Source organism: Dama dama, chromosome 13 (genome assembly GCF_033118175.1).
Source record: "Dama dama isolate Ldn47 chromosome 13, ASM3311817v1, whole genome shotgun sequence".
Lineage (NCBI taxonomy): Eukaryota > Metazoa > Chordata > Mammalia > Artiodactyla > Cervidae > Dama > Dama dama.
This window is the reverse complement of record NC_083693.1, coordinates 60,637,958-60,782,136: the sequence shown is the minus strand read 5'-3', so window position 1 is coordinate 60,782,136 and position 144,179 is coordinate 60,637,958. Positions and strand designations below refer to the sequence as shown.

General features: G+C 36.8%; 1 pseudogene; it reads right to left on the bottom strand.

The window, feature by feature from the left end:
- Window positions 1-75,623: 75,623 nt before the first annotated feature.
- Window positions 75,624-136,696, bottom strand: LOC133068043 (rho GTPase-activating protein 17-like; annotated as a pseudogene).
- Window positions 136,697-144,179: the final 7,483 nt, after the last annotated feature.

Below are 144,179 nucleotides of genomic sequence, written 5' to 3'. Positions count from 1 at the left end.
TCGACCTCTTAGACCATCAAGTTTTGTGTGTGTGTATATGAAAATCCAGATAATAAATATTTTAGGCTCTGTGGTATGCATGGTTTCTGATGCAGCTAGTCAACTCTATGTTTGTAGAGCAAAAAAGGAGAGAGATAATACAGAAAAACAGTAGCATAGCTATGTTTCAAAATAATTTTATTCATGGACACCGAAATGTGAATTTTATACAATTTTTATGTTACAAAATATTCTTCTTTTGATTTTTTTAATTAAAAATGTGAAAAACAATCATAGCCTTTGGGTCACATAAAAACAGGGGGGTGGGCCAGATTTGGCCCTGGTGTTAGATAGTCTATGACATTTAAAGGAAACATTTTTTTTTTTACTTTACATCCAAGTTGTATTAATATGTGATTATACATCAGTTAGTTGAATCTTTTCACATTTGTTCTACTTACAATTAGAAGTTCTCAGTTTAAAATGTTTCAAAGATATTGGACCTTAACCAGAAAAACAGTGGATCCTTAAGCATACTGAGAAATAGTTTTTCTAGCTTTAAACTTATGTAACCGGAGATAGGCAAGTTACTTGGATTCTTCAGATTTCTCATAGCCCGGACACTTGAGATAAATAATTTCTAAGGTTAGTCTTAAGTATAAGACTATTTAATACAAATGAAACTTATTTAGGAAAATATTTTCTCTATGTTGTTTTTTCACACTTGAGAAATTTATGTCAAGTGAGAATTACATTCTCAGTCTCAAACACACATCATCATCATCTACATTTTAGACAGCTTAGTGTGCAAAGGGATTTGCATTTAGATTGACATAATACATTTATTTTGAGAGGATTCACACCAACAATTATAGCCATAGAAGCAGTTATAAAACTGAGCAATTGAGGAGGGACAATAGAATCAAAACGAAGTTGTATGAAATGTTGGCAATTGCTATTTTATTATAGGATTCTGAATGAAGAATCCAAAATCAAGAGGAAAAAGGCATTCAAGACTAAATGACTTATCTAAATTAGATTCTAGTTCTATAAAAATTTCATAAGCAAAATTACGTCAAAGGGGAGAATCTAGATCACTTAGAAATTAATATGAAAATTATAAACAAACAACTCTTCTTTCAAACACAAGTGAAACATGAAAATGTATGGCCCATTCTGCCACCTGAAACTATTTACACTTACACATACTCCAGAGAAGAAATAAAATTTGAAGATAAATATACTTTTTAATTGCATAAATGATGTATTAATGAAAAATATTTCAATTACATCACTGTTAACTAGACTGATAACACTATCATAGAAACATTTTGTATTGTGATAGTTTGACAAGAGACTCTTTCTAATTATATCTTTTTATTGCATTGCTTCTTAGAGAGAGATAACTAGCCCATCTGAAATTTAAAATTTGAATAGCTTGTAAGAGTTCTGTTATGTGTTTAGGACAGAAAAGGGAGGACTTAAATAACCTGAACATTTTATTTAAAATAAAAGTTTATATGGAAACCTTGTTATCCAAAAGTACTTTTTCTTCCAGATTATCTTTCTCCTCTCTCCGTATCTATTCAATTAAAAAATGTTCAGTTAAATAAAAGGAGCCTAATAAGCTCCACAAATTTACTGACCTTACTCTTTGTGGAAATATAAAGTGAATGAAAAAGCTTTCTTTGGCTTTTTCTTTATTCAGTTTTTATGTCTACCACATATATCCAGGAAAGGAAGACTTAAGAAAAAAAAAATTTTGCATAGACTAAGAAAATGTTTAACATACATTAATATCCCAAATAAGAATTAGAGAACAGTAAAAATAATAGAATATAAAAGTAATAGAACCTACCTTGATCACCACAACTCCTGTTAATTATATTTCCACATTGTTTAAATCACTGCAATAATCACATTTATTATGTGCCTATTATGTTTCAAACACTGTACTAGATAGAAACTTTTTTGTCCTTTTTTTTTTTAACAGCAAAGGAAGAGACAAACAGAGACTATAACAGAATGGGAGGAATGTAGTCAAAAGTTAGAAAATTAATACTATAGGACAGTGCAACAGATAGAAAAAGAAATCAGAGAAAACATCATTTGTTATAATGCAAAGTAAACTTTTCCATGTAGAATCATTTATGTTAAAATCCCTGGGGTATTGGTGAAGACATGTCATGTAAGCTAACCTAAATCTTAATAAAATATCTATTTAAGCAGGACAACAATAGAGTAAAATAATATTGACATTAATAATTACAATTTCTTCAGCTAAATTTTATAAATATAAAGATTGAAGAAACATATGACTTAAATCCATGGAAATGAAAGCCATTACATTTTAGATTAACAGAATATAATTTTAAACAGTACAAAGAACTATATAGTTAATAAGTCAGTGTTATAAAGTATCAAGATAACATTTAAAATGTATTTTCATTTCTCTTTCCCCTTATTTGATACCTATTGATACCTATTTGATACCTTATTTGATACCTATTGATACCTAATTTGATACCAGTTTCTTTCACATTAATATCCTTGCCCTAAATCACTTTTATTTATATGTTTTATACATGTTATATACACCGTGTTGTTTTCAGGTATCAATAAGAATTGCTTTTGATCATTACATTGTATGTTCTGCTTATGGACATATCTATAAATATATATTTTTCTAAACTAGCTGTGTAATTTAAATACAAACATACCTTAACTTTCACAAATTGCATTGAGTGACATACAGTGACAGTGAGCAAGAGGATATGTATACAACTTTGAACAACGTTCACACCGATTTCTATTGATGCCTCCATGACACAGGCAGAGCACTTATAAGAAACTTTGAAAGGTGATGCATGAATTTTTTAAAGTTACAAAACTGCTTTCATGCTCAGTCACTCAATCGTGTCCAACTTTTTGTGACCGCCTGGACTGTAGCCCAATCAGGCTCTTCTATCCATAGAACTTTCCAGACCAGAATATTGGAGTGGGTTGCCATTCCCTTCTTCAAAGGATCTTTCCTGGCCCAGGGATTTAACCCACATCTCCTGTGACTCCTGCAGTGACAGGCAGATTCTTTACCACTGAGTCACTTTTAAGTCCACTTACAAAAATATAATACACAAATACACTGCATATCAAATATATCCCCATTGGTCTCTATAGTTTTAATGTGAACTTTTACTGGATTTATTTTAACATGAATACCCCAATTTTGAAGAAACACATGCATGCTTATTTGCTCAATAGTGTCTGACTCTTTGTGACCCATGGACTGTAGCCCGCCAGCGCCAGGCTCCTTTATCTATGGAATTCTCCAAGCAAGAATACTGGAGGGAATGAGTAACCATTCCCTTTTCCAGGGGATCTTCCTGATCCAGGTCTCTCCTAATGCAGGTCTCCTGCATTACAGGCAAATTCCTTAGCATCTAACTTTCATTGGATTTATTTTAACATGAATATCCCAATTTTGAAGAAATACATATATAATCACAACTGACTAATGTAATATAATATATACAGTATAAATTATTAAGTGAGTATCTTCAAAGAATGTTCTAAAAATAAATACATAGAGGAATTCTAAATATTTCTTTCCATATCCATTGATGTAAGTTGTTCTCCCCCTTTGGTGACTCTGGAGGCCACTATTTTGCTCAGTAATTTGCAGCTCAGGGATGGGGAAGGTAGGTTTTATGCTACTAGAATTTGGGAGTAATATATATCAGATTTTGGGGATGGATGACAGGACATATGTTTTAAAAAGTGTTTAAAAATTACTGGTCTGAAAGAAGAAACTTTCAAAGTCTGAATCCCAAAGATTTTATTCCCCTATTATGTACCTAAGAATCCTTTTCTCTGCAATCTTCTTTCAAAGAACAAGAACTCTGTCAAAGAGGAAAATGGGATTAGAGAAAGGTCATGTTATTTAGAAATTATGCCATACTACATACTTAATGGCCAAATTTACATCCAATGATAAGGATAGCCTAAAAATTTTTACATATCATCCATGTACTCAGAGAAGAACTGCAACCCCTAAAATAATTGAAGCTCATTTTTACATTTGTAATTTGTCAGTAGTAAATGTTAAAACAATAATTATTATGTTGCATATTAATTCATCTGTTAGCTGACATCCATGGGAGTATTGTGGTTTCTTCCAAAACAAAACCAATAATAAAAAGCAGCAGAAGTCATGAGAAATGAGAATATACCATAAATAATCAGGAAGAAGAGCATTTAACTTGCACTATCAATCATGCTACAATCATATCTAATGTAACTTTTAGAAACTGATTGTGTTGTATGAGCTGTTTATATATTTTGGATCTTAACTCATTATCAGTCATATCCTTTGCAAATATTTTCTCTCATTCTGTATGTGGTCTTTTCATTTTGTCAGTAGTTACCTTTTCTGTGCAGAAACTTTTAAGTTTAATTAGATCTCATCAGTTTATTTTTGCTTGTATTTCCTTTGCTTTAGGACACAGACTCCACCAAAAAATTATTGCTACAATTAATGACAGAGTGTTCTGCCTATGCTTTCTTCTGGGAATTTTATAGTATCTGGTCTTATTTTTAGGTCTTTAATTCATTTTTAGTTTATTTTTGTGTATGGTGTTAGAGAATCTTCTGATTGCATTCTTTTACATATAGATGTCCAGTTTTCCTAGCACCACTTATCAAAGAGACTGTCTCTTCTTCATTGTATATTCTTGCCTCCTTTGTCATAGATTAGTTGATCGTTGGTGTGTGGGCTTATTTCCAGGCTTTCCATCTTGTTCCATTGATCTATATTTCTGTTTTTTTTTTTAATATATTTTTGGCTGCTGCACAGGCTTTTCTCTAGTTGCAGAGAGCGGGAGCTAATCTAGGTGTAGTCTGTGGGCTCTTCATTATGGTGGCTCCTCTTGGCAGAGTACGGGCTCTAGGGCACATGGTCTTCAGTAGCTGCAGCTCATGGTATCAGCAGCTGTGGCTCATGGGTTTAGTCGCTCCATGGGATGTGGGATCTTCCCAGATCAGGAATCAAACCTGTGTCTCCTGCATTGGCAGGCAGATTCTTTACCACTGAGCCACCAGGGAATCCTGTATTTTCTGTTTCTGTGCCAGTACTATACTGTTTTGATTACTGTGGCTTGTAGTATAGTCTGAAATCAGCGAGTATGAGTCCTCCAGCTCTATTTTTCTTTTTCAAAATTGCTTTGGCTATCCAAGGTCCTTTATGTTTCCACACAAATTGTAAAATTTCTTGTACTGATTCTGTGAAAAATCCTATTGGTAATCTATTAGTATTGGTAATGATAGAGATTGCATTGAATCTGTGTATAAATTGCTCATGCAGCTCAACATCAAAGTAACAAACAACCTGACAAAAAAGTGGGAAGATGAACTCAATAGACAGCTTAAAAAAAGAAAAAAAAATAAAAAAGACATGCAGGTGGATACCAGGTACTTGCAAAGATGCCCAACATTGCTAAGCATCAGGGAAATGAAAATCAAAACTACAATGAGGTATCTTCTCACACCTGTCAGAATGACTATTACTCAAAAGAACAAAAATAACATATGTCAGCAAGGATATAGAGAAATGAGAACCCTGTACACTGTTGGTAGGAATGTAAATTTGTGCAGCTACTGTGGACAACAGTATGGGTGTTTTACAAAAAAACTAAAAATAGAACCACCAAATGACCCAGCAATTCAAATTTGGATCTATACATATCTAAAATGAAAATACTAATTCAAAAAGACACACACACCCCAAATAGTAATAGCAGCATTATTTACAACTTCTAAGATAATGGCACAACCTAAGTGTCCATCAACAGATGAATAGAGAATATTTGTCATATATATATACATGTATAAACATCTATATGTATGCATGTATCTGTCTTTCTATACACACACATAGATACTCAGCCATATGAAAGAATGAAATTTTGCCATTTGTGACAACGTGGATGGACTTGGAGCATATTACGCTATGTGAAATAAATCAGGCAAATACTGTATGATATCACTTACATATGGAACCTAAAAAGTACAACAAACTAGTGACTGTAACAGCAACAACAAAAGCAGACTCACAGGTATAGAGAGAAATTAGTGGTTACCAGTGGGGAGCGAGACGAGGGAAGGGGCTATATAAGAAAAGGGAACTAGGAGGTACAAAGTATCATGTATAAAATCAGTTACAAGGAAATGCTGTTCAACATGTGGAATATAGTCAATATTTTATAATAACTATAAATGGAGTATAACCTTTAAGAATTGTGAATCACTATGTTGTGTTCTGCTGCTGCTGCTAAGTCGCAGCAGTTAGTCAGTTGTGTCCGACCCTGCACAGCCCCATAGACGGCAGCCCACCAGGCTCCTCCATCCCTGGGATTCTCCAGGCAAGAACACTGGAGTGGGTTGCCATTTCCTTCTCCAATATTGTATACTAGTAACTTACCTAACACGGCAACTATAGTTCAATAAAAAAAGAAATCAATTGTGTTACTCAAATGTTCATAGTGATTTCAAACCATTCCTTAAAACTGAATTGGTTTTACTTTCCAAATGCATGTGCTCTGGGCATCGTGACACATAAAATGTAAGTTGGCATGCTTGACTTAAATGCACAGATTGGTTGATTAAAACTCTAATGAACAACTTTAATCATTTTAGCATGTAGTTAATGACTTTCATCTCTGCCTTGGTTCACTGGTTAATAATGAAGAAATTGAAAAAGTGGTGTGTAAAATAACTTAGTAATCCGATTTTCTATCAAAGTCAAAGACTGTCTCTTGATAGGGTGTCTGTGCACATAACAAAAAAAAAATTCCTTCAGGAAAGTTTGTATTTATCAAAACTATATTTACTCGCTTAGGTAAAATATGGATTCACTCAGTGACCTACAATGACACATTATTTATTTATTTTAATTCAGCCTAAGAGGGTAAATGTTATAATTAACATAAAGCTCTTTTCACCTCCTATTTATATATAACACAACCACCAGGGTTTGAAAAGTGGGTTGTGGTAACTAATTCATTCTTGGCTCGAATGAATTACTCATTAATTTTCTAAGCAGTAGAGCTCACAGCATACTTTCTCTTCTCAAGTTTTAGAAAGTAGGTTTGCAAGTCCAGTGGGGTTTCCTTTACTGTTCTAGGTCAAGCATCAGATTCTTTTATATAGAATGAATGTCGCTTCTGAAAACTGCTTGTGAAAAGGACTGCATGTCTTTTAGAAAGGTCAGGTTTACTCGACCACGTCTCCAACCTGACTCTTCGTTGCTCAGTGATATGCACACCTAACAACTGAACTGTGCACTAAACCAAAAGGAACTGAAAAATATGTTTTTCTATCAGTAAAAATGTCTCTGTGAGATATGGAATAAAGTCTGAATATTTTTACTGTAGAACAGTTTATCAAGTTTCTCTTTAGTTCACTCATAATGTATTATTTAAGCAGACAGAAGGCTGAAGAGAAAAAAAATAAATTGTGTTGAACAAGGCCTCGGCTTTATAGTGTTGTAAATATAGTACAGTGACATAAGGGATCAGTAAAATAAACTGCTCCAAGCTGGCCAGTGACTCATGTATTTTATAAATACATCCTATTTGCAAATGTAAAGTAAGATGGGATACTATGGATTAAAGAAGGGTTAATTAAATTACATTTATGCTCTTTCACATACAAAATAACATGAGAGAGGAAAGACAGTATTCCTTTTCATACCAATAATATTTAGAAAATAATGAATACTACTTCTATACACCTCTAATGGCTTTTATGACCTCCATATTCCAAGAGGCCTAGAAAAGATAGTCTCAAATTCCTAATTTTGTGACCTGGCATATTCCAAAGCACCTCAAGTTTTCTATGAAATTCTCAAGGCTTGAATTTTTATGTCTTCCTTTGTAGCGGTAAATAATACTTAGCACTTATGACTACTTTGGAAAAAAAAACAAAACAAACCCTCTAATCCACTTCATGATTAGTTTTTCTAGCCAATGTCTGAGCTCATCAAAAATATTATTTTTCCTTTCTAAAGAAGGGTTTTCCAGTTTCAGTCACATTGCACTAGCTCTAGCCTACTTCAGCTTATAATCTATAGGAATGTGATTTTTTTCCCCTCTCTCATTCCTTCAGTATGAAGAATTTTTCTTTACTCATGCTTGATGTCTCTGTTACCCTATATTGTACTATTTCACACTTTTTCTCAAAACATCAAATTCTTCATTCACACGTTGACAAGGTGCCTTACTGTTTTTCCTCTTTATTCCTTTATAACTAAGGCAGATTACCAGATTACTGTTGGAACTGTGATCCAAAACACAATCTGCCTTCTTCCTTTTCCTGCAGCAGATGGTCAGGTGGCTGGTATCCCTTCTGCACTTAAACCAATCCACACACCTGGTCCTGGCACTGACCTGCAAACAGCCTCATTTCTCCTTATTCAAAAGTTCTGTTACCAGAAGCGCTGCCCATCACGTTGTATGAAAATTTAGATTCCGACTAGTCCACTTTATAACTGCAGACATTTACATAACTCAAGGTAAGACTTATAAGAGATATTATTACATACATAACTGTGACATGGGGTTTATATTGTAGGAAATTGCAAGAAAATAAGAAGTGATACAAGGAAGTAGATGGAAATAGTGAAGCTATAAAAAATTGCTGGTTTTATAAATTTAAATGTTCACAAAAGAGTGTTTCTAGTAAATTCTCTGAATTTTCAAAATCCAAAATTTATTGACAAAATAAATTTATACAGCTACTCAGTATTCTGCTTTTCAAATCCTAGCTGATTGTTTCCCATACTTTATAAAGTTTGATTAAAGTCTGTCTTTATTATTTTTATTCCTATTTTATTGAGCTATATTTGACATATAGCACTGTATATATTTTGGAGAAGGAAATGGCAACCCACTCCAGTATTCTTGCCTGGAGAATCCCATGGAGAGAGGAGCCTGGTGGGCTACAATCCACTGGGTCGCAAAGAGCCTGACATGACTGAGCGACTTCACTTTCACTTTCACTGGATATATTTACCATATACAGCATAATGATTTGGCTTACATACATCATGAAATGATTACCACAACAAGTTTTTGCTGTTGCTAGTCAGTTGCTCAGTTGTAATTGTCTGACTCTTTGCAACTCCCTGGACTGTAGCATGCCAGGCTTCCCTACTCTTCACTATCACCCAGAGCTTGCTCAAACTCAAGTCCATTGAGTCTATGATGCCATCCAACCATCTCATTCTCTGTCACTCCATTTTCTTCCAGCCCTCTATCTTTCCCAGCATCAGGGTCTTTTCCAATGAACTGGCTCTTTGCATCAGTTGGGCAAAGTAGTGAAGCTTCAGTTTCACCATCAGTCCTTCCAATGAATATTCATGGTTGATATCCCTTAGGATTGACTGGTTTGATCTCCTTGCTATCCAACAGACTCTCAAGAGTCCTCTCTAGCCCTACAGTTTGATAGCATCAGTTCTTCAGCGCTCAGTCTTCTTTATGGTCCAGCTCTCACATCTGTAAGTGACTACTGGAAAAACCATAGCTTTGATTATACACAGAGCTTTGTCAGCAAAGTGATGTCTCTGCTTTTTAATATGCTGTCTAGGTTTATCATAGCTTTTCTTCCAAAGAGCAAGCATTTTTTAATCTCATGGCTGCAGTCACCATCTGCAATGATTTTGGAGGCCAAGAAAATAAAGTCATTGTTTCCATTTTTTTCCCCCATTTTTGCCATAAAGTGATGGAACCAGATGCCCCACTTAGTGAACATCAATCACCTCATATAGATATAAAATTTCAAAAAAAGGAAAAAAATCATTCCTTATGAAGAGAAATCTTAGGATTTATTCTCTTGACAACTTTCATATATAATATATTGAAGTGTGAATCATATTAATCATGTTGTATATTATGTACCTAGCACTTATTTATCTTTTAATTGGAAGTTTATACCTTTTGTCATCTTCTTCCAATTACACTTTCCCCACCTCTGGTAACAGAAATCTGATTTCCTTTTCAAAGAGTTTGTTTTTGAAGTATAACTGACTTACCACACTATGTCAATTCCTGGTGCACGACCTAGTGATTAGATATTTCTATACCTTATGAGATATCCTCAAAATGTCTACTCACTTTTGTGTCATCATATAAAAATGTTACATTATTACTGACTATATTTTTCACGCTGCACAATGTGAACTTTTTATATCATATTAAATATGTTGGCATCCTTTATCCCTGTTGTCAGTGAAAAGCAGTTGACAATCCTACATTTTAAGACTTTTGTTGACAATATTGAATTATTGATTGAAGCTAAAAAAATAATGGGAAACACTAGAGATCTCGTCAAGAAAATTGGAGATACCAAGGGAACATTTAACACAAACAGGGACACAATTCAGGCCAGAAGTGGCAAGGACCAAAAAGAAGAGATTAAGAAGAGGTGGCAAGAATATATGGAAGAACTGTACAAAAATGGTCTTAATGACCTGGATAACCATGATGGTGTGGTCACTCATCTAGAGCCAGACACCCTGCAGTGTGAAATCAAGTGGATCTTAGGAGGCATTACTACGAGCAAAGCTAGTGGAAGTTTTGCAATTCCGGGGGAGCTATTTAAAATCCTAAAAGATGATGCTGTGAAAGTGCTGCACTCAATATGTCAACAAATTTGGAAAACTCAGAGGTGGCCAAAGGATTGGAAAGGTCAGTTTTCATTCCAATCCTAAAGAAAGGCAATGCCAAAGAATGTTCAAGCTACCATACCAGACAATTACTCTCACTTTCACATGCTAGTTAGGTAATGCTCTAAATCCTTCAAGCTATGCTTCAGCAATATGTGAACCGAGAACTTCCAGATGTACAAGCTGGGTATAGAAAAGGCAGAAACTAGAGATCAAATTGCCAATATCTGTTGGATCATAGAAAAAGGAAGGGAATTTTTAAAAAATCTACTTTTGATTCATTGACTGCAATAAATAAAGTCTTTGACTCTGTGAATCATAATAAACTGTGGAAAACTCTTAAAGAGATGAGAATATCAGAGCACCTTACCTGCCTCCTGAGAAACCTTTATGTGGGACAAGAAGCAACAGTTAGAACTGGACATGGAAAAACAGACTAGATCAAAATTGGGAAAGGAGTCTGTTAAGGCTGTATAATGTCACCCTGATTATTTAACTTATATGCAGAGTACATCATGCAAAATGCTGGGCTGGATGACTCACAAGCTGGAATCAAGATTGCTGGGAGAAACATCAAGAACCTCAGACATGCAGATGATACCACTCTAGTGGCAGAAAATGAAGAGGAACTAAAAAACCTTTGATAAGGGTGAAAAAGGAGAGTGAAAAAGCTGGGTTAATACTCAACATTCAAAAAATTAAGAGCATGACATCAAGTCCCACCACTTCATGGCAAATAGGTGGGGTAAAAGTGGCAACAGTGACAGAATTCATTTTATTCTTCTCCAAAGTCACTGTGGATGATGACTGAAGCCATGAAATTAAAAGATGTTTGCTCCTTGGAAGCAAAGCTATGGCAAACCTAGACAAAATATTAAGAAGAGAAATCACTTTGCCGACAAAGTTCCATCTAGTCAAAGCTATGGTTCTTCCATTAGTCATTTTACAGATGTGAGTGTTGGAGCATTAAAAAAGCTGAGCTTTAAAGAATCGATGCTTTCAAATTGTGGTGTTGGAGAAGACTCGAGAGTCTGTTTGACAGCAAGGAGATCAAACCAATCAATCCTAAAGGAATTCAACCCTGAATATTCACTGGAAGGACTAATGGTGAAGCTGAAGCTCCAATGCTTTGGCCACCTGATGTGAAGAACCAATTCATTGGAAAAGACCTGGATGCTGGGAAATATTGAGGGCAGGAGAACTGGCTGACAAAGGATGAGATGGAATGATAGCATCACTGACTCAATGCACATGAGTTTGAGCAAGCTCTGGGAGATAGTGAAGGACAGGTAAGTCTGGCTTGCTGCATTCATGTGGTCACAAAGAGTCGTTCACAACTTAGCGACTGAACAACAACAAAAGCAACCCTAGAAATCACTGTTTAGCAATATATTTTATCCATATAATCATGTATCTTACAAACAGTAAATTATAAACAATTTCAGAAGAAAATTTAAGTTGCATGAAAACTTCCTAAATAGTTTCACTTTTATTGATTTTTTTTCAACAATAGTTATTAGTTCCAAAAATTCTCTTATCAATATAATGCAATGATCAAACTTTTCATAAAGAGTTGATATGCACATGCTGTTTGTCAATTTTTATATGAGAAAATTTACAAAATAAGAATTTATTTGTACTAGCCAAAATCTAAAATATAGAATGGGATTATTTTGCTATGGGCTTCCCTGGTGGTTCAGCTGGTAAAGAATATGCCTGCAATGCAGGAGACCTGGGTTCAATCCCTGGGCTGGGAACATCCCCTGGAGAAGGGAACAGCTACCCACTCCAGTATTCTGACCTGGAAAAATCCATGGGCTGTATAGCCCATGGGGTTGCAAAGAGTCAGACACAACTGAACAAATTTCACTTATATTTATTCTGCTATATTCTAAAGTTGAAGAATATGTTGTTGGCAGATGACCTGGGCTTGAATTCTATCTTTAATTCTTCTTATTATATATGTGACCTTTAGGCTTGTCATTTTATATTTCTAGGCTTCGATCTCCTCCATGTTTACATTGGAAATAAACATGGTGTTTCTCTGATTCCTGAGTTGCTGTAAGGGAATACACACACACACACACACACACACACACACATTTACAATGTTTGGTAAAGCTTTGATGAGGCCTCCAAGGTGGTGTAGTGGTAAAGAATCTGCCTGGCAGAGCAGGAGACACAGTAAACAGAGGCTCGATCCCTGGGTCAGGAAGATCCCCTGGAGGAGAAAATGGCACCCTATCAGTATTCTTGCCTAGAAAATCCCATGGACAGAGGAGTCTAGCAGTCTAAAGTGAATGGGGTTGCAGAGTCAGACATGACTGAGCACACACACTGTTAGATGTTTTTTTCTTTAGATCCAGTAAATGAAAAGTATTTGTCAAGTTGGATGTCTTTAGCAATAATGCAAGATCAAAGTTACTGAAGAGATCTAAAGAGAGAGATGGAAAAGTACAGAACCCATCCTTTTAGAGCATAACAAGGTTGGAAATAATATCTAAAATACCTGTCCATCAATTCCTTATGCCACAGATATAGCCAGTTGAGTTCATAGAAGTTTTAAGTTAGCCACTCCCAAATGGATTGGATCTAAAGTTCTCTTAGAAGTATTTTCTCTTGTGTGTTCATCACCTCCTAATGCCAGAGTTGTTGGTATACTCTTTATATTCTTATCAGATTTATCTAGTAATTAGGAATTTGAGATTATCAGATACATATTATTATATATAAAATAGATAAATAACGAAGTCCTACTGTATAGCACTGGGAAGTATATTTAATATTCTGTAATAAACCACAATGAAAAAGTATCTATCTATATATGTATATAACTGAAAATTATTTATATATATATAAAACAAAATCACTGCACACCAGAAATTAATCCAACATTGTAAATCAACTATACCTCTATAAAAATAATAAAGAATAAACAGCTAAAAAGAGGGCAAAAGATCTGAACAACTACTGTATCAAGGAAGAGACGCAGATGGCAACCTAGTTCTTGAAGAATGCTCAATATAAATAGTCACTGAGGGCATACAAATAAAATCACAATAGTATATAACACATAAATATGAGAATATATCAGGAATGCTAAGTATGGTGAGGCTATGGAACTACTTGAATTATAAAACATCACTGATGGGCAAACACTTTGGAAAATAATATGGCACATAAAGTTAAACATATACTTACTATATGTCTCAGCAATTCCACTCCTAAGTATTACTTAAGAGAAATGAAAAGTTATGTTCATATAAAAATATATACCTGAATACTTAATTGTAATCAACAAAAATATTAAAAAACACACACAACCCATAGTTCTTTTCAGCTTTGCAATATCCATGTAATGGAATATTACTCAGCAATAAAAATGAACAAACTATACAAAATATATTTCACATTTGATGGGCATATATTCAGAGAAAACTATTATCTGAAAAGATACATACACTTCAATGTTCATTGCAGCAGTATTTACAACAGCCAAGACCTGGAAGCAACCTAAATATTTGTCAACAGAGGAATGGATAAATAAGGTGTGGTACATATATACAAGGGAATAATACTCAGTCATAAAAAGTGGAATAATGCCATTTGCAGCAACATGGATGTTTCTAAAGATTATCGTACTAAGTGAAATAAGCCAGAGAAAGATAAACATCATATGTGGAAACCAAAAAAGAAATTATATATATGAATTTACTTACAAAACACAAGTAGACCCACAGACACAGAAAGCATGCTTATGGATATCAAAGCAGAAAGGCAGAGGGGAGGGGTAAATTAGGAATTCACAATTAACATATACACACTTTTATACATAAAATAGATAACCAATAAGATCCTACTGTATAGCACAGGGAAGTATAGTCAATATTTTGTAGTAACCCATAAGGGAAAAGAATATGAAAAAGAGTATTACACACACACACACACACACACACACACATATAATTGAATCACTTTGCTGTAAACTTGAAACTAACACAACAGTGTAAGTCACCCATACCTCAATTAAAATTAAAAAGTTGTATGCTCAGCAAAAAAAAATATACACATATATACATATGTGTATATGTATATATATATATATTTTTTTTTTAGTCTCAAGTACATTTTGCTAAGTGAAACTTGCCAGACTGAAATCAGAAAAGTGAATTATTTCATTTATATGACATTTTGAAAAAGCAGTCTTGTGACAGAAAACAGATAAGTAGTTTATAAGGTCTGTGAAAGAGAAGAAATTGCTACAAAGGGACACATAGTTCTATTATTTGTGATGATAGAACTGGTCTTTGTTTTGATTATGGTCACAAGACTACATGAGTTTGTCAAAACTCATAAAACCATACAACAAAATTTTTCTTACTTGTGCAAAATATATTTCCATCAAAAAAGGAAGTTACTGAAGAAAACAGTAAGAATCTCAAAGGAACTTTTTACTAAGGAAAGGAAATTGAGACTCCTAGAAATTTGTAAAGAAAAAAAAATAACTGTGAACATTTCAAAATACCTTGCTTTAAAAGTCTCACTAGGCAGACTAAATATAATATTTCTCCAAATTTACAAAATATTTGTTGCTTTAAAAAAATACTTATACCAATGAATTTCAATACAATTATTTTATTGAAGAGTTTATAAGTCATGGAAGTGTAACAATATCAACCATAGGATATTCTAGTGTTCATTTTTTATAGCGGTGACTTTATACACTCCAGTATTTATTTTCTCATCCATTTCACTATCCTCAAAATAGACCACAAGGTCCAAGATGTTGTTTGTCCTAGAATTCTAGTTCCAAGGCTACATTATCATAGTTAGTAATTAGATGTAATTTTTACAGTTTCCTTTTCATTTGTTTATAAGTTACTAAAAGAGAACAATATTTGGTATGTTTGATAGTTTGTCTATATTATAAATTGAAACTGAAAATTTTCACTTTCTTACCAAAGATGTTACCCCAATGAACAAAGGCAATCTTGATCACAAGCTGTGATTGTTAAATAATAATATAGAACATATGAATTCAATGTATATTTGAGCCTAAGGAATTGTTACTAGTATCGAAAGTTTTAATGCAATATAATTGTCATTAGAAATAAATTAAATTGTCTCATTTTAAGAAACAGTGACCAAGGCCAACAAGGCTGACCTATTTATTCAGGACAGTGCAGCCAAATATTGTCAAAGGCTGGAATCAATATGGACCCACACACTAGCAGTTTATTACCTTTCCTACTATAATATACAATTAAATATTTTGCTGAGATTTAATTACTAAAATATAATTATAATTCATTTCTATATTACTTGACAACAATGGTTACTCAACAGCTAAATTTTGAGATGGATTGAGTAGCTCCTACAGTTATTACCAGTTTTTTGGCATAGAAAATAATTTTGATACTGTTTCTGTATGAAAAATTATAGTCATATATAAGAATACTAATTTAACATTTACATCTAAACATACATGAACTTCAGGCTCTACTACATAGCAACAGTCATCAAGACAGTAAGGTACTGGCACAAAGACAGAAACATAGATCAATGGAACAAAATAGAAAGCCCAGAGATAAATCCACACACCTATGGACACCTTATATTTGACAAAGGAGGCAAGAATTATACAATGGAGAAAAGAAAATCGCTTTTACAAGTGGTGCTAGTAAAACTGGTCACCACTTGTAAAAGAATGAAACTAGAACACTTTCTAACACCATACACAAAAATAAACTCAAAATGGATTAAAGATTTAAATGTAAGACCAGAAACCATAAAACTCCTAGAAGAAAACCTAGGCAAGACACTCTCCGACATAAATCTCAGCAGGATCCTCTATGACCCACCTCCCAGAGTGATGGAAATAAAAGCAAAAATAAACTAGTGGGACCTAATGAAACTTAAAAGCTTTTGCACTACAAAGGAAACTATAAGCAAGGTGAAAAGACAGCCTTCAGAATGGGAGAAAATAACAGCAAATGAAGAAACAGACAAAGAATTAATCTCAAAAATATATAAGCAGCTCCTGCAGCTCAATTCCAGAAAAATAAATGACCCAATCAAAAAATGGGCCAAAGAACTAAACAAACATTTCTCCAAAGAAGATATACAAATGGCTAACAACACATGAAAAGATGCTCAACATCACTTATTATTAGAGAAATGCAAATCAAAACCACAATGAGGTACCATCTCATGCCGGTCAGAATGGCTGCTACCAAAAAGTCTACAAGCAATAAATGCTGGAGAGGGTGTGGAGGAAAAGGAACCCTCTTACACTGTTGGTGGGAATGCAAACTAGTACAGCCGCTATGGAGAACAGTGTGGAGGTTTCTTAAAAACCTGGAAACAGAACTGCCATATGACCCAGCAATCCCGCTGTTGGGCATAAACACTAAGGAAACCAAAATTGAAAGAGACACATATACTCCAGTGTTCATCCTAGCACTGTTTACAATAGCCAGGACATGGAAGCAACCTAGATGTCCATCAGCAGACAAGTGGATAAGAAAGCTGTGGTACATATGCACAATGGAATATTACTCAGCTATTAAAAAGAATTCATTTGAATCAGTTCTAATGAGATGGATGAAACTGGAGCCTAGTATCACTTATGACAGAGTGAAATAAGTCAGAAAGAAAAACATCGATATAGTATATCAATGCATATATATGGAATTTAGGAAGATGGTAACGATGACCCTACATGTGAAACAACAAAAGAGATACAGATATAAAGAACAGACTGTTGGACTCTGTGGGAGAAGGCGAGGGTCGGATGATTTTAGAGAATAGCATTGAAACATGTATATTAACATATTTGAAATAGATTGCGAGTCCAGGTTTGATGCATGAGGCAGGGTGTTAAGGGCTGGTGCACTGGGATGACCCTGAGAGATGGGATGGGGAGGGAGGTGGGAGGGAGGGTCAGGATGGGGAACACATGTACACCCACGGTTGATTCATGTGAATGCATGGCAAAAACCACCACAATATTGTAAAGTAATTAGCCTCCAATTAAAATAAAAAAAAGCAAAGACAAAAAAATTTTTTTTAATACATGAATATATAAATAGAGAACTAAGCCCTCTATTGGTCCTGAATGAGAGAAATTATTGGGAAATATCATAAAGATAGATATGAAAGTGAAAGTGGCCCAGTTGTATCCGACTCTTTATGACCCCATTGACTATACAGTCCAAGAAATTCTCCAGGCCAGAATATTAGAGTAGGTAGCCATTCCCATCTACAGTGGATTCTCATCTCCAGGGGAATCTTCCCAATCCAGGGATCAAACCCAGGTCTCCCACATTGCAGGTGAATTCTTTACTGGCTGAGCCACCAGGGAAGCCCAAGAATACTGGAGTGGATAGCCTATCCCATCTCCAGAAGATCTTCCTGACTCAGGAATCGACTGGGGTCTCCTGCATTGCAGGAGGATTCTTTACCAACTGAGTTACCAAGGAATCCCCAAAGAAATATATATTTACCTCTTAAAAGCAAGAGAGTTCCAGAAAAACATCTATTTCTGATTTATTGACTATGCCAAAGCCTTTGACTGTGTGGATCACAATAAACTGTGGAAAATTCTGAAAGAGATGGGAATACCAGACCACCTGACCTGCCTCTTGAGAAATCTGTATGCAGGTCAGGAAGCAACAGTTAAAACTGGACATGGAACAACAGACTGGTTCCAAATAGGAAAAGGAGTACGTCAAGGCTGTATATTGTCACCCTGCTTATTTAACTTATATGCAGAGTACATCATGAGAAACGCTGGGCTGGAAGAAGCACAAGCTGGAATCAAGATTGCTGGGAGAAATATCAACAACCTCAGATATGCAGCTGACACCACCCTTATGGCAGAAAGTGAAGAGGAACTAAAAAGCCTCTTGATGAAAGTGAAAGAGGAGAGTGAAAAAGTTGACTTAAAGCTCAACATTCAGAAAACTAAGATCATGGCATCTGGTCCCATCACTTCATGGGAAATAGATGGGGAAACAGTGGAAGCAGTGTCAGACTTTATTTTGGGGGGCTCCAAAATCACTGCAGATGGTGATTGCAGCCATGAAATTAAAAGGCGCTTACTCCTTGGAAGGAAAGTTATGACCAACCTAGATAGCATATTAAAAAGCAGAGACATTACTTTGCCAAAAAAGGTCCGTCTAGTCAAGGCTATGGTTTTTCCAAGGGTCATGTATGGATGTGAGAGTTGAACTGTGAAGAAAGCTGAGCGCCGAAGAATTGATGCTTTTGAACTGTTATGTTGGAGAAGACTCTTGAGAGTCCCTTGGACAGAAAGGAGATCCAACCAGTCCATCCTGAAGGAGATCAGTCCTGGGTGTTCATTGGAAGGACTGATGCTGAAGCTGATACTCCAATACTTTGGCCACCTCATGCGATGAGTCGACTCATTGGAAAAGACCCTGATGCTAGGAGGGTTTGGGGGCAGGAGGAGAAGGGGATGACAGAGGATGAGATGGTTGGATGGGCATCACCGACTCGATGGGCATGAGTTTGAGTAAACTCCAGGAGTTGGTGATGGACAGGGAGGCCTGGCATGCTGTGATTCATGGGGTCGCAAAGAGTCAGACATGACTGAGCAAATGAACTGAACTGAACTGCTAACCCTCAACTCTTAAAATTCAAATTAGCTTTAGAAAATAGAATTTACGGTGTCAATTTATCCTATAATTATTTTTTACAATCTATTATGTAAGTAAGATATTTCACTGGTAATCTTTTTGAAGTAATTTTCTGTGTGTATATATTTCAATTACCAGATTCATCAAATAACAATAAACTGTGAACTTCTCTTGTTATTTAATGTATTCTCAAATCTTTTTCTCACAACAAAAACTGTGCTTCAGTTCTATATTTGATTTACTTTTAATAAGCTAACATATTTTTTCATGAAAGGTAAATTGGTTCTATCTTCTGAATTAGTGTACTCATAATGTTTTGTAACTTCTTTGACTCAGTACTTTAAAGATACTATTTTCTGACATGTACAATAGAGAGGAAATGTATAATTAGCATGAATTTTGACTCTTTGTAGGAATCTTGCTATTTTTCCCTTTCTGATATTTACTAGGATTCTTTCTTTATAATCCAGATATTTCTTCCAGGAAATATAAAGGCTAGATCATTTGTTTAAAAACTGCCTACCTGTTGAACACACTGACATTCCCACTGCATTTCTACTACTGCACTTTCACTTTATTCTGTTCATTTTATCAGCTTTCATTTCCATGCCTGACTTTTTCTTTCTCTTGGTGATAAGTGCTCTTTTCTTCCATATAACTTTTACTTCTTTTTCTTGATATATGCCTATACATTACAAAATTTAATATTAATCTAAATTTGTAGATGTTATTTTTATACTCTCTCCTCATATCTAGTATCTACATTAGCTTGTTCTCTAAGCCAGATTTATTTAAAAATTACCTTTCTTGTCATCAAAGATACATTTTTATAATTCATTAGTGTGTATTTCTAGATTTTATTGAGAAAACAAAAATGATGTTCTTTTACATTCTATTCTGTTTTTTAGAACAAACCATTTTCAAAGGAATGCTTTCATTTTTATTTTGAATGCTACCAAATAAACACGGTAGAAAATTTCTAGAAACACTAAATTATTCTCCCCACTCTCCTAATTTTTAAATGAGGGATATATGAGATATATATATATATATATATATATACATATATATAGTTTGCTCATATATAGAAAGGTCACTTGTTTCTGTGAGAATCTCTTCTCAGTGACTGAGCTTGTACCCTCCGAGTTACCCACTCCTTCTACTTCAGTTTCTGGTTTTATTAATTCTTTAGCTGAAAATGCAATCTGAGAAGCTCTCCTATTTCTGGCATTTAATTATCTGCAGTGCTATTTATTAACTGATAATCTAAAACTATGTGTAGTTCTTTCCTGGCAAGAAATTCAGAAGACACTTCCCAGAGCACTTTCCATGTTCTGTCTGTTCAAGGAATCTACTTTCATACATTAAAGCAGTGGTTCTGAAACATTTTATTCTCAGGCTCTTTTTCACCATTAAAACCAACTGCGGAACCAGAACAACTTCTGCCTACTTGGATTTTTCAATCTGTATTGTATTTACTCTCTTCCCTGGTGGCACAGTGGTAAAGAATCCACTGCAATGCAAGTGTTGCAGTGGATACGAGTTCCATTACTGGATTGCGAAGATCCCAGGAGAAGGGAATGTCTACCTACTCTAGTTTTCTTGCCTGAAGAATTCCAGGGACAGAGGAGCCTGGTGGGCTACAGTTCATGGGGTTGCAGAGTTGGACACGACTAACACTTTCACTTTTTTTTCACTTTCATTCATTGTCTTAGAACTTAAAATGTATCAGATCTCTCTTTCTTTATGTATACAAAATGTTTGTTATGTATTTATTTTTAATATGTTCAAAAATTTTAGTAAGAAACCTTTTAACCAAACACGCCATATAAAAATCAGATTTTCCAACACAAATAAGAAACTAGTGAGAAGAGTAGTTCAGTTTTGCATGTTATGTCTGGCTTAACAGAAAATACCTATATTTTCATATCTACTGCATTCACTCTTATTATGCCAGAAGTTTCTGAAAATTCTTGCTATACATCTGTGAGTGAATGGGTGGTAAAAGATAAAATATAGTTTTATTTTTTATGAAAATAGTTTTCACCTTGCAAAATTCCTCAAAGGTTTGCAAAGGTTCCTACTGATCTCCAGGCCACACTGGGAATTTGGACAGGCTGAGTCACTGTGAAGATGTTGCCTTAACACTTGGGAGTCACTAGTAGATCCGGCTAAGTGCATGGCTACCAGGGTTTAATTCACATATCTGTCACCTACTAGCTCTATGTGCCAGGACAAGCTGCCTCAAAACTGTGTGCCTTGGGCTTTTCATCTCAAGCAAGAATGAAGCTAGTGACTACTTTTTGGCTTGCTCTGAGGATTTAAGGAAGTTATTCTTAGTAAAATGTTTATGTATCTCCTCCCCTGAGATGTAATCACTCAAAATTACTGTCTTTCAGAATGAACTGTATTTTTTCAGGTGGTAAATCTGTATTGGCTGAAAAATTATGATTTAAAATCTGCTTTACAGAATATAGAGATTGATGGATATTCACCATAAATTTTGAGAATAGGATAATTTAATTGAGAGGAGTCGTCTTCCCCCCTCCCCGAATTGAAAGATACAGCAGAATTTGGTTGAGTAAGGCTGCCAATGACAGTTTGCCCTCTATACTCTTGATACTTAGCATTGACTCCTAAATGGTTTGATACACTCTCAAATTATAACCTCTTTGAGAGTCCAACTCTGGGAAGACTCAAGATAGGTAGGAAAATCTACTTACTAATTGGTCTAAGAAACATGTTCTTAAACATTTCTGAGATCTTATTAAATATAATTCTGATTTATTGTAGAAAGGAAAAAATGGGCATATTAAATATCACTCTAGATTATAAACACTGTTAATACATTTCTCTAAAAATGCTTATTTACATAAATATGTTATATTATAACATATTATGCAAAGTACATCATGCTATTATTTTAAATTTCATTTGTCTATATTATATATAATATTCATTATAATATATATCCATACTCTCTCTATATATATATATAAAATGTTGTGGATGACATATATATATATGTTATACTTATGCATATATATATATATATATGGGCTTCCCTTGTGGCTCAGCTGTTAAAGAATCTGCCTGCAATGCAGGAGACCTGGTTTTGATCCCAGGGTTGGAAAGATCCCCTGGAGAAGGGAAAGGCTATCCACTCCAGTATTCTGGCCTGGAGAATTCTGTGGACTATATAGTCCAGGGGGTTGCAAAGAGATAGACACGACTGAGCAACTTTCACTTCACTATATATATATATATGTGGGCATATCCAGTCATTTCAGTCATGTCTGATTCTGTGATCCCATGAACCATAACCCACCAGGCTCCTCTCTCCACAAGATGTTCCAGGCAAGAAATCTGAAGTGGGTTGCCACACTCTCCTCTAGGGGATCTTTCTGACCCAGGGATTGAATCCAGGTCTCCTGCATTGCTGGCGGATTCTTTTTTTTTTTTTTTAAATTACTGATAAAACTGATAAAAATAAATGAAAAAAAAAAAATAAAGTGCAATGCAAAAAAATAAAATAAATAAAGTGCAATGCTGGTGGATTCTTTACAGACTGAGCCAGCAGGGAAGGAGCAGAAATGAGTTCCCACAGTCCTCACAGCTATTCTTCTTTATTCATGATGTCAAAAGCCAAACCATTGTCTTATTCCACTTAAGAACATGTTGCTATCCATGGTGAATTTAAAACTACATAAAAGCCCCATAAATCCAATGTATCTATCAGTTTCTTGTGCTCCTAATTGCCAAAAACACTTTCTTGCCTTTCACTCACAGAGAATAACTTGGGAGATAATCTCCATTGGTATATCACTTTTCTACCCATCTTGTGAAGAGAGGCACTGGCTACCTTTGTTCTGGACTCTCTTTCCAAGGCTATTTGTATAGTAAACATCCTTAGAAGATAGATATGATATCTTCCTCTAGAAGAAAAGACAGGAATGCTTAGTTACCATATTAAAGTATCATGATTTCTTAAACCTCTGAGTTCTTCTCTTGTAACACAAATGACTATGCCCTGCGGATACTACCTGGGCCTCTTTATGTAACCTTCTGGGGACTGAGGCTTGGGGAACCAGCACAAGGAAATGCTGATAGTCTGGCTATTGCTAGTGCTGTGAGTACTAAATTCTTGTTTTTCTGACCTATTATTGTTGTTTCTTCTACTACCTTCTGTGAAACTGTAGCAGACTAACTTGTTAGCTCTCTAGGGAAAGGCTGTCTGGAAGGAAGAAGAGAAAGAATGTTAATCCAGCCAATTAACAAGATGTGAGTGAAGTTTACGTGAACTGGTAGTGAACATATTGACTGAATTTTGTGGTTGACTGGGCAATAAATGATTCCACACTCTACTACCTATTAACATGGCTAAGTAAGGGAGGGGGTTGCCTGCTGAGTAGTATGAAATAGGTTCAAAGACAATTGCTCCAAAAGTGTCTAATTTTTTGCAAACTATCCCCTGCACAAAGGAAATTTTCTTGTCAATCCGGTGATCAGCCTCAGGCCCACTACTGTAACAACTATCACTAGGATTTATCCTGAATGGACAGAAGATCCTCTCTGCTATCCAACATTTACAGAGGTGCATACCTACATTGCAACACTGAGCATAAAAGAGGAAATTATTGTTCCTACTGTGGAGAAAAACGTGATGAATCATTACAATTTTGGCTGGTTCACTTGAGAGTTGAGGCAATAAGACATCTAATGCTTGTTAAGAAAAAAAGCAACCCTGAGCTGTCATAAGCTCAGCCCCTCCTGAAGTCTATCATGTCAACCTTAGATAAATTCAGAGTTGACAGTTAAAAAGTCTCAGAATGTTTTTCAATGGGTTCTGTCTTTATAAGAGTGATATCCCTGAGACAGTAAAGTCCTTAGGGAAATCAAAGATGAGGCATTGACTCCTATTCAGACTCTTAATGCCCTGGGGATAGTTTTCCATGATGAAGAAAGTGAACCATTGGAAAATGAGAAACTGACTCAAAGAAATGCAGAAGGGAAAAAAAAAAAAGTTTTCAGCTATTCCTATACCTGAGGAAACTCTGCTAACCTTTATTTTGAAACTGAAAGGTAATCTAATAAATGTTGTCTTATATAACAAAGAGAGCAAATGTCCAGATAACAGAGGGGGTAAATACCTTCTCAAACAAGGTTGTTGTTATTCAGTTGTTCAGTCATGTCTGACACTTTTTGACCCCAGGGACTGCAGCACACCAGGCTTCCCTGTCCTTAACCATCTCCTGGAGCTTGCTCAAACTCATGTCCATTGAGTCAGCGATGCCATCCAACCATCTCGTCCGTGCTCCTTCTGCCTTCAATCTTTCCCAGTACCAGGGTCTTTTCTAATGAGTCAGCTCTTCACATCAGGTGGCCAAAGTATTGGAGTTTCAGCTTCAGCCTCAGTCCTTCTGTCGTGGCAGTGTGTAATTTCCTCGGTTCTGTCTCGTTCTAACAAAAATTTGAAGTGACGGACGTTAAAGCCCTCAGACAGACTGTGTCACAGCTCTCGGACAGATCATGTCTCAACTCTCGGACAGATCAGTGTTACAGCTCTGTGTTACAGCTCAGTTTTATTAGGAAAATACATCCTCGAGGCATGAGGGCCTGCCAACCCAAAAGACCTGAACAGAAGAGAGAGAGTGTGCACCAGAGAGAGACAGTGAGAGAGAGCGAGAGAGAGCCCCAGCCCTTTGGCTCCTCTTCTTATATGTTTTTCCCTCCTCCTGGGCCTGCCCTATGTAAATTGGGCTAGCCAGAGTGCTGTTTGCTCTACCTGAGGTCCTCACTCCAGTCCTTGGACCTTTCTTTGTTCTATTTTCATGGGCTTTTCCCTTCCTTGTCTTTTAGCCACTGCCATTCTGGTCTCCTTTTTCCTATTCTAACTACCTAACACTTCCAATGAATATTCAGGACTGATTTCCTTTAGGATTGACTGGCCTGACCTCCTTGCGGTCCAAGGGATTCTAAAGCGTCCTCTCCAACACCACAGTGCAAAAGCATCAATTCTTCGGTGCTCAGCTTTCTCTATAGCCCAACTCTCACATCCATACATGACCACTGGAAAAATCATAGCTTTGACTATACGGACTTCTGTTGGCAAAGGTCTCAAACAAGGTAGTCACTGTGCAAATCAAATCCATGTGAACCAGAGGATATAAATCCCATTGCCATCACCAGAAAGCAAAGTATCTCTCACTACTATAACAAAGAGTCCCCAATCTTTCAACAATGATGACATTTCTGCCAGCTATAAAGCTTTAGGTGAGCTGAAAACGTTGCAAGTTTGTTTGGTTTATCCATAAATGACCATCACAGTTTCTTCTTTACACCCTATGATCCCTTCCTCCCCCATTATCTCTGCCTCTGCTGCTTAAGGAAGAAACTGAATATATCTGAAGCTAAAGGTCTTTTGGAACCCAAGGGGGGTTGAAGAGTACATAAGTATACAAAGGAATTTGGTGAGGAGAAACCAATCAGACTTTTATGGTTGTGTTTGATATATACAACCAAAACACCATTTTACCGCATCCTGTTTAGAACAAGAGGTATGAAAAGTTTTACCAATATTAAACGGATAATGTTTAGGCAGGGTTCTCTGTGGAAAAGAGAAGCTGACATGACAATTTGAGTATGGTCCTACTAGCCAATTCAATATTCTCTTATTTCTTGTATGAAAGTGCTATATGTAGGAATTAATGTGCTATATGCTTATTACTTCCTGGCCCTTTTAATTGGGGGTTCCCAACCTTCAGGCCATAGACTGGCAGCTCCTGTCAGATCAGTGATGCTTTAGATTAGAAATAAAGTACACAACAAATGTAACGAGCTTGAATCATCCTGTAACCACCCTCCCTGCCATTCCTGGTCCATGGAAATATTGTCGTCCATGAAATCGGTCCCTGATGCCAAAAAGTTTGGGGACTGTTGCCTTAAATGATGGGGGTGATGTCTCCTATTTGGGTAAATCCACATATAAAAAAGTACCTGTACTGGGGGCTTCCCTGGTGGCTCAGTGGTAAAGGGTCCGCCTGACAATGCAGAAGACATGGGTTCAACCCCTAATCCTGGAGGATTCCACGTGACATGAAGCAAGTAAGCCCATGTGCCATGTCAACTAAAAAATATAATCACAACTTGAAAGTACAGAATTACTTTATTTGGTGGGAATGCTTAGGACTCTGCCAAACATTAATCTCAACAGCTCTGAGACAGTAATCTCAATAGCTCTGAGAAAATTGCCCCAAGGAGGCAGGAGGGGAAGTCAGGCTATATACAAGTTTGTAACAAAGGGAGCAGGCAGTCTGAACATCAAAGATCAGGTATTGAGTTAAGGAATTTAGCATTCTCTGTAGGGGAAGATGCAAGCCTCTGGGCTTGCTGAATTCATTCCTTTCATATGCACCTCATCTATCTGGGGCGAGTCCTGTTTCTTTGTTCTCCTTGCTCCTTGCATTCCCCCAGCTCCTCAGCAATCACTGTGGGGTGGGGCAGCATCCCATGGATGAAGTTTGGGGATGCCTCATTCACACTGGAGGCCAGAAGTCGCTGATGGCAGTGACATTTCTTGTTTGTTGATGAGGCAGGAGATGTTTTCATGGCACAGCCACAGCGGATAAGCCTGTGCCCTAGAGTCTGGGAGCCACGACTACTGAGCCCACATAACGCAAGTACTGAATCCCATGCCCTCTAGAGCCCATGTCTGACAATAAGAGGGGCCACCACGAGGAGACGGGCACGCACGACAACTAGACAGTGGTCCCTGTTTGCCACAGCTAGACAAAAGCCTGAAGAACAATGAAGAGCCAGCATGGCCGAGATAAGTAAAATAATTTTTTTAACAAGTGCCAGTACATTTGGTTCCTACCACACTAATGATGCCTTCAAGACACAAATCTCCATGAACGCTGACCTTGTTGGTTGGCTTCTATAGAAAATGGAGGCAAGCTTCCTCTAGAGATACCATAGAAAGTTTTGGATTCATCACCTTTTTTACACAGCTACTAGGTACACTCATTTTTAAAAGCAGCTGGGTTCTTTTTGGACCTGATAGCCTTAACCCATGGAAGGCAACTCTCTGGCCTAATATTTCACTACAGATGGATAGCTCAGATTCAATGTCCATTAAGGTAGGCTGGAGTCAATAAATCTTGCTTGTAGAAAATAAATAGTATGGGTGAAGGATCTGCCAGATTTATCCCAGTGGTATCTTGACTATTCATGAGAAACTAAACAAAGTGACAGGTCTCTTTTGGGGAATCGTTATTTCCTACTTTCCAATCCAAAGCAAAGCTGGCTGTTCATTGAGATACCCAAGTCACAGATATTCCCATATGGGCCCAGTTCTGATCTAGTGATGGGTCAGCTAAGCTGCAACCAGATGGTATCTGTTATATTATTCAAACTCAGTGCCAGCTTTGCAGAACTAAAAATGGGTGTAAATGCTCCACTCATTGGGTAGAACTCAATGGATTACCATAGTTCTGACCAATATTTCTTGATGAACCTTGTTTAATTTTTACTAGTTCTTGGATTGTTAACTGTGGCCACTTGGAAAGTACAGGTTAGCACATTAAAGAAGTCTTTTTTGGGGGCCACACTGTGGGAAAGGAAATCATAGCTGCTGACCTAACCATCTGGGTCACTCATGTAGATGTACAGACCCATTATCTGATCAGGCCATCTGGAATCCAACTGCTGACTGAGCCTCTACACAGCAGATTGCAAGCATTTCATCATCACACCACATTTGGCAATCTACCTACATTATAGCTTGGGCACAAAATAAAGGACTCTGTGTTTCTGATGCAGGGGCTATGACTGCATGAAAGTCTTACGGCTTATACCAAACTTGACTTTTTGACGTGTGGTGAAGGGGGTCACATCCTACTGGGCACGGACCCAGATTGGTTACAATAACCTTTAGAGCAGTCACAGGCTTATCAACAGTGCCACACTACCATTGATATTTGCTCAAATTATAGTGTTGCTATTACAGTCCAGTCAGTTGATTCTGGTCACATACTTGTGATTCTTTAAATTAAAGCATGTCCTGTTTTCACCTTTCCAGACAATCTTCAGTCTGTTAATTGTTTGACTTTTATATGAATATCACCTAGCATTGGGCTGAAAGTCAAAGTGTTTTATAGATTTTCTATGCTGCCTTCCATCTGCAGGCTTCTGATACTGTTGAGTATTGGAATAATCTCCTGAAAAACTGGCTCAAAATTCCTTGAGTATACTTTCTTCACTGCCTCCTGATTCAAACACATTAGTAAGACAACTTGGCCACTAAATGCAGCTGTCCCAAGAAAAAGATCATTTCTTGGCCAATTCCTGGGTAATTATCAAGACAGGAGTGTGGCATTACAAAGACAAATCTGAGATCCCACTTTGAAAGTTTCTTGGTGTGATGCTTCCCTTATTCTCCTATTTGCAACTCAGTGCCATCTGAATGATATATTTTCTGGGTGACAGTCTCATCAAAAAGGATCCCCAGACTCAAACCTAATTCTGGTTAGTAGCTCTCTTCATCCTTATAAGAATGACATAGCCCATTCTATCCAATGTAAAAAGGATAATGGACACCGAGGTAGAATATGCTGCTTGTTGAGGCACCACACAGTGACTCAAAGACTCTTACAGACCGAGGTGGGAGACATATTTTATTGTAAATTTTATTTTAAAAGTGCCCTTACCTCACAAACATATTAAGGCTTCTGGATGAAAAAAAAAAAATGTTTTAAATAGGGTAAGATTGAAAAAGGAGTCTCAAGATTTAGCTACCAGAATGGGAAACTGATTTGCAGCACTGAAAGGATAGCAATACTCCAAACATCAGGGAGAGACTGGGCAGCTAGTATATTAGTGTTGTTTGCATTTTTAGAAGAGAATTTGGAGGTTTTACATGTAGGAGGGTTTCCCTGGTGGCTCAGATGGTAAAGGATCTGCCTGCAATGTGGGAGATCTGAGTTCAATCCCTGGGTCGGGAAGATCCTCTGGAAAAGGGAATGGCAACCCATTCCAGTATTCTTGCCTGGAGAATTCCATGAACAGAGGAGCCTGGTGGGCTATACAGTCCATGGGATAGCAAAGAGTTAGGCACAACTTTCATTTTCACTTTACATGTAGGAAAGTGGGCTGGTTCACTGGAGACACTGTCAACCTTACCACAGACTGAGGCAAGTCCTATTTGGGAGACTCCAACACTTAAAAGCAGTATTTTCTTTCCTGGGATGCCATTTGCACCCCAGACTGTAATTACTGTTCTGAAGCTAGGCATTAACCTGACTCCCTCTCAAATATAGGACTTCCCTGGTGGCTCAGATGGTAAAGTGTTTGGCTGCAACAAGGAGACCTGGGTTCCATCCCTGGGTCAGGAAGATCCCATGGAGGAGGAAATGGCAGCTCACTCCAGTATATTTGCCTGGAGAATCCCATGGACAGAGGAGCCTGGCGGGCAACAGTCCATGGTATTGCAAAGGGCTGGACACAACTGAGTAACTAACATACACTCTCAAATGTAGGTCTTGCACTTTCAGAGCAATATGAAGGAAAATGTAAGTGTTTACGGAAACACCACTGGTAGATCATGCAAACCTCAGAAAACTCTGGTGATTTCTTCAAATTGAGAGAGTAAGCTACCTTTACTTATTTACAAAAGCTTCCTTGAAGGACAAATAATTTATTTATATAAAACCTGTGGGCAGTTATTCATATGAATGGAGTCATCTAATTAGAAACTGTAATATAAAATTGGCTCCTGACAGCTAAAGTGACACTGATGACACCTCTGCCCTGCAAGGCACCCTGGTAAGCCTCAACAAACTGGCAAAGATTATTTTAGATTAAAGAATTGTCCTCAGCTTCCACTTTGTGGATAAGGCAGTGTCCGCTCAGTCACTGGGAAAGTCAGCTCTAGCTGAATCAAGGGATTAGATCTGATAGACAAAGTGCTTTTAAGAACTATGGACGGAATTTGTAATAAGGGAGGCAGTGATCAAAAAAATTCCCAAGGGGGAAAAATATAAAAAAGTCAAAATGGTTGTGTGAGTAGGCCTTATAAATAGCTGAAAAAAGAAGAGAAGTGAAAGGCAAAGGAAAAAAGGAAAAATATATCCATCTGAATGCAGAGTTCCAAAGAGTAGCAAAGAAAGATAAGAAGGCCTTCCTCAGTGATCAATGCAAAGAAATAGAGGGAAACAATAGAACGGGAAAAACTAGAACTCTCTTCAAGAAAACTAGAGATACCAAGGGAACATTCACGCAAAGATGGGCACAATGAAGGACCGAAATAGCATGAACCTAACAGAAGCAGAAGATATTAAGAAGAGGTGGCAAGAATACACAGAAGAACTATACAAAAAAGAACGTCATGACACAGATAACCGTGATGGTGTGATCACTCACCTAGAGCCAGACAACCCAGAGTGCAAAGTCAAGTGGGCCTCAGGAAGGAAGCACCATTATAAACAAGGCTAGTGGAGGTGATGGAATTCCAGGTGAGCTATTTCAAATCCTAGAAGATGATGCTGTGAAAGGGCTGCACTCAATATGCCAGCAAATTTGGAACACTCAGCAATGGCCACAGGCTAGGAAAGGTCAGTTTTCATTCCAATCCCAAAGAAAGGCAATGCCAAAGAATGTTCAAACTACCACACAATTGCACTCATCTCACATGCTAGCAAAGTATTGTTCAAAATTCTCCAAGCCAGGCTTCAACAGTACATGAATCCTGAACTTCCAGATGTTCAAGGTGGATTTTGAAAAGGCAGAGGAACCAGAGTTCAAATTGCCAACATCTGTTGGATCATTGAAAAAGCAAGAGAGTTCCAGAAAAACATCTACTTCTGCTTTATTTGTTACACCAAAGTATTTGACTCTGTGGATCACAAGCTATGGAAAATTCTTCAAGAAATGGGAATACCAGACCACCTTACCTGCCTCCTGAGAAATCTGTATGCAGGTCAAAAAGCAACAGTTAGAACTGGACATGGAATAACAGACTGGTTCCAAATTGGGAAACAAGTCCATCAAGGCTGTATATTGTCACCCTGCTTATTTAACTTATATGCAGAGTACATTGTGCGAAATGCTGGGCTGGATGAAGCACCAGGTGGAATCAAGATTGCTGGGGGAAATATTAATAACCTCAAATGTGCAGATGACACCACCTTTATACTAGAAAATGAAGAGGAACTAAAGGGCCTCTTGGCTCTGACGTTATGAAGGACTCATATAATTTGAACTCCAATGAAAGCTTAGGATTTAAAACTACTAGGTGAATATAAATTCAAAGAATTCCCATTTATTACTATTTATCTTAATGGCTATGTATACTTATCTGATTTGTGTTCGTTGAAACTTTGTCTGTCTAGTAGTATTATTCCATTAGCATGGATCACATTCCCAGTGACCTCTACAAGACTACAGGACATAAAAATGTTTATAATATTTTTAGAAATAAGTATCCAATACCAATTTAATCCAAGCTTATCTTACTTATCCAGATAAGCTCAGGTATACCATAAATCATGAATGATATAATTAATAACCTTTTTACTTCAGGTTAATAATTTATCATTTTCCAGTCACTACTAAAGTGAAAGTGAAGTCGCTCAGTCATGTCCAACTCTTTGCGACCCCATGGACTGTAGCCTACCATGCTCCTCAATCCATGGAATTTTCCAGGCAAGAGTACTGGAGTAGGTTGCCATTTCCTTCTCCAGGGAATCTTCCCGACCCAGAGATCAAACCCCGGTCTCCCACATCGCAGGCAGACTCTTTTTACCATCTGAGCCACCAGGGAAGCCTACTATATTTATCTCAATTTCCTAGAAAAGCTTACTGCTATCACATGTGACGAAGATATTGCCTATTTTATTAGAATGGAGAGAGTGTCTGGTTAAAAAATTATCTTTTTTAAAAGTTCTATTCTTCCATGAAATCCACCAGTTATTCTTATTGTCTGATTTGAATAAGTGACAAGTCCAAAGCTTGACAATACCTAGTGTAAAAATGCTCTCACTTTTATCCTGCAAGAGTAATGAAATTATAGGGAATAAAAAAAAAGCCCTCTTCTACCTTTTGTAAGTTATTCTTGCATGACTTTTGACAATGCAAAATTTCATTCTACATTTAACTTCCTTTCCATACACACACACACACACACACACACACACACACACACATTATGCTATATTACAGGAATGATACAACACAGGGAGACAAATGATGGAGAACACTGAAGTGGAAATTTAAACTTCTTTCTATTATAAAACAAATGCAGAAGGGATACTGGTATCTACAGATATTATTCAGGGCTGAGTCAAGAAACAGAGGTCACTTACAGTAAGCAGATTACTTAGCTACTTAGAATTAGTGGGTTAAAATAGGGACATGAGAACTTAATAACTCTTAAAACAATGGAGAAGCTTATGTCAGGAATTTTTCAGGGAATGGCAGAACAATGTTTGCGTGAAGGTTTCCACTTGCTTCAGTTGCATGTAATTCCACAGTGGTCTTAGTAGAACCCTTAGTATTCTGGATACAATCTCTCAGAGGCCATTTGCTGAAACACACATCCTTGCCTTAGTTGCCTGGGAGAATAACGACATTTTCCATTTTCTAAATCTTTTGTGAATAGATCTCATTGATTAGAATGAAAAAGAATCCTGTGTGTGCTAAGTCACTTCAGTTGTGTCCAACTCTTTCCCTAGAGACTGTAGTCCACCAGGCTCCTCTGTCAATGGGATTCTCCAGGTAAGAGTACTGGAGTGCCTTCCTCCAGGGGATCTTTCTGACCCAGAGATCGAACCTGCATCTCTCATGAATACTTCATTGGCAGGTAGGTTCTTTACTACTAGCTCCACCTGGGAAGCCCGAAGAAGAATCCCACTAGAAACCAAATCTACACTATATGCTTCAAAAATTTATTTTCCAATAGTTGTTGTTTAGTCACCAAGGTGTGTTTGCCTCTTCGCAACCCCGTGGCTTCCCTGTCCCTCACCATACTAAAAAGCAACAAATAATATCTGGCATCTGAGTAAAATAGCATGTAAGCTGACTGTGACAAATGGTGGTACATTTTGAAGTGACAGGGAATTAGAAAAGTGGTAATAATCACTCCTATCTATAGGTTTAATTTTTGACTAGAAAATACAAAGGCACAAAGTTTAAAATAAGCCAAGTAACCACTCTCTATGGTATCCATAAATTTAATAAAAGGGGTTAGAGGAAAAACATACTTATATTTGCTTTCATACACACACACACACACACACACACACACACACACACACACATACATATATTATACATGGGCTTCTCAGATGGTGCTGGTGGTAAAGAACCTGTCTGCCAATGCAGGAGACATAAGAGATGTGGGAAGATCCCCTAGAGAAGGGCATGACAACCTACTTCAGTATTCATGCCTAGAGAAATCCATGAACAGAGGAACCTGATGGGCTACAGTCCAAGGGCTTGCAAAGAGTCCGACACAACTGAAGCAACTTAGCACTCACACATATGTGTGTGTGAATGTATGTGTGTGCATGTGTAAAATGACAGAAGAATGAACAGCAGTTACTTGCTTTGCTGAGGTTTGTGTGGGGAGCTGGAGGGATTAGGGGCTGAATATTTGTAGAGATCAGTATGAGGGTATTTTTCAACAGACTTTCAAATTTTTAATTTTTCAAACTTTGTGATTATCAATTTATTTCCAATTTAAATAATAAACATTTGAAATAGTATGATTTTTTTCAAATCAGTAATTTTTCCCTGATGCAAACATCATTCACAAGAGCATATCTATAGGATAAATTTTATAAGTGAAATTGAGTCTGAGACAGTATTATTTAAAGTGTAACTTGCAAAGAGACAACATTAACAGTATCTGAAATGTTGTCAGAAAAGATAATTATTACTCCCCATCCCAGGTCTACTGAATCCACATCACCAGAGGTGGGACACAGGAATTTGCATTTAAGGAGCTCTATAGTCCTGGGTGTTCATTGGAAGGACTGATGATGAAGCTGCAACTCCAATACTTTGGCCACCTCATGCGAAGAGTTGACTCATTGGAAAAGACCCTGATTCTGGGAGGGATTGGGGGCAGGAGAAGAAGGGGACGACAGAGGATGAGATGGCTGGATGGCATCACCAACTCAATGGACATGAGTTTGAGTAAACTCCGGGAGTTGGTGATGGACAGGGAGCCCTGGCGTGGAGTGATTCATGGGGTCTCAAAGAGTCGGACACGACTGAGCGACTGAACTGAACTGACTGATAGGTGACACATGTGCTAACACTCAAAACACTTTTGTATACTATGGGCAAATCTCCCTCTTGAAGGTTGGTACTGATTTGTGTCTCTTCAGCAAAAGATTTCCTATGTAAGGCAAGGCATTATTAAACTCTGGAATTTTTAACAAGTTTATAGATGAAATATGGTGTCATTTTGACTCATCTGTACTCTTATTATATCTTTTCACATCGTTAAAAGGTACTCATATTTTTCTTTCTACATTCTAACAACATGGATTTATTACCACTTCATGTAAATGGAATTATACATTATGCATATATTTATGTTTGACTTATTTTTTTTCAACATAATGTTTGTGAGAATCATCTATATTGTTGTGCACACTTGTAGATTACTGATTCTCATTTAAGCTGCTTACTCACTTCTATCAATATAAAAGCATCTACTTATCTATTCAAATGATAAATGGTTTTAGGGTACTTTGAAGTTTTGTGTCATTATAAGTAGTGTAGCTGGGAACATTCTATTATATGTCTTTCATTAAATAGATGAGAAAAGTACTATTGGGTATATAGCTTAGACTAGAACCACTGAGTCATTCAGTACACATTCATTCAACTGGGTAGATGTTGCCAAATAATATTTCAAAGAATTTATACCAATTACTCTCATGACTGCAGTGTTAAGATTTCTTAATTGCTTTGCATCCTTGACAACACTTGGCGTGTCAGCCTTTTTAATTTTAGGCATTATTCTGGGGTGTACTGGTATGTTGTAAGTTTAATTGCATTTACCCTATGACTAGTAAAGTTGACCACCTTTCATGTTTAATTTTAATATTCTTTTTAATGAAGTATCCTTCCTCCAGGGGAAGCCTATATCAAATGACTGGATATTATGGAGTATACAAACACTAACAGCATTATCTCAAGTCAGCTACAACTCTGGGAATATTTCAGCTCCAGAGCTCTCCATGAAATTGAATAAGGCCTACGCTGCAATGACCCCTAAGTTCAGTTTCTCAGTTAAGTTCACTTGCTCTGTCATGTCTGACTCTTTGCGACTCCATGGACTGTAGCACACCAGGCTTCCCTGTCCATCACCAACTACTGGGGCTTGCTCAAACTCATGTCCATTGAGTCTGTGATGCCATCCAACTATCTCATCCTCTGTTGGCCCCTTCTTCTCCTGCCTTCAGTCTTTCCCAGCATCAGGGTCTTTTCCAATGAGTCAATTCTTTGCATTAGGTGGCCAAAGTATTGGAGTTTCAGCTTCAGCATCAGTCCTTCCAAAGAATACTCAGGACTGATTTCCTTTAGTATTGACTGGTTTGATCTTGCAATACAAGGGACTCTCAAAAGTCTTCTCCAACACCACAGTTCAAAAGCTTCAATTCTTCGGTGCTCATTCAGCTTTCTTTATATTCCAACTCTCACATCCATACATGACAACTGGAAAAACCATAGCTTTGACTAGATGGACCTTTGTTGGCAAAGTAATGTCTCTGCTTTTTAATATGCTGTCTAGGTTGTTCACAGTTTTTCTTCCAAGGAGCAAGTGTCTTTTAATTTCATGGCTGCAGTCACCATCTGCAGTTATCTTGGAGCCTAAGAAAATAAAGTCTGTCACTGTTTCCATTGTTTCCAGTTCTATTTGCCAGGAAGTGATGGGACCAGATGCCATGATCTTCGTTTTTTGAATGTTGAGTTTTAAGCCAGGCTTTTCACTTTCATCAAGAGGCTCTTTAGTTCCTCTTCATTTTCTGCTATATAGGTGGTGTCATCTGCATATCTGAGGTTATTGATATTTCTCCCAGCAATATCTCAATTCCAGCTTGTGCTTCATCCAGACCGGCTTTTCACATGATGTACTCTTCATATAAGTTAAATAAGCAGGGTGACAATCACAGCCTTAATGTACTCCTTTCCCAATTTGAAACCCATCTCTTGTTCCATCCAGTTCTAACTGCAGCTTCTTGATCAACATACAGATTTCTCAGGAGGCAGGTAAAGTGGTCTGCTATCCCCATCTCTTGAAGAATTTTCCACAGTTTGTCGTGATCTACACAAAGGGGCTTCCCTAGTAGCTCAGATGGTAAAGCATCTGCCTACAATGCAGTAGACCTGGGTTCGATCCCTGGGTCAGGAAGATCCCCTGGAGAAGGAAATGGCAACCCACTCCAGTATTCTTGCCTAGAGAATTCCATGAATAGAGGAGCCTGGTGGCCTATAGTCTGTGGGGTTGCAAAGAGTCGGACACAACTGAGCAACTAACATACAAGCATAAGCACACAGTCAAAGGCTTTGGCATAACCAATAAAGCAGAAATAGATGTTTTTCTGGAACTCTCTTGCTTTTTCTATGATCCAACGGATGTTGGCAATTTGATCTCTGGTTCCTCTCCCTTTTCTAAATCCAGCTTGAACATCTGGAAGTTCAGGGTTCACGTGCTGTTGAAGCCTGGCTTGGAGAATTTTGAGCATTACTTTACTAGCATGTGAGATGAGTGCAATTGTGGGTTTGAACATTCTTTGTCATTGCCTTTCTTTGGGATTGGAATGAAAACCGACATTTTCTAGTCCTGTCACCACTGCTGAGCTTTCCAATTTTGCTAACATACTGCGTGTAGCACTTTCACAGCATCATCTTTCAGGATTAGAAATAGCTCTACTGGAATTCCACCACCTCCACTAGCTTTGTTCTTAGTGATGCTTCCTAAGGCCCACTTGACTTCACATTCCCGGATGTCTGGCTCTAGGTGAGTCACACCATCATGGTTATCTGGGTCAAGAAGATCTTTTTTGTATAGTTCTTCTGTGTATTCTTGCCACCTCTTCTTAATATCTTCTGCTTCTCTTAGGTTCATACCATTTCTGTCCTTTATTATGCCCATCTTTGCACAAAATGTTCCCTTGGTATTTCTAATTATCTTGAAGAGATCTCTAGTCTTTTCCATTCTATTGTTTTCCTCTATTGCTTTGCACTGATCAGTGAGGAAGGCTTTCTTATCTCTCCTCGCTATTTTTTGGAACTCTGCATTCAAATGGGTATATCTTGCCTTTTCTCCTTTGCCTTTAGCTTCTCTTCTTTTCTCAGCTATTTGTAAGGCCTCCTCAGACAACCATTTTGCCTTTTTGCATTTCTTCTTCTTCAGTATGGTCTTGATCACTGCCTCCCATACAATGTCATGAACCTTATCCATAGTTCTTCAGGCTTAATTTTATACCTCTAATGAATCTTGTTTCTTTCAGTGCCTTGTGTTGTCTTTAAGAGTGCTTCCCAATGTACTGTATGGTTAGTTTTCTCTCGAAGCCTCTTTCCCAGGATTTCTAACCAATTACCAACCCATTTTATATTTCAGAATGGGATCATTTGTTGGTCACTTTTCAGTAAGGACTACATAACTGGTAATACAGTGAGATAAAAATCATAGTGGTACAGCTGTTAAAACTTTCACTGGAGGTGGACTAAGGTTAGACTGATGAATGAAATGTATCAGAAAACTATCTCAGCATTTCTGTGGTAGTTGGAAACTAAATATAAGTATTTCTGAATTAGGCAACTGAGGCTGATTGTTACAATGCTTTGGAGAAAGCCAATAAAAGGCTGTGGGTGATTACTCACAAATTTAAGAAGTGTAAAAGTTAATGGTTTTCCTGAGAAGCACATTTTAAAAGCCCTCTTCCCTCCAACAGTTAGAGGATAGAAGAAGCTAGGAAGCTGGTCCAAGACCTAATTATTATGGTATTTGAGAACCATATAAATTTAAAGTCTCAATCTGATAAATTCCCTAGAGCAAAGGCTGGCCTGGATTGAAAAAACTGGGATCTTGAGACACCAAATACAGACACGTGGGTCAATGACTACAGTAACTTTAAAACCCAGCTCTCCTTTAGTCAGCACAAATATCTCTCCTTTTTACAGGCAAACCCTCCATGTTTTAAGGTAAGTCAGGACTTCATCCTTGTGAACCACTATGCTCTCTTCCAAGAATCAAATCTACATTCCTCTCAAACTTTCAAGTCACAACTTAACACAATTATGGTAGATTTCTGCTTGCTAACGGAAGAAATGAGTTATAACTTTTGAAATACCTGCAGGACAAGTCAACATTTTAAGGCAGGATCCAAGGGTATATGAATAGGACTAAGGTGTTAACTCAAAAGTGATGAAATATAAAGTTTGGATCAGAGATATTTACCAATATAGACATGCTCCCCTGTGAATATGGGTTAATACCTTAACGGCATTCCCAGATGGTTCATTTTATGTGTCAACATGGCTGGGCTAAAAGGTGTCCTTTATTTGGTAATACATTATTCTGGATATCTCTGTGAGGGTGTTCCTGGATTAGATTAACATTTGAATCAGTGGACTGAGCAAAGTAAATTGCTCCTGACCAATGTAGGTGAGCCTCATTCACTGAAGGCCTGAATAGAACAAAAAGGCTGAGGAAGGAAGAATTCATTCTCTCTCACTGTCTTACTGTCTTCAAGCTGGGACAATCTCTTGCCTTTAGATTCAGGCTGGAACTTACACGGTCAGCTCTTTTGCCTTTGGACTCAAAACCAGAACCATAAAATCAGCTCTCCTGGGTCTCCAGCTTATTGACCACAGAGATTTTGAGACTCCTCAACCTCCATACTAGTGTGAGACAATTCCTTAAAATAAATAAACAAACATCTATTGGTTCTGTTTCTCTGAAGAGTCCTGTAATGGTCCATACTAAATGAAAGAGAGAAAGAAGGAAGTGGGAAATGAAGAACTGGAGCAAGAAAGGCAGCCCACATTAAAAGATAGAGAAATCCCAGAACTGTAAGAGCAGAGAATTGGAAAAAGAGATTAAAAATTTTTGATCGGTTGTATTGGTGTAAATACATAATTAAAGCTGGAAACCACTGGAAAATTTCCAAAGAAGGACACAAAAGAGTTTATTTATCAAAGCGATAAAGACTATGCTAGTGAAGGGTCATCAGGAGAATCTCAGGGGTAACTGCCCTGTGTAGGACAGGGCTGATGATCAGAGGTGCTATTAATACAATTACTACACAACTGGGCCCTCTTTTAGCAATAGAGTTAATAGGATCCTGAAATAATGGAGGTCAAAACATGATATTCAATCATCAGGCGGTATAAAGGAGCAATTATTATAATGGGTTTCAAGTTCAAAGTGGCAGCCAGAGGAGACTGCTTTTCTGAAAATTAAGGACATGGTTAATAGAAATGATGAATTTAGGAAACTAATAGATTGGAAGTCTAAAGAGTTATTATTTAATTTACAAAATATAAAGAAATCAAGAATGGATGATCAGTCAATTGAAGACAATCACACTATTAAAGTTATCATCTCACAATTAGTTTCTGTGGCTTAGCCAGTTTATGGACCTATAAACCTTTGACTGAAGTCTTTCTATATGGTTATGATACTGTCAATTCTTTAAGGCCATTTATTTGGTAATTATATCCAGAAAAAAGGAAATGTCCTGCCATTCTAAGAATTACTGGAGACAGGATTCAAGTTGACATTAATTTCCAGGGATCTGAAGTATCATCATGTTCCTCTCCCCAACAGAGTGAGGGTATATGAGATTAGCCTGAGATAACTGGAGTCTGAGCACAGTTCATAGACTCACACAGTGGTCACTTTCCTCTTTTGAAACTGTGAAATTAGAATGTATGTTTTGTTGGTAAAAATTTGTCCTCGGCATGTGAGAGAAAAACTATTGTAGTGGAGAAAGTCAGATAGAAGTTCCTGATTTTGAGCTTCATTCTTATCAAGAGAGTAAGTCAAATAAAATGTCATATACCAGGTATATGACAGAAGACAGTGGCCACTTTAAGGAATGCAGGTATGGTACTTCCATCATAACCCCATTTAACTCACCAGTCCAAAACCTACTAACACCAAATGGATCCTGCCATATCAAGTGCCCTATTTAAATAAAATTTAACATCATGCCAGCCAATAAAGTAGAAGAGTTTTTTAATTGGGACATAGTTTGCTGTACAATATTTTGTTAGTTTCTGTTGTACAACAAAGTGAATCAGTTATATGTACACATATATCCCTTCCCTCTTGGACCTTCCTTCTCCCATCCCACCCATCTATATCACCACAGAGCGCCAAGCTGAGCTCCCTTGCCATATACCAGATTTCCACTAGCTATCTATTTTATACACGGTAGTATATATATTTGACACAACTGACCGACTAACACATACACACAGAGCGTATATATTCAGAGAAAGCAATGAAAGTATATCTGGAGTTGAGAATCAATAAATTGATAAATGACACTTGTATACCTATTTAAGTACTCAGCTTCTGTGTGTACCTTTCCAATTTTGAACTTCTATACAAGAATAAAATAGTTTATATTTCCAAAATAAGAAACACTTATCCTTTTAATAAGTGAAGGAATTCTATTTCTCCCAAATCATATTATGAAATGAGAAAAGTCATAATCCAAACAGTCACTGTTCTATTGGTACAAATCATGCATCAAATTCATTGCAATCCCACTGAATATTGTGTTACAGAAAGACTGAATCCCCAATAACTTCTATATTTAAAAAGGGAAGAAGAAAAGAGAAGAGTAAGATGGTTAGCATAGACAAATAAACATATAGTAAGCAGAGAGAAAGTATGCTAAACTACTATGATTTTTATTTTTGTAGTCATACGCTGTGATTGATATCTATGCTTCCTCTTCCTTTGATATTTCTCAACTCTCACTCAGAACCTCAGATGGTCAGTTCTTTCACATTATAAAGTGATTCAAAGTCACTGAGTCCTCAGTTGTTCTTTAAAAAAAAAAAAAAAAAAAAAAAAAAAAACCTGTGGTTTTCCATTAATTCTAGGCTATGAAAGTACTAAAAGTTGCCTCATAGAATTCCTTGAGTTCCAGAAATAGTCCTCAATGCTTTCATTTTATAGAAGTAACCCGATTTCCCTAGATAGCCAGGATCAATCACTTGAGCCTATAGAATAACCCCTATTTCTGCTTGTTGGTTTAGTGGCATAAGAGACAGGAAAAAGAACAGGTGACAGCCTCATCTTCCAATTCAATGGAACTAATACTATGGACCCTTGTTAAAGTAACATCACTACTTTGGAGATTAAAAATGCCAAGCCAATGTATAAAAGAATGAAATTAGAACACTTCCTCACACTGTACACAAAGAGAAACTCAAAATGGATTGAAGATGTAAATGTAAGGCCAGAATCTATAAAACTCGTAGAGGAAAACATAGAAATAACACTCTATGACAAATCACAGTAAGATCCTCTGTGACCTACCTCCTAAAGTAATGGAAATAAAAACAAAAATAAACAAGTGGGACCTAATTAAACTTCAAAGTTTTGCACACCAAAAGAAACCATAAACAGGGTGAAAAGACAACCCTCAGAATGGGAGAAAATAATAGCAAATGAAACAACTGACAAAGGATTAATTTCCAAAATATACAAGCAGCTTATATAAATCAATACCAGAAAAACAAACAACTGAATCAAAAAGTAGGCAAAATACCTAAACAAACATTTCTCCAAAGAAGACACATAGATGGCTAATAGACACATGAAAAGATGTGCAACATTGCTCATTATTTGAGAAAAGCAAACCAAAATTACAATGAGATATCACCTCACACCAGTCAGAATGGTGATCATCAAAAAGTCTACAAACAACAAATGCTGGAGAAGGTATGGAGAAAAGGGAACCCTCTTGCATTGTTGGTAGGAATGTAATTGATACAGCTACTATGGGAGTCAGAATGGAGGTTCCTTAAAAAAACTAGAAACAAAACCACCATATAATCCAGCAATCCCACTCCTAGGTATATGTGTACCCTGAGGACACCAAAATTGAAAAAGACACATGTACCCCAATGTTCACTACAGCATTATTTACAATAGTTAGGACATTGAAGCAACCTAGATGTCTACCGACAGATAAATGGATAAAGATTTGTGGTACATATATACAAGGAACATTACTCAGTCATAAAAACGAACACATTTGAGTCAGTTCTAATGAGGTGGATGAACCTAGAGCCTATTATACAGAGTGAAGTAAGTCAGAAAGAGAAAAATAAATATTGTATACTAACGCATACATATGGAATTTTGAAAGATGGTACTGGTAAACCTACTTGCAGGACAGCAATGGAGGCACAGATACAGAGAACAGACTCATGGGCACGGGGGTGTGGGATGGAAGGAGAGCATGGCATGTACAGGGTAATATGGAAACACACAGGACCATATGTAAAACAGACAGCCAATAGGAATTTGCTTTTGACCCAGGGAACTCAAACTTGGGCTCTGTAACAACCTAGAAGGATGGGGTGGATGAACATGTGAGGGCTGTTCAAGAGGGAGGGGACATAGTTATACCTATGGCTGATTCATGTTTATCTTTGGCAGAAACCAACACAATACTATAAAGCAATTATCCTTCAGTTACAAATAAAATTATATTTAATAAAAAAAAAAGGCGGGGGGGAGCCAAGATGGCAGAGGAATAGAACGGGGAGACCACTTTCTCCCCTACAAATTCATCGAAAGAACAACTGAACGCAGAGCAAACTTCACAAAACAACTTCTGATCGCTAGCTGAGGACATCAGGCACCCAGAAAAGCAGCCCATTGTCTTTGAAAGGAGGTAGGACAAAATATAAAAGATAAAAAGAGAGACAAAAGAGCTAGGGACGGAGACCCGTCCCAGGAAGGGAGTCTTAATAGAGGAAGTTTCCAAACACCAGGAAACCCTCGCACTGGCGGGTCTGGGGGAAGTTTTCGAATCTCGGAGGGCAACCTAACTGGGAGGAAAAATAAATAAAACCCACAGATTACGTGCCTAAAAGCAACTCCCAGCAGAAAAGTACCCCAGACGCCCACATCCGCCACCAGCAAGTGGGGTCAGAACAGAGGAGCGGACGGCATTGCTTAGGGTACGGACCGGGCCTGAGTGCCCTGAGGGCAATTGGAGGGAGCTTTTGTGAGATAGCAACTTAAACTGTGGGATAGCAAGAGAGAGAGAGAAAATTAACTGGCCCGAACACACTGCCAGCTCTTCGCAGAACAAAGGGTCTGAGCAAGTCCAGAGAAGAGCTAGCTGGCTGGGGACCGGCCCAGCCCCGCCGGAGGCAGGAGGCAGGGGGGAGGGGAAAGGGGCAGGCTCGGCCCCAAGGACCGCATCCCCTACCGCACTGCAAACAGGCCCCCAGTTTCTAATCAAAGACCTCCTGAGATTCTGGATGGTCGACATCCACTGGGAGGGTCACGGCTAAACAGAAGGTGCACACACCGGACTGGCACGGGCGGAAACTGAGGCTGGGGCCGCGGAGGGGAGAAGGCGCACCGCACCCGGGGAGACTGCGCCCATCAAGCTCCTGGCTGCCTGAGCTGCTCGGGCTGGGGAAGGCACAAAACGCAGGCGCAACTGAGTCCGTGCTTTTGTGGAGTACCCAAAAACTGGAACTGCATGCAACGCAGGGCCTGCTCCATACAGAGCAGCCGGGAGCCTAAGCAGTGCAGACAGGGAAAGCACACACCCGTGGGCGGGGACAAACCCAGTGTGGCCAGAACACTGTGAGCGCCACCCACACAGCCCAGTGATATCTGCCTGCAGCGCCCCTCCCTCCCTGCAGCAGGACTGAACTAGCTACCTGAACAAGAGACCACCTCCGCCCGCCTGTGTCAGGGCGGAAATTAGACACTGAAGAGACCGGCAAACAGAAGCCAAATAAACAAAGGGAACCGCTTCAGAAGGGACCGGTGCAACAGATTAAAATCCATGTAGTTAACACCGACTACACCGGAAGGGGCCTATAGATATCGAGAAGTGTAAGCTGGAACGAGTTGCTATCTGAAACTGAACTGAACCCACACTGACCGCAACAGCTCCAGAGAAATTCCTAGATATATTTTTACCTTTTTTTTTCTTTCCTTTTTTATTTTTTCTCTTTTATTTTCTTTTAAAATTCCCTATTACTCCCCCATTACTCCTTAACTTTCATTTTCATATATTTTTAAGATTTTTTTTAATTAGGAAAAAAAATTTTTTTTTCTTTTCTTTTTTTTCTTTTTCTCTTATTTTATTTTAAAGTCCTCTATTATTCCTCTACTACTCCTTAATTTTCATTTTCATTTCACTATAACCTTGCAAAAAAAAAAAAAAAAAAGCGAGAAGCCCTATTTTTAAACCGAACTTCATATATATTTCTAAAATTTTTTGTGTTTTTGTTTTTAATATTGTATTTTTAAGAGTCTAACCTCTACTCTAGATTTTTAATCTTTGGTATCTGATATAAATTTCAGACATTTAAGAATCCAATATTCAGTTCCGATTTTTATTCAGGAGTGTGTTGATTACTTTCTCCCACTTTTGACTCTCTGTTTTCTACCTCAGAACACCTCTATTTCCTCCTTTACCCTCTCTTCCCAATCCAATTCTGTGAATCTTTGTGGGTGTCTGGGCTACGGTGAACACTCTGGGAACAGACAACTGTGTAGATCTGTCTCTCTCCTCTTGAGTCCCCCTTTTTCTCCTCCTGCTCATCTCTATCTCCCTCCTCCCTCTCCTCTTCTTCATGTAACTCTGTGAACCTCTCTGGGTGTCCCTCATGGTGGAGAATCTTTTCACTATTAACCTAGAAGTTATATTATCAGTGCTGTATAGTTGGAGAAGTCTTGAGACTACAGGAAGAATAAAACTGAAATCCAGAGGCAGGAGACTTAAGCCCAAAACCTGAGAACACCAGAAAACTCCTGACTACACGGAACATTAAATAATAAGAGACCATCCAAAAGCCTTCATACCTACACTGAAACTAACCACCACCCAAGAGCCAGTAAGTTTCAGAGCAAGACATACAACGCAAATTCTCCAGCAACGCAGGAACATAACCCCGAGCATCAACATACAGGCTGCCCAAAGTCACACCTAACACATAGACCCATCTCAAAACTCATTACTGGGCACTCCATTGCACTCCAGAGAGAATAAATCCAGTTCCACGCACCAGAACACCAACGCAAGCTTCCCTAACCAGGAAACCTTGACAAGCCAATCGTCCAAACCCACCCACTGGGTGAAACCTCCACAATAAAAAGGAACCACAGACCTCCAGAATACAGAAAGCCCACTCCAGACACAGCAATCTAAACAAGATGAAAAGGCAGAGAACTACCCAACAGGTAAAGGAACATGAAAAATGCCCACCAAGTCAAACAAAAGAGGAGGAGATAAGGAATCTACCTGAAAAAGAATTTAGAATAATGATAATAAAAATGATCCAAAATCTTGAAAACAAAATGGAGTTACAGATAAATAGCCTGGAGACAAAGATTGAGAAGATGCAAGAAATGTTTAATAAAGACCTAGAAGAAATAAAAAAGAGTCAATTAAAAATGAATAATGCAATGAATGAGATCAAAAACACTCTGGAGGGAACCAAGAGTAGAATAACAGAGACAGAAGATAGGATAAGTGAGGTAGAAGATAAAATGGTGGAAATAAATGAAGCAGAGAGGAAAAAAGAAAAAAGAATCAAAAGAAATGAGGACAACCTCAGGGACTTCTGGGACAATGTGAAACGCCCCAACATTCGAATCATAGGAGTCCCAGAAGAAGAAGACAAAAAGAAAGGCCATGAGAAAAAACTCAAGGAGATAATAGCTGAAAACTTCCCTAAAATGGGGAAGGAAATAGCCACCCAAGTCCAAGAAACCCAGAGAGTTCCAAACAGGATAAACCCAAGGCGAAACACCCCAGGACACATATTAATCAAATTAACAAAGATCAAACACAAAGAACAAATATTAAAAGCAGCAAGGGAGAAACCACAAATAACACACAAAGGGATTCCCATAAGGATAACAGCTGATCTATCAATAGAAACCCTCCAGGCCAGAAGGAAATGGCAGGACGTACTGAAAGTAATGAAAGAGAATAACCTACAACCTAGATTACTGTACCCAGCAAGGATCTCATTCAGATATGAAGGACAATTCAAAAGCTTTACAGACAAGCAAAAGCTGAGAGAATTCAGCACCACCAAACTAGTTCTTCAACAAATGCTAAAGGATTTTCTCTAGAAGATATAACGTGAACCCACAACAACAAAGTAAATGGCAATGGGACCATATCTATCAATAATTACCTTAAATGTAAATGGGTTGAATGCCCTAACCAAAAGACAAAGACTGGCTGAAATGATACAAAAACAAGACCCCTATATATGCTGTCTACAAAAGACCCACTTCAAAACAAGAGACACATACAGACTAAAAGTGAAGGGCTGGAAAAAACTATTTCACGCAAACGGAGACCAAAAGAAAGCAGTGAGTCTCAATACTCATATCAGAAAAAATAGACTGACAAATAAAGGATGTGAAAAGAGACAAAGAAGGACACTACATAATGATCAAAGGATCACTCCAAGAAGAAGATATAACAATTATAAATATATGCACCCAACATAGGAGCACCGCAATATGTAAGGCAAACGTTAACGAGTATGAAAGAGGAAATTAATAGTAACACAATAATAGTGGGAGACTTTAATATCCCACTCACAACTATGGATAGATCAACTAAACAGAAAATTAACAAGGAAACACAAACTTTAAATGACACAATGGACCAGCTAGACCTAATTGATATCTATAGGACTTTTCACCCCAAAACAATCAACTTCACCTTTTTCTCAAGTGCACATGGAACCTTCTCCAGAATAGATCACATCCTGGGCCATAAATCTAGTCTTGGCAAATTCAAATAAATTGAAATCATTCCAGTCATCTTTTCTGACCACAGTGCAGTAAGGCTAGATCTCAATTACAGGAAAAAAATTGTTAAAAATTCAAACATATGGAGGCTAAATAACACGCTTCTGAATAACCAACAAATCATAGAAGAAATTTAAAAAAATCAAAATATGCACAGAAATGAATGAAAATGAAAACACAACAACCCAAAACCTATGGGACACTGTAAAAGCGGTGCTAAGGGGAAGTTTCATTGCATTACAGGCTTACCTCAAGAAACAAGAAAAAAGTCAAGTAAATAATCTAACTCTACACCTAAAGCAACTAGAGAAGGAAGAAATGAAGAACCCCAGGGTTAGCAGAAGGAAAGAAATCTTAAAAATTAGGGCAGAAATAAATGCAAAAGAAACTAAAGAGACCATAGCAAAAACTCAACAAAGCTAAAAGCTGGTTTTTTGAAAAAATAAACAAAATTGACAAACCATTAGCAAGAGTCATTAAGAAACAAAGAGAGAAGAACCAAATCAACAAAATTAGGAATGAAAATGGAGAGATCACAACAGACAACACTGAAATACAAAGGATCATAAGAGACTACTACCAGCAGCTCTATGCCAATAAAATGGACAACTTGGAAGAAATGGACAAATTCTTAGAAAAGTATAACTTTCCAAAACTGAACCAGGAAGAAATAGAAGATCTTAACAGAGCCATCACAAGCAAGGAAACCGAAACTGTAATCAGAAATCTTCCAGCAAACAAAAGCCCAGGACCTGATGGCTTCACAGCTGCATTCTACCAAAAATTTAGAGAAGAGCTAACACCTATCTTACTCAAACTCTTCCAGAAAATTGCAGAAGAAGGTAAACTTCCAAACTCATTCTATGAGGCCACCATCACCCTAATTCCAAAACCAGACAAAGATGCCACAAGAAAAGAAAACTACAGGCCAATATCACTGATGAACATAGATGCAAAAATCCTTAACAAAATTCTAGCAAACAGAATCCAACAACATATTAAAAAGATCATACACCATGACCAAGTGGGCTTTATCCCAGGAATGCAAGGATTCCTTAATATCTGCAAATCAATCAATGAAATACACCACATTAACAAATTGAAAGATAAAAACCATATGATTATCTCAATAGATGCAGAGAAAGCCTTTGACAAAATTCAACACTCATTTATGATTAAAACTCTCCAGAAAGCAGGAATAGAAGGAACATACCTCAACATAATAAAAGCTATATATGACAAACCCACAGCAAGCATCACCCTCAATGGTGAAAAATTGAAAGCATTTCCCCTGAAATCAGGAACAAGACAAGGGTGCCCACTCTTACCACTACTATTCAACATAGTTTTGGAAGTTTTGGCCACAGAAATCAAAGCAGAAAAAGAAGTAAAAGGAATCCAGATAGGAAAAGAAGAAGTTAAACTCTCACTGTTTGCAGATGACATGATCCTCTACATAGAAAACCCTAAAGACTCTACCAGAAAATTACTAGAGCTAATCAACGAATATAGTAAGGTTGCAGGATATAAAATTAACACACAGAAATCCCTTGCATTCCTATACACTAACAATGAGAAAACAGACAGAGAAATTAAGGAAACAATACCATTCACCATTGCAACAAAAAGAATAAAATACTTAGGAGTATATCTACCTAAAGAAACAAAAGACCTATACATAGAAAACTATAAAACACTGATGAAAGAATTCAAAGAGGACACAAACAGATGGAGAAATATACCGTGTTCATGGATTGGAAAATCAATATTGTCAAAATGGCTATTCTACCCAAAGCAATCTACAGATTCAATGCAATCCCTATCAAGCTACCAACAGTATTTTTCACAGAACTAGACCAAATAATTTCACAATTTGTATGGAAATACAAAAAACCTCGAATAGCCAAAGTAATCTTGAGAAAGAAGAATGGAACTGGAGGAATCAACCTGCCTGACTTCAGACTCTACTACAAAGCCACAGTCATCAAGACAGTATGGTACTGGCACAAAGACAGAAATACAGATCAATGGAACAGAATAGAAAGCCCAGAGATAAATCCACGAACCTATGGACACCTTATCTTTGACAAAGAAGGCAAGGATATACAATGGAAAAAAGACAACCTCTTTAACAAGTGGTGCTGGAAAAACTGGTCAACCATTTGTAAAAGAATGAAACTAGAACACTTTATAACACCATAACAAAAATAAACTCAAAATGGATTAAAGATCTAAATGTAAGACCAGAAACTATAAAACTCCTAGAGGAGAACATAGGCAAAACACTCTCCGACATGAATCACAGCAAGATCCTCTATGACCCACCTCCCAGAATGTTGGAAATAAAAGCAAAAATAAACAAATGGGACCTAATGAAACCTAAGAGCTTTTGCACTACAAAGGAAACTATAAGTAAGGTGAAAAGACAGCCCTCAGATTGGGAGAAAATAATAGCAAATGAAGAAACAGACAAAGGATTAATCTCAAAAATATACAAGCAACTCCTGCAGCTCAATTCCAGAAAAATAAATGACCCAATCAAAAAATGGGCCAAAGAACTAAACAGACATTTCTCCAAAGAAGACATACAGATGGCTAACAAACACATGAAAAGATGCTCAACATCACTCATTATCAGAGAAATGCAAATCAAAACCACAATGAGGTACCATTACACGCCAGTCAGGATGGCTGCTATGCAAAAGTCTACAAACAATAAATGCTGGAGAGGGTGTGGAGAAAAGGGAACCCTCTTACACTGTTGGTGGGAATGCAAACTAGTACAGCCGCTATGGAGAACAGTGTGGAGATTCCTTAAAAAACTGGAAATAGAACTGCCATATGACCCAGCAATCCCACTCCTGGGCATAGACACCGAGGAAACCAGATCTGAAAGAGACACATGTACCCCAATGTTCACCGCAGCACTGTTTATAATAGCCAGGACATGGAAGCAACCTAGATGCCCATCAGCAGGCAAATGGATAAGAAAGCTGTGGTACATATACACCATGGAATATTACTCAGCCGTTAAAAAAAAATTCATTTGAATCAGTCCTAATGAGATGGATGAAACTGGAGCCCATTATACAGAGTGACGTAAGCCAGAAAGATAAAGAACATTACAGCATACTAACACATATATATGGAATTTATAAAGATGGTAACGACAACCCTATATGCAAAACAGAAAAGGAGACACAGATATACAGAACAGACTTTTGGACTCTGTGGGAGAAGGCGAGGGTGGGATGTTTCGTGAGAACAGCATCGAAACATATTATCTATAGTGAAACAGATCACCAGTCCAGGTTGGATGCGTGAGACAAGTGCTCAGGCCTGGTGCACTGGGAAGACCCAGAGGGATCGGGTAGAGAGGGAGGTGGGAGGGGGGATCGGGATGGGGAATGCATGTAAATCCATGGCTGATTCATGTCAATGTATGACAAAACCCACTACAATATTGTAAAGTAATTAGCCTCCAACTAATAAAAATAAATGAAAAAAAAAAAAAAAAAAAGGAAATCCAAGTCATCAGAGTTCAACTCTGCAAAAATTCTGTGACTAATTGAGTTTAATAATAAGAGGAGCTATTTCTACTCCTTGACTCCTGGACCTATGTATTCTGGTTATGGGTGAGATATGGTTATATGGTGGTCTCTGATTTAAAGCATATATTCTATCCTGTAAGACAAATCCCTGTCTTTAAGGGGGTTTTCTCCCAGCTGACAACATATCAGAATCTTCAGGAAGCCATATTTACTTAGTACAGTTCAGTCACTCAGTCGTGTCCAACTCTTTGAGACCCCATGAACTGCAGCATGCCAGGCCTCCCCATCTATCACCAACTCCTGGAGTCCACCCAAACCCATGTCCATCGAGTCGGTGATGCCATCCAACCATCTCATCCTCTGTTGTCTCCTTCTCCTCCTGCCCTAAATCTTTCCCAGCATCAGGGTCTTTTCCAATGAGTCAGCTCTTCACATCAGTTGGCCAAAGTACTGGAGTTTCAGCTTCAACATCGATCCTTCCAATGAACACCCAGGACTGATCTCCTTTATGATGGACTGCTTGGATCTCCTTGCAGTCCAAGGGACTCTCAAGAGTCTTCTCCAACACAACAGTTCAAAGGCATCAATTCTTTGGTGTTCAGCTTTCTTTATAGTCCAACTCTCACATCCATACATGACCACTGGAAAAACCATAGCCTTGACTAGACGGACCTTTGTTGGCAAAGTAATGTCTCTGCTTTTTAATATGCTGTCTAGGTTGGTCATAACTTCCTTCCAAGGAGTAAGAGTAAGCATATTTTAATTTCATGGCTGCAATCACCATCTGCAGTGATTTTGGAGCCAGAAAAATAGAGTCAGCCACTGTTTCCACTGTTTCCCGTCTATCTGCCATGAAGTGATGGGACCCAATCTTAGTTTTCTGAATGTTGAGCTTTAAGCCAACTTTTTCACTCTCCTCATGACTTTCATCAAGTGGCTTACTTAGAGCAGAGGTTAATTGTTCAATCCTTTTGTTGTGAAATGAGCACTTTATCAGAATTGGTATGGCAGATACCATAATGTTTGAGTGTTGGCAAAAGCAATCAGGCAGGGAAGAAAAATTCATGTAAAAAACATGGGTCATTCCACACGAAAAGGAATTTTAACCCCTCTATGATGAAATAGGCTTGATGAGGGCTGAGTGGAGGAGCTGGACTTCCAGATTAATGATGCCATATCAAGGTTCAGTGTTTATCTCTTCTTTGACAGAATAGACACCTAACAGTAACATTAACAACGTCAGCCTTGGTGAAGGGAAGTTCACATTGTTGAGCCATGTGTAGCCTTATGCCCATCACCATGGTCACAATTAAGCTATATGACACAGTGGCCCAGATCCCTATCTCATCCACAACTATTGCTTAGAATATTTCCCTCAGGTCATGCATATAGTTACAAAGGTGCTCCCTTATGACAAGATTAATGGAGAAGGCAAAAGGCCAAGTTTGGTAAATCGGTCAGGCAACAATTTTTCTTACAATTAAGATATATATACATATATAAAATATATAAATTATATATTATATAAATTTCTTCTAATTATGCTAGTAAAAGAATAGAAAAAACCTAAAGAAGGTAAAATAATTAAAAATTAAAAAGGCAGAAAAACTGAAATAGAATATAGATGCAAGAAGGTAAAATCTATGAAGACAGAAGATTAAATTGTAAATACCTATAATAATTGTCAGGAAAAATGAAAACATCAATTGATAGTATTCATAATTAAAAAGGAATATGTCACTACAAATACTAAAGATATCAGAAAGGCAAAAAAATTAAAATCTAGATATTTAGGTATCTATTTTAAAGAAATCTTCAGTGTAGATGGATTCACCAATCAACTCTCAAAATCATGTTAAACAGAAGTAACTCAATCTAGAAATATTCAAAGAAGTTACCATGTTGTATCCTAGTGTAGTACTATATGAAAGGTTGGTTCAATGTGGGTAAAAATTTACACAATTAGGCTAACAAGACTTTTATTCTTACTGATTGACTTTCTATTTTTTCTATCACCTGGGAGAGAAATTTGCTAAAAGTTACCATCACTCTTTTAGAATATTCCCTTTTTACTTTTCTTTTTGCAACTTTCTCTGTATCTTTGGAAACTATGCTTTTAGGTGTTTACATTTGTCTTGTGTTTTGCAAGCACGCATTTTTTTCCTAATCCAGTTTATCAATCTTATTATTTCATGTGTGTATTTATCCTACTTACATTTAGTGTCATTACTGACAGTTCATTTTGTGTCTACCTTCTTTTTATTTTTCTATTTGAACTATCTTATTTGTATCCCTTAATAAAAATTTCTTGTGTTCCTTTGGATTAATAAAAATATTTCATTTATTTATCCCACTGATTAATTTCTTTCATAAATTATGAAAGAATAAATAAATACTACATACCCCATAAATACTACATGCCTTTCCCATTTAGATTCAATGATTTTTTTTGTTTTGTTTTGTTTTCTTCATTTTCACTGTTGTTCCTTTGAAGATGCATGTATGTATGCTCAGTCGCGTCAGTCGAGTCTGACTCTTTGCGACTCCATGGACTATAGCCCTCAAACCTCCTATGTCCATGGGGTTATCCTAGAGCTAAATTTAGTCTTTATGAAATCTATTACAGTAACAATTAACCAGTAGTCCTGTGGTATAGTATTGAACATTCCCAATCAAAAATTTGGGTTTTACCAGTCACTAACACACACTTCGGTATAACTTAAAATCCAAAGAATATACAGATGTGAGAGTTGGACCATAAAGAAAGATGAGCACTGAAGAATTGATGCTTTTGAACTGTGGATAAATAGATGGGGAAACAGTGGAAACAGTGACAGACTTTATTTTGGTGGGCTTCAAAATCACTGCACTTGGTGACTGCAGCCATGAAATTAAAATACACTTGCTTCTTGGAAGAAAATTATGACCTACCTAGACAGCATATTAAAAAGCAGAGACATTACTTTGCCAACAAATGTCCATCTAGTCACGGCTATGGTTTTTCCAGTAGTCATGTATCGATGTGAGAGATGGACCATAAAGAAAGCTGAGGGCCGAAGGATTGATGCTTTTGAACTGTGGTGTTGGAGAAGACTCTTGAGAGTTCCTTGGACTGCAAGGACATCCAACCAATTCATCCTAAAGAAATCAGTCGTGAATATTCATTGGACGGACTGATGTTGAAGCTAAAGCTCAAATACCTTGCCCACCTGATCGAAGAACTGACTCATTTGAACAGACCCTGATTGAAGGCAGGAAGAGAAGGGGACGGCAGAGGATGAGATGGTTGGATGTCATCACCGACTCAATGGACATGGGTTTGAGTAAACTCTGGGAGTTGGTTATGCACAGGGAGCCCTAGTGTGCTGCAGTCCATGGGGCGCAAAGAGTTAGACACGACTGAGTGATTGAACTGAACTGAATTGCTTTTTGCACAACTTCCAGCAAGCAATGTGAAAAATGCAATTTAAATAGTCATCATCCCTGAAGCCCAAGTTATACTTTTTATAGTGGTTCATATATTGTCTTTTGAGGTGATAATTTTAGTGAAATATTTTACACAAAAAGGTAGCATAATACAAGAATACTTAATATATGCTTTTCTCAGATTGAAATAATGGCACAAAAAGGTATTACACATGTCTTATCTATAAGTATACTCTATTTGCTAGAATCTGTGAAAACAACTATGAACAAGTTCTACCTTAAATGTAAGAAACAATGTGAGGAATGTATAAATAAGTAAATATTTACATTAAGAGTACACGGTGTGACATGTACAGTACAGCAGGTGGTGATTTTGCACAGAGATTTGACTTCATAAATATCTGATTCAAATATTGACTGTAACACATTCTAGTGTTGTAAATTTGATCTCTTTACTCTTCCTAAACTCAAATATCATCATGTAAGTGGACTTTTTGTAATTAATTACAACAATGTACATAAAATTCTTACCTCAGTAAATTCTTAATTTTAGAGCTCTGCAATGTATTTTACTAGCATTATTACCATAAAATGTTCATGCTGCAGAAGGGTAACTCAAGTAATTCTTACAGTATCCAGAAGATGCATAGAAAGAGTAGGGATTGAGCTGAAATATGAACATTTTGCAAATATTCTTTAGCTATGAAAATAAGTGTTGGAAGAACAATCCAAGTAGAAGGGAGAGAATATGCCAATCTCATGGGCATCATGCATATGGAGAACTGTTCACTATGACTGGCATGGAGATGCTGTTATGAAAATGACAGGAGTTGAGCTTGGGCACAAGGTAGAATTAGAACACGAAGAGCTTCAAAAATCATTTTAATGTATTCAGATTTTATCCTGGTTGGTTGATGGGGGGGCATTAAAACATTTTCGATTAGAGTAATCAGATTTTCATTTAACGAAAAATAGATTAGCACAGTTTAAATGATGAAGTCTGTGAACATCAGATATATCTTGTGCTCTTCCCTAGTGTTGGAGCAAATTTTTAAATGTTATTGCTTGGAAGCATTTAATAGGCCAGCTTTTACTAGCTGGATTTACTTTCAAGTAATCCTGAGTTATTAGAACTAATAGTTAATCACCTCTCAAAACTATAATGCCAAAGTAAACATCTGTTTATTAGTTTGCTCAATAAATAGGCACTGCAGGTTCTGTAGACATTTCACAAAAACATCCAATGATCTAATCTGTTCTTTGATACATGTGATTTGTTCCAAAGTTTACCAGTTACTTTGCCAGTTACTTTGTTATTATTACCACAGCCATGCTCTGTTGTGTGACTCTGAAGAAGTCTTGTAATTAAATTGTGCAAGTTTAAAAACAATTCACTTCATTTAGTGACCTTAATTTGTAGTGAAGTTTTATGATACACACATTACTAACATGATCATCCAAAAATAATACATATTCAAATAGGTCTTCATTAATGTATAAAGACTGTAGTGTTTTAGTGTGAAAAACTAGATATTTTAATGTATATAATAATTGTCCTCTTAGGAATAACTGATTAGCCAGACTAATTCATGAGCTTTAAAAAGTTAGGTACAGTAAAAATAAAAGGCATATTGACTCCTATGAATTACCTCATAACTTTTAAACATAGAATTCAATATAACACTGACACTTCTAATAGGTTATCAATCCTTTATAATAATTAGGAATATATTAACTTTTAAATGAAATATTGAAGTATCATGCCACACCATGTTATTTTATGAATGACAGGTTATAAATTTGGAGTAGAAATTTAGAGGAAAACCACAATTATTTTTTCCCCTTATCTTGAAGCACAACGCTGTAATCAACACTAAAGGATACTTTTTTCTTCAATAATTCCCACATTGAATATCTTGGAGCAGACTTCTCCACTCACATAAGCAAATTGAACTCAGATTAAATATATATTGAACAAAAATTAAGAAGTGTATTTTTATTTTGCATAAGTCAAGAACTACCCAAGGCACCTAATTTTCTATTTTTTTCCCCAATTATTTTTATTAGTTGGAGGCTAATTACTTTACAATATTGTAGTGGTTTTTGCCATACATTGACATGAATCAGCCATGGATTTACATGTGTTCCCCATCCTGAATCCCCCTCCCACCTCCCTCCCCATCCTATCCCTCTGTGTCATCCCAGTGCACCAACCCCAAGCACTTGTCTCATGCATCCAACCTGGGCTGGCGATCTGTTTCACCCTTGATAATATACATGTTTCAATGCTGTTCTCTCAGATCATACCACCCTTGCCTTCTCCCACAGAGTCCAAAAGTCTGTTCTGTACATCTGTGTCTCTTTTTCTGTCTTGCATATAGGGTTATCGTTACCATCTTTCTAAATTCCATATATATGTGTTAGTATACTGTATTGGTGTTTATCTTTCTGGCTTACGTCACTCTGTATAATGGGCTCCAGTTTTATCCATCTCATTAGAACCGATTCAAATGTATTCTTTTTAATGGCTGAGTAATATTCCATTGTGTATATGTACCACAGCTTACTTACCCATTCTTCTACTGATGGGCATCTAGGTTGCTTCCATGTCCTGGCTATTATAAACAGTGCTGTGATGAACATTGGGGTGCACGTGTCTCTTTCAGTTCTGGTTTCCTCGGTGTCTATGCCCAGGAGTGGGATTGCTGGGTCATATGGCAGTTCTATTTCCAGTTTTTTAAGGAATCTCCACACTGTTCTCCATAGTGGCTCTACTAGTTTGCATTCCCACCAACAGTGTAAGAGGGTTCCCTTTTCTCCACACCCTCTCTAGCATTTATTGCTTGCAGACTTTTGGATAGCAGAGAAGAATATAGGCAAAACACTCTCCGACATAAATCACAGCGAGATCCTCTATGACCCACCTCCCAGAATATTGGAAATAAAAGCAAAAATAAACAAATGGGACCTAATGAAACTTAAAAGCTTTTGCACAACAAAGGAAACTATAAGCAAGGTGAAAAGACAGTCTTCAGAATGGGAGAAAATAATAGCAAATGAAGAAACAGACAAAGGATTAATCTCAAAAATATTCAAGCAACTCCTGCACCTCAATTCCAGAAAAATAAATGACCCAATCAAAAAATGGGCCAAAGATCTAAACAGACATTTCTCCAAAGAAGACATACAGATGGCTAATAAACACATGAAAAGATGCTCAACATCATTCATTATCAGAGAAATGCAAATCAAAACCTCAATGAGGTACCATTACATGCCAGTCAGAATGGCTGCTATCCAAAAGTCTAATTTTCTAGATTATTATAAATACATATATAGATATTATGACAATCTTAACAATCTCTGTATAATAATAAATTATTATGGAGATTCTTAGGGGTTAATTTCTAGTTTCAGATAGAATTTAAGCTTTACAAATTTATAATACCACTTGATCACAAGTTATTTATTTTCCTTGGAATATGTTCTAATATTTAAATTTTAATTTAATATTTAAAATTTAAAATTTTTAATTTAAATTAAAATTTAATTTAATATTTAAAATTGTAATATTTAAAACTATTTAAAAATTAAAAATTTAAATATTTAAAAATGGAGTTTGAGATAATGAGAACTCCATAAGAAAACTAAAATATTTTATTCTTCTTCTTAAAACAATTCTTCTATCTCAAAACACATCTACATCTGTACAGAGTGGAGTCCAGAATGGCGGTGGTTAAAAGACAAGGAAGTGAAAAGCCCGTGAAAATAGAACAAAGTAAGGTCCGAAGACTGGAGTGAGGACCTCAGGTAGAACAAACAACACTCCTGGCTAGCCCAGTTTACATAGGGCAGGCCCATGGGGAGGAAAAAAACATATAAAAAGAGGAGCCAAAGGGCTGCGGGTCTCTCTCTCCCTCCCGCGTGCTCTTGGGCTCTCCCTCTCTTCTCTTCGTGTCTTTGGGTCGGCATGCCCTCACACCTGGAGGATGTATTTTCCTGCTATTTTCTAAATAAAACTGAGCTGTAACACGGATCTGTAACACTCTCTAAGAGCTATAACATGGTCTGTTCCAGACCTGAGAGCTATAAAACGGTCTGTCCGAGAGCTATGACACGCCAAGGATCTAACGTCCGTTGCTTCAAATTTTTGTTGTGCGGAGACAGAACTGAGGAGAATACACTCGCCTGACACTTCCAAATCTCCAGGGTAGTTACTCATTAAATATTTAGATGTGAGTAGAGTGTGTGTGTGTGTGTGTGTGAGAGAGAGAGAGAGACGATTAATATGAAGTAATGAAGCTTTGAGTTCAGGTGTGTGAAGTGAAATCAAGAGGGTATGTACAGAAAAAGGTAGGTGGAAAACAAAGAAAGAAAGAGAAGTAGTGGTTTGAGGTAAGTTTACATGAATATTTCCAAAAGGGGAGGCCCCCACTTAAACTTCAGTATCATTACTTTAGTGCCACATCTATTCATCTTACTTATATGTGTGTTTATGTCTGTGTACTTGTTGGTGTTAAAAGTAATAACTCCAGTTGTCAGAATAGTTGTGTTTCAGAGAGAAGGATGTATGCTAGTAAAACACTTGCTACTGCTGGTACTAATGCATGTTCTGAAAACCCAATATATTAATGAATGTGGATGGTAGAACATCATTTAACCATTCAGACAGGATCACATATGTCTAGGTTGCTAAGGTTTAAAAATTCTTATTTTTGAATTTCTGTAATAGCAACTAAATTTTTGATTGAGCTAAGTGTAACTGTACTATTTACCAGGAAAATATCAATTTTATTGACTTGAGAGGTAGTCATATTAAAAATGCAAATTAAAAATTCTCAAAGATAACCATGGAAAAGGTAAATGAAATGGAACAAAGGAAATCAGTTCAAAGGAGTAAAGAAAATGAAGAAAAAAACACAGAAAAATATTGATGGAATAAAAAATACAATATAGGATATTATTTATGATTTTTTTAGGGAAATGAGTGAAAAAGAAAGCAGTAGAGATAAACCCCAAAATTTATCATTAAGATAGAGAGTTTCAGTGTGGTAAAACATATAATAACTAAAGCATAAAATTCAGCAGCTATATACTTCTTACAAGAAAAACTATAGGCAAGCTCCCAAACCAAATTCTCAAATTAGAGAACTTTGGATAAAATAATATATAATTAAAAGCAGAATTGGGTGTAAATTTTATTTCTAGAAATTAATGCAAGGGTAGATAAACAGTAAAATATTGAGGAACTGAAAAAACCATTATAGTCATATTTACAGAAACCTAAATCCATATTCATATGGATATAAAACATATGTGAAAACATATAAAACACATGTGAAAGATTAATAATTGACTATATAGTAGACAGAACTATTCAAATGGTCTAAGTCTTTAATTAGCTGAAACAAAGTTAATTGGAAGTATCTATCTTAATCTTCTTGTTTCATAAGGCAAATGAATGATACTGATTTAAAAGCCATTGTTAATTGAGTTTTCTGATATTTTCAGCCCAAATATTCCTTAAATAAATAAACCAAATTCAGAATAAGAAATTATTTTGCTACTGTCTGTGCTTCCTTAAGTCCTATAGCAACTCCCATATGCATTTAATAGGTCTTTCTAAGTATTTAACATTATACTGATTGTTAATTTTTGCCTCTGGTTATAAAAGTTTTGAGTGATTTTATCCTGAAAGCACAGGCTTCTCTGGTGACTCAGTGATAAAGAATCTGCCTGCAATGCAGGAGACCTGGGTTCCATCCCTGAGTCAGGAAGATCCCCTGGAGAAGGAAATGGCAACCCACTCTGGTATTCTTACCTGGGAAATCTCATGGACAGAAAAGCCTGGCAGGCTAGAGTCCATGGGGTTGCAAAGAGTCGGACACAACTTAGTGACTAAACAAACATCCTGAAAGCATAACCCTTTTAATAAATCACATAAAAACACTTAACATTTACCTCACGTATAAATGGCATTGTTTTATATAGAATGACATATGTTTGTATTATATACAATCATTGTATGAATTATTTGCTATCCATTTTTTTTCTAATACATGACAGCTCACCTCATATTTTCACTTTCTCTCTTAGTTTTTGAAACACTGAGAAAAGCTGAATAGGCTAATGAGCCCAGATCATTTGGATGAGACTTTTCTTGTTTGGTACTTGGTTAATGCTCCTTTCCTAAACTAAACTTTTGATTGAGCTAGGTGTTATTGTATTATTTACATTCTCCTTTTAATCTTAAAAAAGTTCCACTAGAATTCTGATATTAGATATTTGACATGGACATTTTAAAGAGTCCAGGATAGTTGTATTGTAGAACTACTCACATTGCTTCCTCTGCATTGCTTTTAAAATTAATCTGAAACTTTTGTTCATTTTCTTTCCTTTTTTTTTTTTAATATAAGGGAGTGCTTTGATATAGGTCTAAATTTAAGAGGATTTGCCCATATTTCTTGTTTCTTGTTTTTCAAAAACTGTTTTATCATTTGGAAAACGCAGCAGTGGCCATGGGACTGGGAAAGGTCAGTTTTCATTCTAACCCCAAAGAAAGGCAGTGTCAAAGAATGTTCAAACTACTGCACAATTGCACTCATTTCACATGCTACCAAACGAATGCTCAAAATTCTAGAAGCTAGACTTCAATAGCATGTGAACCGAGAACTTCCATATGTTCAAGCTGGATTTAGAAAAGGCAGAGGAACCAGAGATCAAATTGCTAACATCCACTGGATCATAGAAAAAACAAGAGAATTCCAGAAAAACATCTACTACTGCTTCATTGACTACGCTAAATAATTGGACTGTATGGATCACAACAAACTGTAGAAAATTTGTAAAAATATAGGAATATCAGACCACCTTACCTGGCTCCTGAGAAACCAGTATGCAGGTGAAGAAGCAACAGTTAGAGCCAGACATGGAACAGACTGGTTCCAAATTGGGATAGGAATACATCATGGCTGTATATTGTCACCCTGCTTATTTATCTTATATGCAGAGCACACCATGCAAAATGCCAGGCTAAATGAAGCACAAACTGGAATCCAAATTGTCAGGAGAAATATCAATAACCTCAGATATGCAGATGACACCATCCTTATGGCAGAAAGTGAAGAGGAACTATAGAGCCTCTTGATGAAGGTGAGAGAGGAGAGTGAAAAACTGAATTAAAACTCAACATTCAAAAAACTAAGATCATGGCATCCTGTCCCATCACTTTAGAGATAATGGTAACTTAGAGATAATGGTAAAATGCAAATTGGACACATCAATATCTCATTGAAAGGAATAGGGTATTTAATGCATAAATATGTGTTTTAATGTATTTGAGTGGGTGCCTTGGTCTTCATTAGCTACCTCGTTTTTGTTAAGATCTCTCAAGAGATAGTATTTTTAGTTTGAATTTAGATATCTTTTGCTTTAATGAACAGAGTATTTGAAGAAAATTATATAAATGCATCATATGATGTGGATTTCCTAATAAATTTCAGAAAATTGCCCTATCTATGTTCCATATAAATATGTGTGGATGTGGCCCTACTTGTTTGCCTGTTCTGGGTCTGTTGCTGGGGGTTACAGTCATGTAGTCTACTGTAGATGATGTAAAGTGCAAAATATTTACACATAATACTATTGTTTTTCAGGGATTTTGAAAAAATCACATGGAACTATTTCACTATAATGCTAAGTCAGGATACTTTTCATACAAATGGATGCCAAATGGATTTATGTGCCACTTATTTATGAAAACCTGAAAGAATCAACGTTTTCAGTTAAGTAAATCTCAAAATGCCCCTTCAATAATGTTTTGAAGGAGATGTGGGGCAAGTTGATAGACCTAATGAAGTTTCACTAGATCAAACAGAATTCTATGCTAAGTAAGAATAAAAAGTATAAGTCAAATTGTATGTAGTATATGTACAGATATAGACTAAGATGTGAAACAATTACTTATGCCCATGTTTTTCACAAATTACTTAGGACAAATGTACCAAAGTTTACAAGTGACGTCATATTTACACTTTAAACGTACTTTGAACATAATTTGCTTATATCCTTGCCAGTTTTTAGTATCAAGCACTCATGTCTACAAGCTACAGTCTTGCGATAAACAATTTATTTTATATTTTTGATGTATGGATTTTCCATGTCATACCTTCAAGCTTCTTTCCAAGTTTCCAAGTTCAAGTTTTGAACCATAAAGGAAATTGGAGCAGGTCGTGAGGGGCTCAGCTCCTCTCCTCCCAGCAAGGTGGCTCAGGTGAAACAGTGGTGTACATCTGACCTTTAAAATGTAATACTCCAGTAACTGCAAAAAGGCCAGTTCGGTGCTTTCCTGCGTCGCTGCACTTTCACATATAATACTCAGGAGCTGACATTTATAAAACTGCTGGTGCACTCTGGAGAAATCCTGATAGCCGAGGTGTTATATGAGTCTATCATTATCATGATAATGGATATGCAAGTGTGTTAGAGAGTAACACTGGAGAGACTTTGAAAGAAAAGAGAAGAGACATTAGTTAACTGGATGACTTAAGAGTAATAATTTCATAAAGTTGTTATTTGCTATTAATATACAAATTCATATTGATTTTACTTAGAGTAACAATTTAAGCAAACCGGCAAGAAAAATGTAATACAAAAATTGTCAAAGAAAAATGTTAAACAACTTTTAATAATCCATAACATATTAATTTTTTCACTTTCCCTATATAATATCACTGATATAGTATTTATTTGGCAATAACTTTCCTCATAGGAGTAAATGGGAGATACTTCACATGTAGCTAAAAAATAAAAACAAAAATTTACCTAAATGATTTTTGGGGACTTTGTCAAGATAAATTATTTCTAATATGTTCCTATATTTTAATAAATTCAGATGAGAAAAAAGTGAATATTGTTTAAATATATAATAAATGCTTTTAGCAATCATATCTAACTTTAGAACATATAAGGCATTAAATACATGTGCTGTGTATAGGTTTAACCATCAGTGAATTTCTTCAAGATTACAATCAAACAGAAATTAACTTTCAGATATGCAATCTTGTCTATTATTTATGTCTATATTTTAATGTTTTTAAAAATTGGATATCTGTGTCTAGTTATTTATAATATGGACATCACTATATTTCTTATGTTTAAAATTTGATATAATTGATAGAGGATGTATTTTCAGTTAGAAGATTCTTCTTGAATTCAACTATTTATATTGATAATTACATTTATTATTTTAATTTAAATATAATTTCAAAACATTCAAGATAACATTTCATTAAAAGATCAGTGATATTTACTTATAAAGCTATAAAAATATTTGTGAAAATATTTGTTCACTCTTTGTACAACAAATTGGCCATGATACATTCCCGAGAAACATCCACATGAACACGCCTTGCCTTGCTAAAATTCATTCAGTCATGTCTGACTCTTGGCAACCCTGTGGACTATAGCCCACCAGGTTCCTCTGTCCACGAGATTTTCAGGCAAGAATACTGGAGTGGGTTGCCATTTCCACCTCCGGGGATCTTCCCAACCCAGGGATCAAGGCCACATCTCCTGCATTGCCAGGCAGATTCCTTACGACTGAGCTATCAGGGAAGCCCAAAGAACTTGTACACACACTATATAAGGGACACTCGAAACTCAACAATAAACAACTAACCCAATTAAAAAGCTGATCTTATATTTTTCTAGAGAAGAAATATATTTGGTATATAATCATATTAAAAAATGCTTGGCATCATTATTCATTAATGAAATGCAAACCAAAACACATTGATTAGAGTAGCTTTAACAATATAGGCAATACTAAGTCCTGGCAGATGATGGAGAGCAATTAGAACTCTCATTTCCTTGGGGGAATGGAAACTTGTAAATCCCTTCAGTAACAGTTGGGCAGTTACTGACAATATTAAAAATATACTTGCCATATGACCTAGGAATCACACTTCGAGAAGTCTGACAAAGTAATATGAAACCCGATGTTGACACAAAGCTGTATGTGAACACTTTATTCATAATTACTACAAACTGAAATCAACCCTATGTCCTTCAAATGTGAAGTGAGCAAACAAACTATGAAACATCCAAATCTCAACAACAGACTCCTAACTATTCTTCCACAATAAGAAATAAACTATGGCTACCTGTGACAGTATGGATGTACTGAAAAAATTATAGACAAAAAACTACATAAAACTGTATGATTTCATTTAGATGACATTACTTCAAAGGAAAATTTTAAGAATAGATAACAGGTCAATAGTTGCCAGAGTCAGGAGTAAGTAGAGAGACTGGCTACAGAAAGACATGAGAATTTTTTTTTTAAATGATGTGTTTCTCATGTCCTGAATTTAGTGGTAACAGTAAGTCTGTATACATTTATAAAGATTCAAAGAACAGAGCACTTGTGTGAATTTTACTGTATATTAATTATGGCTTCAATTTTTAAATGAAAAAAAAAATCTATAGTCAGCACTTTATACAAAGCCTGGTTAGTGCTCAAACAATATAACCTAATAATATAATTGTTATTGATTGCACACAAATATATAAAATAAAGATGTAAAAATTGAATAACAGAGAAATCTTATCATTCAATTTTAATAAATTTACTTCACTATCCTTCACATTTTCTTAAAAATCTCCTTTGTGGACCACAGTATTTCTCAGATGTGCATTGTAATTCACTCTTTGAACAAAAGAACATCATACTTTCCCCAGGCATATAATTTTTCATTAGTATAAATTGATTAAAATATATATAAACATTGAATGTAAATGTTAGTGTCCAATAAATTGTACATACGATTTTTGTGAGTTACATTTACAAAAAACAGGTTTCTTTGCCTTATCATTATTCTTGTAATATCATTTGTTGTTTTTGTTTTTGAGTTTCTAAGTCCTGTCCTGTCTGACTCTGAAACTTCATGGACTGCAGCACACCAGGCTCCTTTGGCCTCCACCATCTGAGTTTGCTCAAACTCATGTCCATTGAGTTGGTGATATTTTCTAACCATCTCATCCTCTACTGCCCCCTTTTCCTTTTGCCTCCAATCCTTCCCAGCATCAGAGTCTTTTCCATTAAGTCAGCTCTTTGCATCAGGTGGCCAAAGTATTAGAGTTTCAGCTTCAGCATCAGTCCTTCCAACGAATATTCAGGGTTGATTTCCTTTATGATTGACTGGCTTGATCTCCCTGCAGTTCAAGGGATTCTCAAGAGTCTTCTCCAGTGCAATAAATTGAAAGTGTCAATTCTTTGGTGATCAGCCTTCTTTAGTTTCAACTCTCACAAGCATACATGGCTACGGGAAAAAACATAGCTTTGACTATACGGATCTTTGTCTGCAAAGTGATGTCTCCACTTTTTAATACACTGTCTAGGTTTCCTTCCAAGGAGCAACTGTCTTTTAATTTCATGGCTACAACCACCATCTGCAGTGATTTTGGAGCCAAAGAAAGTAAAATGTGTCACTGCTTCCACTTTTTCTCCTTCTATTTGCCATGGAGTGATGGGACCAGATGTCACAATCTTAGTTTTTTGAATGTTGAGTTTCAAGCCAGGTTTTTCATTCTCCTCTTTCACCCTCATCAAGAGGCTATTTAGTTCATTTGCACTTTCTGCCATTAGAGTGGTATCATCTGCATATCTAAGGTTGTTGATATTTCTCTTGGCAAGCTTGATTTTAGCTTGTGATTCATCCAGCTCAGCCTTTTGCATGATGTACTCTGCATAGAAATTAAATAAACAGGGTGACAATGTACAGCTTTGTCATACTTCTTTCCCAATTTGGAACCAGTCAGTTGTTCCAAGTGAGGTTCTAACTGTTGCTTCTTGAACCTCATACAGGTTTATTAGGAGACTGGTTAGTTGGTCTGGTACTCCCATCACTTTGAGAATTTTCCACAGTTTGTTGTGATCCACAGAGTCAAAGGCTTTAGTATAGTCAATAAAGCAGAAATATATGTCTTTCTGGAATCCCCTTGCTTTCTCTATGATGCAACAAATGTTGGTAATTTGATCTCTGGTTCCTGTGCTTTTTCTAAACCCAGCTGTACATATGGAAGTTCTCAGTTCACATACTGCTGAAACCTAGCATGAAGAATTTTTTGAGCATAACCTTGTTAGAATATGAAATGAGCAAAATAGTGTGGTGGTTTGAATATCCTTTGGCATTGCCCTTTTTTGGGGTTGGAATAAAAATTGACCTTTTCCAGTCCTATGGCCATTGTTGAGTTTTCCAAATTTCACCCATTGTTAAAAAAGAATCTTCTTGCATAATGACCGTGTGAATTAAAAGTAATTGAATGTTCTTTAAAACATCATCTGAGGCAATATTAGGTATCTTTTTTCTTTAAGTGAAAAAGGAAATAATTAAGATAGGAAGTTTTCTCAAAGTCTAGCACAAATACTAAAAGTAATATTGATTGTTTTTACTCAAAGTTTCCAAGTTTTTAATAAAATGCAAAAGATCTCAAGACAAATGTTCAATAACAGTAAAAGTTACATAAATTTGCTAAGAAGTAATTATAATTTCCAAATGTGCAATAAGAGAAAAATATTATAAATGATAAACCTTAAGGTAAATATTAAATGCATATAAATAGGAAGGTAATCTAGTATTTTATTAGCATTATTATGATATATCATTCTTTGCCCTTTTGTTTTTAACTCATCTATGTCTTTAAAGTGTTTTTTTTTTTTCAATTTATGACATACAGCTGGGTCTTACTTTATTTATTCATTTTGGCACCGTTGTTTGGTTGGTGTGTTTAGAACATTTCTATTTGAAGAAACTATTAGTACAGTTGGATTAATTTCTACCATACTTATCTCTGTTTTCTATTCATTGTATTTTTTGTTGTTTCTCCCTCTTCCCCTTTTTCTGCCTTTTCTGGTTTTAACTGAGTATTTTCTATGATTCCCTTTCTGTTCTCCCTTAACATATATATATATACATATCATTCATATCTTTTTAAAAATGTTTAGTGGTTTCTCTAGGGTTTAAAAATGTAAATTTTGAAACAATATAAGTTCACTTTTGAATACTACATGGCTATACATGTTACTATTGTACTGCTATACATGCAGCGCAATGACCTTGTAGGCATTGCTTTATTCATTTCCCTTATCCATACCCCATATTCACCCAGTATATGTGCACTATTATTACTTTGACAAAGTATTAAATATTCCTTCTCTCATGCTCTTCCTTTATTTAGATCCTATGTCAGATCAATGGAAGTTTCCTCTCCCTGAAAAACTTCTTTTAACATATTAATATTTTACAAGGCAAATATGCAGGACAGGACTGTTTTTATTCATATGAGGAAGCCAATTTCTCTTTCACTTCTGAAGGATAATTTCCTGAAAATAAAATTCTAGTTTGTTTTTGCTTTTACTTTTAATACATTAAATATTTAACTCCCCTCATTGCTTGCATAGTTCAGCAGAAATTTCACTATAATTCTCATCCTTGTTCCTCTCTAAGTAAGGTGTCACACATCCTCCTTCGGCTTCTTTTAAGATCATCTCTTTGCATTTGCTTTTCTGTATTTAAAAATAATGTGCCAAGGTATGGGTTTGGGGGTAGGAGAAATATTTATCCTTTTGATAGTCTCTGACTTTCCTTGATAGATGGTTTGTTGTCTGTTGTCAATTTTGGAAAGCTTGACTTTATTTCTTTAAATATTTCTTCTGCTCCATTCTCTATAGTTTTTGTAATCCATTTATGTGTGTGTTACATATTTTGATATTGTTAAGCAGTTCTTGGATGTTTCTTTTTCTTTTGTTACTATTTTTAGAATCTTTTTTTTTTCTCTTTGTATTTCAGTGTATAGAATTTCTACTGGTCTCTCTTATTCTTTACTAATTCTTTCAGGCCATGTTGAATCTATCAATGAATCCATTAAAGTCATTCTTCATTTCTATTACTGTTTATTAGATTTCTAGCATTGACCTTTTAAAAAATGTCATTGTGACTTGCCATTTGAATCTTTCATAGCTTTTTATCTATTTACATAATCTACCTTTGCTTACATGCTGTCTTCTCTCTCAGTTAGATCCCTTGCCATATTAGTCATAACTATTTTAATTTCTTTTCTCACAACCCCAATGTCTAGTTCATATATGAATACTGTTTAGATGTTTGTTTTACCTTCTCAGACTAGGGCTTTCCTTGACATTTGGCATGCTTTTAAATTTTTTGTTGACAACCACACAAGTTGTATCAGGTAATAAAATGAAGCACATACGTCTTTCATAAGAATTTATGCTAATTTGGCTACTACTTGGGTTGTGTTATTTAAATGGTTAAAATGTCTAATGTTTATTTTAGCTTTAGATACAAGAGAAGCTTCAACTTATTTCTCCTGTGTGTTTGGCTTTGTTTTTTTTATTTTTTTTTGGCTTTGAGTCTTTCTACAGACTGCTCTTAAAAAGTGTCTGTGGCATGTAACTCTCAACCTATAACCCATTTTAATTAAACTGGATCCCTGTTGGAGATGGTGGTAAGGTGTTAGGAGTATTCTACAAACTTCGTATTTACTATTCATCTTTCAATGACATTGCAGGACTATGACTTTCACAAATGTTTTTGTTCCTTCTCCTCACTCTCTACTCCCTTCTCTAACTGCAGAATCCTCAATCTATTCCTTTAAAGTACTGTCCCTCTAGTGAGAATTTTGTTGCTCTGGTTTTTTCCCCTCCAGGAAGACAGGATATGACAGAGCAAGGACAAATGCTCTTACTTTAGGTAGAAAACACTTCCAGAATTGCACTCTGTTGAAGTTCTTTCCCTTGAAGTATAGGCCACTTTCATTGTTGAAGTGTTGCTCATTCCCAGGTGGCTCAATAGTAAAGAACCAGCCATGCAAGAAATGCTGGTTCAATTCCTGGGTTGGGAAGATCCCTGAGAAAAAGAAATGGGAACTCACTCCTATATTCTTGCCTGGAAAATTCCATGGACAGAGGAGCCTGGCAGGATACAGTCCATGGTGTTGCAAAAGAGTTGGACATGACTTAGCTATTAAACACCAATGATGACACCTTTCACAATGATTTCATTTTGCCTTCCTCCTCCAGTACCATGAGGGGAATCTTTCTCAAATCTCACTATGAGAATCAGCTGAAATCTCAGAAAGAAAATTCACACAAGTTTGGGCTACTAAAAGCACCTCTTCCCTCCTCCTCCCACAAGGCTGATGCCTCTCAGAGCTCTCATTCTCCTGCTGAACCCTTGACTGAATAATCTCTGGACTCCCTAGTCAGCCCCTTGGTGGCAACAGATGAGTGGCAGTAGATATTAATAAATATTTCTCCATGACAATTTTTTATCATAGTAGAGACAAACTGGCTACAAACTCAAATCAACATTGATAGGAAACCTTAAAAATACATCCGAGGTTATTTTTGTGTCATTAATCACCTGTCAACCACTTAAACCTGGAAAACCTGTAAAGGTGGGACCCAGCTAGGAAGCAAATCCTTAAGGGGTATTTGAGCAACCTGCGTGGCTTTTATCCAATGTTCCTTCATGATGGGATTTGAGTATGTTTTAGTTACTGTATGTCTATTTTCAGAATAGATTAAAGAATTATTTTGATAAAAAGTCACTGCCCTAACAGTCACTGAAGTGCTGCTTGATTTTATGCTCCAACCTGGGGCATTTCAACATTTATATAATGTGCCCAAGGCACATACTTTATAGAAACCATTACAAAAGAACTCTGTAAGATGTTATCCACTATTCAAAAACCACACTGTGCTTGCCAGTCATAATCTTCTGGAAAGGCTGAAAAACCCAATGGCATCCTTAAATTACAGTTAATATCATTTTGAAAACCTTTTAATTTCTTTGGCTAAAAGAACTTCAGTTAGCCTTAATGGCGATATAGTCCTTTCATTTACAGACATATTGATTTACTCTCTATAAATTGGTAACTGAAATGTCTATGTATTTAGAGATTTTTCTCTTTTATACTAGTATATGCTTTGTTACATGCAGACATGGCAAAATGTTGCAAGGGACTTATGTACTATACCCTATTCTATCACCAGCAAGTTAAGATTGCCTTCCTTCTTCATGGTCTTGAACAAGGAATTTCATATACCAGGGGTGGGGGGAAACTACTTTTAACCTCGTTGTAAACAATTTTATCAGGTTCTATTAACAATTAAAAAAGCAAGTTTCAAGAAGTCAATGCTTACGTTTACAATTCACAAGTAAAGAAGCAATGTAGAATTGCAAGCAATTGGACAGACGCTCCAATAGGGTACCTCAAAGTGAAGGTTCACAGATACCCTCAAGACAGAGCTCATCTTCCTAAATACAAAGCTGACCCAAGACCTTTAGAACAAGTGGATGATGTCAGACAGTGGACTGCTCAAGGTGTCAAACCTAGGTTTGTTTGATACCTAAATCCTGTTTTGTTTCTTACTTTCTCACTTAGAATCATTGTTCTTATTTTCTACAGATTCCTCATTGTTGTGAGCCTACAATAACCCTCTTTCTCCTTTATCTCCTCTTTATATTTTTTAGATCAAAACATATACAGTAAAATTCTAACTGGATCATAGGGATAAAAATGTATACTATGGCACATTTTTAAAAGTGTTCTATAATATACATTTAAAAATACATTTAAAAATACACATTCTAAGATAATTTTCAGATTATGCCAAATGTAGCTACTGCTCTTAATTTTACCTACTATTGAATATACCATGCATCACCAGACCACTTTGATAAACATTTCTTGCCAACTCTGCTCTCATAAAATGATACTTTAGGGAGTTACAACTGGATAGCATCTTTATTTGCAAGTATAAGAACAAATGACTATACAGAAACAACCTATGACTTTGCCAGCACCATTCCCTCCCAAAAAAAGAAAAAACACAAATCTATTTATCAGATGTTCAGTTCAGTTCAGTCGCTCAAGTCATGTCTGACTTTTTGTGACCTCATGAATCGCAGCATGCCAGGCCTCCCTGTCCATCACCAACTCCCGGAGTTTACTCAAACTCATGTCCATCAAGTTGGTGATGCCACCCAGCCATCTCATCCTCGTCATCCCCTTCTCCTCCTGCCCCCAAACCCTCCTAGCATCAGGGTCTTTTCCAATAAGTCGACTCATCGCATGAGGTGGCCAAAGTATTGGAGTTTCAGCTTCATCATCAGTCCTTCCAATGAACACCCAGGACTGATCTCCTTTAGGATGGACTGGTTGGATCTCCCAGCAGTCCAAGGGACTCTCAAGAGTCTTCTCCAAAACCACAGTTCAAAAGCATCAATTTTTCAGCGCTCAGCTTTCTTCACAGTCCAACTTTCACATCCATACATGACCACTGGAAAAACCATAGCCTTGACTAGATGGACCTTTGTTGGCAAAGTAATATCTCTGCTTTTTAATATGCTATCTAGGTCGGTCATAACTTTCCTCCCAAGGAGTAAGCATCTTTGAATTTCATGGCTGCAATCACAATCTGCAGCAATTTTGGAGCCCCCCAAAATAAAGTCTTAACACTGTTTCCACTGTTTCCCCACCTATTTCCCATGAAGTGATGGGACCAGATGCCATGATCTTAGTTTTCTGAATGTTGAGCTTTAAGCCAACTTTTTCACTCTCCTCCTTCACTTTCATCAAGAGGTTTCTTAGTTCCTCTTCACTTTCTGCCATAAGGGTGATGTCATTTGCATATTTGAGGTTATTGATATTTCTCCCGGCAATCTTGATTCCAGCTTGTGCTTCTTCCAGCCCAGCGTTTCTCATGATGTACTCTGCATATAAGTTAAATAAGCAGGGTGACAATATACAGCCTTAACGTACTCCTTTTCCTATTTGGAACCAGTCTGTTGTTCCATGTCCAGTTCTAACTGTTGCTTCCTGACCTGCATACAGGTTTCTCAAGAGGCAGGTCAGGTGGTCTGGTATTTACATCTCTTTCTGGATTTTCCACAATTTATTGTGATCCGCACAGTCAAAGGCTTTGGCATAGTCAACAAAGCAGAAATAGATGTTTTTCTGGAACTTTCTTGCTTTTTCGATGATCCAGCGGATGTTGGCAATTTGATCTCTGGTTCCTCTGCCTTTTCTAAAACCAGTTTGAACATCTGGAAGTTAACGGTTCATGTATTGCTGAAGCCTGGCCTGGAGAATTTTGAGCATTACTTTTCTAGCGTGTGAGATGAGTGCAATTGTGCGGTAGTTTGCGCATTCTTTGGGATTGCCTTTCTTTGGGACTAGAATGAAATCAGATGTTAGGTGATTTTAAATTTGAATTCAATAATCTTCATAAGGCAATAGGCTAAGTATCTGTCACTTGGAAGAGACTAACAGAGATCCAAATATGTAACCAAGCTAATGAAAGGTTTTGAGTCTGACTCTGTATTGTGGACAATGCCTTTGTTTCTTGGCATCTCTGAGCGACGCTGCTGCTGCTGCTGCTGCTGAGTCACTTCAGTCATGTCCGACTCTGTGCGACCCCATAGACGGCAGCCCACCAGGCTCCCGTCCCTGGGATTCTCCAGGCAAGAGCACTGGAGTGGGTTGCCATTTCCTTCTCCAATGCATGAAAGTGAAAGGTGAAAGTGAAGTCACTCAGTCGTGTCCAACTCTTAGCGAACCCATAGAGTGCAGCCCACCAGGCTCCTCCCTCCATGGGATTTTCCAGGCAAGAGAACTGGAGTGGGTTACCATTGCCTTTTCCGCTGAGCAACCCTAGCAGGTATTAATTTACTTGTAGCCAGGGTTCCAGGTCTTGCTTGCCTTAGACAGATAACTCATGAAATTTAGGAATAGTATAGGCAAGAGTAATAATATAAGACTTTTCTAAACACAGAGACCTTAATTCTATAATAGCTAAGTTGGAAGTTCTTACCCAGGCACAATATCCAAAACACCACCACTCTTAATTATTCATAGAAATTACTGATTCATTTTTTAACATGAACAATCAGGGCAACATTCCCATTGGTACCAATAATACACATAGAAAAGAGTAAAGGAAACTTATTAGTAACTCTGATAGAAGTTATAAAAGATATTACCTCTGTCCTAGATGGAATATTGGTTAGTCTGAACTCATTAGCATGACCAGTGATGTGAACAGTGGCATGGCTCTCAATTCTTTGTTGGCAAATTATAATGATGGCTGTACCACTGCTGATACTTCCTACTGTATTTGGATGAATGGAACAAGCAAAGTAGAATAGGGTATATATTACTTCCTTAAGGAAGAAGCTACTTGAATGTATTAAATTTTTTCCCTGTGGTCTATGAGGCTTATCTGTTGGCCTAGTTTGGGAAGGCTGGGTTTCTGGTTTCAAGCATCTTAAGGGAACTATTAACTATTGCTACTTCATATTCATTTTAGTAAAAATTATGCTGTTCCTCTATAATATATCCAGGATCTTAAATGCTTCTATGCAGCTGCTCTTTTATCAGATGATTACCACGGTGGTATAACAAAATGCCAAGAACAGTTTTTCATACAACTGCATGAAAACAATCCTAAAGCAGTGAGGATCTGGATGTAGCCTTTTCCTTAATTGGTCAACTTCTTGCAAGGGACAGTATGATCAGAAAAAGGACTGAGAGACAATATACATCTGAACGATGGCCAGGCCCTACATGACAACTAGAATTCTTACCCACAACCTCTGAATATAACCTTAATATATAAAAGTCCAAGCAGCAGGAAGTAGATAATTTGCAATTAATGCATGTTATTAAATAAATCATTAATGTATTGCTTCTTCATCATTTCAAATTGCCTTAACGCTACTTGCGTTAACAGCTGTGACTAACTAATAATACTCTTTCCAGGCTAGGTATTTTTGTTTTGTTTTGCTTTTGTCATCATTTCTTTCCCATTTAAAGAAATTCAACTTTCAAGACACAAGTCATTCAGCATTAAGTGTCAGCCTCCACTCTTTTTTCTTCAACTGGGCAAAAGGTGAAGTCTTGCATAGTAAGATCTCCTTCTTCCCTCTATTGAAATCTTTTCACTGGTTTGTGAAGATAAATGTTTTCCTGCCCTATTCACTCACCAAGAAAGAAGAGGTCAAGGGCTAGAAGTTAGCTTTTTTCATAAGGCTACACTCTCTGTATCATCCATATCTAGCAAAATACAGCTGAGCAATTTTTGCTTGCTGAATATGAGTGCATTTCAGGAAATATGCTGCCAAGTGGTTTTGAAAGCCTAGAATTGTTGTCAAAAAACATTATTAAGTTCAGTTATTACTAAAGGCAGATTGTATATCCATTACTATTTTAGGAACTGTTAGTCCTGTGTTAATGAGGTTGCCATTCTCAGAAGGATGGCATCAGGAGTATAATGGGTTGGGGAACACTGGGTCAGTATCATGGCTTTAGTATTTGTCTTGGCCTCAGTAAAATTCTGCTATATAATTGCACAGACTCAAGGTTAACTCACAGCTTGAATCTAAGAAGCTAACAGTCCAGGCTGCCCTCTTTGGGTGGAGTACCAAGAGTGCTGGACTCTGGAGAGATGTGAGATGTGAGATGACTGTTAAGTCCGTATTCACTGGGCAATGCCATGGGGTTGAAGGGCTCTGGTCATCCAACTTGACTGACCTAGGTTGGAGCTGTGTCAGTGGGCGTTTGTGAGCTTGTATAGGACAGGCCATGGGAATACCTCCAGAGCCCAGAGTGCCAGAAGGCAGTGGAGGGCACGCCTAGATCCTGACCCCTATGCTGAGTGCAAGGAGCATCTGGTGAGAGACTAAGTGGATGTTGAGATATTCTTGGACAACTCTGGTCATCAGGACACTCAGAAGGTAGCCTTCCTGGATTTAGGGATACTGAAGTAAGATTTAAGATTTTTAATAGCTCAGAGCAAAGTATGAGTGCTAAGATCAGAGGGGTTGTGAGCTGGGCCATAGCTGATGGGATTTAGCAGCTGCCTAAGCTTGGTTTTGTCTAACAGTTATCTGACTCCAGTTCCTCCCTGGTGAGGAAATGGCTATGGAAATAAGTGCTTAGGTTTCAGAGGATTGCTTTATCTGGGCTCAGCCCCTGCTCCAGTGTGTCCACAGAACAGAGGTAGTCCTATTCACTTCACTGCTTCAGAAGTAGAGTTGTGGGAGGGAGCTTGGCCCACTGAAACCAAGGTAATATGATCTGCTAATGGAAGAGGCAGCTGGAAAGCAGTGGTTATATGCTTTCTTTAGACTGCTACCCTAGCAAACCATAAACTTTACATTCAAGTTCCCCTTCTTAGTCAAGCCTCTCTCCATCACCACTATACCAGCAGGCCACTTGTCCAGGGCCCCTGAGTTAGTCATGTCCAGTGTGGGATGAGCAATGGAATTCATGTGCAGAAGTGCACAATGCTCCGATATATTACATCTCACCTTCACAGGGAAGAGCCAGTTGGCATCCTAAATGATTGGTTCAATCACCATAATCATGTGAGTGTCTGCAGCCACAGCCATTTCAGAGAGCATTCCTTCATTTTTGGTCCATAACAAGTTAAGTGCAGAAATGATTACAGTGCATTTTGTTACAGCTGTTGGTATAAGCAAGCTTTGCAAGGAACTTAATTAAACATTCAAAGTTAACAAAATTTTGTGGTGGCAACTTTTGACCTGTTCTCCGTAAATCTCGAAGTTTTTTTGTTTTAGTCTTGCACACTTGCAACTTCTGTCCATTATTCATACAGATTAAAAGTCATCAGAATTTAAGGCAATTTCCATAATTAGGGTTTTAAATCAACATCTTACAGCATGGGGTTTATCCAGGTGAGAAGCAGAGCAGTCTACAACAGCTCTGTTTCTTTAGCTTGGAGGCCCCAACATCAACTTTAAAATGCTGTTCTCAATCTGGTTCCCTAGAAGAAGCAATGGCACAGGCTTCAACTAGAACCCCCTTCAAATATTCTTTCAAAGGAGTCTCCAAAGCTGGTCTTTCCCCCCACTTATCTTGACTGACTCACATTTCAGGGACAGCCCTTCCTAAGATTGCTAATGTTTTTGATAGGATTATACTGAAACATTATAATGAAACAAATAATTTGCTCTACTTCCTATCAATGGCCACATAGTTGCACCCATCTGTTGCAAATTGGTCCTTACACTGTTCTACTTGATTTTCTTGGGTTCTAGAATCACTGCAGATGGTGACTGCAGCCATAAAATTAAAAGATTCTTACTCCTTGTAAGAAAAGCTATGACCAACCTAGACAGCATATTAAAAAGCAGAGGTATTACTTTGCCAACAAAGGTCCATCAAGTCAAAGCTATGGTTTTTCCAGTAGTTATGTATGGATGTGAGAGTTGGACTATAAAGAAAGCTGAGAGCCAAAGAATTAATGAGTTTGAACTGTAGTGTTGGAGAAGACTCTTGAGAGTCCCTTGGACTGCAAGGAGATCAACCCAGTCCATCCTAAAGGAAATCAGTCCTGAATATTCATTGGAAGGCTGATGCTGAAGCTGAAGCTCCAATACTTTGGCCACCTGATGCGAAGAACTGACTCATTGGAAAAGACCCGGATGCTGGGAAAGATTGAGGGCAGGAGGAGAAGGGGACGACAGATGATGAGATGGTTGGATGGCATCACTGACTCAATGGACGTGAGCTTGAGCTAGCCCCGGCAGTTGGTGATGGACAGGGAAGCCTGGTGTGCTGCTGTCCATGGGGTCGCAGAGTCAGACACAACTGAGCAACCGAAATGACTGACTGACTTGATTTGTAGCTTCAACCATTTCTTAAGGCTTTTTTTTTTTTTTTAATGGAAGTCCCTGAAAGTTGATTTCTGAAGATTTGTGAGCTCAGTTCCATCTGCCTCTAACCAAATCCCAGTTTATCAAGCACTTTCCTCTGTTTCTGGATATTTAGGGATCTCCACTTCTGTTATGCCATACAGAAAGTACACAATCTTTTCTTCAACACGGAAAAACTCTCCATCATGATGAACAGAGAATAGAGTTAACTGATTCTCAGCATCCCCATGCATCCAGTATTTTCACAAGCAAAAGTCTTCTAGCTGAGCTGATGCTTCTTGAATATTTTGAGTTCTTGTAGGGGTTCCCTGTACTTCCTCTGGTGTCAGTGCCATGCTGGCCCTGGAAGCAAGCCATCAGGCTCTTGTGAGGATGGTAGTACACTACGCCATGTTCATGCACAGCTTGAATTTTCACAAAAGACTTTTGTCTTCTCACCTCCACCCACAGTAAGCAGTGGCTAGGCTTTAGTGAGTTAAACCTGACAGGGCGGGGAGGCAGCACCAGTGATTCTCCAGGCCCTCCACTGAGCATGTCATGGGTCACTCACTGACACAGCCCTAATTCCTTCTTTATGTTTCTGTTTCTTCTATCTCACCTGCTGCTCTCTGATAGGACCTCTAAGTCGAATTTGGCTAAATCATCATGTCACTTGCACACGGAAGTGTGCAAATTCATGGAAGCCTGGTCGTTCTATCAGGTGAAATGTGGAAGCATGGAAACATATGGAATATATATGACACTACTTTAAAATTTGTTGCATAATGCAAATATAAGCATTATTATAAAAATGTATATACATATTGTAAAATTATATAAAAATATATATGAATTTATAAACATTAATAATCATAAAGTTTGAATCTTTGTAGGAGAAATTCTTTTCAGGATGTATTATTCTCTCTTGTAAGAAATAATTGTACAGTTGCTTAATTGCCATTTCTGAAAAAAAAAATTAATTTTAACTTGGTTGTTGCTGAAGTGTGACTTTGAAAGTGACTTGTCTTTTTGACAAAGGAAATGGTGAAATATGTGCTGCCAAAATACTAATTTGCTCTCTCTTCTTTTAAAGGTGCTTCTGAAAATATTCCATACATACTCTCCATATGCAGTATAAACATCAATATTAAAATAGAAGTTAAGGAGGGATTTTGTGCCTGCTATGCACCCTATCCAATATTTAAAGCCAAACAGTTTTTAGTTAATACTGTCTCTAGTAATCACTCTATTGTTGCCACTGATGTTATTACTTTATGCATAAAACAAAGAGAGCCTCTGAGTTTTACTTTCAGCCTTTACCTAATAAAGAGTTTGAAATGTCAGTATGCAGTGTAGTATAAATACATAATAGACAAACTGAATTTAGAAGGCAATGATATATCCAAATTTGAAAGGAGATTTAGAGTTTGTTTATATTTTGCAAGTTCAGCACTGCTGAGTAATCAAGGTTACTATAATAAATAGTTATCAGTCAAGAGTCCTTCAAGAAAGAGAAATGGACAGTTAAATTGTCAAAGTCTGCATAAAAGAAGAATACATTATTAATTCACATACCAAAGAGAAAAGATATCCTGGAAAATATTTTCTAGGAAGAATTTTTAGTGGTTTTCTCATCAATCACACTAATTATTGATTTACAGACTACATACTAATAACATAGATTAAGCAGCCCCATTATTCATCACTGCTTACCTACACATCTGACATATTTCCATTGAGTATTTTCTTTCAATTAAATATTTTTCCAGAACAAATTTTGGCGTCAACTTTCCTACAATGAAATCAGTTCAAAAGTTCAATGCCATTTTTTTTTTTTTCAAATCACATGCAACTGTGTTGAATTTTGTCACAGACAGGATAAACAACTATTGTCCCTATGTTAATTCCTCAGAGGGGAAAAAAGTATTGCAGTTGTGTAAATAATGATTTGTATTTGTCAAGAAGCATAAATCATTCCAAATTTTATGAAGAGAAGTGAAAACACCTGTAATAAAAAGAAGCTAGAGTTTGAGAAAACTGGCTTAAAACTCAACATTGGAAAAAAAAAAGAAACTAAGATCATGGCATCCGGTCCCATCGCTTCAGGGCAAACAAGGGGGAAAGGTGGAAGCAGTGACAGCTTTCCTCTTCTTAGGCTCTAAAATCACTGAGGATGGAGATCGCAGCCATAAAACTAGAAGACGACTGCCTCTTGGCAGGAAAGCTACTACAAACCTAGACAATGTGTTACAAAGCAAAGACATCACTTTGCCAGCAAAGGTCCATATAGTCAAGGCTATGGCCTGTGTGGTAATCATGTATGAATGTGTGAGCTGGACCATGGAGAAGGCAGAGTACAGAAGAATTGATGCTTTCGAACTGTGGTGCTAGAGAAAACTCTTGAGAGTCCCTTGAACAGTAAAGATATGAAACCAGTCAATCTTAAAGTAAATCAACCCTGAGTACTCATTGAAATGACTGATGTCAAAACTCCAATCCTTTACCCACCTCATGCAAACAACTGACTCATTGGAAAAGACACTGATGCTGGGAAAGAGTGAAGGCAGAAGGAGAAGAAAGAGACAGAGGATGAGATGGTTGGATGGCATCACTGACTCAATGGACAGGAACTTGGGCAAACTCTGGGAGATGGTAAGGGACAGGGAAGCCTGGCATGCTGCAGTCCATGGGGTCACAAAGAGTCAAACACGACTTGGCAACTGAAAAACAACAACATTCTTTGAGAACAACGTGCACATACACATATTTAAATTGTACTGACTTGTTAATAGAGAATGTTAGGGCTTCCCTGTGGAGAAGGAAATGGCAACCCACTCCAGTGTTCTTGCCTGGAGAATCCCAGGGATGGTGGAGCCTGGTGGGCTGCCGACTATTGGGTCGCACAGAGTTGGACACAACTGAAGCGACTTAGCAGCAGCAGCAGCAGCAGAACTTCCCTGATAGCTCAGCTGGAAAAGAATCCGCCCGAAATGCAGGAGACCTGGGTTCGATCCCTGGGTCAGGAAGATCCTCTGGAGAAGAAACTGGCAACCCATTCCAGTGTTCTTGCCTGGAGAACCCCATGGACTGAGAAGCCTGGCAGGCTACAGTCTACGGGGTCACAAGAGTCGGACACGACTTAGTGACTAAACCACAAATCAATAGAGACTGTACAAGGAACATTTTAAAGGCATAAGAAGATGTCCAAGCATGCTTAACTTTTATAAAATCAGAATCACATAGTTGAGTGTCACCACACTGGGCACTACAGAGAGAAGGTTTCCCCTCGGCTGTGTTTTGGTGTGATGAGAGCATCTGACAGAGACTCCATCACATGCTGCCATGGTTTCTGTAATGTAAGAACATTTACTATATCTGCCCATTTTCCATTACTATTTTCTCTGTTAGATGTTACTAGGTTTCACAATGTTTTTCTAAAAAAAAAAAAAAGGTTTACATTTTATCTTGTGAATTCACTGAATTGCATGACTCTTAGCTGCTATATAGCTGTGGAGTTCTTCTGTCAAAAATGCAGAACCTCAGTGCGCACACAGCATGTACAGGCCTTACTCAGTCTCACTGTTGCTTTCTTACTGTCTTGGTCAAAATCATTTCTATTAGGACTATTGTGTAATAAATCATGTATTTAGAATGAGGCAAGAAATAAATGAAAATGATACAATCAAAAACACAAGATTGATAGAGGTGGTAATTTACATAATCTCTATAGAGGAAAAATCACAGGAACTGCTCAAGTAGTTTTCATTATAGACTCAAAAGTTTTATGTTGATGTCTTAAAACGCCGGTTATTTTTACCTTGAGACACTTTGAATGGAAGGTAGATTGTGTTGTGGTGCTACTTTTCCACCAGGGCCATGTATTTTACTTTTAGGCAGATATTTATTCCTTCTATTAGATTCAGTGGTTTTTCTTTTACTAGTCTACCATGGGCATTAAACTCAACTATATACTGTTTTAATAATCATTACCATTTGCCATCACCATTGTCTTCATGATAATCATAATTATGACTTCATCATCTGAAATAATACCACTAGAGCCAATAAAAATAGTAAAAGTTGCTATGTGCCAGTGGATGAATTGAGGATTTCTACAGATTGTTTTTTGCATTTATTTATCATAATAGCTCTAGGTATTCAATTTGGCTTATTAAAAAATGTGACTGAGCAAAGAATGTAAGTAGCCACTTGATTCTAAAATACGGTATCAGACCCTAGTTAGAGAGATGCTAGCAGCTAGTTTTATGACAGTGATTTGTTTTCCATATCAAAAATACAGACACACTTAAGGGAAGACTCCACCTTCTATGGTAGGTATCCTTTAGTTTTACCATCTATATAGTATTTTCACCTTCACCCCTTGCATTTCTATTTTATTCTGTGTGCTCCTCTTTAATATTTGATTGGCTTTATAAATGTAATGATCAAAATAAAATAGGTATGAATGAGTTTGAAGTGAACTGAGTGGAATGAAACTTTTTAACCCACAAATATCATTTATATAAACTCTATAGTAAACAACGTGCTTTTGGAGAAGGCAATGGCAACCTGCTCCAGTACTCTTGCCTGGAGAATCCCATGGACCCGAAGGAGCCTGGTAGGCTGCAGTCTATGCAGTCACGAAGAGTCAGACACAACTGAGCGACTTCACTTTCACTTTTCACTTTCATGCATTGGAGAAGGAAATGGCAACCCACTCCAGTGTTCTTGCCTGGAGAATCCCAGGGACGGGGGAGCCTGGTGGGCTGCCGTCTATGGGGTTGTACAGAGTCGGACATGACTGAAGTGACTTAGCATTAGCAGCAACAACATGCTTTATGCTCTTTTTGATGAAAACATGAATGCTTTACCCATAAGGCTAAAAATAAGGCAAGCATTTGTACTTTTAACCTTTCTTATTCTCTACTATACTTGAGATCCTAGCAAGTTGAACAAAGACAAAAATGAAATAAAATGTACACATTTTACTGACGAAGGGATAAAGCAGCTTTAGTCATAGCAAAGATAAGGTTCTACATATAAAAGCTTAAACGTATACAAAACTATTAGAATTAATTTGATAAGTTCACTTGTTATAATATCACTATTTAAAGTTAAACTGTGTTTCTGTATACTATCAACAAACAGAAAATAAAACTAAAATAAATATATCTTTTACAAAAGCACTAAAGAATATAAAACATGTATGGGTTAATGTAACAAAATATATATAAGATCTCTAAATAAGAACTCTGGTGATAGAAGTCAGAGAAGACTTAAATTGAGATTTATACAATGTTTATACAATGCTTCCCTGGTGGCTCAACTGGTATAAAATCTGCCTGCAATGCAGGAGACCTGGGTTCAATTTCTGGCTTGGGAAGATCCCCTGGAGAAGGGAATGGCAACCCACACCAGTATTCTTGCCTGGAGAATGCCATGGATAGAGGAGACTGGTGGTCTACAGTCTATGGGCTCTCAGTTAGACATGACTGAGCTACTAACACACACAATGTTTATGAATTCAAAGATGCAATACTGTTATATCAATTATCCCAGAAATTATTATTAGAATTAACAAATTCTAACAAATTTCTGAAAAAAAATGTTTTTTAAAATTGATAAAATGATTCTAAAATTCATGTAGAAACTCAGGTCTAAAATAGCCAAAATAATTCTGAAGATATAATTTAAACATGTTGAGAAATCACAGTGCTTTTTTCATAATCAAGACATATTGTGGTATTGACACAGGGACAGGTAACTAGATCAACTGAACCAAATTAAGTGTCCAGAAACAGACATACATTTATATGGCAAATTAATTTTTAAAATGTACCAAAGCCAATTAATGGCAAAATATAGTCTTTGGCAAATTGTTCTGGTACACTGAGCTATTCATATGTGAAGAAAATGAACCACTATCTCACACCACACAAAAACTGAGATTGATATATGACCCCAGTCTGAAAGCTAAAACTACACATCTTCTACAAGACTATATGTTATAATATCTTTACAATCTTGGCATAGTAAAGATTTCCCAGAGAGGACCAAATTAGCATTGAAAATAAAGATCTTTAATTAAAAAAAAATTAACCAATAGACATAGGTATGAAAATTAACAGGAAGTCACAGAGTGGGGGAAATGAAGGGTTATACATACACGTTTGGCAAAAGACTTGTTTCCAGAAAACATGAATGAATGTATGAGAGTCGCTCAGTCATGTCTGATGCTTTGCCACCCCATGGATTATAGCTTGCCAGGCTTTTCTGTCCATGGAATTTTCCAGGCAAGAATACTGGGGTAGGTTGCCATTTCCTTCTCCAGGGAATCTTCCCAACACAGGGATAAAACACGGGTCTCCTGTACTGTAGGCAGATTCTTTACTGTCAGAACAACAAGGGAAACTAAAGTGAAAGTTGCTCAGTCCTGTCTGACTCTTTGAGATCCTGTTGACTGTCCATGGAGTTCTCCAGGCCAGAATACTGGAGTGGGTAGCTTTTTCGCCTCTTTAGTGGATCTTCCCAAACTAGGAATCGAACCAGGGTCCCCTGTATTGCAGGAGGATTCTTTACCAGCTGAGTTATCAGGGAAGTCCCATGAAGGAATACATGAAGACTTTCCATAAATCAATAATGAGCAAATAAAATCAGCAAAACAATAAAAACTCCAAAAAGAGAGTTGCACATTTACCAAGAAGTTAATAAAGAAGCAATCAGCATCATTAGTTATGAAGGGTGTAGAAATTCAAATATAGCACTGTTGGTGAAGACTTGAGTTCCTGATCAAAAACCTATGTATGATTTTTTAGTCCTGGCCATGGGACACTAGAGAGGCTCTACCTGGCAGGCCTCTTGGACTAAAGCTGCCCTCTCCACCCCGGAACTGGTGCACAGCCGGCACACTGCAGTCTCTGAATGGAGTTTCAATCAAAGATGCAGGCCTTCTCTGGCTGGCAGATATCTTAATAATATCTGCATTTCTAACCTCGGTACTTACTCCAAAGATTGTATAAGTGAATGTTGTTAGTTGCTCAGTCAAGTCCAACTTGTTGCAACTGATGGATTGTAGATGGCTAGGCTACAATGGAATTCTTGTCTATGGAATTCTTCCAGGCAAGAATACTGGAGTGGGTTGCCATTTCCTTCTCCAGGGAATCTTCCCCGCCAGGGATTGAACCCAGATCTTCTGCATTTCTTTACCATTTCTACAGATTTGTTACCGTCTGAGCCACCAGGGAAGCCCATATGGTCATCAGCATGATTGTGTCCTGTTTCAGATGATGTACTAGGCTTAATTCACTTAAAGAAAACATTTTACTACTACTTTCAGTAAAACCTTCACTTAATCAACAGGTAATTATTAGATACATTTTATTGCCCTGCACTATATAATGTTTATGAACCCCTGAAGAAGACAATCATTAAAAGGGTTTATCAAACATGCTGAGTTTCATGATGGAAAGAGCAAGTTAATTCATTTGCAAGAATATTTTCCTAAGGAAAATATAAATACATCCTGAATAATTCACTATTTTTGATGAATAATTGAGAAATCACAGAATTTTTTTTTTTTAAATTTAAGCTTTTTAGTGCTATGTCATACTCTAAATGGGGGCTTCCCTCATAGCTCAGTCAGTAAAGAATGTGCCTGCAATGCAGGAGACCTAGGTTCAATTTCCGGGTCAGGAAGATCCTCTGGAGAAGGAAATAGCAACCCACTCCAATGTTCTCACCTGGAGAATCCCATGGACAGAGGAGCCTGGCAGGCTATAGTCAATGGGGTCACAAGAGTCGGACATGACTTAGCGACTAAACCAGTATACTATAATAGTCTGTATTCCCTCTTTTAAAAATAATAGCTATGAGGGCTTCCCTGGTGGCTCAGTGGCAAAGAAACCACCTGCCAATGCAGGAGACATGTGTTCAATCCCTGATCCAGGAAGATCCACTGAAGCCTTCAAATTCTAGAGTCCATGAGCCACAATGAGAAGCCACTGCAGTAAGAAGCCTACACACTGCAATTAGAGAGTAGGCCCCGCTCATTGCAACTAGAGAAAAGTCCTTGCAGCAACTAAGACTCAGCACAGCCAAAAGTAAATAAATTAATTTTTAAAAAAGACTCTGAGAGAAAATGACTTTAATAAAACACTAGTTATCAAATGAAATATCATTAACTATTATTATAATTGTTACAACAATTACAGAAAATATTTAAAGAGCACTTATTATGTACCTGACATTGTTTAAGTATTTTATATGGACAAGCTCTTTTATTTCTCAAAAGTCATTCTGTGAGTCAGATGCTAATGCTGTCATTATTGTAGCAAGTTTAGGGTCTATCTATAAACTGCCAGAGTATTCAAGCCTGAAAAAATTGTTGCCTCTTAATGAGATGATAATTATTAAAGTTGTGCATTTTATTTTTTATCTTTATTTTTTTAAATTATGAAAATATGATAACACATTTACAGGAGACTTGGAAAAAACAAAACAAAGTTACACGTAGTTCCACTATATATTATAATTGTTTTAAGCAGATAAATTAAGATTTTTAGTTGGAGTTTCAATATCAAACCCTCAGAAATTAATAGAACAAATGTACAGAGAAGTAGAAGAATATAGTAGACCTGAAGAGCATTATGAACCAATGCAACATAAGATTTATATAATTTTCACACAATAGTAGGATACAAATTCTATTCAAGTTCCCATAGACTATAAACTAGAAAACACCGGGACAAATCCAGAGACATAAGACCAGGTACAGAAATTTCATGTCTAAAGGTATAGAAATCATACAGTCTGTTCCCTTATGACTATGGAATTATGTTAGAGATTGATATCAAAAGATACTTGAAAATAACCCACATATTTTCAAGTGCTATGTGACATGTACCAAGAGAGATCTTTGACTTAGCTATTCAAAGTCTCAATAAAGTTAGAAGACTGGAAAGGGTGATTGCAGAGAAGAAAGTATGTAAATAAGAAATAAATATCAAAGATACTTTAAAAAATTCCATGTATTTGGAAATTAAATGTCTACTTTTAAATGAGGGGTATATCTAAGAAGCCATAACAAGGAAAATTAGAAAATATCTGTAGTAGAATAAAACTGAAAAAAGAATTTACCAGGTGATTTCATGCAGCTGAAGCTGCTCAATGCAAATAAGTACAACTGCAGTGGAGTCTTGAGTAAGGTATGGAAATAAGTAAAGGACACTAGCATAACATTTTGTGAGATTTGAACAAAATCTGTACTTCAGTTAATAATACTGTATTGGATTAGAAGTTTAAAGCCTCATTCAATTTTTTTTTAATCACTCAGATGATAAGCTTCCTAGACTTTTAGCAGTAATACGAGATGCTAAATACATGTAACTATATAAAATTTTTGAGTGAATATAAGTTAAAAATCTAGCATTCAACTCATACCAAGTCAAACAAGTAGAACCAAAATGTCATAAATTATTTGACTAGGCAAAATTTCATAAGTTTTCTAAAATATATGTACTATACATACTACACACACACACACACACACACACACACACACACACACACACACATATATATATATATATATATATATATATTTTATACAAAAGCTTTTCTACTATGCTTGGTAAAGACTTGAGAAAGCACATGAGGGATAGAGAAATTGGAAAACATAAACTAAATTAAATGGGAGCACTGAATATGAAATGAAAAAGTGAAACAAACTAGATAAAAGTAAAAAATCATCACATAGCCTAATTGTTTTTAAACATTATCTTGAAATTTTTGAAAAATACAAATGCCCAGATATATTGCTATTTTTCCCTCCAAAGCTCCAGATGTGTTTCTAATGAGTAGCCATATTTAAACTTGTGCATTTTAAATAAATTCACGATTTTAGGCAAGTTATGAAGAGATTTTTGAAAAATGTTTATTTGACCTATTTTTCTAGGAATTTCAGTAATACTATATGTAGTGAAATTGTGAAGTGGCAAAGAGAGAAACTTCACTATGGTGGAACTTGCAGTTCTTGCTAAAGAGAGAAATGTGACTTAGGGACCAAATCTTTAGTGGAATTTCTTACACCCTTATGTTCACAGCAACACTGTTTACAATAGTCAAGACATGGAAGCAACCTAAATATCTGTCAACTTAGGAATGGATAGCGAAGATTGTATGTATGAGTGAAAGTGTCAGTTGCTCAGTCGTGTCTGACTCTTTGTGATCCCCATGGACTAGAGCCTGCCAGGCTCCTCTGTACATGGAATTCTCCAGGCAAGAATAATAGAGTGGTAGCCATTCCCTTTTCCAGGTGTTCTTTCTGACCCCAGAGATCTGAACCCAAGTCTCCTGCATCACAGGAAGATTTTCTACTGAGTCACCAGGAAAGCTCTCTCTCTCTCTCTCTCTCTCTCTCTCTCTCTCTCTCTATGTATATATCTCATATAATATGTTTAGGGATATTACTCAGACATGAAAAGGAATGAAATGATGTCATTTGCAGCAACATAGATAGACCCAGAGGTTATCATATTAAGTCAAACAACAAGCAAAAGACAAATATCATATGATATCACTTATACGTGGAATCTTTAACAAAGAGAAAAAAAATAACTTATTTATAAAACAGAAATAGACTTAAAGGCATAGAAAACAACCTTACAGTTACCAAAAGGGAAAGGTAGGGGAAAAAATTGGTATTAACAGCTACACACTCCTATATATAAAATACATAAACAACAAGGTCCAACTGTATAGCACAGGGAACTATAGTCAATATCTTGTAATAACTATAATGGAAAAGAATATAATTTCAGAGTCAAAAAAAATCTGAGTCATGTTTCTGTACACCTGAAACACTGTAAATCAACTATACTTCAATTAAAAAACAGGGATCGTGCTTTTTATATCCTTGTTACCAAGATAAAGTACTTTCTCTAAGAACAAATTATGACATATTTTAGCTTCTTTGTCCATTCCACAGTAAAATGACATTCCCAGTCGTTAAATCTGGAAAATAAATCACTGTACTTAATCGATAGAGCTGTTTATTCATCTTTGCAATTTCTCGTTCAGTACTGGGAGGCCAACCTTAGTTAGACCTGTCTGTAATTAGGTGGGTAAATCAGCTTATTACTGGAGTTTGTTTTATAATTACTACTTCACCTAAGATTTAGTATGAAAAACGTTAACTATGGTATCTCCTTCTACCACTCCTTTGTATTTTTAAGAAATTTTACAGACTCTTGTGTAAAAGAGATGTTATTCATTAGATATCATTGAATAACCCATGGTACACATTATTTTTACACAATTATATTCTTTGAAATCCACTTACCAAATAACAATTAATTTACTTATAATATTGTATTTGCATTTAATGCTAATAAATTATTAAGACCATCTTAGTGTAGACCAATGTGCATTTCTATCATGTTACTTTGCACTTAAGAATGATTATGTCAGCTGATTTTATGATATGAAAAATTAAGTGGCAAAAGAACTACAAAATTTTAAATTTCATCTGAAGCCTTCATGCTTGAATGGATGATAAATTCACAGCCAAGTTCTCAATTTAAGCATTTGAATTCAGGAATGAATGCAAAAAAGGTGGGCAAGTCCCAATACTTTACATTCTACAATAACAATTTGAAGTTTCCATGAGTAGGCTGGGGAAATAAATTATTCACTGACTTTCACAGAAAATCCTTATGAATTAGATCCTGATTGAAGTTCTTTATTCTACTAAAATGGTTTAAAACACTGCTTTTATAAAAATTCAATTAGCACTCTTGCTTTATGATGCTAGTATATATAGATATAGATATAATTTATGAAATCTTTTTTGGGAAATATTCTCATATTAAGGTAGATCAGATTTGCTTTTAGTAAGAAGATCTCAATTAAAATTTATTAGAAATTTCTTGTGATGAGGGAAATTAAAGATTTGTTGATATAAGCAAATGATTTATATATTGATTTACTTTGCATGGCACATTGTTGCTTTTAGCAGTAGGGGATGGTTATTTAAGGAGGTAAATTGCTCTGCAGGGTATAGAAGGAGCCAGGCAATGAATGGCTCCAATCAAGCTACTCACATTCTGGCAGGCTGTCTGTGGCTGTGGCATTATAGATGCCATTACCCAAAATGTGCTGCTAATTGTAATCTTTATTCTGAATCCAAGGGGAATTTAAATGGTTTTTGACTGATAAATTCTTATAGTAGTGTTAAATCTCTATAATTTTACTACATAAAGACATCTCTTTATTCACATTGAGAGTATCACAAGACAGCTGACTATACTACACACACACACACACACACACACACACACACACACACACAGATATCAAACTTTGAGATTCAGACATGTTTCTTGCTGTATCTGGGACACTGAGACTTTGATCCTTTTGTACAAAAACTGAGTATATACATCATTCTGAGGGAAGAATCCAGGCACATTAAGCTTAATCTAATGTGAAACTTTACTTATTATTCAAAGTAAGAATTTGTGATAGATCCTATTGTTTGTCATACCAGTTGTTTCAAAGGGGCAGGACCTTGGGTGTCCAGGAGGGTCCCAGTATGACAGAGTGCTATAAGTATTCATGAAGACTGGGGCATAAATTGCCCTACTTTGGGAATCCTATAATAAAACCAAAGGCAAAGGTAAAGTGGTATTAATCTCAACACCTCACACCACTCTTTAATGGATGGTCAGCTACACAGCAGAGTTGGAGAGTGATCATGCAGAACAGAGGAAAGAGTGGAGGAGAACAAGTGGCCTTGTCAAGCAGAGCAGAGTCTGGCTACACTGAGGTACTCAGTGAAAAAGTGACACTGGCCTTGCTGACATAGAATTACAAACACACACAGTAGGCAAAGTTGCCACAATAGCAATTACCAAGACACTCTCATAGGGGAAACATATACAAACATCTGCAAAACACCATCTACAAAGTCCTAGACATGACTTCAGAGGAATTCTGAGGGAGCCAAAGTCCTCAATCTGTAGATGTAGGATGGAAATTTCTGACCAACTATTTCCATGTGAAGTAAGATCAAAGAAACTTGGTAATGCATATAAACACTATATAGTTTGTTAATAATTAATAGACATGGAGAAAAATAAACCAGAAAATACTCAAACCTTATTTCTGTTTCTTGTAACTAGGACAAATATGTCTATATATGACTTTATATATGTGTTGGGTACTTAGAATAGGAAAAATGAGTCCAAAATGGCGATGGCAAAAAGACAAAGAAAGGAAAAAGTCCCTGAAAGTGGAACAAAAGAAAATCCAAGGACCCAAGTGAGAACCTCAGGTGAAACAAACAGCCCTCCTGGCTAGCCCAATTTGCACAGGGCAGGCTCAAGTTGGGGAGGAGACAAAACGTACAAAAAGAGGAAGCCAAGATGGACTGAGGCCTCTTCTTTTGGGTGGGTCCACCCTCACACCTCTTTCCTTTGCTTGCTGACTGAACAAAACTCTGAGCTGTAACAGAGCTGTAACACTGGCTCGCCATTTCAAATGTTTGCTGTGGTGAGACAGAGCTGAGGAAATGACACATTCTCCCAACATATATGTAACTTAACTATTAATATTTTTGAAGAGTTAATAAAATCAGGTTCCTGTTTAGCCCTGTTTATCTTCTCTTTTATTCCTTCCTTTTAGATGCATGCTCCTTCCAGTTATCAGAGCTATCCAGTTATCCAGTTATCACTACCTGAAGTGATATTGGCACACATGCAATCAATACAGTGTGTGACAGAACAAGCTTTGAAATGAGACAAACCTCTATCTGAATGTAAATTTAATAAATTGAACTATTATCAACATATTAAGCTGACTCATTTGAAAAGACCCTGATGCTGGGAAAGATTGAGGGCAGAAGGAGAAGGGGGCGACAGAGGATGAGATGGTTGGATGGCATCACTGACTGAACGGACGTGGGTTTGGGTGGACTCCAGGAGTTGGTGATGGACAGGGAAGCCTGGTGTGCTGCAGTTCATGGGGTTGCAAAGAGTTGAACACAGCTGAGCGACTGAACTGAACTGAACTATCACCATATGCAGTCCTTTTATGGCCTGCTCACACCACAACTAATTTCTACAAGAGTAATTATCACCAGTTGTCATCATTCATGATTTCCTTGTCTTAATTATATTATCTACACTCATTTATATATATACTTCACACATTGTTTCTGAGAATTAAATAAAATAAATACTGTAAATAGAGTGCTTTTAGGTGGCACAGTGGTAACAACCCACCTGCCAATGCAGGAGACACAAGAGACATGGGTTCAATCTCAAGGTCTGGAAAATCCCCTGGAGGAGGAAATGGCAACCCGCTCCAATATTCTTGCCTGGAGAATCCCATGGACAGAGGAGCCTGATGGGCTACAGTCCATTGGTTTGCAAAGAGTTGGACATGATGAGCAACTGAGTACACACAGCACAGAGTGCTTTTAATAATGAATGGCATATATCAACTGCTTGATGAATATCAGTCTTAGACCTTATGCGTTTTAGAATCTGCTATGAACTAGATTTCTGGCTTGCTGCAATTAGAGTCCACCAAAATCCACATATGCATTTAGAACCTATTTCATTTTCTGGAGCTCATCTTGCCACTTAGAGGTTAAATATAAGAAACTTTATGTTAAACTCAATGACTCATGATTAAACTTTCTCTCATTCAAATCCCAATTCCGTCTTCCATCTTATTGTCAATAAGTGACCATTTGTTTCCTTCGATTCCTGTGCTTCATCCCACAACTGAGCTTTGGGGTTTCTGCTTTGCCTCAAATGTTTTTGATTACTGTGATGACTGGCATTAATCATTCACTGACGATGTCAACAAATGAACTTTCACAAAATCCTGCAGCGATCCAAATAAATTTAATATTATTTCAACTCCATTTCACAGAAGAGAGAACTGATACACAGAAAAGCTAAGAAACTCATTGGAGGTCCCAAGGTGCTAAGTGGAAATATAGGATTGTTAACCTTAGTTCTCTGGCCCTAGTGCATTCCCTTTCAATGACTATGCTATGTGATTTCTCATAAGATACTTAGCATATTCCCTATCATTTAAGGCACTTTAGATGAATGTAGCACTCCAGATGTTCAAGCTGGATTTAGAACCAGAGATCAAAATGCCAGCATTCATTGGATCACTGAAAAAGCAAGAGGGTTCCAGAAAAACATATATTTCTGCTTTATTGATTACACCAAAGCCTTTGTGTGGATCACACTAAACTATGGAAAATTCCTCAACAGATGGGAATACCTGACTACCTTACCTGCCTCCTGAAAAATCTGTATGCAGGTCAAGAAGCAACAGTTAGAAACAGACATGGAACAACAGACTACTTCCAAATTTGGAAAGGAGTACGTCAAGGCTGTATATTGTCATCTTGCTTATTTAACTTATATGGAGAGCACATCATGTGAAATGCCAGGCTGGATAAAGCACAAGCTGGAATCAAGATTGCAGGAAGAAGTATCAATAACCTCAGATATGCAGATGACACCACCCTTATGGCAGAAAGTGAAGAACAATAGAGCCTCTTGATGAAAGTGAAAGAGGAGAGTGAAAAAGTTGGCTTAAAACTCAACACTCAAAACAATGAAGATTATGACATCTGGTCCCATTACTTCAAGGCAAATAGACGAGGAAACAATGCAAACAGTGAGAGATTTTATTTTGGGGGGCTTGAAAATCACCACAGATGTTGACTGCAGCCATGAAATTAAAAGATGCTTGCTACTTGGAAGAAAAGCTACAACCAACCTAGACAGCATATTAAAAACAGAGACATTACTTTGTTAACAAATGTCCGTCTAGTCAAAGCTATGGTTTTTCCAGTAGTCAAGTATGGATGTGAAAGCTGGACTACAAAGAAAGCACTGGAATGACCCTGAGGGATGGGATGGGGAGGGAGGTTGGCGGGGGGGATCAGGATGGGGAAAACTTGGCTGATTCATGTCAACGTATGGCAAAAACTACTACAATATTGGAAAGTAATTAGCTTCCAATTAAAATAAATGTTATTGTTTTAAAAAATGAAAACCAATAAAGCCTGTAAGTGTACAATTTTATGAAAAAAAAAAAAAGAAAGCTGAGCACCAAAGAACTGATGCTTTTGAACTGTGGTGTTGGAGAAGACCCTTGAGAGTCCCTTGGACTGCAAGGAGATCCAACCAGTCCATCCTAAAGGAAATCAGTCCTGAACATTGATTGGAAGGACTGATGCTGAAACTGAAACGTCAATACTTTGGCCACCTGATGTGAAGAAATGACTCATCTGAAAAGACCCTGATGTTGGGAAAGATTTAAGGCAGGAGGAAAAGGGGACGGGACAGGATGAGATGGTTGGATGGCATCACTGACTCGATGGACATGAGTCTGAGCAAGCTCCAGGAGTTGGTGATGGACAGGGAAGCCTGGAGTGCTGCAGTCCATGGGGTTGCAAAGAGTCAGACACAACTGAATGCCTGAACTGAACTGAGACAAAAGTAGTTACTCTTTCACCATTTTATGTTTACTAGTCAAGTTTCTTTGATGCTTTCCATAGTCTTCTAGGGTTGCTAATCTACACTGAACCCTCTCATTGCTTAATTACCTTACTTTTTTTTTTTACTTCCAGTCTTCATTTGATGCCAGACCCCTCACTACTGCTTTGGACTTTGGGTTATCATCTCTTCCCAAATTATGATTTCCTAATTATTTGGCTAGCCATTGGAGATGTGACTCCAGTTTGCTTTCTTTCCTCATAAACCAAAATTAGTTTTTTCTTTTCAAGTCACTCATTTGGCTGGTTTCACTGCTGCTGGAAAAGTCTTCTTTTAACCTGTACAAAGTAGTTATTTTTTCTGTACTTAGAATCACATCCATTCCTACTTTCCCAGGACCCAGCTACTGGAATTATTGCTGGCAGGAAGCCTTCAGTTGTTCCTATCTATGGTGACTGCCTCTGTTCTAGACATCCTCCTAGCCCCAAATTATACCAATTTCTAGGCCAGCTCATGCCTAATAACTTATTTGTGTAGGAATAAGATGACCTAGCCACCTTAGCCTAATTTAGGACAATTGTTAAAGGCTATAATACCTATAGGATTTCCAGTAAAGTTGCTTGAAGCTATTATTGGGTCTGTATCACAGCTGATGTCTCCATCTGGAAAATTCATCTTCTTTCCAAAGAGTCTATCCTGTGGTTAATCTTTAATAAACATCCTATCTTCTTTCATGTTAGAGGCTGTTTAATGCAGGAGCTCATCATATCAATATCAATACAACATAACTAGAGCTTCCCTAGTGGCTCTGAAATTAAAGAAGCCACCTGCAATGGAGGAGACTTGGGTTGGATCCCTGAGTTGGGAAGATCCCTGGAAAAAGAAATGGCTACTCACCCCAGTACTCTTGCCTGGAGAATTCCATGGACAGAGGAGTCTGGCGGGCTATGCTCATTGGAAAAGACCATGATGCTGGGAAAGATTGAAGGCAGGAAGAGAAAGAGGAGACAGAGGATGAGATGGTTGGATGGCATCAATGACTCAGTGGATATGAGATTGAGCAAACTCTGGGAGATGATGAAGCACAGGGAAGCCTGGTGTGTTGCAGTCAATAGGGTCATAAAGAGTTGGACATGACCTAATGACTGAACAACACATAATTAATTCATTATCTTATGTCTCTCCTGGGACTTTGAGCTCTTTATCTTTATGGGGAATCTTCTAGTAGTATTTGCATATGTTCAAGTCAATTTTATATTCCAACGATAATGATAAAAATCTCTCTCAACTTCATACCATAGCAATCTCTCTCTTAATTTTGATCAGACATAGTATAATGCTTCAGTTGTTGTCCACATTATCTATCTGCATTATTTATTTTAATCTCACTGCCTCCTTAATATATTGCCATATGTTTGCAAAATGTCATTTCACAAAAACTACTCTTGTCAAGATTCACAATTATTCTGAATCCTATATTCACTTTCTATTTACTGTATTTGAATTTGACTTTTAAGCACAAATTTTTTCTCTCAAAACCATCTTAATTTTAGCATCAGGAGTACCTTTCATTTGATTTCTACTCTATATCTCCAGCTATTCCTTTTCTGTCCTTTTTAGGGTTCTCCTTTAATGATTCTGATCACTAATTACAATGTAGTGACTCTATACCACCAAGCAGTTCTCAGATACCAGCTGCTTATCCCATAATTCAAATCAATTTTGACATTGTCTATCTGAAGATATCATCAGATCCCACAGATTAAGGTCTCAATCCTAAAAGACTGCCCACTCCTTTCACTTCAGATGCCAATTACAAGCCCAGATTGTCACTGTCAATGTGCTACCTGACTGGATACAGACAAGAAGTTCCCATGATCTCCTCCTAAGTTTCCATAAATTTGCTACAGCAGATCACACAACACAAAGGAACATTTTACTTCCTAGATTGGCAGTTATAAGAAAAGGAACAATCAGATGGAAGAGACGCATAGGGTAAAGTACAGGGAAAAGGCATAAAACTGTCATGATCTCTTCAAGCACGCCCCTCTCCCTATATGTTTACTAACCTGAAAGCTCTCCAAGCCCTATCTTTTGGATATTTATGAAAGCATTTCACAGGCATGATTTACTGATTAAATCACTGAGTGCTGGTGATGGAATTCAATCTCTTCTCCTTTCCTCCCCAAAGGTCAGAAGGTGGGACTGAAAGTTTCAACCATCTAATCACAAAGTGTTGTCTCCCGTGGAAAACTGCCCACATCATTAGGTTACCAGGCACTTTCCAAAGTTGCCTTCTTAACAACAAAGAACATCTTTAAGCTCTCATCACCTAGGAGAATCCAAAGGGTTTGGTGTTTTTACCAGAAACAGGGGTGAAGGCCAAATACACATTTCTCATTGTAAATCACAATATCATACCCTTCTTCTTCCCAGTAATTGATGTTGTTGCTCTTGACCCATTCTGTGCTTGTCTTAATTCTCATTTTTTAATATATTTTTGAATAATCTATTCATCTAACTTCAGAAGACTACATGGATACTATTGTTGACCTTAAACAAATAGATTGTCAATATATTAATTCAACATGGATAGGTTCCATGAAATAAAATTCAGGTTAGACTGTGAGTCTGGGGTTACCAGATGCAAGCTAATATATATAGAATGGATAAACCAGAAGGTCCTATTGTACAGCAAGGGGACTATATTCAATATCCTGTAGTAAATAACAATGGAAAGTAATATGAAAAAGAACATTTAAAAATAAAAATCATATTTTTGTAAGACAAAAAATTTTAAACATAAAATTTAAACACAAAATTTTCTTTGCCCATTTGGGCCTGCACCCTCCCCTTTAGCATGTATTGTGCATCTGCAGTAACCAGAACTACTTAGGAGACTACATTCCTCCTTAATCTCATAAAGTGTCACAGCTCCTTAGGAGACAGTCTTCCTTCTTAATCTTGTAAGGGACCAGGATGACCCATAATCCACTACTCGCTTTGTATGTATAGGTATGGATTGTGTAAATTGTCAATAATACATCATTGGACCTATATCTCTTTGCCTCGAAAACTTATGTAACTGTGCTTTGACCTCAAACAGAAAGAACAACCCTCAGAGCTTTCTAAAAGACTATGTTATAATCCTCAAGTTGGCCTGAAAAAAAATGTTTCATTTCTTTTTTAGATAGACTTTTAATTAACTTTTTTCACTGGCAGACTTATTTGGGATCAGCAGATAACCACAATCAGGGTCTGTAACAATAGTTATGTATAAGTTCCCATACTTCAAGGGAAGAAGAACATTCTTATAGAGGAGAAAAAGAATTTGGGACGGCTGTAGTCGAGTCAATAACTTCACTGAATTCAGTCTTTGCCAGAAAAGAAGAGGAGCCTCTCTTCTTCCTGTTGGACATTCTTTGAAGAACATGAGAGCACCTTCATCTGGCCTCCTGACTCTACTTAACTGAGAGTATCAGTCGCTCAGTCATGTCTGATTCTTTGTGACCCCATGGACTGTAGCCCACCAGGCTCTTCTGTTCATGGGGATTCTCCAGGCAAGAATACTGGAGTGGTTAGCCATTCCCTTCTCCAGGGGATTTTCCCAACCCGGGGATCGAACCTGGGTCTCCCACATTACAGGCAGACTCTTTACCATTTGAGCCATCAGGGAAGCCATTTACTCAAGGTTGAGATATTTGTTTATTAAATTTTTACACTATATTTCACAGCAATCAATACTCGCTAAGTTAAAGCATAATAAAGAAGTTTAACCTTTATGGGGAATTTAAACTACAGAGAGAATTTAGGGAAATTATTTTCAAAAGATATAATAGCATAAAATTTTCTAGAAATGAAAATAGTCTTCATATATAATACTCACATGTCAATATAGTATTTTGAAAAACATAAGTTAGAGAAATAAATCTTAAAGTATTAGAAGATAAAAAATAAATTGCAAAGTACTTCCAAAAAAAAAGTTTACACTGACAGTATATTTTAGATTAGCTACATACATGCAAGAAGTCAGTGGTATACATATTCTAATGGCCATGGGGTGGGGAGGCAAACGACTGAGTCTAAACTGTGTCTGAACAATGGAGATGAAAAATCTCAGACAAGTATTATTAGAAGTTGTCTTGTTTTTTTGTACCTTAAATATTTGGAACTATTGGATCTGTTGATATATAATTTATACCAAGTTTAGAAAGCTTTTAGTCATAATTACTTAAATAATATTTTCAATTTCTCCACTCTGTCTTCTTTGGGGTTTGCTATTACACATAACGGAGAAGGCTATGGCACCCCACTCCAGTACTCTTGCCTGGAAAATCCCATGGACGGAGGAGTCTTGTAGGCTACAGTCCAGGTGGTGGTGAAGAGTTGGACATGACTGAGTGACTTCACTTTCACTTTTCACTTTCATGCCCTGGAGAAGGAAATGGCAACCCACTCCAGTGTTCTTGCCTGGAGAATCCCAGGGACGGGGGAGCCTGGTGGGCTGCCGTCTATGGGGTCACACAGAGTTGGACACGACTGAAGCGACTTAGCAGAAGCAGAAGCATTACACATACATTAGGCTGCTTCAAGTTTTCCAGCAGTCAACTGAAGTTCTATTAATCTTTTTAGTCTTTTTTTTTTCTTTTTGTTTCATTTTATATAGTTCCTATTGCTGTTCCTTAATGCCACTAATATTATCTGGTGTACTTTTCATCACATGCATCACAATTTTTATCTGCACAAGTTCAATGTGGTTCATATTTTATGTTCTATATCTCTACTTACCTTTTTGAGGATATGAAATATAATACTTACACAAAACATTTTAAATACTTTGCTAATTATAGCATCTGTGTTAATTCTTGGACTGTTTATATTGCTTTTTCTACTCATTATGGGTTATACTTTCCTATTTCTTTGGTAGTCTTTATATTGCACTGCAAACACATTTTTTTGTTGTTGTTTGTTTGTATTACCCTAGTTACATGCTGGATATTTGTATAATTCTATAAATATTCTGAGTTTGTTCTGGGATACATTTAAGGTACTTAGAGGTAGATCCTTTCAAGCCTTGCTTTTAAGATTTGCTATAAAGGACAAGATCAGTGTTTAGTTTAGAGCTTACTATTCTTTACAACTAAGGCAAGAGTCTTCTAAGTATTCTACCAAGTGCTCAGTAATTTACTAAATTTTCCAGTTCAATCCTTTGGGAATAGGTGTTATTCTCAGCTCTGTGTGAGTACCAGATACTTTTAAATCTTTCAGATTGTTTTCCCCAACGTTAAAAAGTTGTCTTGAGTCCTTGTGCCAATCAGTACCCTACTGAATATTAGAGGGGGACCCTCTGCAGATCTCCAGAGTTCTCTGTCTGTAAAGCTCTTTCCTCTCTGATATATTATCCCACAATTTGAGCTACCCTCATATCCTGGAATCTCAAGTCCACCTCTTTAATTCAGGATATTGATTTTCTCTGCCCTCCTCCACCCCTGCCACCTGGAAAATCAAAGCAGTAAGCTTAGGCAATTATAAGATTCACCTTGTCTATGTCTTGTCTCTCAGAAATCACTGTTCTTCACTGCCTGATGTTCAATATCTTAAAAATTGTTGTTTCAGACATTTTGTCAGGATATTTCATTATTTCAGGCAAGAAATTAAATTTGCCCTATATTGTTTCTAAGTGGGTGACAACCAAAGTCCTAGATAACATGTAAGAGTGATATTTGCTGGTTCTTCTTACATTGATTTCCTCGGTAGTATTGTTTGAATAATTTCCATTAAGATCATATGTTATTTTTCCTACTGAGAAAATTTGTCTAGAGTTGAAAATGTCAGTAGCTCAATACTTCATATAAATTATATATATATATGTATATTATATATATGATTATATTTGTGGTTAGAGGAATAGCATGTAAATATCATCAATAAGAAACACTTTATGCACTAAACCTGATAGTTTATCCTATAAAATATTAAACTGAATTTCAAAATATTTGTTTATTGAGGAAAAAACTCAAAGTTTTGACATGTCTAGTTAGAATATTTGGCTGTGAGAGTATATATGTATATCTATGTATAGATATACATTATATGTATATACATGTATATGTATTATACATTATATGTATATCTATACTATGTATAGATATCATTATATAAACATTTCATTACATTTATAATTCATTACATACATTTATATCCTCCTGTAGTGAGAATGGACTGATTACATTTTAATTAATCTTGAAGAGAAGACTACTGAGCTATTTATTACTCTTCAGATTATTGTACAAGATTCAGAAAAAATTAAACAATTTCCACAAAAACAATTTTCCCTGTGGTTTTATTTTTCAATTTAATGATAAATCAAATTTACTATAAAAAAATCACTGTGTGACGTTTGACAGAAAATGACACAATTCTGCAAAGCAATTATCCTTCAATTAAAAAGGTAAATAAATTAAAAAAATAAAATCTAAAAACTGAAAGGTGAATATTAAAGGGTACTAAAATAAATAAAAATAAGTAAAAATATATATTCCATATTTATTATTTTTGAATCTCTTTCATGAGTATCTGTGTCTACTGATGTTCCTGTGGTATTGTTTTTTGATGTTCAGGCCTAACCTCTTTCACTGAAAAGTGTAATATGTTATAAAAATTATGCTTACTTTTATATATACCTTTGACACAATATTCTTTAGGTGCTTATGTTTTCAAAAGATACTATTAATAGCTTGCTAATGATATCAAATTTAATTTTTCTAGAGAAACAATGTATTTTCTCGTAAGTATGTAGACATGCACTTAAGAACTGCCACATCTAAAACATGCATTTAAAATAGCACTATATTTTTGTGCTCCAAATTTTACCTAATTATATTTTCTTTACCTGAACAATATTATAAAATATACTTACCATTAAGCAAATCTTTTGTTGTTTCTGTGAAGCAGAAAAGCACAACCTTTTAACCAAGATGCACTCTCCTAAGAAAGGTACTGAGGTTATATTCTGTAGAAGTCACTAAAATTTACTTATTTTCCAGCTTAGCACTGATGTAATCCATTTCAAATAAGGGGAATACTGACAAAGGGAGAAGACAGTCATTACTTTGTTTTTGTAATTTTTTTTTTTTACAACATAGTATTTCTTTATATTTGCAGAATTCGATTACATGTTTCAAGCGTCATTCAATTTTTTTAATCACTAAGAAAATAAACTATCTAGACTTTTAGCAGTGATTCTCGATGCCAGAGTAAATGGAACTATATCAAAGTTTTTGTGTATATAATTTAGAAATCTAGCATTCTATTCATACTTAGTCAAACAAGTAGAACCAAATGTCATAAATTTTTTAGCTAGGCAAAAATTCATAACTTTTCTAAAATATATATATTATACATACTATCTATTGGGGTTTCCCAGGTAGCACCGTGGTAAAAATTTTTCCTGCCAGTGCAGATGTGGGTTTGATCCCTGGGTCAGGAAGATCCCCTGGAGTAGGAAATGGCAACCCACTCCAGTATTCTTGCCTGGAAAATCCCATGGACAGAGGAGCCTGGTGGGCTATAGTCCATGGGGTCACAAAGAATCGGACGTGACTGACTAAGCGTGTGTGCACACGTGCGCGCGCGCACACACACACACACACACACACACACACACACACATATCGATATGTACGATCCTATTACTGTTTTCTTGTTTGGGGATTATTTTCTGTCGATCTTTTCCTTTTCTTGTATTTCCTTTCTTTTCTTCCTCTCATGTATTTTCTTCTCCTTTTGTAAGTTCCTTTAGCATTTGTCATAAAGCTGGTTTGGTGATGCTGAATTCTCTTAACTTTTGCTTGTCTGGAAAACTTTTGATTTCTCCATCAAATCTGAAGCAAAGTCTTGCTGGATAGAGTATTCTTGGTTGTACGTTCTTCCCTTTCATCACTTTAAAGGGAATGTGCTATTCCCTTTTGGCTTACAGAGTTTCTGCTGAGAAATCGGTTGATAACCTTATGGGAGTTCACTTGTATGTTATTTGTTATTTTCCCCTTGTTGCTTTTAATATTTTATCTTTGTGTTTAATTTTTGCAGTTTGATTACTATGCGTCTTGGTGTGTTCTTCCTTGTTTCTATCCTGCTTGCAACTCTGTGCTTCCTGGACTTGGTGGACTACTTCCTTTCCCAAGTTACAGAGTGTTGCTGTGCTATGCTCAGTCGTGTCTGACTCTCTGCAACCCATGGACTATTGCCCACTAATCTTCCACCCATGGACTATCCTCTGTCCACAGAATCTTCTACACAAGAATACCAGAGTGCACTACCATTTACTATACCATGGGATCTTCCTGACCCAGGGATCGAACCCGTGTCTCTTGCGTCTCCTGCATTGCAAGTGAATTCTTTACCACTCTGCCACCTGGGAAGCCCTGATGTGATGGAAGTTCCCAGCTATTATTTCTTCAAATAATTTTTCAGGTCCTTTCTCTCTCTCTTCTCCTTCTAGGACCCCTACAATGAGAATGTTGGTGCATTTTATGTTGTCCCAGATGACCCTTATGTCGTCTTCATTTTTTTTTTTTTCTTATTTCCATTCTATTTTGGGGCAGTGATTCCTACCATTCTGTCTTCCATGTCAATTATCTGTTCTTCTGCCTCAGTATTTTGCTATTGATTCCTTCCAGTGTATTGTTTATCTCTGTTTGGCCTGAGGCAACCCAGCCCTTGACTCTACAGGGTCTATGGTAGAGCTAATGGTGACCTTCAAGAGGGCTTACACCAAGAGGTATGTCCCAGGAATTCTGCCGCCAGTGATTCCCATCTCCGCAGAGAGCCACTGCTGTCCCACACCTCCACAGGAGACCCTCCAATACTAGCAGGTAGGTCTGGTTCAGTCTCCTGTGGTGTCACTGTTCCTTTCCTCTGGGTCCTGGTGCATGTAACATTTTATTTGTGCCCTCCAAGAGTGGAGTCTGTTTCCCCCAGTCCTGCGGAAGTCCTGTAATCAAATCCTGCTGGCCTTCAAACTCAGATTCCCTGGGGATTCCTAGTCTCTTTGCTGGATCCCCAGGCTGGGAAGCCTGACCTGGGACACTGAACCTTCACAACAGTGGGAGAACTATTTTGGTATTATTGTTCTCCAGTTTGTGGGTCACCCACCTGGTGGGTATGGGATTTGATTTCATTGTTATTGCTCCCTCCAACTGTCTCGTTGCTGCTTCTCCTTTGTCTTTGACTTGGGGCATCTTTTTATGGTGGAGAATGCTTTCCAGCATTCTCCTGTTGATGGCTGTTCAATAGCTAGTTTGAATTTTGGTGTTCTCACAGGAGGAGATGAACACATGCCCTTCTACTCCGCCATCTTAAACTAATCTCTCAAATTTATTTTTTAGCATTCTTTATCAAAACAAGTATAGATAAACTATACAACTACTCACTGTCACAGAATATTTTATTCTCTGTATGTTTTGATATGTAGTAGATGTTATATGTGACTCACTATGACATATTATTATTATAAAACAGATGTCTTATGCTGCATGGTATATCATATTCAGTATGAAAGATACTCCTAGAGGTCATCCAAAAAACATTTTTGCTCTCTCTGGGCCACAGATGGCTATTTTCATTACTTAGACATTTCACTGTGCATCATTCATTCCAATCCCTGAATTTCCTATTCCAGTTACATGTACTTACACATCAGGAAAAACTACATTAAAAAGATATAATAACTTAAGACAGTAACTATGGCATTTGTCACAAATATCTTTATGCAGGGAAATACTGGGGCTTCCCTGGTAGCTCAGTTGGTAAAGAACTTGCCTGCAATGCAGGAAACCCCCGTTTGATTCCTGGGTCAGGAAGATCCTCGGGGAGAAAGGATAGGTTACCCACTTCAGTATTCATGGGCCTCCCTGGTGGTTTAGATGGTAAAGAATCTGCCTGCAATGCGGGAGAACTGGATTCGATCCCTGGGTTTGGAAGATCTCCTGGAGAAGGGAATGGAAACCCACTCCAGCATTCTTGCCTGGAAAATCCCCATGGACAGGGGAGCCTGGTGAACTACAGTCCACGGGATCACAAAGAGTCCAACATGACTGAGCAGCTAAGCACAGCACAGACAGGGAAATACTGATGGTAAAACACTCTCTCAAAGAAATATTAACAAAATCAAAATTAATAAATTTTATTTAACTATGAAGGGAAAGTTTCCTTTCATAGTTATCCTTAGACTTCCATAAAACAATATTATATTGAGATTATAGGAAGTGGTGATAGGGCCATGACAGGCCAGAGTAGTATCTCATGGAAACTACTCTTTTGAACCATTGTGGTTGTAAAAGGGCCTTTTGTGGAAATATTTAATACCTTTACTATTGCTTTTGTTTTGGAAAAGTAAATTTATTAAAACTTATTCAGCCAAAATTAGATACCACTACATACTCATTAGATGGCCACTGTAAAACAACAACAAAAAATAACAAGTGTTGGCAAGAATGTGGGGAAACCAGAATCTTTGTGCACTGCTGTTGAGAATGTAGAGTAGCATAGCCACTGTAGAAAACAGTATGGTGCTTCTTAAAATAATTAGAATTACTACTGGATTCAGCAATTCCACTTATTGTTATGTGCTCTAAAGAACTGAAAGCAGAGGCTTAACCAATTTTCATTGCAGCACTGTTCACTGAAGCCAAAAGATGGGACCAATCCATGTGTCTATCAATAGACAAATGGATAAACATAATGTGGTGTATAGATACAATGCAATGATGTTTAAAAATGAATAAAATTCTGCTCCATTCTACAATATGAATGATATTGAAGAAATTATGCTAAATGAAATGAAAATTAGTCATAAAAGGACAAATATTGTATGATTGCACCTATATATGGTACCTAAGGGCTTCCCTTATGGCTCAGCTGGTAAAAAATCTGCCCGCAATATGGGAGACCTGGGTTCAATCTCTGGGTTGAGAAGATCTCTTGGAAAAGGGAAAAGCTACCCACACCAGTATTCTGGTCTGAAGAATTTCACAGACTGCATAGTCCATGGTGTTGTAAAGAGACAGACACGACTGAGCAACTTTCATTTTCACTTTTCATGGTACCTTAAATAATCAAATTTCCTTTTTTCAGGGGATCTTTCTGACCCAGGAATTGAACCCAGACCTCCTGAACTGTAGGCAGAGTCTTTGCCAACCGAGTTATCAGGGAAGGCCATAATAATCAAATTCATAGAGTTAGAAGGTAGCATGGTGGTTACCAGAGGTTAGAGGAAGGGAGGAATGGGGAATATATAATGGGTACAGATTTTCAGTTTGGGATAATAAAAGAATTTTTGGAGACAGTGGTGATGATTGCACAACAATATGAAGGTACTTAATACCACTGAACTGCATACTTAAAAGTAGTTACATGATAAATTTTACATTATGTATATTTTACCACATTAAGATAAAGAACCTTACAGGACTATCCACATTCTGTCACAGTTGTTATAATTAGCTATTATCATTTAGAAACTCCAGGTATTAAATAACATTACCTTTAAAGTATGAATTTCAAAACCTAATTAACAGCAACTGTTTAAGGACAGCACACGGACCTTTAGCTGAGCAATGCATGCATTGAAATTAGGTCTGTTTTACTGAATAGCTAGGGAAGACTAACATAATAAATTATATTTTACACCAAATAAAAAATAAATCATTTACTGGCCTTTACCAAGATTCCTATAACTAGGCTTCCATCATCAAAATACTTTTGCCAACTGGGCAGAAAATAAATAAATAAATAAGTAACTAACTAACTAACTTCCCAAATGGAACAGTGGTAAAGAATCTGTCTGCCAATGCAGGAGATGCAAGGGACATGGGTCCAAATCCTGGGTTGGGATGATCCTTTGGAGTAGGAAATGACAACCCACTCCAGTGTTCTTGCCTGGAGAATCCCCATGGACAGAGGAACCTGGCGGGCCACAGTCCACAGGGTTGCAAAAAGCTGGACACAACTGAGAGACTGAGCATATATATATATATATATGCTCACACGTGCACACACATACATACTTTTCTTCTAAAATAACAGTGCTAGTAATGATATGCAAGGTTATCATATTAAGCTATATCCATTTATTAACATTATACCACATCAAACAAGCAAACTTTTAGACATATTGAAGTATACAGGGCCAGGTAAAATGTCACAACTTTTCTTCTGAAACTTTTTGCAGCTGTGTGTTTCTATAGCTGCTGATTTACAAATGTTGTCAGGGTCGGACAGTTCTCGTTTATCTTTGCTGAGGCACAGCAGAGCCAGCCACTATGTTTTAGTAGGAAATTATGTGGACCTTTTATCTCAGTTTATCTAAGGAATAAAGAGGATCGGTTCAGCAAAATGTAGGATTTTATAAAAAGAAGAGTTAAGCTTGGGACGATGTATAAGGAAGGCATAATACGGATGCACAAGGAGACTATGTTTTCAAATAATGGCAGTGTCATTTGGATATATTTCACAGATGAAATAAATTTCCTAGGACGTGTCAGCATTTTAATTTATATTTAGGCATATAGGGATGGTAAGTAATTATTTACAGATTCTAGTAAGCTCAAATAGGTTTAAGGACATCATAGGGAATCTAGTTAGAAAATTATATTATGTAACCATGTCCTGAAGAAATTAAGTGAAACAAGCACAGATAGTAATCAGCTGTCTTATAGCACACAGTGTTCTTTTGTGAAGAACTGCCTTCCATTCTTTACAACTCTATAAATCCTCTTTCAAAAGTCAAAATGAGCTCAATTTGTTTCTCTAGCAGAAATCTTATACAGGTCTCTACTGCCTAGAGAAGATTTCTACCTCTTAGAATGGCATATGGGGAAGTTCTTTGTTGGTGTGTATTTGTGAAAATCTAGCCTCCTTCCCCTCTCTTCTTGATACCTTCTCTTCCTCTCCTTTGCTTTTTCATATATGGTATCAAACTTGTAACCCTAAATATCATATTTTCTTCCAAACTCTATGCCATTTCACATACTACTCCTACTAGGATGTGGTAGGCATCTCTGCTTAGTAAGATACGAGAGGGTACTGTTTCTGGTCAATTACTACTATTGTAGGCATCTAGCAGACAAATTAGCTATTTCCAGTATGTCTGCCTTGGGTGTTGAGGCCTTTAAGTAATTTAGTAAACTTATTTTGGTTACTTGAATTTTTTAAAATTTAATCAATATACATGCAGATAAATGTGTTCATCATAAATATAACACTTCCTGAATTCTGACACTTCAGGCAAACCCTTGGAAACTTTGTAACTAAACTTCATTAAAAAAAAAAAAAAATCAGAATGGTAGCAAGCAACTGGAAAGAAAGCCAATACTTAATGTGTTGGCAGCAGATAGAGGTCTTAGTGGAACTAAGGGGGTAATGTTGACCTCTGCTCAGGACAGGTATGGTTAGCTCCATGGGAGAAGATAGCTTCAAAAGTCACTTTAAGTCAAAACTTGGGGCTGAGCAGAGCCAAAGTGCTGCCTACCTGGCCCCTGACTCTGCTGGGATGTGTGACTCTGCCACGACAACTGCAGTAAACACAGGAGGTTCCCAGGGCTTCCAAGACATCGGGACTCATGGGTGTGCCCTCAACAAACCACAAAACCACAAGACAAACACTACTATAACATCTAATAGTACAGATATTTTACTCTAGAGACGAAATTATATGTGATGTATTATTTAATCTGGCTCCCCAGGTGGCACTAGTGGTAAAAACCTACCTGCCAATGCAGGAGATGTAAGAGACTCAAGTTAGAGCTCTGGTTTGGGAACATGCTTGGAGTAGTAAATGGCAACCCACTCCAGTATTCTCACCTGAGAAATCACATGGACAGAGGATTCTAGCGGGCTACAGTTCATAGGGTCGCAAAGAGTCAGACATGACTGGAGCTACGTAGCACACATTTAATCTGGCAGGTTTTGCTCAAAATTATGGATATAAGAGTCACTGACTTTTTAAAATAATTACAATTGTTTTATTCACACTAATACATGAAATTGTATCAGTTTTATTATTTAAAGTGATTATCAAGAAATTTATTTCATTACAGGAACCTTTATTTACAACTATTTCCTCAAGTAGGAAATCAGGATCCCAAAATATTATAACAAAATATTTGTAATTAAATTACTATATATATGTGGAGTATAACTGTAGGTGAGAACTCCTCATATAAGCAATTCTGTAGAATAATCAGTGGAAAAGTTAAAGCTATGCACCGTACATCTCTCAAAACACGATGAAGCTACAGAAACTTGAGACAGCTGCACAATGACTGCTCAGATTTTAGTACGGCTTTAAAAGAAGCTTAAAGACGTCTATTGGGTTTATCAAGTAACAGCTTCCTTTAGAAGCCACAGATAAATAACTCATACCAATCTAATTTATACACTTAAATTATAATCATGCATTATTAAATGTGCCAATGCTTAGATTTTAGATTATACAACTCAAATGATGAAATGATCAAAACCAATAAACATTTTTCGGTCTCATTTGAGAGCTCTTTTTTAGTTTTCTACAATCTTTACAATGTAAATGCATCAGAGCCAGTAGTTATTTGGCTTTGTGGAACTTTAAAATGCTGCTGAACTTACAAGTGATCCATGACACTGAAAACCTGAAAAAGGTGAGTGACATCCACACCATGAATAGCCTGCTTGCTGCTGCTGCTAAGTCACTTCAGTCGTGTCCGACTCTGTGCGACCCCTATAGACGGCAGCCCACCAGGCTCCCCCGTCCCTGGGATTCTCCAGGCAAGAACACTGGAGTGGGTTGCCATTTCCTTCTCCAATGTGTGAAAATGAAGTCACTCAGTCGTGTCCGACTCTTGGCGACCCCAGGGACTGCAGCCCACCAGGCTCCTCCATCCACTGGAGTTTCTGGGTGAGAGTACCGGAGTGGGTTGCCATTGCCTTCTCCGGAAGTGTGCTTATGTATTTCCAAATAAAATTTAAAGATAGAAGATGTTGCAAAAAGAAAAAGCTGGCAATCTATGTCTAGATTATTTTCTCATCACTAGGTTATTTTTATACTACTGAAAATTATGAATTTGGAGTCAAATTTTGACTGAAAAATTTCCTCATTCACACACACATACCTTTTCATTGGTATTAAATTTATATCTTTCTAATATAAATATTAGAGACAGAGAAACACAGAGACAGAGACAGATTTATCCAGAAATTCTGATTATTTCAGTCTCATTTTCCATAGGCTTCCCTGGTGGCTCAGAGGTTAAAGCGTCTGCCCGCAATGCAGGAGTCCCAGGTTCGATCCCTAGGTCAGGAAGATCCCCTGGAGAAGGAAATGGCAACCCACTCCAGTACTCTTGCTTGGAGAATCCCATGGAGGGAGGAGCCTGGTAGGTTACAGTCCATGGGGTCGCAAAGAGTCGGACAGGACTGAGCGACTTTCACTTTCACTTTTCACTTTTCCATAGGGAAGGATCATATGAATAAGCAAAATTGATCAGGAATGTTTCTGGCTCACCTTTATAACACTTCATTAGAGGGGTCCATATTTCTAAGAACACAATGCACTTTACATTCTAAAAAAAGGACTGGATTTTAAGATACAATTTAACTGTTCCAAACTTTATATGTTAATTATGATTTCCAACATGAAGTGATTATTTGTTTTCCTAACAGACCTGGCCCATTTAAAACTGCATTTGTAATGTTTTAAACAACACTAATCTGGTTATATTTTGTAGCTATTTTTATTTTCAAATTCTTTGGTAACCTAATGTTTACTCTGGAGCTGGCTTTATTTACAGCCACTTTTTCTATGGTTTGTCTCTCTCCCTTGAGACATTTCCTTAATGGAGATTTGAGAAGTCGATAAGAAAACTGCAGAGGCTATTGAATTTAATGGTCAATCACCTGATGCGGCTTGATCACTGTGACCTTCTCACCCCAATACACCTCTCTTGAAAGGAGACATCTGTGTTGCTTATCCTCTCCCCAGAGACAAGCAGGAATTTACCTGATTCACCTTTTCACTCCAAGACTGTAGTGTTTGAGTGTTTTGCTCAACATTCATGTGTGTTCTTAGTTTGACATTGTGTAAATATTGTGTAATGTGTAATGTGACATTGTGTAATGTGATCAAAGTTTGACATTGTGTAAAATGATTTTCCCTTCAGAAATAGGGAATTATTCAACTACTTGTCCTTTACTTACTTAAATAAATCAGATGACTTGGAATCTTCTGGTCTTGATATTGCCATATTCTATTACTTTACTGTAAGAATTACACATTGGAACATTTGCATAATATTTGAAAATGACATTGGTGATTTCACTAGTATGTTGTAAAATACATAGTACAATTGTACATTATACATAGAGTTTAGTTTTGTTAGGTATTAAGAATCATATTTAATTAATCATTTAATGACTGCTCCCTAAGATTACTTTCCAGAAGTATTTGGCTCAGCATTCATTAGATATTCAACAAATTCTAATGAGAGAAAATGGAGAATATTCTTATTTCTAAAACTGAGAAGCTACTGAACAATCATTGGTAATTCCGGTTGTTGTTGATATGTATATGCATGATTTCTAAGGAACTGTCAAATTCTACTCTAAAGCAGATGTATGATTTTACACTCCAAACATCAAGGTCTGAACATTTCAGTTCCGCCACATCTTTGCCAGAATGATGTATTGTCGGTCTTTTATGTTGTAAACCAGTAACTGATATTGAACATCTTTTCTTATAATAAGGACAATTCATTCATTTTATAAGGTCTAGTATGCATCTTATGTGACTAAATGCAATTCTCTTTTTGCTAGTGTTAATGGATTATAAGAGTTCTTAGTAAATATTAAGTCCCTTTTCAGATGCATGGTTTGCAAATATTTTCTTTCAGCTTATGGGTTTTTGTTTTTTGTTTTACTTTCTTAATGGTGCATCTTGTAGAGTATTCAAAGACTTTTGATATGCCTAACATTACTTTTGTGTGTGTGTGTAATAAAGTTTTATTAAAGTATAAAGGAGATAGAGAAAGCTTCTGACATAGGCATCAGAAGGGGGCAAAAGAGTACCCCCTTTGCTAGTGTTAGCAATGGAGTTATATACTCTCCAATGAATCCAGAGAATGTCTGGTGGTTGCAAAGACCTCACCAGACCCACTCCCATAATTTACATTTTAAGATAACAGTTGGCTAGAAGGTTTAATCCAAAGATTGTCCTCAGGCAGGATACATCCTTGTAAAGACCAGACCTACTCCCATAATTTATGTTTTAAGATAACAGAATTAGCCAGAGGGTTTAATCCAAAGACTGTCCTCAGGCAGGATACATTATTGTTATATAATCCTAAGGAATGTAGAGGAAAAAAAGTAAAAAAGTTTGTCCTTTCTTCCTCCTTGAATATCCCAGACCTCTCTCTCCTTGGGGACCCCTAGACTTCTTATCAACCTGCCTAGGAAATGACTCTCTCATTCCCCCCTTTTCTTTTAGGAGAATTATGTTGCCTAGGGAAAAGGGGCGTCGTTCTCATTCCACAACTGCTTCCGAGCTGACAAGGGGCGTTGTCCCTAAATTGGTGAGGCAACATATTCTCCTAATCCTCATAGTGAGGATGTCTGATCCAGGGGCCCCAAGTAATAGTTGGAGGAGGCTGTGGCACTCATAGGAGCTCGGACAACTATTTGTAAATTAAAAGCTTTTAGACAGTTAGAAAACCCCATTATACAGTTACAGATGTAAGGCAAAATAGTCATTAAACCAAGTTAAAATCAAAATGAAAAGTCACATTATGTCCATAGTTACATCAGTCCGTCTTAAGGTTGTTAGATGTCATCAGTTTAAGAAGAGGCATCACATGTAATTGTTGAAGGTATTTGCAAACTTGGAGAAAGTCCTTTCCTTGAAGTGGAGATGTCCACCACGGGACGCCTTCCACTGATGAAGTGGGGAGTGCTCCGCAGACCCAGCAGTTAGACCGATTGTGGAATGCAGCATAGGAGTGAGCCCAGGACAGGAAGGCATTGTCTTGAGGATCAAACGGCAGACTCAGAATTTCTGGAGTCAGCAGAAGTCGGCTCACATAGATTAGCAGGCCCATCTTGTCCAGAAGTATCCCGGATGAGCCCCCAAGATGAAAGGTTGTTGCTGAAGGATAAGACGCGGGATTCTTGGCCTCCAGAGGAGATGAATTCAATCCGGGGCCAGAGACGAGGCTGGATCGCTCAGAGCTTGTGTAATAAAGTTTTATTAAAGTATAAAGGAGATAGAGAAAGCTTCTGACATAGGCATCAGAAGGGGGCAAAAGAGTACCCCACATTACTTTTAAAATATATACAGTATTCTTGCTGTCCTAAGAACATTTGCATAGCTCAAAGTCACAAGTATTTCTCCTACATTTTCTGTTAAAAGCGTTAGAATTTTAGCTCTCAAACTACTTTGATAAATATGTGAGCATAGCTGTTCATACTTATCTGTTACTGTTACCTTTAAACGCTATGGAGTTATTAGTGATGGACACTCCCATCTTGAGATTAGTATTTTTTTGTCTTTTCACATTTTCTCTTGGTTATCCTGACTTGATTTTTAAAATAAATGTTAATGATCTTATCAAAAGAACTAGCTTTGTGCTTCATTGATTTACAGTTTTCATTTCATTTATTTCTGCTCTAAATCTGATTCTTTATTCTGTTTGTTTTAGGCTTAAATTTCCCTTATTTTTCTTCTTCTAACTGGCTAAGATAGGAGAGTAGATTGTTGATTTTAGATCTGTCTTCTTTTATAATACACACATTCAATGCTATAAATTCCCTCTAGGAAATGACTTCACAGCATTTCACAAATTCTGTATTTTCATTTTCTTTAAAATATTTTTTAAACTCTTTTGAGATTCCTTCTTTGATCCTGATGTTATTTGGAAGTGTGTTTTTCACTCTCCAAATATTTTGATATTTTATGTTATGCAAACAACATTCTATAACTGAATTCAATTTTATTTGCTATTCCATTGTAGTCTGAGAACATAATTTGTGTAATTTCTATTCATTAAAATTTGTTTAGGTGTATTTTATTCGTCCATAATGTGATCTATCTTAGTGAATATTCCATGTGAGCTTGAGAAGAATGTATATTCTAGTGCTGTGGGATGAGGTAGTCTATAAATACCAATTAGATCCAGTTCTCTTTAGTTAAGTTATAGACTTGATGATTTTGTATTTGATGGCTCTATTGATTGGTTAAACATGGGTGTTAGAGTTACAGCTATGGTGTATTTATCTATTTCTTTATGTAGAGCTATCACTGTTTGTCTTACATATTTAGATGCTCTGTTTTTAGGTGCACACACACTGTAAATTGTTATGTCTTCCAGGAGAATTGCTTCATTTATCATTATGGATGATGGATATTTTTGGTAGTTACTCTGCTCAGTAATTGCTGAAGCTATAGATGTCAGAGACTTCAGTTTCCTCTAGTGTTCCTGTCCCATCCTCTGTTGTTATGTTGGAATTTTCCTAAGAATTCCTTCTTAAATGAAGATTGTGTCTTGCAACACTTTATCCTAGATGACTTTCCTTGAAGTCTGCTTTCTCTGTAATTAATACAGCCACTCAAACTTTATTTTGGTTAGTATTAGCATATTACATCTTTCTTCATGTCTTTACTATCTGTGCCCTTATATTTAAAGACGGTTTCTTGCAGTAAGTATATAGTTGGGATTGTTATTTTAACTACTCTAACAGTCTCTGTTTTTTGTTTGTTATATTTGCACCATTTACATTTAAAGCAATTAATTATATAGTGTAACCAATATTTACCATGTTTGTAACTCTTTTCTATTTGTTATACTCGTTCTTTGATTTTTTCTCTTTCCTAATATTCTCCATTTTTTCTAACTTTTGAGCTTTCAAATGAGCATTTTATATTAGTCGATTTTCTCTAGTCCATTAGCATATCAATTATTTATACCTATTTTAAATTACTGGTTATCCTGGAGTTTGTAATATACACTAATAAATGACCTAAATCCACTTTCAAATAACAATATACAGCTTTAGTGACAGGGTAAGTAGTTTTTTAAAGAGAATTTATAATTCCATCCTCCCTCCCATTATAATATTGCTGTCATTTAATCTAGTTTTCTTCATGTTAAAAACACTCAAATATTGATAGTATTATTATTTTAGATAAACAGGTATTAGATCAAATAAGAATAAGAAAAATTAAATATTTTCTTTTACTTTCATCTCTGACACTCTTTCTTTATGTAGATCTAAATTTTTGATCTATTTAATTTTAATTTACCCTGAAAAACTTTCAATATTTCTTGCAAGCCAGGCCTGCTGGCAACAATCTCCCTAGGTTTTTTTGCCTGAAAACATTTTTAATTCCCCTTAACTTCTAAAATAGAATTTCACTGGATAGGGAATTCTAGGTTTCCTTTTATTATTTTTCTCTTTCAATGCTTTACATATTTTACTCACCTTTCTGTTTGTATGTTTTGTGATAAAGAATTAGATATAAATCTCATTCTTGTTCCTCCTAGATGTCTTTTCAACTCAGGATTCTTTTGAGATTTTCTTTGATCTACAATTTGAATAGATATGCCAAATGATGGATATTTTTGGTAGTTACTCTGCTCAGTATTTGCTGAAGCTATAGATGTCAGAGACTTCAGTTTCCTCTAGTGTTCCTGTCCCATCCTCTGTTGTTATGTTTGAATTTTCCTAAGAATTCCTTCTTAAATGAAGATTGTGCCTTGCAGATCTTTCCGTTGTGATTCTCTGTTATACTCCAGCCTTGTTGAAATGAATAATGGTAGGGTGTGCAGAGGGAAACTGTTCTATATCTTATGATCACTTCTGTCTTTTGGTGGGCCTGGGTCCCCAGACTGTGACTTTTGCAAGTATCTTTCAGCTTTTTTCCCCTTATTCTTACATGAAATAGGAAAGGAAGGCTGGGAGTATGGGGGATGTGGCTGAAGCCATATAATTACTCCTTCCCCTGTTAAAACTCTCTAGTAACATAGTTTCCCCTGCAGTGGTAGTCTTTGCTGTGGAGAATCCTCCAGGAATATTTTATTTTCCTTTTCCTCTGCCCAAAACATGAGGGCATTTATTGGATCATCAACATGAGAAACTGGTAGGATTCCTGGAGGTTAACATCTACAAAAACTTGGACTATGGCCGCAGGAGTTTTTCTCAAGCGAGTTCACACTCAGTCTTACCAGTTGGTTTGTTGAAATGACTATGTGTTCCTCCCAGTTTAAGACTTCAGAGGCTTCTGTTCCAGGTAAATTGATAAAGACTGCTAATAACTATATTTGCCTGCCTCCCCAAAGTACTGTTTATAATTTTTCCACTGACTTCCAATCTCTGATGAGTCTAACAGAAGTCACTGCTTTTCACATTGCTCAGTTATTTTTCTATAATGATGGCATGATAACTTCCAAGTATTATACAGGTTGGAGCTAAAATTGGAAGTCCTACAATCACATTTTAATATAAAGAGAGTATTTCACAAGTTATAAAGACAAAAGTTGTAATTTATTCTGCATGGTACATATCTAAAGACACTAGGAATGGATAAAAAAATATCAAGCAATAATCACAAATTTATAAATCAATTATTTGATGAAAGTTAGTTCCTCTAATTACTTGTTCACTTTTTTTCTGTACTTTTCTCACAGTTTTCAGCATGAATCTGAATTATACTGTCGAATAATTCAAATGGAAAAAGCACTGTAAAAGGCAGCTTTGTAAAGAATAATTTCAAATATGCAAGGTAGATAATTGCTTAGGAGTAATCGAGGTTTGCTTTTTCCATATATATTATGTTATTACTTTATTTCTTAATTAATTGTGGTGCTTTTGAAATAGGGTTGAATTCTCAAGCATCAGAACTGACATTCCTGATTATATTCAGAATACAAAGACAAAATTTTCTAGCAGTGTAAACAATATTCTCTTCTACTTTATTCAACTTGTTCTCTTCTACTTTATTCAACCTGGGATACCTCTAAGGGTGTTACTGGCATGTGAAAATACTGAGTCTGGTCATCTGCTAGATTTAATAAGTCATTTGAGTTCTTTCTTTGAAACAGGTGCTTGCTTTCTGCAGTTTTAAAAATGGTGTCTACAACAGTCAAATTGAGAATAAAGTTATTTGGGAAGTGTAACAGTGAGGACTTGACATGGATTGAAGAATGGCTATATGCAAGACAGAAAAAGAGTCACAGATGTATAGAACAGACTTTTGGACTCTGTGGGAGAACGCGAGGGTGGGATGATCTGAGAGAATAGCATTGAAACATGTATATTATCAATTGTGAAACAGATCGCCAGTCCAGGTTTGATGCATGAGACAAGTGCTCAGGGCTGGGGCACTGGGATGACCCAGAGGGATGGGATGGGGAGGGAAGTGGAAGGGGGGGTTCAGGATGGGGAACACATGTAAACCATGGCTGATTCATGTCACTGTGTGGCAAAAACCACTAAAATACTGTAAAGTAATTAGCCTCCAACTAATATAAATAAATGAAAAAAAAACAAGAAAATAATATGACCATTAACGTGAAGAATTTATTCAATGTTCTTTCATCATAACTTTTCATCAGAGATAAAGTGATCTCTTTACTAGTGAAAGTCATGACTTATTTGTCAGTGCAATTTCACTTATGAATGTAAGCTTTTCAAATTACTTTATATTTTAATAAATGTTGATACAAAAAATTCAGGGTATAGATTCTCAAGGGTTCTAAATGTCATCATTCTTAAAAACCAACCCTTTAAATTATTTTCTCTACATAATCTATTATACCCATGAGATTCTGCCCTGCTAACTTCCATAGTATTCTATAACTTCCACATCATTACAAACATATAGGACCCAAACCAGGGTCTCTGAGAGCTGGAAAGTAATGCATTATTTTAATGAGTGTATTTCCTATAAAATAAATGTTTCAGCTCATATTAATTTTAGATCATATTAATTCTAGACTAACAGAAAAACCTATCCCATTAGAGTTCTATCATTGTTTGAGGAAAGAAAAATAATATAATGAAATGTGTCCAGTACACAGTCTCTATTCTTAATCACTTGAAAATTAAATCTAAATTCATTAAAAAAATAAATAAATCTAAATTCATATAAACTTGGTTTATTCCTATAGTGTAAACATCCGTGCTCCAGGACTCCATGATCTCTTAGAAAGCATTTTCTGCCTCCTGCTGGTTTTAGAATCATTTTCCCAGCAAAAAGTTCTAGAGATGCTTGAAAATGTGGTAGTCAGTTGGCCAAGAGGTCAGGTGAATATAGCAGATAAGGCAAATCTTCATAGCCAAATTCGTTTAACTTCTGAAGCACTGGTTGTGGGATGTGTGGTCAGGCATTGTCGTGGAAAAGAATTGGGTCCATTCTGTTGACAAATGCCAAGCTGCAGGCGTTGCAGTTTTCAGTGGATCTCATTGACTTGCTGAGTGTACTTCTCAGATATAATGGTTTTGCCAGGATTCAGACAGCTGTAGTAGATCAGATGGGCAGCAGACCACCAAACAGTGACCACGACCTTGTCTTTTCTTGGTGCAAGTTTGGCTTTGAGAAGTGCTTTGAAGCTTCTTCTTGGTCCAAACACTGAGCTGGTCACTGCCAGTTGTTGTATAAAATCCACTTTTCATCATACATCACAATCTGATTGAGAAATGGTTCACTGTTGTGAGAACAAGAGGAAGATGATACTTCGAAACAATAATTTTTCTGATTTGTGGTCAGCTCATGAGGCACCCACTTATGAGTTTTTTCACCTCCCCAATTTGCTTCAAATGCCAAAAGACCAGAATGCTGGACATTGACTTCTTTGGCAACTTCTTGTGTAGTTGTAAGAGAATCAGCTTCGATTATCATCTCAGTTGGCTGTTGTCAACTTCCAACGAATGGTCACTGAGCTTCTCATCTTCAAGGCTCTCGTCTCCTTTGCAAAACTTGAACCACCACTGCACTGTATATTCATTAGCTATTCCTGGACCAAACGAGTTGTTGATGTTGCAAGTTGTGTCTGCTGCTTTAAGACCCATTTTGAATTCGAATAAGAAAACTGCTTGAATTTGCTTTTTGTCTAATATCTAAAATAAATGTCTAACAACTAAACATATTTAGTCTAAAATAAATATAAAATAAACAGCAAATAATAAGTCCTTAGCAAAAAACATAAAGCAAGAAATGCATATTAAAATGATGTGTAACATAACCACATTTATTTAACAATGTATATACCTTATACATGAATGTATATACCAATATCAAATAGCAAAATTCAAGAGTGCAAAACCGCAATTACCTTTGCACCAAATTAAATAACACTTGTGAAAGTTGCTCAGTTGTGTCCGACTCTTTATGACCCCATGGACTATAGAGTCCATGGAATTCTCCAGGCCAGAATACTGGAGTGGGTAGCCTTTGCCTTCTCCAGGGGATCTTCCCAACCCAGGGATCAAACCCAGGTCTCCCATATTGCAGGCAGATTCTTTACCAGCTGAGCCACAAGGGAAGCCCATTTGACATATCTCAATTTTTTAAAAATTTTCTATATATCTCAAGATATTTACACATGCACTATTTAATTTTATGGTAATTTTAAAGCTAGGTGAAAATTTTCTTTAAAATTGGGGGATTAAGAAAATTTATAATTGTTATAGTGGCATTTTTCTATTAAATAATCAGAGAAGGAACACATTTTATATGACTATATTATGATAAATACCAGAGATAAAACAGTGAATAAACTCTGCTCCATGTCCTGATTCCTATCTCTTAATAGTGATTTCTGTTATAGGAACCACAGTGGAGATTTTTGACCAACTCATTTTTCACTGAAATTATTAATATCTCACTTCAAGGAGAATCCTATATGCTTCCTCCTCCTGAAATTCCTGACTTAAAAACTGGTATTAACAATTATTTTCCTTTCATTCTATCTTTATATCTATCTACATATCATCCATTTTTTAATATTTGCATTTTCCTCTTATCAACAATTATGTATTGATTTGAGGCATGTGCTCTAGCGACTACAAATAGTCATTGCAACCAATTATGATGTCAAAGAGATTACAGTTTTGGTTGAGAGATATAAAGTGTGTAATTTATTCTTTAGAAATATGCTAAAAGCAAGGAGCAGTTTATTTCTACAATTTTGTGAATATCATCTAGACTTACATAAAAGAAATGAAAATAAATGATTATGGGTCCCTAAAAATTGAAGAGCATACTTTGAGTAGTGCTATGAAAGGTTTTTTTGAGACATTTAAGTTTAGAGACACACAGGAGGTAGACACCTTTTTTTCAACTTTAATATAGATTTTGATCTTTCAGTCAATGTTTGCTCACTGCATAGAACTATTGTGTCCTTTAATCAACTATGTCTATATAAGAAAACCCAACTTATCCTGTGTGTGTCTCTTTTACTGTCACACTACTACCGCACTCACAACACTTCTGACACAAATGTGTGAGACTGTTTTCCCCACACCAACAAGCAATTATTGTGATACTGGCTGGGTGTCCTACAATTTAACTGAATTCTGACATTATCTACCTGAAGATAAAATCAGATCCCACAAGCTGAGGGTTCAGTCCTATGAGACGGCTCTCCATTTCAGATGCCAAACACAAGTAGTAGGTCCCTAGATTACCCACAACTTCTATCCAATTTGGCTACAAACCTGAAGTTCCCATGATTTTCTCCCCCTTAAATTTGATTATTTGCTAGAACAGCTCACGGATTCAAGGAAAGACTTATGTTTACCAATTTATTACATAGTTTTATATAGTAAAAATGGATATGATGAATGATACAGAAGAACAGATGAAGAGATACACCGGGGGAGGCCTGGGAGGGTAAGAGTATAGCGGCTTCTATTCCCATGGATTTGAGGTGCACCACCCTCCTGGTAGGTAGACGTGTTCACCAATCTGGAAGCTCTCCAAATCCTATAAATTGGGGATTTTTATAGAGGCTTCATCACATAGGCAGGATTGATCATTAACCTTTTACTAGTTTTTCTCCCCTCTCTAGAGAACTGGGGGTGGAGCTGAAAATTCTAAGACTCTAATCACAGTTTAGGCTTCGTTGGTGGCTCAATGGTAAAGAATCTGCCTGCAATGCAGGAGATGCAGGAGACACGGGTTCAATCCCTGGGTCTGCAAGATGCCCTGGAGGAGGGCACGGCAGCCCACTCCAGCATTCTTAGGGAATCCAGTGGACAGAGGAGCCTGGCGAGCTACCGACCATGGGGCTGCAAAGAGTCGAATATGACCAAGAACGCATGGAAGCAGGATTTGCCCTTTCTGGTGACAAGCCCTCATCCAGGAACCCACCCATGTCACCTCATGAAAACAAAAGACACAGCTGTCACCCAGGAAATTCCAAAGATATAGAAGCTCAGTGCAAGTAACGTGGGATCAAAAATCAAATATTAGAACAAAAGATGCTCCGAGTGCTTCACTTAGGAAATTACAAGAGTTTAAAGAGCTCAGTTACAGGAATCAGATGCAGAGACCAAGGAATATATTTTCTATTACTTTACAACATCTAACATCAATTTTACCTGAAAGTAAAAGCCATTATGAAAAAGTAAAAGCCTTTTAGAGATGTGATCATCTATAAATACTCCATTTTAATATTAGCTTAACCTCAGATAGAAGGGAAGAGGAAGAAAAATAATCATGTGGTACAACAGAAAAAAGAACAAAACACAGTTCTAAAAAAAGATAATGATGTTATGTGAATGTCATTTTCTCTGTAATGTGATGTTGTCATTTATTGCTGTTTGTGTTTTCTATTTCATGTGGTTTGAGAGAATCAGAAGAGAGAATATATTTTAGGTTTAGAAACACTTTTGCTATTTTTGAATTTATCATTTATCTTTCCCCCTGTACTGTATTGTACCGGCAAAAATCATGAAATAACTTCATTCAAAGTAGAAAAATACACTGAAAATATGGCATCTTGTTGTCATTCTTCATATCCTATTGTCATCTATGATGACTAAGTGCTGGGGCATATGGGATAATGCATCTACCAAAAAATCAAATAAAAAAAATCAATAGTAAAATTCTTCCTTTTGGAATTGGGAGGACTCTAAGGATAAATGGGACATAGAGCTTATCAATTAATTTTATTTTATTTTGCTAGAATGATGTATGTTGAATGAAATGTCACTGTGTAAGAAATGACCATTCTATAAGCAGTACAATTTCCTTCACCTTTTATTTTTTAGAAAATAATTGAAGTCACTTTTCTCTGTGACCAATCCTTCTTTCAGAGTGAGTATTAAAATGCTATTCCATTGTTCACCTTCATGAAAGCAGTTGTCATGCACATTTATAGCAAGGACCAGAAAGGAAATGGAATATTTCAATAACATGGAGAGTTTCATACTCTGAAGACAGCCATCAACCATTATATTATGTAAGCAAATCTACTTTCCTTTAAAAATCTATTGGAAATGATGGTATATCCGTTATTTTATCACTATATTGGCATTATAATTGTATTTGCCTTACTTTATGAGATGAACATATCAACATATTTCTAAATTACACAAGAGGTAACATAATACTTGAAGAAAATTCAAATTAATAAATCAGTCATTATAACGCATAAAGCTAAGTACGAGTTAATGTATAAAATAGGTTTTATATTTGCTATTTGAAAAATGTTTACTAAGTCAAATCACTCTTCAAAATATAAAGACATGTAGTCTTGAATCAGGCTAACCAGAACTTTTTTACTTCATGCACAAGTCAAAAGGGTATTTTAGAAACAGCTAAATTAATTCTTCAGGTTTTTTTTTAATTTTATTTAAACACATGAAAAATATTAATAGTACTCACACTATGCTAGAAATTTTATCTCCATTTAGTCATAACATCCTTGTAATGTAGACATCAATCCACTAAGTGTGTAAAAGTGTGTGTGTATCTTGCTAGAAGTCAATACCTAGCTAGTATTCAAATCCAAATATGATCTGACACGCCAGTAACTTTCATTCAAAAACTATTTATGGAATTGATACTACAGAGTTTAGCAGACACGTGAAAACAACATATGAGACCTATGAGATAATAAAGCATGCTGATCTATGCATAAAGATCTCAGAAGGAGAAGAAACAGTAAGGGGGATCAAAAAGGTATTTAAAGAAATTATGGCTGAAAACTTCTGAAACCTAAAGAAAGAAACAGATATCCAGGTACAGGAAACAATGAGGGTGTCAAACAAATGAACACAAACAGGCCTACACCAGCATATATTATAATTAAAATGGTAAAAGTGAAAGAGAAAATTCTAAAATGCAGCAGAGAAAACAAGAGTTAATTACAAAGGAACATCAAAAGGCTATCGGCTGATTTCTGTGCAGAACACTGCAATTCAGGAAGAATTCAAAAGATATATTCAAAATCCTAAAAGGGAAAAGCCTGCAAGTAGGATAGTCTGTCTAGTAAGATTATCATAAGATAAGGAGAGAGAAAAAATTTCTTAGACAAGCAAAAACTAAAAGAATACAGCAATATTAAATCTATTCTAAAGAAGTATATTGAAAAGTATTTTTAAACAGAAAAGAAGCAAGGGTCAAAGTTGTTGTACAGTCACTAAGTCACATCTGATGCTTTACGACCCTATGGACTGCAGCACGCTTCCCTGTCCTTCACTATCTCCCGGAGTTTGCTCAAACTCATGTCCATTGAATTGGTGATGCCATCCAACCATCTCATCCTCTGTCACTCTCTTCTCTTTTTCCAGCATCAGGGTCTTTTCCAATGAGTCGGCTCTCCTCATCAGATGGCCAAAGTATTGGAGCTTTAGCAGCAGCAGTCCTCCCAATGAATATTCAGGGTTGATTCCTTTAGGATGGACTGGTTTGATCTCCTTGCTTTCCAAGAGACTCCCAAGAGCCTTCTCCTGCACCACAGTTCAAAAGTATTAATTCTTAGGTGCTCAGCCTTCTTCATTGTCCAACTCTTACACCCATACAAAACTACTGAAAAAACCATAACACTGACTAGATGAAACTTTGTCAGCAAAGCGATGTCTCTGCTTTTTAAGATACTATCTAGGTTTGTCATAGCTTTTCTTCCAAGGAGAACTTTTTTTTAAATTTATTCATTTTTAATTGAAGGATAATTGCTTAACAGTATTGTGTTGATTTCTGCCAAACATTAACATGAATCAGTCATAAGTATCCAAGCATCTTTTAATTTCATGGCTTCAATCACAATTCACAGTGATTCTGGAGCCCAAGAAAATTAAGTTTATCACTGTTTCCATTTTTTCCCCCATCTATTTGCCATCAAGTGATGGGATTGGATGCTTTGTTCTTAGTTTTTTGAATGTTGAGTTTTAAGCCAGTTTTTTTAAATTCTCTCTCTCCTTTCACCTTTATCAAGAGGCTTTTTAGTTTCTCTTCACCAAAAAAAAAAAAAAAAAAAAGATGTCCTTTTTTTATCACAGGGGACTGGAATGCAAAAGTACGAAGGCAAGAGACACCTGTAGTAACAGGCAAGTTTGGCCTTGGAGCACAAAATGAAGCAGGGCAAAGGGTAAAAGAGTTTTTCCACGAGAACACACTGCACTGGTCAAAGCAAACATTCCTTTCCAACAGCACAAGGATCTAGAGGAAAGGAAAAATCACAAGAGAAAAAACAAATATATAAAAGGATCGTAGATCACTTAAATAGGCAAGTGTTGGTGTTCAGTTGCTAAGTCATGCAGAGCTCTGAGACTTTGTGGACTTAGCATGCCAGATTCTTCTGTCCTCTGCTATCACCTGAAGTTTGCTCAAATTCATGTCCATTGAGTTGGCAATGCTATCTAACGATCTAATTCTTTGCTGCCCTCTTCTCCTTTTGCTTCAGTCCTTCCCAGCATCAGGGTCTTTTCTGGTACGTTGGCTCTTTGCATCAGGTGGCCAAGTATTGGAGCTTCACCTTCAGCATCAGTCCTTCCAATGAATAGGATGGACTGGTTTGATTCCTTGCTGTCCAATGGACTTTCAAGAGTCTTTTTCAGCACCACAATTTGAAAGCATCAATTCTTTGGCACTGTCTTCTTTAGGGTCTTTAGAGGTCCAACTCTCACATCTATGCATGACTACTGGGAAAATCATAGCTTTGACTCCAAGGACCTTTGCTGACAAAATGATGTCTCTGCTTTTTAATGTGCTGTCTAGGTTTGTCATAGCTTTCAAGGAGAAAGTGGCTTTTAATTTCATGGTTGCAATGACCATCCACAGTGATTTTGGAGCCGAAGAAAATAAAGTCTGTTGCTGTTTCCACTTTTTCCCCTTCTATTTGTCATGAAGTGATTGGATTGGATGCCATGATCTTAGTTTCTTTCAATGCTGAGTTTCATGTCAGCTTTTTCACTTTCCTCCTTCACATTATCAAGAGGTTCTTTAGTTCCTCTTTGCTTTCTGCCATAAAAGTGATATTATCTCCATATCTGAGGTTGCTGGTATTTCTCCCAGCAATCTTTTTTTTTTATTTTTTTATTTTTTCAGTGGGTTTTGTCATACATTGACATGAATCAGCCATGGATTTACATGTATTCCCAATCCCGATCCCCCCTCCCACCTCCCTCTCCACCCGATTCCTCTGGGTCTTCCCAGTGCACCAGGCCCGAGCACTTGGTTCATGCATCCCACCTGGGCTGGTGATCTGTTTCACCATAGATAATATACATGCTGTTCTTTTGAAACATCCCACCCTCACCTTCTCCCACAGAGTTCAAAAGTCTGTTCTGTATTTCTGTGTCTCTTTTTCTGTTCTGCATATAGGGTTATCGTTACCATCTTTCTAAATTCCATATATATGTGTTAGTATGCTGTAATGTTCTTTATCTTTCTGGCTTACTTCACTCTGTATAATGGGCTCCAGTTTCATCCACCTCATTAGAACTGGTTCAAATGAATTCTTTTTAATGGCTGAGTAATATTTCATGGTGTATATGTACCACAGCTTCCTTATCCATTCATCTGCTGATGGGCATCTAGGTTGCTTCCATGTCCTGGCTATTATAAACAGTGCTGTGATGAATATTGGGGTGCACGTGTCTCTTTCAGATCTGGTTTCCTCAGTGTGTATGCCCAGAAGTGGGATTGCTGGGTCATATGGCAGTTCTATTTCCAGTTTTTTAAGAAATCTCCACACTGTTTTCCATAGCGGCTGTACTAGTTTGCATTCCCACCAACAGTGTAAGAGGGTTCCCTTTTCTCCACACCCTCTCCAGCATTTATTGCTTGTAGACTTTTGGATAGCAGCCATCCTGACTGGCGTGTAATGGTACCTCATTGTGGTTTTGATTTGCATTTCTCTGATAATGAGTGATGTTGAGCATCTTTTCATGTGTTTGTTAGCCATCTGTATGTCTTCTTTGGAGAAATGTCTGTTTAGTTCTTTGGCCCATTTTTTGATTGGGCCATTTATTTTTCTGGAATTGAGCTTCAAGAGTTGCTTGTATATTTTTGAGATTAATCCTTTGTCTGTTTCTTCATTTGCTATTATTTTCTCCCAATCTGAGGGCTGTCTTCTCCCAGCAATCTTGATTCCTGTTTGTGATTCATCCATCCTGGTATTTCTCATGAAGCACTCTGCATATAAGTTAAAAAAAAGGGTGACTAAATATGGCTTTGTAGTACTCCTTTCCTGTTGCATAAGTCTGCTCTTTCATGTCCAGTCTAACTGTCGTTTCTTGACCCACATACAGGTTTCTCAGGAGGCAATCAAGGTAGTCTGGTATTCCTACCTTTCTGTCTCTTTAATAATTTTCCACAGCTTTTTCTTTTCTTTTTTTTTTTTTCTGTGATCCATACAGTCAAAGGCTTCACAGTAGTCAATGAAGCAGATGCTTTTCTGGGACTTCCTTGCTTTCTCCATCATCCAACAAATTTTGACAATTATCTCTGGTTCCACTGCCTTTTCTAACCCCAGCTTGTGTGTCTATATGTTCTCGGTTCACATACTACTGAAGCCTAGCTTGAAGGAATTTGAGCATAACCTTGTTAGCATGTGAAATAAGTACGATTCTACAGTGGTTGGAATATTCTTTGGCATTGCCCTTTTTGGGATTGGAATGAAATGACCTTTCAGTCCTGTGGCCACAGCTGAGTTTTACAAATTTGCTGACATATTGAGTGCAGCACTTAAACAGCACCATCTTTTAGGATTTAAAATAGCTCAGCTGGAATTCCATCAGCTCCACTAGTTTTGTTCACAGTAATGCTTCCTAGGGCCCACTTGACTTCACACTTCAGTATGTCTGGCTCTAGGTGAGTGACACCATTGTGGTGGTTTTGGTCACTGCCTCCTATACAATGTTAAGAACCTATATCCATAGTTCTTCAGGCTTTCTACCAGATCTAATCTCTTGGATCTATCCATTACCTCCACTGTATAATCGTAAGAAATTTGATTTAGATCATACCCATATGGCCTACTGGTTTTCCCTACTCTCTTCAATTTAAGCTTGAATGTTCTAATAAGGAGCTCATGATCTGAGCCACAGTCAGTTCCAGGTCTTGCTTTTGCTGACTGTATAGAGCTTCTCCGTCTTTGTCTGAAAAGAATATCATCAATCTGATTTTGGTGTTGGACTCTCTGGTGATGTCCATTTGTAGAGCTGTTATTTTTGGATTTTTGCAAAAGGGTATATGCTATGATCAGCGTGTTCTCATGAAAAAATTCTGTCAGCCTTTCCTCTGCTTCATTTTTACCTTCAAGGGCAAACTTGCCTGTTATTCCAGGTATCTCTTAACTTCCTATTTTTGTATTCCAATGTCCTGTAATGAAAAGGACCTTTTTTTGGTATTAATTCTAGAAGGTGTTGTATATATTCATAAAACCCATCAAATTCAGCTTCTTCAACATCAGTATTTGGGGCATAGACTTGGATTACTGTGATGCTGAATGATTTGCCTTGGAAATGAACCAAAATCATTCTGTTGTTTTTAAGACTGCACCCAAGTACTGCATTTTGGACTCTCTTATTGACTATAAGGGCTACTCCATTTCTTCTAAAGGATTCTTCCCCACAGTAGTATGTATAGTGGTCATCTGAATTAAATTCTCCCATTTACATCCATTTTAGTTCAATGACTCCTGAGGTGTCAATGTTCACCCTTGCCATCTCCTACTCAACCACATCCAATTTAACTTAATTCATGAACCTAATATTCCATGTTCCATTGCAGTATTGTTCTTTATAGCATTAGACTTTGCTTTCACCACCAGACACATTCACAGTTGAGCATCATTTTCACTTTGGCCCGGCCACTTTATTCTTCCTAGTGCTATCTGTAATTGCCCTTTGCTTTTCCCAGTAGTATATAGGGCACCTTCCATTCTGGGGGGCTCATCTTCAGGTGTCATATCTTTCTGCCTTTTCACACTGTCCACGGTCCTCTCCAGGAAAGCATACTGGAGTATGTTGCCATTTCCTACTTCAGTGGACCATGTTCTGTCAGAACTCTTCACTATGACCCATCCATCTTGGGTGGCCCTGCACAGTACGGATCATAGCTTCATTGAGTTACATAAGCCCCTTCATCATGACAAAGTTGTGATCCATGAAGGGAAAAATAAGCTAATACAAAGAATTAAAATAAAAAATTTTTAAAAATTGTGAAAGTAATTATAAATGAAATGAAAATATAAAATATAAAATAGGACATCAGAATCATAAAATGAGGAGGGGAGTAAGAAAATGACTTTTTGAATGTGTTTCAGTTCATATGACTACCAGTCTAAAGTAAGAAGATATAGTAATGTGCTAACATACTTGAAAAGCAGGATAATTGCAAATCAAAAGAGATACAAATAGATTCACAAAAACTCAAAAGAGAACTCAAGCATAATATAAAAGAAAACCACCAAGCCAAAAAAGGAAATAGAAAACAAGAGGAATAAAAAGAAATACAAAATGAACTTGGAAACTAGGTTTAAAATAGCAGTAAATACACAGGTATCAATCATTACCTTAAATATCAATAGACTGAATGTGCTCATCAAAAGATACAAAGTTGCAGACTGGATAATAAAACAAGAGCCTTCAACATAATACCCACAAAAGACCTACCTTAGGGTGAAGGTCACATATACATTGAAAGTAGAGGGATGGAAAAGGATATTTCATGCAAATGGAAATGCCAAGAAAAGGGGGGAAGCAATATTCATATCAGACAAAATAGGCTGTAAAACAAAGACATAAAAAAGGTAAACATGGACACTGTATAATGATAAAAGTGTTAGTTGCTCAGTCATGTCCGACTCTTTGAGACCCCATGGACTCTAGCCCACCAGGCTCCTCTGTCCATGGAATTCTCCAGGCAAGAATACTGGAGTGGGTTGCCATTCCCTTCTCCAGGGACCATCCTGACCCAGGGATCAAACTTGGATCTCCTGCATTGCAGACAGATTCTTTACCATCTGAGCCATTTACAATCATTTATAATGATAAAAGAATTTTTATTTCCTTTTATTTTTATATATTATATATAATATACTATATGTATATATTATTCATTTATTATAATGATAAAATGATTTCATTTATCATCATTTGTAATGATAAAAAGATCTATTCAAAACTCCTTGAAGACAAAATTCAGGTTTCACTGGGGAATCCTACCAAACATACAAAGGAGAAATTATATGGATCCTTCTCAAACTCTTCCAAAACATTAAAGAAAACACTCTCAAAGTCATTCTATAAAGCCACCATCACTCTGATACCAAAATCAAACAAAGCCATTACCAAAAAATAAAACTAAGAACTAGAACAAATAATCATAAAATTTATACGGAACCACAAAAAAGCAGAATTGCCAAAACAATCTTGAGGGAAAAGAACAAAGCTGGAGGTATGACTCTCCCAGAATTCAGACAATACACAGCTACAGTAATCAAAACAGTATGCTACTGGCACAAAATCAGACATGGATCAATGGAACAGAATAGCAAGCCCAGAAACAAATCCACACACCTATGACCAACTAATCTTCAAGAGAGGAGGCAAGAATATACAATGGAGAAAAGACAGTCTCTTCAGCAGTGGTGTTGGAAAAGTTGGACAGCTGCATGTAATAGTAACTCAATGAAATTCAAACACACCCTCATACACCCTTACACAAAACAGAAAAGTAAACTCAAAATGGCTTGAAGACTTAAATATAAGACATAATATCTCTGACATAAATTGTAACAATGTTTTCTCATGTCAGACTCCCAAGGCAAAATAAATAAATACAAAAATAAGGCTTTCACACAGCAAAGGAAACTATAAACAACAATAAAGACAATTTATGTACTGGGAAAAATAATGCAAATGATGTGATTGAGTGTGGCTTAATTTCCAAAATACTGCAAACAGCTCATATAACTCAATTACAAAAAAAACTACCTAATTAAAAACAAAAAATGGGCCGAAGACATACATAGACATTTATTTAAAGAAGACATGTGGATTGTCAACAGACACATTAAAAGATGTTCAACATTGCTAATTATTAAGAAACGCAAATCAAACCTACAATGAAGTAGCACTTCACACAAGTCTAAATGACCATCATCAAAAGGTCTACAAATAATAAATGCTAGAGAGGATATGGAAAAAAGGAAACCTCCTACATTGTTAGTGGGATTATAGAGTGGTGCAGCAACTATGGAGAACATCATGGAGGTTCCTTGGAAATTAAAAACAGGGTTATCATATGATCCATCAATCCCACCCCTGGTTAGATATCCAGAATAGATGAAAACGCTAATCAAAAAGACACATGGACTTCAATGTTGACCACTGAAGCAGCACTATTTACTATAGCCAAGACATGGAAGCAACCTAGATGTCCATCTACATATGGATAGATAAAGACGTGGTATACATACTCCACAGTTGTTCAGTTGCCCAGTCATGTCTGACTCTTTGCAAGTCCATGGACTGCAGTACACCAGGCCTCTCTCTCCTTCACCACCTCCTGGAGTTTGCCCAAGTTCATGTCCATTGCATCAGTGATGCCATCTAGCCCTCTCATCCTCTGTTGCCCTCTTCTCCTTCTGCCCTCAATCTTTCCCAGCATCAGGGGCTTTTCCAATGAATCAGCTGTTCGCATCAGATGACCAAAATGGTGGAGTTTCAACTTCAGCATCAGTCCTTCTAACAAGTATTCAGGGTTGATTTCCCTTAAATTAAATGGTTTGATCTCCTTGCTGTCCAAGGGACTCTCAGGAGTCTTTTCTAGCACCAGAGTTTGAAGGCGTCGAGTCTTTTCCAGCACTAAAGTTCAAAGGCATCAGTTCTTCAGCACTCTGCCTTTATGGTCCTGCTCTCAGAACCACATATGACCACTGGGAAGACCACAGCCTTGGCAATATGGACCACTGTCAGCAGAGTAATGTCTCTGCTTTTCAGCACACTGTCAAAGTTTGTCATAGCTTTCGTGCCAAGAAGCAAACATCTGATTTCATGGCTGCAGTCATCATCTGCAGTGGTATTAGAACCCCAGAAGAGGAAATTTTCTCTTTTGTAATGGAATACTACTCAGCCATTAAAAATAATGAAATTTTGCTAAACTTCACATATGGAGTATCTCAAAAGACCAGTGCAAAATCAAGTAGTAAATGATGCAAATTCCCAAAAAATACGTTTGAAAATTTAACGATTCAAATTTACTTTCAAATTTTCATCTTTGAGAATGTCCCACAATTAATTTGTATGATTAACTTTATTTTTTTCAATTAGAATCATCAAAATACTAATTTTATACTTTTGTTTCAGTAAGAATAGTGTGGTTAGATAAAATACAGAACTTTTTTATAAATTGAATTTAAGATAAACAGTAGATATTTTTAAGTGTATGTTCCATGCAATATTTAAGACATGCTTAGAATAGAAAAGTATTCATTGCCTACATGAATTTCAAATTTATCTGAGCCGCTTCTGTTTCTATTTGCTAAATTTGTAAATCAGAGGGGCTGAAACTGAGAAAATTTAATATTTACTCAAACATTTTAAAGTTAATTTGAAAATATATGCAAATGAACATCCATTTTTTTCTGTCTTTAGTATCGATCCTAGCAGTCTATTAACTACATAAAACTGTTCAACAGACTCTGGGGTGCTGTTAAAGTGCTGCACTTAACATGTCAGAAAATTTGGAAAATTTAGCAGTGGCCCTGGGACTGGAAAAGGTCAGTTTTCATATTAATCCCCCAAAAGGGCAATGACAAAGAATGTTCAAACTACCATCCAGCTGTGTTAATTTCACATGCTAGCAAGGTAATACTCAAAATCCTTCAAGCTAGGCTTCAGCGGTAGTTGAACCAAGAACTTCCAGATGTACAAGCTGGACTTAGAAAAGGCAGAGGAACCAGAGACCAAACTGAAACACCTGCTTTATCATAGAAAAAGCAAGGGAATTTCAGAAAAACATCAACTTCTGCTTCATTGACTACTCTGAAGACTTTGACTATGTGAATCACAACAAACTGCAGAAATTTCTTGAAGAGATGGGAATACCAGACCACCTTGCCTGTCACTTGAGTGACCTATATGAAGATCAAGAAGCAACAGTTAGAACCGAACATGAAACAATGGATTGGTTCAAAACTGGGAAAGGAATACAACAAGGCTGTATATTCTTTTTCTGCTTATTTAACTTACATACAAGGCTGGATTTGAAATACCAGGCTAGATAAATCTACAAGCTGGAATCAAGATAGTCAGGAGAAGTATCAACAACCTTGGATATGCAGATGACGCCACTCTAATGGCAGAAAGTGAAGAGGAACTACAGAACTTCTTAAGGAAAGAGATGAAAAGTAGGCTTAAAACTCAATATTCAAAAAACTAAAATCATGGCATCTGGTCACATCACTTTGATGCAAATAGAAGGGGAAAAAGTTGAAACAGCTACAGACTCTATTTTCTTGGGTTCCAAAATTGCTGCAAATGGTAACTGCAGCCATGAAATTGAAAAATGCTTGCTCCTTGGAAGGAAAGCTACGACAAACCTAGATAGCATATTAAAAAGCGGAGACATCATTTTGCCACCAAAGGTCCTTATAGTCAAAGCTCTGGTTTTTCCAGTAGTCATGTATGGATGTGGTAGCTGGACCATAAAGAAGACTGAGCACCAAAGAATTGATGCTTTTGAATTGCAATACTGGAAAAGACTCGAGAGTCCTTTGGACTGCAAGCAGATCAAATCAATCAATCCTAAAGAAAATCAACCCTAATATTCATTGGAGAGACTGATAGTGAAGCTGAAGTTCCAATCCTTTGGCCACCTGTTGTGAAGAGCCGACTCATTGGAAAAAGACCCTGATTCTGGGGAAGATAGATGGCAGGAGGAGAAGGGGGTGATAGAGGATGAGATGGTTAGATAGCGTCACTGTCTCAATTTACATGAGTTTGAGCAAATTCTGAGATATAGTAAAGGATAGGGAAGCCTGATGTGCTGCAATCCATGGGGTCACAAACAGTCGGACATGACTTAGCAACTGAAAACAACAAAATAAACTATTTGGTAAATGGTGCTGAGGCAAATTTTATGTCTATGGAAAATGCATTTACTCTTCATTCTATGAAAAAAAAACAATATATTTTAAATGCTAAGCTGTGGAAAATCAAATTTTAGTTAGAAAAACTTGTAGAAATTTCTATTTTTCTTTGAGTTGGAAAATATTGTTAACAAATCTGTATCAAAAGTAATGAAAAAGTTGACAGTTTTGAGAGTATTAATATGAAAAGTATCATATTACTTTCATAGCACCAAAATAAGAATAATTGGGCAAGCCATTAGTAGATATTTGTAAGAAAATAAATTACATTTATATGCAAAACATATAAGCATCTCCATCATTTCAACTGATGAAAGCACAAACAAGTCAAAAAAATAATTGCCAAAAGTCATGAAGAAGCATTTTGCAGGAAAGAAATCACATGTGGCCTATAAACCTCAAAAAGGATGCTTGACATTGTAAATAATTTTTAAAACACATTAAAATTCACCATTTTATTCCCAGTAGCCTGTTAAAAAGTAAAAAGGCTGGCAATGCCAAATCTTGGCAAAAATAATGCAGACTCTTCTCAAAAGAGCATAAATTGATGGTACCATTTGTAATGGGTACTATGATCAAATTCTGAATCTATGCTTCAGATTATTCTTTTTTTATCAACTATGATTGTTTTAGTTTAGGTTTAATAAAGTATGCACAGATATAAAGAATAAACTAATCTATAAACTAGTATGAATATAAAAGTCTGCGTATGCATAAATCATACTGACTTCAGGATTGCAGTTTCCTTGGAGAATAAACGAGATCAAATGGGCTACAGGAAGTTCAAATATATCTGTATCTCTTTATATTTCTAAAATTCTTAAATTTCTAAAAATTCTTTTAAGTCTGAAAATACGTTTTTAGGTGCATATTATTTCTAATAATAGTTAACTTTTTCAGCATTTACTATTTGGTTAGTTCTATGTTAAACACTTTGCATCTATCATATAGTTTATATATATTTTGTTTCTGCTCAGTATTTAATAGGAACACATTTTAGAAAGCGAGTCATAAAAGATAATAAGAGGAAAGTGAGAATATTCTTCTTAGGCATTTATTTTTTAGCAAAATCTGCAAGACACTGACCTTTGTGACACTTTGATCAAACTGATTGGCGACATTCGTTGATAGTGAACAGACGGTGTGGCAGAGTGCCCGGGATGTTGCTGGACCCTGAGGTTGTTAGTACAGCCAAGGAATCAGCTGAGAACTGGTTAAGGCGTGTTAAACCTAGATGGTTGGAGAGTATATGTTCTACAGTTTCATAGAGAAGATGCTGACTGATCTTTCAGAAAGTACAGTTCTCCAAACCAGACTACCTTAGGGAAATATCAAGCTGAATTAGAAAGAGAAATACAGTTGTTTTTGATAAAAATATAAGTTCTGTTGAATGATAATGATAAGTTATAATGATAAGTTCTGGGGAACGAGAAATAATTTTATTACTATTAGTATGGATGTAACATGCAACGGTTATGGCCACTAAGGTTTCTGCTAATGCGTCTTTAAGAAATAGATAAAAATATGTACATAGCAAAACAGATCTTTGTTAAACAAATTGTATTTGTGTGTTCAGTCACTCAGTGGTATCCAACTCTTTGTGACCTCATGGTCTGTAGCCCACCAGGCTCCTCTGCCCATGGAATTTTCCAGGCAAGAATACCAGAGTGGGTTGCCATTTCCTTATGCAGGGAATCTTCCTGACCCAGGGATCAAACCTGCATCTCTTGCTCCTTCTGCACTGGCAGGTGGATTCCTTACCACTACATCATTTCTTTCAGCATACCAGCATTTACACTGCACTTAATTTTAACACTACATATCATTTTTACCATCTTATTTTCATTAGCAATTTCCTTAGTATGACCTTTACAAAGTTTGTTAACTAGAAAAATAAAAACAACAAAATCTATTGAGTTCATCCAATGGATTAGAAGTTCTACTAGTATTCTTTACATTTTAACACTATTCAACACAGATTTTAATGCTGCCCCCTTCACACTTCACAGATAAGAAAACACAGGTTAAGCTAGAAAATTACTGTTAAACAAAAGAAAAAGATGTCAATTCCAGAACCATCTTCATCAAATTCAATGATTTTTTTTTTTCATTACTTTTCAGTGACAGTCACTTTTCATTGTGTAGAAAAGCACAAGCTAAATGGAGTTAAAATCTAAGACATTTGATTCTAAAGTATACTGTTTGTGTACAATTTCCTGTTTATCTCACATATGCTGCACAACATCACTTTCTCTAAGAATCCCACATCAAAAGGTGCTTTGTAGTTTTGCCAAATAATGTCTGATACGGTTTTACCATTTGTTTGTTAAACAAGCATGAGAGGAATACATGACTTGTACAATTATGACAATTTTGTGAAGAAATCAGAAGTATGTTCAGCTTGTTCAAGGTCACAGAGCTAGTATATGTTCAGGATTTGAACCAAGAACTTTTGATTTCCAGAGCAAGTAGATTTCCACAATACTCAGGTGATTTTCTAACATCAAAGACACGTAACATGCTTTGAATCTGACGAAAACACTAAAGTCTTATTATTAGATTGATCATCTTATATCTGTGCTAACGCTATATCTTCTCTTTCTACCTCTTAGACATCAAAAAGCTATACCTTTATTTATATTTTTACTTATTATTTTGAAAAGTTTTAATTTGTAACTTATCTAAAAAGAGTTGTGACTCAGATAAACAGTGCACAGCCTTTGTTAAAACCTGATGCAAACTTGACAGAAAATTTAGTCTCAACATTGTCTCTCCAAAGAAATACAATACTGAAAGGCATACTATGATTAGGAAGAAATTTAGAAGACTGGAGATTCATTAGAGATCGATCAAATTACATGCAACGTAGTCGAAACTGTTAAATCGTTGGGCATTATTGTCTCCCTTTTATTTCTACCACCGCCCACCATAGCCTCCTTACCTCTTCTTTAGCAAGCATAGTCGATGAGTTTCCACTGAGAACAGGGCTTTGATCCACTGACAGAAATCTTTTTTTTTTTCTCAAGCAACAATATTTTGAAGGAAAAAAATAGAAAGAAAAGAGTTTCAATAAAGGCACACTTTATTTTACAGAGATATTCTCCTCATAGTCATTAAGAACATAACTTTGCATCCATTGCAATAAGATGTATAATTGTAAAAACTGTCCCACAGAGTGCATTTTTAATACTAAGCATTTTAAAGTGTGTAACAATGTCAATTAACAGTTAAATGGAAATACAGCACTCATGCTATCATACTTGACTTGAAGTTTAACTTTCCTTAGTTTCCTACCATTATTTTACTCACTAGACCAATATATTTAATTGTGAAGTTAATATTTAAGTGTGAAGTTTCATTTACACTAAAATTGAAATTTTGCGAATTTTAAGAATACTACTTACTGTAGGATAATCTTTTATTGAGATAGGGTGAAACATAAATTCATATTTATATTTATATATTTGATAAACACTTATTTTGAAATTCACCATAGAAAAAAGAGTTGTAGACCATAACTGTCCTGAATTAAAGAAAAAATATTTAAATATTACTAAAAGGATTTACTTATTACATATGTACCAAGTAAGAAACACATCCAGACATCTGGTTGAGGAAAGCAGATATGGAATGGATACCAAAAGTTATAAATAGCAGGAGGTATAAATACCTTATGAACAATTACAGAAATGAGGACAGTAGCAAATACTCTGTTATATACATATTTGTGTTCATTAACCCTTTTTTTGCTGTCCTCTATCTCTACCATTTTGTGGAAAAGGTATATTTACAGTTTAGGACTTACCAGCAAGAAGCACATGTGAAATTCAGGGGGTAAAGAAGAGACCAGTATAGCTCCAGCAGTGGTAGTCAGGCAAATGGGCTTTCGACTATGGAAGGTTTCAACTTCCCATGAATGACACATTTTTTTCCTTACATCTCACGTATTATATATTTTTAACATCTCCGATTAAAAAAAAGAAATCTAGAAAGGTGACTTGCAGCTACAATGAAGAGAAGATGTACGCTGCTGCTGCTGCTAAGTCACTTCAGTCGTGTCCAACTCTGTGCGACCCCATAGACGGCAGCCCACCAGGCTTCCCAGTCCCTGGGAAGAACACTGGAGTGAGTTGCCATTGCGGTCTCCAATGCATCAAAGTGAAAAGTGAAAGTGAACTCACTCAGTCGTGTCCGACTCTTAGCGACCCCATGGACTGCAGCCTACCAGGCTCCTCTGTCCATGGGATTTTCCAGGCACGAGTAAGATGTACGTTACAGAATGATAATTAAGTTGCTCGGTTCCTGGCGGGGGCGTTAGCTGTGTTGGCGTTGGCGGGGGGAAGCTCCTTCGCCCAGAAAGCTGAGTCAGCCCTGTGTCAGCAGCCGGGCGGCAGCGCCCCATCACGCTGGCCGTGGACAGGCTCCCAGGCTCCGAGAATACTGTCTGCAGGAAGGTGTGGCACTGCGTCACGAAGCTCCCTCTGGTTATCTCCTTGAGATGTCGGGGACGCTGTTAGGTTTTTTTATTTTTTTTTTTTTAATTTTTTTTATTTTTATTATTATTATTTTTTTTTTCCAGTGGGTTTTGTCATACATTAATATGAATCAGCCATGTTTTCAAGATCAACGCCTGATGTCGCTTGAGGAGGGTCAGGGCCACCTGGAAGGTGACCTTGGAGCCCTCCTTGAAGAGACTATCCCAGAGGTGAAGCAACGCGGGCTGGAGGTTTACAGACAGGCAGACAAACCAGCGCAACACGCCCGGGGTCCACCGCACGCCGTATCTGTCCCTTCCTGGCCACCACTGCCAGCAGCTTGGTCTTCACCAGCTCCGGGAGGACCTCCTGGCCTGTCTTCGGGCTCAGCATCGAGGGGCCGCAGTACTCTGGAAGTATTCCGTCCGCTGGGACGTCCAATAGCCACAGAATCAGATATCGCGCTATGAAGCTCACTCCCTGACAACAGCCCACCCCGCGGCTGTGTGCGGGCTGCTCAGCAGCACGTGATCCAGGGTCCTCTGCAAGCAGGGGCCCGCGCGCTTCTGGAGCCTCACGCTGTCGGGGAAGGCCCCGTTCCTGTGTGTTCTGAGGGCCTCCTCCAGGCCGTCATGCCTCTCTCCTCAGGGAACACAGTGGTAGTGGCCAGGGCTCCGGTCCATCGGGGCCAAGGCTTCGTTCACCCCGACGCAGGCGCGGGCCCAGCGCTCCGGCGGGACGTCCTTCCGGATGTGGCGCGTCACTGTCGTAATCCTCTGGACACCACGGCTTCCCTTTAGAGGTGTGGACCATGTTATGGCCCTGCTGGTGTCACGGAACGGGTGGGGAAAACGAAACAAACAACAAACAAATAAACAATTCAAAAGCTGCATAATCGAAGTCCTCAGACCTTTCCAACGCGAGAACGGATTGATCCCTGGATGCGGTCCCTCGCCCCCTGGGCGCCCCTCGTGCGCGCCTGGCGGACCCCGGACTCTCCTGGAGGGGGCTGCGGGGGCGCGGTGGCCAAACCCACCGCCCGGGACTCGCAGCGCCTCGCTTCATTACACAACTTCCCGCAACTCCGTGCCTTCTGAAGGCCTGAATACTAGCAGGTATGTCTCTTTTATTCCTCCAGCTCTTTCAACAGTTTGGGTTTTTTTTTAGGCCTATCATTCATGGTATGAACTCTTTCTGCTTGATGTGCCCAGGTTGTTTTCTGTTTTCCTGAAGAAAACTCTGTAATACTGGAGAGCCAATATTTTTGAGGAACGCTCCCTTCCTGTTTTGCTCCTCTCCACGACTTCTTAGAGTTGTTCACTGGACACTGAAAGACTGCGGAAACATTTCCGTGGCTTTGTAGAAGCTTTTAGCCTTGTTCCCCATTCTGTTTATTGCTCAGAATTTAGTATTATTCTGTGAAGGAAAAAAAAAAACAAAAAACTGACCATATATTTCAGGCAGTTGCATTTTCCAGGTTTTTCAAAAGAACCACTGAAAGCTCAATTGATCTTTCTCTTATCAAAGGCCCAGAATTCTCCACCAATAATCAGCAGATATACCAAGGGAAAAATCTTGCTGGTGACTTTTTGCTCACCTAAGAATGGTTCTGCTTCTCAAGATTTTTTTTTGTTTGATTTGCTTTGCATTCCTTCCATGGTTCTCAGGTGTCTTTTAAAGCTCTGTTTACATTTTTAACATAGCTACAACGCCCCCGTCCCCAACAGGTACATTGGCTAACAGCCGAGCTGCCTTCCAATGTAGTGAACTTTCTATCACCAGGAATGCTAAACTGCAAGCTGGATAAACATGTAAGCCTTTTTACAGGGAGGAATGGGATTATCATGTTGATATTGGAGAGTTACTCTAAACTGTGGTGTGTATTTTCCAATCTGTGGCTCTATGACCATATTTCTAAAGTAATTGCTGTATTGCTAAAAGTTATTAGCAGCATTGAATATCACATGTGCATATTTTTTGTGTTTGTATGCAAGAGTTTAATTAATTTAATCTTGCCAGTGTTATTTTCTCTTGTTATAAATTATTTATATAAATCTTTCGAGAAAATCAAAGATGTGTGCATAGGATATTACATGTTTGGGAACTAAGAGAGCAAATATTGATTTGAGAAGGCAGTGGTCTTAAATTTGAACTTGCATTGGATTACCTGGGGGACTGCTAAAACATATACTGCTAAACACACCGTAGAGTTTCTGATTCAGTATGACTGGAGTGGGGTCTTAGTCATTGCACTTGCTAACAAGTTCTCACACTAATGCTGCTTCTGGGGAACACAGTTTGAGACTCATTGTTGTAAAAACATAAAACAATTGCATGATTGTACTTCTTTTATGTTTTATGTAAACCTGAAATATGAAAAGTGCAAGTGAGGGCACAGTGGCCTCCATAGCTTACAGTTCTGCTCTATAATTTGCCCTAACAAATGGCCTGTCAAGTTGGTTGTATGATCAACTATTTAAATATTGATGAGACAGTTTTTCCGTCCCTGCCGTTCTTAGCTATACCAGCTTGGAACTGTAAGCAAATCATTTTGTCAGTTTTTGTGCAATGCACATTACTTTCTCTTTCTCCCCCTCACTGTATCTTCTTCCAATAATTTCCTGTAAAGCTTGCTGCTTACCTCTGACGGGAATAGCAGCTGATCAGGTCCTCCATCAAACTAGAGCCCTGTGTCAGCAGCTTCTCAAATGATATAAGGTGATTCTTATATGACATAACCATCAGAACGCCACAAAGAAGAAGTCACAGTTGTCAACTTGGGTCATAAACCACAGGAAATCTCAATGAGCCTTCTAGTACCTGCCAAGACTAGTATTAAAAAGACAGGAGGATGGAAAGATAGCGTGGCCACAAATGGCAGGTAAATGTGTCTTTCAATATTATAATGCATACACTACAGCATCTATATTATAGCTTCTGTTGGTACAATTATGTCACCGTTTTCCTGATCTCTAGAAATGGAATTTATAAAGCATACTATTCTCAGAGATAATTCACATGTGGAAAATAAATTTTAAAACTTTAACTACAAATTTAAAAATCAAGTATTAAATTTAGATAAAGGTAATAAAGATGTTATTGTTTTGGGCTTACTGCCTAGGTACATATATTCCTGCCTATAAAATAGCCTTTGTTTTGAATTTTCCACCTCAACTATATTTGATAAATATTACTAGTCAAGTTTTATTTCATTGTAATTTGATAATCAAAGGGAATAAGATATTTGTCTTGCATTTTCTTCAGCTACATTTACCTGTTACTTTTTTTTTTTTTAATTTGGCCTTATTTCCAGACTAGTTAAAGAAAGAAAAAAATATTTAGGGGTTTTTTTTTTGTTTGATTCCCTGGAGGTCATGTTTGCCCATGCTTTGTAAACATAAAGAACATGTTTTCAAAACCCAGTGGATTAGGTACTATGAAAGAAGATAGAAACAGAGAGAGAGAGAGAGAGAGAAGGAAAAGGGGAGGAGAGAGGAAGGAGGAAAGAAGGAAAAGAGGGAAGAAAAGATGGAAGGAAGGAAGGAAAAGGATATGAAAAACTCCCTTGATCAAAAGTAGTGCTGGGCAACACATAAATTATTAAAGCTGAAGAGAGTGAAACAGATGTGAAATGCAATTTTAATGTAAAAGTAGACACTTTCTGATATGTCTCCATATTATCATAATAGGCAAGGAAAAGTGGGAGAGGAGGAGAGGGAAGCATAGGAGGAAAGGAGAAAGGGAGGAAGGGAAGGACAAGTAAGAAAAGGAAAATAGAAAAAAACTTCCTAAGCCAAAAAACAGGCTTGGGCAACATGTGAATTATTAAAGTTGAAGAGAGTGAAACACTTAGATCCGAAATGCAATTTTAATGTAAAAAGTAGACTCTTGAGATTTCTCTATATTATTATAATGCTCAAATGTAGACTGAACCTCTTTGTCTCTTAACTTTCCATATTTCTAATTTCTTTGCTGTGTTTGCTATTAAAGCTGTACAGTTATCTGAACATATTTTCAAGGTTTTAAATATATTTTGTTAGTAGTTATTTTCTAATATTTTTTATTGTGGTTTTAATCTCAAAAGGCTTCATATCCTTTATACTCCATATAGCATATATATTTTTTTAGAATGTCATTCCTCTCAGATTATTTTTAGCATATTTGTTATGGCTTTTTATTTGTATTGTTTTTTCTTCATTTATTACAATGCTTATTAATTCACTTATGCTCTTTATTTCTGAAATTATCTTCCTTATGATATTTTTTCATGTGTATGAATATTTATTATCACTGATATTTATATTTAAGAGAGAAGAAATAGATAATTGGCTGGGTTTCCTGGCAGTCTGATTAGTAGGATCATTTCTTGATATATTTTTCCATAGGTAGTGCATCAAGAGAAGTTAAAATATGCTGTAGTGACAAGCATTTAGTGGCTTGACACAAAGGTTTATTCCTTGCTCGTGTTGAATTTGCAATAGGGAAAATTCAACTATACTGTGTTTTAAATTGTCCTCACTTTGGAACTTGAGCTGCCACAGCACTTACTATTTGGATTTTTATTGATCATTATGGCAGAAAATGAACTCTAATGCCTCTCCTGTCAACAGTTAAATGTTCCAGTCTGGAAGTGGTGATGATTGTCTAGAACTAGTGACAGGGGCCACATTCAACCCCAAGAAGGCCACAGACTGCACGGCTATCATTTTCCCTAGAAAGTCAGAAGATTAAGATGGGGATTTATAATGATCATTAATCACTACTATAGGTCAGAATTTGATCAGGAGCTCAACGTATGATAGAATGTGGTTTATTGATTCCTAGACTTCAATTTATGGTGCTTTAGGTGAGAGATTTCTGTGAGGAAATGAACTTTCTATGTGCCAGAATGCAGGTTTTTCTCTAGGAAACAAAATCTTCACTAGATCCCTAGTTTCCTCCAGATTCTTTAATCAGCTGCATTAAAGAAAAATGAGTTGCTAGTCTTAATTCTCTTTGCCTCAATTCTACATAATGAATAAATGGAAGAAAGGGATTGGAGGTGAGTTCTGTTTTCATCCCTAACTTTCATGCTTGCAGAATTTTGTACTTGATGAATCAGAGCCAAGACCACGTTAGGCTATCAGTGTGAGGATTGCATTACAATTTCTCTTGCACATCCTCAGAGCGTACATTAAACAGTAACCTTTTATGTGTTTCAGCCACTAAATATGCCCCATCTAACTTATGGTTTCAAGAAATTTGATGTTATAGGTCGATTCTAATCTGTTTTTACATTTTAGTCTCAATAATGTTTCAGGAGAGAGAGCCATATGTGTCCAGTATCTCTGCCTGAAAGGAGAAGCTTAAGTGTGGAGTGTTTGTTTGTATTTTTTTGGTTTTGTTTTGTTATTTAATTGGTAAATAAGTATTTATTTTAGAATAATTCAGTTTTATAAAACTTTTATGAAGACAGAAAGTTCCCACATACTCATATCCAGTTTCCCCTATTAGCATTTTATTTTATTATAGTACATATATTTGACACAATAGGTGAACCAATATTAATATGTTATTGTTAACTGAAGTCCAGTATTTTAGGTAGATTTCCTTAGTTTTTTGCCTGATGTTCTTTTTGTCTGTTCTAGGATCCCATCCAGGATACCACATTACATTTCGTTGTTTTGGTTCCATGGGCTCCTATTGGCTGTAACAGTTTCTCATATTTTCTTTGTTTTTGATGATCCTAGAAATCCTGAGAAATACTGACCAGATATTTTGTAAGGTGTCTCTCTCACATTTTTCCTGTTTTTTCATGGTTATACTGGAGTTCTTGAGATGGATGTCACAGAGGTAACAAAAGTATCATCTTCATCACGATATATCAAGAGTACATATTATCAATATGCAATCATTGTTGATGTTAGCCTTGGTCACCTGACTGGGTAATACTGGTTAAGTTCCAACACAGTAAAGTTCCTTTTTCCCCCTCTTTCCACACTCTACTCTTTGGAAGCAAGTCACTCTGCACAACCTCACTTAAAGACTGGGGAGTTAATAATCACCATCATGAAGGTGAAATAACTACATAAATTTAGAATTAGTTTGCACAAAATATTCCATCAATCATTTATATAAGTATAGACTAATTTCGACAAATACAGAGAGTAATTTCTGTATCATTATAGTCTTATTTCTTTGCTTTCTATTCTGTTCCTCTGATCTGGGCATCTGTGCCTGCTGTCGCTTCAGCTGTGTCTAACTTTTCACAGCCATGTGGACTGTAGCCCACCAAGCTCCTCTGTCCATGGGATTCTTCAGGCAAGAATACTGGAGTGGGTTGCCATTTCCTTCTCCAGGGGATCTTCCCAACCCAGGGATCTAACCTGCATCTCATGTCTCCTGCATTGGCAGGTGGATTCTTTATTACTAATGCCACCTGAGAAGCCCTCCATTGATCTAGGTGTCTATTATTTTGCTAATGCAACCTGTGTACTGTGACTTTACAGTAAATCTAAAATCTGATATTGTGAGTCATTCAGCTTTGTTATTTTTCAATATTAAGTTATTCTAGGTCTTTTGTCCTTTTGTATATTTTAGGCAGGCTTCCCTGGTGGCTCAGTCAGTAAACAATCTGCCTGCAATGCAGGAGACCTGGGTTGGGGAAATCCCCTGGAGAAGGGCATGGCAATCCACTCCAGTATTCTTACCTGGAGAATCCCCATGTTTTAGAACACTTTATAGAGGTCTATACTGTAAGTCACTAGGATTTCAGTTGGTATAGGATTAGATCTATAATCAAATTCTAGAAGATTGACTTCTTATAATAGGGGTTCCTCCAATGCATGACCATGGGATAGTTCACAATTTGTTTAGAACTACTTATTATTTTAATATGCATTTTGTAGATTTCTGAGTATATATTTTATGTGTACTTTTAAAATATTTATACCTTAGAATTTAATAGGAAATTTTATATAGTATTATTTAAAATCCAGTTGTTTAGTACTGAGATACTTGAAAGGAAATTATTTTTGTATATTGGTTTTTTATGCTATGACTTGCTATACTGACTTACTAGAATACTAGAAAGTATTTTTGAGGGTAGATTCATTGGGGGTTTTATGCATAGGTACTCATGTCATTTGCAAAACAAAATAGACCAGAACAGTTACTTCTCTTTTTCTAATTTGTATAGTTCCTGGGACTTCCAGGGTGATGTTGATTAGTAGTGATGAGAGAAAACATTTTTTCTGAATTTAGGAAAAATTCTCTATTTTGTCAAACTGTAAAAATAAATTTTGATAGGTGCCCTTTATCAAATTAAGGAAACTAACCCCAATCCTATTTTGCAGAGAGTGTTTATTAGAATAAGGATTGCATTTTGTCAAATATTTTTCCTACCTCTAATAATATGTTCATATGAGTTTC